Source organism: Podarcis raffonei, chromosome 18 (assembly GCF_027172205.1).
Source record: "Podarcis raffonei isolate rPodRaf1 chromosome 18, rPodRaf1.pri, whole genome shotgun sequence".
In the NCBI taxonomy this organism is placed as follows: domain Eukaryota; kingdom Metazoa; phylum Chordata; class Lepidosauria; order Squamata; family Lacertidae; genus Podarcis; species Podarcis raffonei.
Window position 1 is genome coordinate 7,414,456 of NC_070619.1, and position 133,003 is coordinate 7,547,458.

Here is a 133,003-nt window from a genome sequence, read left to right on the forward strand (position 1 = left end):
GTTCCATTTTTCCAACTGTATTAATTTTTTTCCAAGAAAAAAGCCTCTTTTCTAAGCTAGTTGATCTGTGGTCGTCGGCCCAACACTTTTTCTTTTTTGGGGGGGCTTTTTTCGGATGTGGTGTTTCCCTGTAAACCCCCCCCCCAACTGTTCTCCAATATTCTTTCCCTACTTGGGTTGACTTGAGTTACTTAAGACCTGCGGGGAGAATTCCTTATTATTTTCTCAGATTTCCAATTTAATTTGAGGGGGTTCCTGCTCCCCGATGGAGGGCTGCCGTATTATTTCAGAGCTCGCCTCCCCCCCCAACCCAGTGGGGGCTTGAATCCCAACCCCCGCTCCTTAACTTGCTTTATCCTTAAGAAGGCGAGTGCTTTAGAAGAAAAACAGAGTCGTCTTCTTCCCTACTCCTGTGTATTGTTTTGTTTTATTTTCTCCTTCCCTCCCCAGTTTTGGAAACTCCACCTCAGGCTTCTAACTTGTAAGGGCTGCTCAAAAACATGACAATAAGGGGAGGGAGAGGACAAGAATGAACGAAGAGCGAAGTGAAATTGTGCTGCGTTGTGTTTTGTTTGGGGGCAATGGAGTTGGTGCGTACACAAACGGAAAAGCCTTTCCTTACGTTCTGTGTCCGCAGATGGCAATACTTCATTGTCAAGCCCAGTTGCAGTCCAGGAACACTTTTTTTCTTTTATTTTTTTGTCTCTCTTCTTGGAGGGAATTGCAGCAGCATGCGACAAGTTGGGTGGGGGCCGGCCTTCAGGGTTGGGGAGACGATGACGGCTGCACATCTGGGCACGGCGCTGGGGCCTGGGAATGAGATTGGCGATAAAAATCCTACAAGATTTGGGGCTCCCCCCCTCAAACCACCACCACCACAAATAAATTAAGAGTTGTGTTTCCATCTTTCATGGGATAGCCTGCCTGCCCCCACTTCACAACAGAACATGGTTTTTCTGAGTTTTAAGATATTAGCCCTCGTTCCAAAGCAGGCCTTTCGATGTGGTCATAAGCTAAACCCAGAAATGAAGATTCCCTTCTCCTTTTTTTGTGCGTGCGGTTTTTTGTTCTTTCTGGGGTTTTCCGGTCCTTTTTTTATATATCTCCTTTTTGTTAAGAGAAATTTGAATAAGACTTTTAATAAAAGACTTCAGTTTTTAAAAACCAACCCTTGCAATGTTACGAGCTCTGCATCCGTTCTTTGGTGTATCGTGGGAAGAATTTTATTTCACAAAACAAAAATACTGCTTCCATTTGAAATGGAGGCTTGGCAGGCAGCCAGGCGGGTGAGAGTTCGAAAGGAATACAGTGGTTCTCAAACTTGAATCTGTCCTGAAGTCCGTTCCAAAACCAAAGCGTTCCAAAACCAAGGCGCGCTTTCCCATAGAAAGTAACGCAAAACGGATTAATCCGTTCCAGACTTTTAAAAACAACCTCTAAAACAGCGATTGAACATGAATTTTACTATCTGACGAGACCATTGATCCCTAAAATGAAAGCAATAAACTGCAGTCACGCAATCAATCAAATCAGTAGCTGAACTTGCTTCTACACAGTCCCGAAAACAAAACAAAAAGAGCCACAAAAACGCAAAATAAATGGCAAAACCAGACAGACCTCAGTGAAACAATCAAAACAGCAGTATAATACGCAAAATGGAGCACGTTCGGCTTCCGAAAAATGTTCGCAAACCGGAACACTAACTTCCAGGTTTGCAGTGTTTGGGTTCCAAGTTGTTTGAGTACCAAGGCGTTTGAGAACCAAGTTACCATTGCAGTAAAATTGACTTCTGGTCAGCTGGAAAAGAATCACTAACCCTTGGGACCGGGGTTTCGCCAACTTGAGTCTCTGTTTTTGGACTACAATTTCCATCATCCCTGACCACCGGTCATGCTAGCTAGGGATGATGGGGCCAGAGAATATTAAGAAGCAAAACAGCTAGTTAGCATGATCTTTATTAAACTGGTGCAACAGGGTGCTCAACCCCCAGGCAACAGGGAGGAGAGGAACCCAGAACATTGGTGCGCAAGCTCTTATATAGGCTTTTGAAATTGCCACCCTGTAGCGCAGGAACGCGGGTGGTGCTGTGGGTAAAAGCCTCAGCGCCTAGGGCTTGCCGATCGAAAGGTCGGCGGTTCGAATCCCCGCGGCGGGGTGCGCTCCCGCTGCTCGGTCCCAGCGCCTGCCAACCTAGCAGTTCAAAAGCACCTTCGAGTGCAAGTAGATAAATAGGGACCGCTTACTAGTGGGAAGGTAAACGGCGTTCCGTGTGCTGCGCTGGCTCACCAGATGCAGCTTTGTCACGCTGGCCACGCGACCCGGAAGTGTCTGTGGACAGCGCTGGCCCCCGGCCTCTTGAGTGAGATGGGCGCACAACCCCAGAGTCTGTCAAGACTGGCTCGTACGGGCAGGGGTACCTTTACCTTTAGCTCAAGACCATCCCCCGATACAGCATACGTGCATCACAGAAGGGGCGGTCTGCGGCAGAATCCTGTCTGGCAGGAAACCTGTTAATGGGTTTACCTGGACAGCCTGGCCATTCTTTGGTGATGATAGTTACAGGTAGGTAGCCGTGTTGGTCTGCCATAGTAGAAACAAAATTTTAAAAAATTCCTTCCAGTAGCACGTTGTTGTTGTTTAGTTGTTTAGTCGTGTCCGACTCTTCGTGACCCCCTGGACCAGAGCACGCCAGGCCCTCCTGTCTTCCACTGCCTCCCGCAGTTTGGTCAAACTCATGCTGGTAGCTTCGAGAACACTGTCCAACCATCTCGTCCTCTGTCGTCCCCTTCTCCTTGTGCCCTCCATCTTTCCCAACATCAGGGTCTTTTCCAGGGAGTCTTCTCTTCTCATGAGGTAGCCAGTATTGGAGCCTCAGCTTCAGGATCTGTCCTTCCAGTGAGCACTCAGGGCTGATTTCCTGAAGAATGGACAGGTTTGATCTTGCGGTCCATGGGACTCTCAAGAGTCTCCTCCAGCACCAGAATTCAAAAAGTAGCACCTTACAGATCAGCTAAGTTTGTTATTGGTATGAGCTTTTGTGAAGTGTGCATGCACACGAAAGCTCATACCAATAACAAACTTAGTTGGTCTCTAATGTGCTACTAGAAGGAATTTTTTTTATTTTGCGTTGATAAATACTTAATTCCCTAGTCCAAGTCTCAGGCTCACCCTGTTCATACCCAAATGTGCCCTTAAGGCAGGGTTTGTGAGCACAGAGACAATGGGGAGGCTTTTCCCATTCCCATCCAAACTGCAGAGGAATATTTGAGGTCACTGAAAGAGTCAGAATGGCTTTAGGACTGTTTCCCTGTACTGTTTCAGACACGTGGTTTATATATTTATGTATGTGTTTGCCTGGTACATTTATGAACATTTATTTTATATCTTGGACCTTAAAATTCTCGTAACAAAGGGATTCTAAGAGTCATCTAGTCCAGCCCTCTGCACTGCAGCAATCTCAGCTAAAGCATCTTGCTTAGAAACCTCCAGCGGTGGGTGAAAATTAGACAATTGTTCTGTACATGATGCACTTTTTAAGTCAAGATTTTTAAACAATGTGGACTGATCCCAGGGAGGCCCTTGGAACTTGGGCTTCATGTATAGTTTCCTAGTAGATCTGCTCCTAGTTCTAACTATGGGTTTTGCGTAATGTGTGATCACACTGACCCCTTAGCCACACTTTGCATAACTTTCTTTTTTTAAAAATAAATGTTTATTGAGGTTTTACAAATCAAAAATTTCATCATTTCAGATAGAACATTACCATGAATAAAGCTCACATAAAGAACAGAAACACCAGAAAAACAAAAATATATAGCAAAAAAAGAAAAGAAAAACAGAAAAAAAGAAAAATCCACTTTCTTACATTTACAAAATTCCATACCCCTCTGTCTTGACCTCCTCACATCCCCCTTTTTTGTGTTCCTCTTTATTCCAATCAAATTCAGCAAATTCAAACCCTTATTTAAACCATATTTAAATTTATATTCTTCTAATTATTATGTCCCAATTTTTCATTGTTTTAGCCCAATCCCCATCTTATATACTGTGACATAATATTATTCTGTTCATAACCCCTTCTCCTTTTTAACATTCTTCTTTTCATTCACATTTAACCAGATCCCACAAACCCTGTTACCTTCACTTTCCACATCATATTAACACTCAAACATTTTGCAGTGTTTTTGTAAATAGTCCTTAAACTTTTTCCAGTCCTGTTCCATCAGTTCTTCTCCCTGGTCACGGATTCTGCCAGTCATTTCAGCCATCTCCATGTAGTCAATCACTTGCATCTGCCATTCCTCCACGGTGGGTAGATCTTGTGTCTTCCAATACTTGGCAAGGAGTATTCTTGCTGCTGTTGTTGCATACATAAAAAATGTTCTATCTTTCTTTGGCACCCCTTGGCCAACTATGCCCAAAAGGAAGGCCTCTGGTTTCTTAGGAAAGGTAAATTTAAATACCTTCTTCAGTTCATTATATATCGTTTCCCAGTAAGCCTTAACATTCTTTACATTTCCAGCACTTGTCAGGCAGGTGATAAATTTTTGCAAGCTTGACTGGGGTCATGTACCACCTGTACATCATTTTCATAATATTCTCCTTTAAGGCAGTGCATGCCGTAAACTTCATACCGGTGGTCCACAACTGCTCCCAGTCAGCAAACATAATGTTATGACCTATGTCCTGCGCCCATTTAATCATCGCTGATTTTACCGTTTCATCCTGTGTATTCCATTTTAACAGCAAGTTATACATCTTTGACAAAATCTTAGTTTTTGGTTCTAACAATTCTGTTTCCAATTTTGATTTCTCCACCTGGAAGCCAATTTTTTTGTCCAAATTGTAGGCCTCTCTTATTTGATAATAATGAAGCCAATCTCGCACTTTGTCTTTTAATTTCTCAAAACTCTGCAGTTTCAATCTGTCACCTTCTTGCTCCAAAATTTCCCAATATTTTGGCCATTTGGCCTCCATATTGAGCTTTTTCTGAGACTTAGCTTCCATAGGTGACAACCTCCTTGGGGTTTTACTTTCCAGCAAATCTTTATATCTTGTCCAGACATTAAACAGAGCTTTCCTGACAACACACTTTGCATAACTTTCACCCACCCCTGAGACGTTTTGCCGAGCCGCTGAGAGGCCTGAAGCAAGAACAGGAGGAAACCAAAACTCAAAAGTCGCAGGTTAGTGTTTTCGTTGCATTATTTCACTTTTAAGGTAAAGGTAAAGGGACCCCTGACCATTAGGTCTAGTTGTGGCCAACTCTGGGGTTGCGGCGCTCATCTCGCTTTACTGGCCGAGGGAGCCGGCGTACAGCTTCCGGGTCATGTGGCCAGCAGGACTAAGCCGCTTCTGGCAAACCAGAGCAGTGCACGGAAACGCCGTTTACCTTCCCGCCGGAGTGGTACCTATTTATCTACTTGCACTTTGAGGTGCTTTCGAACTGCTAGGTTGGCAGGAGCTGGGACCAAGCAACAGGAGCTCACCCCGTCATCGCGGGGATTCGAACCACCAACCTTCTGATCGGCAAGTCCTAGGCTCTGGTTCAACCCACAGCGCCACCCGCATCCCCTATTTCACTTTTAAGAGCTAGCAAAAGGATCAGGAAGGGCTGGGGCGGTTTCCCTGTTAGGAAACACTTTCCTGTTAGCACGGTTTGGTCTCCAGCAGTGTTTATAGACTACAATGCCCATCATCCCTGGCCACTGGTCCTGTGAGCTGGGGGTGATGGGAGTGGTAGTTCAGCTGGAGACCCAAATTTGGGAAACCCCAATTTAAGGAAAAGAGTAAGGGGGCACCATTGCCATTCTGAGAGGATGAGGGAGGTGTTCAAGGTGAGTTGATACAGGTGTCATAATTGCGTTACCGTTTTGGCCCGAATATAAGCCGTACCTTTAAACTTCATGGGGGGGGGGGAGAGAATAGCCATATATAAGCCACTCTTTTAAAATTCCACAGGGGCACACACCCCTTCCATTTTACCATATAGTGGACGCTCAGGTACTTCCGGGTTTCGGCACGTCCGTAACCCGAAAACGCGCAACCTGAAGTGTCTGTAACCCGAGGTACGACTGTATGTTTCAGCAGCGATATCGTAAAAGCCTGTTTTTGTAGGGTCGTGAATTTAAGCTTGGCGCTGTGGGTTAAACCACAGAGCCTAGGACTTGCCGATCAGAAGGTTGGTGGTTCGAATCCCCGCGACGGGGTGAGCTCCCGTTGCTCGGTCCCTGCTCCTGCCCACCTAGCAGTTTGAAAGCACGTCAAAGTGCACGTAGATAAATAGGTACCGCTCCGGCGGGAAGGTAAACGGCGTTTCCGTGCGCTGCTCTGGTTCGCCAGAAGCAGCTTAGTCATGCTGGCCACATGACCCGGAAGCTGTACGCCGGCTCCCTCGGCCAATAAAGCGAGATGAGCGCCGCAACCCTAGAGTCGGCCACGACTGGACCTAATGGTCAGGGGTCCCTTTACCTTTACTAACTTTCTCCTTTTGGGAAAAGAAAGTGTGGCTTATATTCAGGCCAATACGGTATGCTGTGGAGAAGTGAATGAAGCTTTTTATTTGAGGATGGGCTCTTTTAAAAGCCGGAGAGTTGCTCTCTTGCAAGACTCCTTTTTTGGCTGAGATGTAGGCACACCCTTGGTGCACAAGAGGGCACTGTTGAATTTTAAGAAACCTCTTTCACCGATTGCACTGAAGGGCTGCAGTTGGGGAGGGCAGAGTCTTTGCTTGGCTGTTGTCTGTTGAATCCCCTGTGTCTGCCGGGAAGGTCCCCTGCCTGAAACTGCAGAACTGCTGCCGGTCCGTGCAGGCATAGCTAAGCTAGGTGAGCAACGGTCTTTGCACGCAACACGTCGGGTTTTCTTTCTGCAAACTGCAATCTCCCTTAATCTCCAAGCCTCCTTTGCTGAACAGATGATGCCCTTCTCCGTATTTCAACAGCAGCACACACTGCTTACGAGGAAGAGGGAATTGAGATGAAGAATTGGTGCACGTCAAGTGCAAGTAGATCAATAGGTACCACTCCAGCTGGAAGGTAAAGGGCGTTTCCGTGCGCTGCTCTGGTTCGCCAGAAGCGGCTTAGTCCTGCTGGCCACATGACCCGGAAGCTGTACGCCGGCTCCCTCGGCCAGTAAAGCGAGATGAGCGCCGCAACCCCAGAGTCGGCCACGACTGGTCCTAATGGTCAGGGGTCCCTTTACCTTTATATATGTTGGAAGCTGCCCAGAGTGGCTGGGGCAACCTAGTCAGATGGATGGGGTATAAAGAGATGATGATGGTGATGGAGAAATATATCACATTTTAAAGGACATTTGCAGTGTATATGGAAGACATAACTGCCCTGCAAGGGGAATAAGCTGAAGAGCTAAAGCTGGACTTGATTTGGTTAGGCCAAATGATGCTGAATGTGTGTAGCAGACATGAAAACTTGCTCCCCAGAGTGAGTATAGTTTCTTTCTCTCTCTCTCTCTCTCTCTCTCTCTCTCTCTCTCTCTCTCTCTCACACACACACACACACACACACACACACACACACACAGCCTGCAGCCAAGGAGGCCAGCCCATCTATCATTTAGGGTGATTAATTTTTCATCTAGACGATGCCTTTTAAGTACCAAATTGCAGTATTTGCAAGAGTGCTGCTAATGATTAATTTAAACGGGGTTAGAATCGGTTTTTGTGGGCGAGGCCGGGGGTGGGAAAAGCTTTTATCAGCCCATGCGCAACATATATTGATGAGTGGCAGAGGCTCCGTGTTCAGATCAAAGAGCAAGCGTCTCAAATATAAACCATCGGTCTGGATTATTCTGAATCCTGGCACCCTCTGGTTGTGACCGCACTGCAACTCCCAGCTTGCCTTGGGCTTTTGGGAACTTGAGACCAAAAAAAAATGGGCTGATTCCTTGCCCTTTCTCTAGGTACACGCACATGCAAAACCCATAAAAATAAAATTTTTATTCCTTGCAACAGGATTTGGGGCAAAATTGATATCTATCGATGGTTTGTTTTCTGGGGCTGTTTTGCCTCTGGCAAGATGAAATAGACCAGTTTTTAAGACTACAATTCCCATCATCCCTGACCTGTTAGCTAGGGATGATGGGAGTTGTAGTCCCAAAAACATCTGAAAACAATGCCTGAAATAGACACTTGAGTAAAAATTCCTCCAAACAAAACTATTCATGGCTTTCGTTCATTAATCTACTGAATGCAGTGCTTGGAGCGGATGAGTTCGGTTTGGCCAAGTCCACTGAATTGGTTCAAAATCTGAACCATGGCTGAAAGTAGTTCTCAGAATTGCCAGGTTAACTGAATTTGAGTTAGGGTCAATTTCTAGTTGCTGATCAGGTTCATTCCGTTCCATGTGTTGTGTCTTTTTAAATTTATGGAATCTCCTGGCAAATAGAAGGAGAAGAAATGGAGGCAGTGAGAGATTTTACTTTCTTGGGCTCCATGATCACTGCAGATGGTGACGGCAGCCATGAAATTAAAAGACGCCTGCTTCTTGGGAGAAAAGCGATGACAAACCTGGACAGCATCTTAAAAAGCAGAGACATCACCTCGCCAACAAAGGTCCGTATAGTTCAAGCTATGGTTTTCCCAGTAGTGATGTATGGAAGTGAGAGCTGGATCATCAAGAAGGCCGATCGCCAAAGAATGGATGCTTTTGAATTCTGGTGCTGGAGGAGACTCTTGAGAGTCCCATGGACTGCAAGAAGATCAAACCTCTCCATTCGGAAGGAAATCAGCCCTGAGTGCTCACTGGAAGGACGGATCTTGAAGCTGAGGCTCCAAGACTTTGGCCACCTCAGGAGAAGAGAAGACTCCCTGGAAAAGACCCTGATGTTGGGAAAGATGGAGGGCGCAAGGAGAAGGGGACGACAGAGGAGGAGATGGTGGGACAGTGTTCTCGAAGCTACCAGCATGAGTTTGACCAAACTGTGGGAGGCAGTGGAAGACAGGAGGGCCTGGCGTGCTCTGGTCCAGGGGGTCACGAAGAGGCAGACACCACTAAACGACTAAACAACAACAACAGAATTGGAAGGGACCTCAGCGGTCATCTAGTCCAGCCCCCTGCAATGCAGGAATCTCAGCTAGAGCATCCATGACAGATGGCTATCTAATCTCTGCTTAAAAACCTCCGAGGAAGGAGACTCCATCACTTTCTGAGGGAGTCTGTTCCACTGTCAAACAGCTCTTACCATCATAAAGTTCTTCCTGATCTTTAGCTGGAATCGCCCTTCTTGTAATTTATTTGGTTTTCAGAACATTCAGTTGTACCTTGGTTTCCGAACAGCTTAGTTCTCAAACGTTTTGGCTCCCGATCGCCGCAAACCCGGAAGTGACTGTTCCAGTTTGCGAACTATTTTTGGAAGCTGAACGTCCGACGCGGCTTCCGCAGCTTCCGATTGGGTGCAGGAGCTTTCTGCAGCCAATCAGAAGCTGTGTTTTGGTTTCCGAACGTTTTGGAAGTCGAACGGACTTCTGGAACGGATTCCGTTCGACTTCCAAGGTATGACTGTAATCTTAGGGGGAAACACACTATTTCCATTCCACTCTCTCTGTGTGTGTTTTGATGTTTTGCGCCAGCTTGGAATATTTGGAAAGCTATGTCTTCGTTCGTTCTCCCTCCCTCCCTCCCTCTCTCTCTCTCTCTCTCTCTCTCTCTCTCTCTCTGAGGGCCATTTGGGTGAACTTGAACCCGGACTGGTTCTGTTATGTACTGAAGTTCTCACCCTGGGCCAGCAGGGGATATTGTAGATAGTTATGCAAATGAAGGATCGAAAGTGACGTTCAGTGATTGGATAGTTTTAGAAAATGGCAACAGTTACATTGTTCTGGAGCTCTATATAAGCAGGCTGGCTGAGCTCCTCAGTTCAGTTCTGTTCCAGCTTAGCTGCTTTGGAAGAATCGCTGTGTCGTCTGATATGTTCGCCTACAACTTAACAGGTTCCTTTTAAAATCAACTTAAAACCCTTGCAGTTATCTCCAAGGAACAAGGAAATAAAAAAGCAGAAATTTCCTACGTGTCTATTCAGAAATAGGCGCCATGGACTCCAGCGGGAGTTTTCCCCTGAAAGATTCTATTGCAGCGCAACTTTTGGCTTGAAACTGAGGCCTGCAACAAATAGCGTCCAAGGAGCAAAATGGTAAATAATTCAGGGCCTGGGAAAGGCAGGACGAGATGGGATCCGGTCCGCCAATTCGAGGCTCCCCGGGAGGCAGAGCGAGAGATAAAAGGCACAGCCGCCCCTGCAATATTCATAACCCCCGGAGAGCAAAAGCTGCTTCTCGCTGCTGATGCGCGGATGGTTTTGCTCGTGGCTGCGGCTGACATGCAATGGCCATCGATCCTGAGGCAGCTCAGGATTGTCAGGGAGGGATTGGAGGCGGAGGGGAATAGTTTGTGATTTGGGGAGGGCAGCCTCCGCGCTGCACAAAAATGAGTTGCGCAGTGAGTAGCTGGGAATGGCCACCGCTTGGTGGGTTTGAACAGCTCGGGTTCGGATCCGAGAACCGGGCCCAAGCTAGCAAAATGAATTTCGATAGGGGCCAATCTCAGGTTCTGCACTCACGTTAAATAAGTTGGAGTTCTTGTTATTAAATATACAGTGGTACCTCAGGTTACATACGCTTCAGGTTGCAAACTCTGCTAACCCAGAAATAGTGCTTCAGGTTAAGAACTTTGCTTCAGGATGTGGACAGAAATCATGCTCCAGCGGCGTGGCAGCAGCAGGAGGCCCCATTAGCTAAAGTGGTACCTCAGGTTGGGAACAGTTTGAGGTTAAGTACGGACCTCCAGAACGAATTAAGTAGTTAACCCGAGGTACCACTGTACCAAGAAAAAAGCACACTGAGAACTCAGGCCAATGTAAGTTTCAGTAATGGGATTGGTAAAGGTAAAGAGACCCCTGACCATTAGGTCCAGTCCTGGCCGACTCTGGGGTTGCGGCGCTCATCTCACTTTATTGGCCGAGGGAGCTGGTGTACAGCTTCTGGGTCATGTGGCCAGCAGGACTAAGCCGCTTCTGGCGAAGCAGCGCAGCGCATGGAAACGCCGTCTACCTTCCCGCCGGAGCAGTACCTATTTATTTGCACTTTGACGTGCTTTTGAACTGCTAGGTTGGCAGGAGCTGGGACCGAGCAACGGGAGCTCACCCCGTCACGGGGATTCGAACCGCCGACGTTCTGATCGGCAAGTCCTAGGCTCTGTGGTTTAACCCAAAGTGCCACCCGCGTCCCAAATACAGGTGGTAAAGGTAAAGGCACCCCTGATCATTAGGTCCAGTCATGGACAACTCTGGCGTTGCGGTGCTCATCTCTCATTACTGGCCGAGGCAGCCGGCATTTGTCTGCAGATAGCTTCTGGGTCATTTGGCCAGAATGACTAAGCCACTTCTGGCAAACCAGAGCAGCGCACGGAAACGTCGTTTACCTTCCCACTGGAGTGGTACCTATTTATCTACTTGCACTTTGACGTGCTTTCGAACTGCTAGGTTGGCAGGAGCAGGGACCGAGCAACGGGAGCTCACCCCATCACGGGGATTCGAACCGCCGACCTTCTGATCAGCAAGTCCTAGGCTCTGTGGTTTAACCCACAGCGCCACCCGCGTCCCATTGGGATTGGTCCCTACTTGCAAATCAATCGTCAATTGTAACAAAAACTAATCCATTCAAAAGTATGTATTCTGACAAGGATTACAAACTCAGAGATTACAAACTCTATCAGAGAATACAAACCCAAACTCATAAGAATATGTATAACACAATAATTCGTTCCAGAATTAGAAATAAGAGTTTATGAGTAGAGATGAGATCATGTTAGTCCATAGTCAAATTTAACGTGAAGGTCTTAGTTTTAATCATTGAGCAAAAGTCATTTATGGGCCCTGTTTCGATGTATTCACCTTCATCAGCTGGAAGCATCAAATATATGAAAATACATTTAAATTCTACATTATCATAAATTATAAGACAGTCATAAATTATAAAACAGTGTTATATAACATTTGGTTCCTTACCTAATTTTTTAAGGGTCATGTAAGTTTTTGGATAAATATATCCTGTTATTTTCTATGTTTCTCAGAGATAACTGAAAATAATCAGTATTAGTAATAATTACATGTGTTGAATCAAATTAAAAACTCTAAGGCAGCCTATAATCATGATTCCTCACCTACGTGAGGTTCTGCACTTAAGCAGGAAGAACTAGATGCACAAATATAGGATGTGGGAAACTTGGTTTACTAGCAGTACATGCGAAAAGGATCTAGGGGTCTTAGTGGACCACAAGCTGAACGTGAGACCAAAGTGTGGTGCAGCAGCAAAAAAGGCTAATGCTATTCTAGGCTGCATCAACGGAAGTCTTATCGTCCAGATCAAAGGAAGTAATAGTGACACACCTGGAATGTTATGTCCCCTTCTGGGCACCACAATTTAGGGAGGATGTTGACAAGCTGGAAGGTGGGCAGAGGAGGGCGGCTGAGATGATCAAGGGTCTGGAAACCAGACCATATGAGGAACGGTTGAAGGAGCTGGGAATGTTTAGCCTGGGAAAGAGGAGACTGAGAGGAGATATGAGAACCGCCTCAAGGGCATCCTGATCAAATTTGCAGATGACACCAAACTGGGAGGGGTGGCTAACACCCCAGAGGACAGGATCACACTTCAAAACGACCTTGACAGATTAGAGTGCTGGGCCAAAACAAACAAGATGAATTTTAACAGGGAGAAATGTAAAGTATTGCACTTGGGCAAAAAAAATGAGAGGCACAAATACAAGATGGGTGACACCTGGCTTGAGAGCACTACATGTGAAAAGGATCTAGGAGTCTTGGTTGACCACAAACTTGACATGAGCCAACAGTGTGACGCGGCAGCTAAAAAAGCCAATGCAATTCTGGGCTGCATCAATAGGAGTATAGCATCTAGATCAAGGGAAGTAATAGTGCCACTGTATTCTGCTCTGGTTAGACCTCACCTGGAGTACTGTGTCCAGTTCTGGGCACCACAGTTCAAGAAGGACACTGACAAACTGGAACGTGTCCAGAGGAGGGCAACCAAAATGGTCAAAGGCCTGGAAACGATGCCTTATGAGGAACGGCTAAGGGAGCTGGGCATGTTTAGCCTGGAGAAGAGGAGGTTAAGGGGTGATATGATAGCCATGTTCAAATATATAAAAGGATGTCACATAGAGGAGGGAGAAAGGTTGTTTTCTGCTGCTCCAGAGAAGCGGACACGGAGCAATGGAACCAAACTACAAGAAAGAAGATTCCACCTAAACATTCGGAAGAACTTCCTGACCGTAAGAGCTGTTCGACAGTGGAATTTGCTGCCAAGGAGTGTGGTGGAGTCTCCTGCTTTGGAGGTCTTTAAGCAGAGGCTTGACAACCATATGTCAGGAGTGCTCTGATGGTGTTTCCTGCTTGGCAGGGGGTTGGACTCGATGGCCCTTGTCGTCTCTTCCAACTCTAGGATTCTATGATTCTATGAAATATCTTGAGGGCTGTCACATGGAAGATGGAGCAAGCTTGTTTCCTCCTGCTCCAGATGGTAGGACTCGAACCCATGGCTTCAAGTTACAAGAAAGGAGATTCCGACTGAACTTTCTGACAGTGAGAGCCGTTGGGAAGTGGTCTCCCTCAGTTTGCTGCGGACTCCCCTTCCTTGGAGGTTTGTAAGCGAAGCTTGGATGGCCAGCTGTCGTGGATGCTTTAGGTGAGATTCCTACATTGCCGGGGGTTGGTCTAGATGACCACTGGGGTCCCTTCCAACTCTACAATTCTATGATTCAATCCCCAGTATCTCCAGGGCTGGCAGGAAAAGACTTCCTGCCTCAAATCCCAGTCATATTGGGCAGTTCTGAGCTACGTACTGTTTTGCGCTGTTCCGGTTTCCACCAAGCTTTCATCCGCAGCAATGAGGACCAGGATCTTCCTTTCTCTTTTGGGGAAGAACCACAACTTTGTATGTGGGTCGCAGGCACCTTGGGGTAGAGCTGTGTGAAGGCCGTGCCTGAAACTCTGGAGAGCAGCTGCCATCAGTGCTTTATTATTATTATTATTATTATTATTATTATTATTATTATTATTTATTCTTTATACCCCGCCCATTTGGCTGAGTTTCCCCAGCCACTGTGGGCGGCTCCCAATCAAGTGTTAAAAACAGTACAGCGTTAAATATTAAAAACTTCCCTGAACAGGGCTGCCTTCAGATGTCTTCTGAATGTCAGATAGTTGTTTATCTCTTTGACATCTGGTGGGAGGGCGTTCCACAGGGCGGGCGCCACCACCGAAAAGGCCCTCTGCCTGGTTCCCTGTAACCTCACTTCTCGCAATGAGGGAACCGCCAGAAGGCCCTCGGAGCTGGACCTCAGTGTCTGGGCTGAACGATGGGGGTGGAGACGCTCCTTCAGGTATACAGGACCGTGGCCATTTAGGGCTTAAAAGGTCAGCACCAACACTTTGAATTGTGCTCGGAAACGTACTGGGAGCCAATGTAGGTCTTTCAAGACCGGTGTTATATGCTCTTGGTGGCCACTCCCAGTCACCAGTCTAGCTGCCGCATTCTGGATTAGTTGCAGTTTCCGGGTCACCTTCAAATGTAGCCCCACATAGAGCGCATTGCAGTAGTCCAAGCGGGAGATAACCAGAGCATGCACTACTCTGGCGAGACAGTCCGTGGACAGGGAGGGTCTTAGCCTGCGTACCAGATGGAGCTGGTAGACAGCTGCCCTGGACACGTGTTATCACACAGTGTCCTATGTCAGTTTTATGAGACAGGAGGAGAAGCCATTTGGAAGGCCTATAGGCCTGGGGCAGGAATATGGTTGTTCTTACAAAGAGAATTGTACAGTTGGAAGGGACCCCATAGGTCATGGGTAGGCAAACTGAGACCTGGGGGTCAGATCCAGCCCAATCGCCTTCTAAATCTGGCCCACAGATGGTCCGGGAATCAGTGAGTAGAATGTGTCCTTTTATTTAAAATGCATCTCTGGGTTATTTGTGTGGCATAGGAATTCGTTCATTATTTCCCCCCAAAAAAATATAGTCTGGCCCCCCACAAGGTCTGAGGGACAGTGGACTGGCCCCCTGCTGAAAAGGTTTGCTGACTTCTGCCGTAGGTTATGTCTGAATGTTTATACAGTGGTGCCTTGGTTCTCAAAACGCCTTGGTACTCAAACAGCTTGGAACCCAAACACTGCAAACCCGGAAGTAAGTGTTCTGGTTTGCGAACTATTTTCGGAAGCCGAACGTGCTCCATTTTGAGTGCCACGCTTCCGATTTGAGTGTTACTCTGAGGTCTGTCTGTTTTTGCTATTTATTTTGCATTTTTGTTTTTCAGCTCTTTTTGTTTTGTTTTCGGGACTGTGTGGAACCCAGTTCAGCTATTGATTGATTGATGATTGTGTGACTGCAGTACAGTGGTACCTCTGGTTAAGAACTTAATTCGTTCTGGAGGTCCATTCTTAACCTGAAACTGTTCTTAACCGGAAGCACCACTTTAGCTAATGGGGCCTCCCGCTGCCACCGTCATGCAATTTCTGTTCTCATCCTGAAGCAAAGTTCTTAACCCGAGGTACTATTTCTGGGTTAGCGGAGTCTGTAACCTGAAGCGTCTGTAACCCGAGGTACCACTGTACATTGTTTATTACTTTCATTTTATGGATCAATGGTCTCGTTCATGTTAAATTGCTGTTTTAGGGGTTGTTTTTAAAAGTCTGGAACGGATTAATCCATTTTGCATGACTTTCTATGGAAAGTGCGCCTTGGTTTTGGAATCAGACTTCCGGAACGAATCAAGTTTGAGAACCAAGGTACAGGCTTTCCAGATAGCCTCAGGCAGCACCTCTAGCTATACAGTGGTACCTCAGGTTAAGTACTTAATTCGCTCCAGAGGTCCGTTCTTAACCTGAAACTGTTCTTAACCTGAAGCACCGCTTTAGCTAATGGGGCCTCCTGCTGCTGCTGCACCGCTGGAGCACGATTTCTGTTCTCATCCTGAAGCAAAGTTCTTAACCTGAAGCACTATTTCTGGGTTAGCAGAGTCTGTAACCTGAAGCGTCTGTAACCTGAGGTACCACTGTATATTAGAGTCAGATCTGGGAAGACCTGGGGGTGGGGGGGACATTGCCGTTATCTTTCAGAGAGGAAGTTTTCCGCGAAAACTGTCTGCGTGTCAGAGCAGGAGCTCTGAAGCATCGGGGTGAAAGTTCCATCTTTCCATCTTTCTCAGGACGGCAGTAAACATTCATGAGGCGTAAACAAGGCGTTTTATCAGCGCCTGGGGCCTTGGGAGCGGCTATATTTAAGCACCAAAACACTCTTGTTTTCCAGATAAATGAGGAGGCGTGAACAGTGGGGCAAAAGATGGCAAGCCTGCACAGAGGGAGCAGGGATAAATTTGGGTACCGGGAAGCAACACAGCATCATTCCTGGCCTGGGAGACTGGCACAAAGGGCAGCTGGAGTGATGGCAGGAGGTTAACTTTTTCATATCTGGCTTTTCCTGACAAATATGAAGCATCATATAGAATTGTAGGGTTGGAAGGGGGCCCTCCAGAGGTCCTCTAGCCCAACCCCCTGCTGTGATAAGAATTTTAAAGTCTTAGATATATAATAAATGTTCATAAATGTACCAACCAAGCAGGTACATAGATCAGCACAGGAAGACCAACCCGGAACCGTTTTTTGATTCCCAAGCTGACCAAATGTTTTCTCTGCAAGGTCAAAGGAAAATGGAAAAGCCTCCCTATTGTCCTTTCCTTCACTAATCCTGTCTTAAGGGTATGTCTGTCTGTGTTTGAATAGGGCGAGCCTGTGACCTGGCTCAGGAACTAAGTGTTTATCATTACAAAAGACTGGCCAGGCTCCCCAGGGCATCCAATCAAGTGAGCATTAACAGGTAACCTGTCAGACGAGATAAACAACGCACTCGGATTTCTGTTGTAGACTGCCTTCTGTGTGATGTAGGTATGATGTATGGAGGGGTGGTCTGGAGCTCCAGGGCAGGGAATTTAAAATGTCTATATAAGGGCAGGCGCACCTGGGTTCCTCCTCCTTTCCTGCGTGTGAGGGGAGCACCCCGTTGCAACAGATCAGGCTTACTAGCGGCTTTGCTTCTCAATATTCTCTGGCTGGCCTCTGTTATTTTCTCCGACCGATGTAGAACCTGCAAAGGACTCTATATGGGCTCTTGAATACCCCATAAGGGGAAAAGGGCAGATTTTTGTTTGCAACACTGCAATGCAGGAATCTCAGCTGAAGCATGCAGGACAGATGGCCATCCAATCTCCAAGGAAATTCATATAACAGTTCCATATCATGATCCTTAAGCAAATTCAAGGAAGACAAAGGAGCTTGTGGTGGACTTCAGGGGACAGAAGAGCAATATCCAGCCACTTTTGATTGATGGGGTCTGTGTGGAGAGGGTAACAACGTTCAGATTTTTGGGCATTGAATTACAAGAGGATCTGTCCTGGAGTGTCAACACAAGGGGGCTTGTGAAGAAGGCGCAGCACAGACTGTACTTTTTGAGAATTCTATATTTTTTTTTAAAGAAATATTTATTAAATTTTCCAATTTTTTAAACAAACAAACAAACAAAACAAACAGAAACATTAAACACAGGCATAAAATTCATAAACCATACTTTTAAATAACAAATTTCTCAGACCTCCTCATACTTCTCCTTCTTGTATCCCAATTAAGATGATTTGTTCAGCAAATCCTTCATTTAAAGCATTACAGCTTATAACATTACCTTATTTTTCAAACCCTTTCTTTTCCCCATCTATGTTCTTATATATTATTGCAGCTAGAAACCTCTCAATTTCAATCCAACACCATCTAACTTTCTTAAATTTTACAATGTTTCTGTAAATAGTCCTTAAATTTTTTCCAATCTTCTTCTGCCGACTCTTCTCCCTGGTCACGGATTCTGCTCGTCATCTCTGCCAGTCCCATACAGTCAATCAGTTTCATCTGCCATTCTTCCAGAGTGGGTAGATCTTGCGTCTTCCAATACTTTGCGATGAGTATCCTTGCTGCTGTTGTAGCATACATAAAAAAAGTTCTGTCCTTCTTTGGCACCACTTGGCCGACCATGCCCAAGAGAAAGGCCTCTGGTTTCTTACTTTTTGAGAATTCTAAGGAAAAACCATCTTCCGCAGAAACTGCTGCTTGCCTTCTATCACTGTGCCATTGAGAGCGTGCTCACTTATGGCTTATGTGTGTGGTACGGAAGCTGTACTACCCAGGACAGGATGGGGTTGTGCAGAGTTGTTAAGGCAGCAGAGAGCATTGTTGGCTGCCCACTCTCCACCTTAGAGCAGATTTATGCCACAAGGTGCCATAGGAAGGCACTGGACATAGTAAAAGATCCATCGCATCCTGGTCACTGTCTCTTCGAGCTCCTGCCTTCGGGACGGAGATACGGGACGATGAAGACAAGAACGAGCCGTCTTAAGAACAGCTTCTCGGCCCTGAATGGGAAGCCTGGACTTTGAAAGTCATCTAATCTTCCTTGCTGTACTATACTGTATTGTTTTAATTAGTGTTTTTATGGAGCAGTCAAGTAATTTCGTTGTCCCTGAGAGGGGGCAATGACAATAAAGGTATTATTATTATTATTATTATTATTATTATTATTATTATTATTAATAAAATCCATTGGAAACTATTTAAAAAATAATAATGCAATTGTATAATCACAAACGGAAGCCTGTTAGTCAATGAATTCTCCCCGCGCACGGAAGGGTTTCTGCAGGTGAAATGAAAAGTCCCCATTGCTCCTCCCGCCGCTGCCCTGGCTGCCACGTTGCCCTCCGAAAATCTGCTCTGGAGGGTGGGGGGAAAACCCCCCACCAGATTTAGAGGGTGGGGAGGGGAGGGGAGAAGGAAGCGAAGTTCTATTGGGCAGCCAGTAGTCTTTGCCCTTTGTGGAACGACTTTGACTGGCTCCAACCCAAACTGAGCATTCTTCAAAACAGCAAAAAGAGGCAGAGTCCAGGAGAAACTGGTGCAAACGTGTACATTTTAAAGAGGCGTTTAAAGGTCATTCTAGCCTCCGCTTCACAAGTTAATCTGATCCCGGGCATTTGGGGGGAAGGGGTTGCCATCTCGGGGAAAGGCCTGCTTCTAGGTTGTTGCCAACCCACGAGCAGGGTCTCCGCAGAAGCAGACCCTCTGACTGTCCCAATTTTCTAGTCCCAGATTTACAGAAGCCGTCCCGGTTTCTGATTTTACCTTGGAACATAGCTGTCAAGCGTCCCTTATTTGGCAGGACAGTCCCTTATCCCAGCGCCGTGTCCCGCTGCTGTCCCTTATTGATGATGTCCCTTAAATTTCCCGGGTTTCAAAGGAAGCAGCTCCTCTCCCTCCCTCCCTTCCGGCCAGGGAGGAGGGAGGCTCCAACCGTGTTGCTTGGCTGCGTTGCTCACCCAATAAGGAGTCTAAGAACGACTGGGGGGTGGAGCTTGCAAGCCTTGTGCCAATCAAATCGGCCGCGTTGCCTGGGGACTCGCCTTTGCTCAGCGCTTCCCAGCGGAGAGGTGACGGTGGTTTTCCTTGCTGCATCCCCTTTGCTGGGTTGCTGCGCTGTGGGAACCACCGCTTGCGGCTTCGTTTGGCTGCTGGCTGGGCTTTCTGCCTTTGGCTCGGAGGGGCTCAGAAGTCGAACATACCTGTGCTGGGAAAATCCCTTATTTTGGCTGCTGATCCCTTATTTTCGAGGCTGCTGGTCCCTTATTTTCAAATCTGTAAGTTGACAGCTATGCCTTTGAATGTCCCGCTTTTCCTTAGGACGTCCCCTCGTCGAGCAAACTTTCCAGGGTCTCGGACTCAGGGGGTGCTACGTGGAGATGCTTTCTGGAACAAAAACACCGGCATGCAGAACAGGTCCCTTTCTTCTCGTGCTGGTCTTACCTGCCTCAGGTGTGCTCTTGAAAGCACAGGGATTGGTTTCTGTGTGGCCGCTGGCATGCGGCCACCAAAAACCTGCTCACAAGGAAAGATGGCCCCTAAGCTATACAGTGGTACCTCAGGTTACATACGCTTCAGGTTACAGATTCCGCTAACCCAGAAATATTACCTCGGGTTAAGAACTTTGCTTCAGGATGAGAACAGAAATTGTGCTCTGGTGGCGCAGCGGGAGGCCCCATTAGCTAAAGTGGTGCTTCAGGTTAAGAACAGTTCCAGGTTAAGTACGGACCTCTGGAACGAATTAAGTACCTAACCTGTAAATTGGTCCCCACCCCTGCTGTTAGCCCCCAACCCCAGAACCTGCCTGGATGTAAGAATATTTTCCATGGAAGGTGATGATAACTGTGATGATGATCAATGATAATAGTTTTTTATACCCTGCCCATCTGGCCGGGTTTCCCCAGCCTCTCCCAACAGAATGTTAAAAACACACACACAAAATCAAACATTAATAAACTTCCCCAAACAGGGCTGCCTTCAGATATCTCCTCAAAGTCAAACAGTTGTTTATTTCCTGATGGGAGGGCGTTCCTTACTTCTCGCAGTGAGGGAACCGCCAGAAGACCCTTGGACCTTGACCTCAGTGTCCGGACATTCTACAGGGCTGCCTTCAGATGTCTTCTAAAGGTTGTATAGTTACTCATCTCCTGGATGGGAGGGTGTTCCACAGGGCGGGTGCCACTACCAAGAAGGCCCTCTGCCTGGTTCCCTGTAACCTAACTTCTCACAGAGAGGGAACCACCAGAAGGCTATCGCAGCTGGATCTCAGTGTCCAGGCAGAACGATGGGGGTGGAGACGCTCCTTCAGGTATGCTGGACCAAGGCCATTTAAGGTTTTAAAGGTCAGCACCAACACTTTGAATTGTGCTCAGAAATGTACTGGGAGCAATGTAGGTCTTTCAAGACCGGTGTTATATGGTCTCGGTGGTGGCTCCCAGTCCCCAGTCTAGCTGCCACATTCTGGATTAGTTGTAGTTCCTGGGTCACCTTCAAAGGCAGCCCCACATAGAGTGCATTGCAGTAGTCCAAGCGGGAGATAACCAGAGCATACACCACTCTGGAAAGACAGTCTGTGGGCAGGGAGGGTCTCATCCTGCGTACCAGATGGAGCTGGTAGATAGCTGCCCTGGACACAGAACTGACCTGCGCCTCCATGGACAGCTGTGTGTCCAAAATGACTCCCAGGCTGCACACCTGGCCCTTCAGGGGCACAGTTACCCCATTATCGCCCACTTTTTCAATAGGGGGTTTGCAAGCAGTGTGCTGTCCTTTGTGTATGTCTGTTTCTGCTTTTGCCTTCCTTAGCTATCCCACACCAGAACCCCCAATGACTTTGGGCTGCTTGTGGGTTCCACCCCAGTCACCGCCCAGCACCCTCTGCGCATAGCTGTCAACTTACAGATTTGAAAATAAGGGATCAGTAGCCACAATAAGGGATCAACAATTACTTTGATAAAATACATATTTTGTTGAATGCAAATGGTTTTGGATACCTATTAGGTCCATAAATTACCCTATAGCATATATTCAACACAAAAAACAGCAACAATTTGTTGTTGACAAAGGACAGCTGGACATAGAAAGGGCCCCATTACCTTCAGTAGCTTATTTAAGGGACATCATCAATAAGGGACAGCAGCGGGACATGGCGCTGGAATAAGGGACTGTCCCGCCAAAGAAGGGACGCTTGACAGCTATGCCTCTGCAAAACCTCAACTGATCTGAGAAAGATCTCAAGGAGGGACCCAAAAACTAAGGACCCACAGCTCCGAGGAGTTGGGGGGACGGACGGCTTTTTAGCAGGGGAGCAGGTGAAGGCTTTCGGCAGACCTCAGCCTGGACAGCTTTGTCTTGTCAGCTGTCGCTGGAGATCAAGGGGGTGGTCTTCAGGCCTGCTCTCATTCTGCTATTTTAATTAATCAGAAAGTTAAAAGTCATTTGGGCTGACGTTGTCTTACCCGGCTGGCAGAAAACGACAGCTCCAATGATCGTTAGCACAAATTTAAGGCGTTGATTAAGGGGCTGAATGAGGCCCTGCAGACACCTGCTCTTCATAACTGCCTCCTGCATGTGTCAAAAACTTAAGACAAACCATAGCTAAGCCCAAGTCTGTGTAGGCACTCCCAGTTGAAAAAAGCATGTCTTCTGCATTTCCCTGCAGACCCACTGTCCCCACTGTGGAAGGACGTGTGGGTCCACAATTGGCCTCCGCAGTCACTTAAGGACTCATTGTTAAAACTGTGTTTATGGAAGACAATCTTACTCGGCTACGAGGGATCGCCAAAGAAGAAGAAAAAGAAGTTGACATGCAACTTGGAGGTGAGAAATGGTTTGGCTTTGGGTTCTATCCCCCAGACAAACCATGAGCAGGAAGAAGGAGAAGGAGGAGGAAGAGGAAGAGGAGGAGGAAGAAGAGGAGGAGGAAGAAGATGAAGAAGAGGAAGAGGAGGAGGAGGGAAAGGAGGAGGAGGAGGAGGAACAAGAGGAGGAAGAAGAAGAGGAGGGGGAGGAGGAAGAGGAGGAGGAGGAGGAAGAAGAGGAGGAGGAGGAGGAAGAAGAGGAAGAAGAAGAGGAGGAGGAAGAAGAGGAAGAAGAAGAGGAGGAGGAGGAAGAAGAGGAAGAAGAAGAGGAGGAGGAGGAGGAGGAAGAGGAAGAAGAGGAGGAGGAGGAGGAGGAAGAAGAGGAAGAAGAAGAGGAGGAGGAAGAAGAGGAAGAAGAGGAGGAGGAGGAGGAGGAAGAGGAGGAGGAGGAGGAAGAAGAGGAGGAGGAGGAAGAAGAGGAAGAGGAGAAGGAAGAGGAGGAGGAGGAAGAAGAAGAGGAGGAGGAGGAAGAGGAGGAGGAATTTGGACTTGATATCCCGCCTTTCACTCCCCTTAAGGAGTCTCAAAGCGGCTAACAACCTCCTTTCAGCGGCTAACAATTCTAAGGTCTCAGATATAGAATAAATGTTCATAAATGCGCAAGGCAAAGACATATGTAAGTATATAAACCACGTGCCTGAAATAGTACAGGAGAGCATTCCTGAAGCCATTTTGACTCTCCCAAATTGACCCCAAATTTCTCTGCAAGGTGGAAGGAAATGGGAAAAGCTTTTTGCAGTTGTCTTTTGACTGGGGCTTACAGCTCCCTTTGCAAATACAGTGGTACCTCAGGTTAAGAACTTAATTCGTTCCGGAGGTCCGTTCTTAACCTGAAACTGTTCTTAACCTGAGACAGCACTTGAGCTAATGGGGCCTCCCACTGCCACCATCGTGCGATTTCTCTTCTCATCCTGAAGCAAAGTTCTTAACCCGAGGTACTATTTCTGGGTTAGCGGAGTCTGTAACCTGAAGCGTCTGTAACCTGAAGCGTCTGTAACCCGAGGTACCACTGTACACCCTGGCAAGTATCTGTTAAGCTGAGCACACTATCAATATGCATAAGAGATTCCGGAATTAAGTAGTTACCCAGTGCTTTTTTCAAGGGGGGGCACAAGGGAACGCATACCCCCTAAACATTTTGTGAATCTTTGTACTTTTGTCCATTTACTGTATTTATTTTTCCTGATTTGAACCCTGTCATGGGACCGATTATGTAGGGTGGGGTTTACCTGCCCCCCCCATATTTTGTTCAAGTCGGCACCCCTGGTATATAGCCTAAGCTGCAGTTCCCACTTGGCGTTTTCTGAATGTGAATTTTAACAACTTAGAAGTCAAGTTTAGAATCATAGAATCATAGAGTTGGAAGAGACCACAAGGGCCATCGAGTCCAACCCCCTGCCAAGCAGGAAACACCATCAGAGCACTCCTGACATATGGTTGTCAAGCCTCTGCTTAAAGACCTCCAAAGAAGGAGACTCCACCACACTCCTTGGCAGCAAATTCCACTGTCGAACAGCTCTTACTGTCAGGAAGTTCTTCCTAATGTTTAGGTGGAATCTTCTTTCCTGCAGTTTGGATCCATTGCTCCGTGTCCGCTTCTCTGGAGCAGCAGAAAACAACCTTTCTCCCTCCTCTATGTGACATCCTTTTATATATTTGAACATGGCTATCATATCACCCCTTGACCTCCTCTTCTCCAGGCTAAACATGCCCAGCTCCCTTAGCCGTTCCTCATAAGGCATCGTTTCCAGGCCTTTGACCATTTTGGTTGCCCTCCTCTGGACACGTTCCAGTTTCTCAGTGTCCTTCTTGAACTGTGGCGCCCAGAACTGGACACAGTACTCCAGGTGAGGTCTGACCAGAGCAGAATACAGTGGCACTATTACTTCCCTTGATCTAGATGCTATACTCCTATTGATGCAGCCCAGAATTGCATTGGCTTGCAGTTTGCAGACCTGGAAATGATTAACCCTACAAGTTTATTCAATTTCTATCCCATCTTCCCCCCAGAAGAAAGCAGGCATAGAACTTGTCTCTCTCCCTCCTAAACATACACTTAATCTCCTCAACAACCCTGTAAGGTAGGCCCGACTGAAACATGGCGACTGGCCAGAATCTCGCCCAGTCATAGCTGTCAACTTACAGATATGAAAATAAGGGACCAGCGGCCAAAATAAGGGACATGCAGCCTCACCTCTTCCAGGCACTCCAGTCTTCCTGTCGTCCTGCAGTCTGGTCAAACTCATGCTGGGTAGCTTCAAGAACACTGTCCAACCAACTTTGTAACCAGAGGTTCAACTGACTAGAATCTGAATCACATGCACCACAAGGCCTATGCAGCCTCAACTTAAGATGGCTCCCCGGCCTGACTTTGCACTGCAAAGTTTGCAGCAGCACGTGCAACAAAATGGCGTCCAGCATTCAAAAAACCCCTCAGCTTGCATTAACTAGCCACACACAAGGCATGCAAGCTCCACCCCCCCAGTCGTTCTTAGACTCCTTATTGGGTGAGCAACACAGCCAAGCAACACAGTTGGAGCCTCCCTCCTCCCTGGCCGGCAGGGAGGGAGGGAGAGGAGCTGCTTCCTTTGAAATTTAAGGGACATCATTTAAGGGACATCCATCAATAAGGGACAGCGGTGGGACATTGCGCTGGAATAAGGGACTGTCCCTTCAAATAAGGGACACTTGACAGCTATGCACCCAGTGAACCTGGGTCTCTGCAGTCTTAGTCCAACACTCTGCCTGCTGCAATACAGTAGCTTTCCTTGTGACATTGCTTTCTGTGGGATGTGAAACACAAGAGCAGTCAAGTACAACATTCCTAGAGTGAACATGTTTAGACATGGGGAGGGACGTCTGTCCAGCCAGCAGGTAAACTTCCTATTTCCTTCTGTGCTGGGACAGACTTCCTCCGCATGGGACTAGAGGTACCTGTGCAGGTAATGATAAAAGCAAAGAGCAGGGCAGCCATCTCTCTCTTTCATCTCTCTCCCTTCTCTCTTTCACCACATGCATCTAAGAAGCAACATCTACTGAGTGAAAGATGCACTCTTCCAGCCAAGAGAGGACAAAGGGACTGTCTTCTTATAAGATAGATTCCAAATGTATATTACTTCATTAAGCCTAAGTCTGCCTTCTGGGATCTGATTGTGAACAGAATGTGAGTAAACTCTTTTTATACTTTTGTAAAAGACTGTGTCGTCTCCTCTATTTTATGAGGGAATAAGGGAAAATTACCAGAATAGTTATTATAGAGGTTTTAGCGAACCTGAGCAAACGCTGCCGTTGCAAACTTAAAATAAAGGGGAATGTTTTACTCTGCTGATATTGGGAACTTGTTAACACAAGTTGGATAAGGATATAATCAGACAATATATCCCCTCCTGCATCCCTGAACATTCCCACACTTTCCACGGGGTTTGCAGCTCGATGGCTACTTTAGAATGTGTGTGTTTTGCTCGCGCGGCGATCCCACCAGTTCATCAAGAGCGAATTTCATTTGACAGATGAATGCCCAGTGACCTACTTTCAGTCCATCTTGCGAGTAACTCTTTGCAGCCCACGGCAGATGTTGTTTAGTTTCATTCACCCTGGGTTAGCTGTCGATGCTTTAAAACAGGCATGTCCAACAGGTAGATCGCGATCTACTGGTAGATCGCAGGATGTTCCAGGTAGATCTCCTTCCCCCCAGAATAAAAAAGTAAAAATTAAAAAAGCTCAGCAACTACTGCTTCCTGTTATGTTCTGTGTATATCGCGAGGCTCATTCAGTTTCACTCATTCATATCTTCTCTTCCATTCATTCATATCTTCCTTCCTTTCTTTCATTTGATTCCTTAGAAAAAGCTCAGCAACGTTGGCTTCCGGGGAAAAGCTGGACAACTCTTTGCCTTTCCAAAAAATGCTCAGCAACTTTTGGCTCCTAGCCAAAAAGCGGACCATCAGATTAAGGGGTGAGCTCCCGTTGCTCGGTCCCTGCTCCTGCCAACCTAGCAGTTCGAAAGCATGTCAAAGTGCAAGTAGATAAATAGGTACCACTCTGGCGGGAAGGTAAACAGCGTTTCCGTGTGCTGCTCTGGTTTGCCAGAAGCGGCTTAGTCCTGCTGGCCACATGACCCGGAAGCTGTACGCCGGCTCCCTCGGCCAGTAAAGCGAGATGAGCGCCGCAACCCCAGAGTCGGTCACGACTGAACCTAATGGTCAGGGGTCCCTTTACCTTTATTGGACTGGGGATTCAGGACCCTCAACTGTGTACAGTCATACCTCGGGTTGAATGCGCTTCGGGCGTGTTACTTCCGGGTTTCGCCGCATGCTCGTGCGCAGACGCTCAAAATGACATCACGCGCATGCTCAGAAGCGGCGAAAAGCGACGTGTGCGTGCGCAGACGTGCGGTCGCTAGTTATGTTTGCTTCTAGATGCGAACGGGGTTCCGGAACGGATCCCGTTCGTATCCAGAGGTACCACTGCATTATATATAATTGACTTTTGATTGTGTTCTGTGCATATTGCAATGCTCATTCAGTTCCATTCCTTCATCTTGAAAGATAAGATGGAGGAAGTGGTAGCAGCCGGTTCCCCGGACCGGATGGGTGGGAGCTGGCCTGCTCTGAATGGGGTTACACTTCCTCTGAAGGAGCAGGTTTGTAGCTTGGCGGTCCTCCTTAATCCTTTGCCGTTGCTCGAGGCTCAGGTGGCCTCGGTGGCCCAGAGTGCCTTCCATCGGCTTCGGCTGGTGGCCCAGCTACGCCCCTATCTGGACAGGGATAGCCTAACTGGGGGCATGCAAAGGGTTCCACGGCCAGCTGGAAAGCCCCAGCTGGGTCATTTCCTTTCAGCCGTCCTGCTGCGAAGACCCATCGGCCTCTGCTCCGACGTAAATCAGCGACCTGGGCATCAAAGCCAGGGCACACTATATCAGCAGATAGAAACTGCGCACACAGAATAGGCGTGAGGCTTGTGAAAGCATACTACAGCTACGGATTTATTAATCATAAATCAGGACAAAGAAACATGTCGTCTCTCTGTCTTCTCAGAAAGACAGGGAAAAACAACAACTATACACAAAATGGAAGTTCCCAGCAAGCTGTGCTGGAAAGTAAACAGACATGTGACACGCAATAGTTCCACATGTCTCAACACTAACTACTGTTGTCTATGCTCTGGTAACCTCAAGGTTAGATTACTGCAATGCGTTGTATGTAGGGCTGCCTCTGGAGATGGTTCGAAAACTTCAGCCAGTGCAGAATTTGGCAGTCAGGTTGCTCACCAGAGCATGTCAGTTCTTCTGGCCCAGAGATGGAAAGAAGATAAAAGTCCTGACCAGAGACGAATGGCTGATGAAGATGATGGACTATGCCGAAATGGCGAAAATGACCGGGAAAATCAGAAACCAGGAAGATAAGAAGGAATGGGGAGAAATTCACAATGTCCTTAAGAGAACACTGTAAACAACTAAGAACTTTGGCAGGAACGCTTGAAATGTACTAAAAACTAAGGTAAAAAAAGACTATTTAAAGAAAAATAGAGAAATGTGATAGAGCAGGAAAAGTTTGATAATGGAAACCATGGAGGGGTAAGTCTAAGGATTCAAGGAATCCTAAATGTTGATATTTATGATCAGGGCCGGATTTAGGTTTAATGAGGGGCACTTTGTATGTCCAGCTGTCCTTTGTCAACAACAAAGTGTTGCTGTTTTGTTGTGTTGAATATACGCTATAATGGCTTCTGTTTTGCTCTGGTATTCCTGGCTGGTGTCTTTGTCTTTTTGTCCAAGGGAGACCTCATATTTCTCCGTTAACACCATGAAAAAACCACATGAAGGTTTCTTACACAAAATATGCAGGGGCAGATTATGGTAATAAAAGGTAAAGGTAAAGGTACCCCTGCCCGTACGGGCCAGTCTTGACAGACTCTGGGGTTGTGCGCCCTTCTCACTTTAAGAGGCCAGGGGCCAGCGCTGTCCGGAGACACTTCCGGGTCACGTGGCCAGTGTGACGAAGCTGCATCTGGCAAGCCAGCGCAGCACACGAAACGCCGTTTACCTTCCCGCCAGTAAGCGGTCCCTATTTATCTACTTGCACCCGGGGGTGCTTTCGAACTGCTAGGTTGGCAGGCGCTGGGACCGAGCAACGGGAGCGCACCCCGCCGCGGGGATTCGAACCGCCGACCTTTCGATCGGCAAGCCCTAGGCGCTGAGGCTTTTACCCACAGCGCCACCCGCGTCCCTTACTATGGTAATAAGGCACCCCAAACGAGGACAAAATTTGGTGGGCCTCCCCACCCCCATATTTTCACAATAATTCCTTTTGGTACAGTTGCTTTTGCATGAATCTTCTCAGTAAGGACCCATATAAATATAGGTTGTTGTCGTTTTGTACCCCTTCGGCTCAAGGGGGACGGGGACCACCTGCCCCACCCTGAAATCCAGCGCTGATATATGTGACAAGTCTGTGCAGATTCCAAGACAATGCAGCCCTATATAGGGAAGCTTTTTAAGGTGTAATGTTTTGTTATGTTTTTATATATGCTGGAAGCGTTGCTGGGGAAACCCAGTTGGATGAGCGGCGTATAAATAATAAATTGTTGTTGCTGTTTGTTGCTGTATGTAGTTGGGAACTTTGTTCTTTCATTGCTATTTATAGAAAATAAATAAAGATAGATAGTTAGATAGATAGATAGATAGATAGATAGATGATAGATAGATTAGATAGATAGATAGATAGATAGATGATATAGAGTGTTTTTTTCTGGGGGTACACAGGGGTACACATACCCCTAAACATCTTGTGAATCTTTGTACTTTTGTCCATTTACTGTATTTAATTCCCCTGATTTGAACTATAAAATGGTGATGTTCTTGAGTCAAAATGAGAGTACCCCTAAACTTTTTTTAAGGAAAAAAAGCACTGGATAGAGATGATAGACAGACAGACAGACAGACAGACAGACAGACAGACAGGCAGACAGACAGACAGACAGACAGATACAGCCAGGGGGACAGCTTCCCTCAAATAAAGTGAATAAATAAAAATACGTAACTTAAAAGTAGAAATTGTGGAGAGATTTTGACTTTTCTGCGCACTTAAGGTCAAAAGAGAGTAATTTTTTTTAAAAAAACTGTTGGCACATTTCATACCAAATCTGCTAGACAGTGCATGGTGACAGGTGGGGGTTCTGGCCCCCCACCCAAACCTTAATCCTGGTTACACCCATGAAGAGAGAGAGAGAGAGAGAGAGAGAGAGAGAGAGAGAGAGAGAGATCTGGACAGTGTTGCAAGGGGTTAAGCTTCTTTTTCCAAGTGGGAAATTCCTCCCTGCCATGTCGGCTTAGTCAGCAGTGCCGGGTTTGGAACACAAGCCTAGATAAACAGCGTTGCCCTTGGCTTGCCTTTTCCGAGGGCCACGGTGACCCAGATCGCTGGTCCCCCAAGGGACCCAAAGCCGAGCTCTTCTCCGGAAAAAGGAGTTGGCTGCTCAGATTCCCTGGCCGATTGTCGGAGGACAGAGGAGGATTTTGGCCGAACGGAAGAAGAGGAGCAGAGGGGAAGGACACGTTGCAAGTGTTGTAAACAAAAATTGCCCTTTTCCCTTATGGGGTATCCAAGAGCCCATATAGAGTCCTTACATAGGTTCCCTATTGGTAGGAGAAAATAACAGAGGCCAACCAGAGAATATTGAGAAGCAAAGCAGCTAGTAAGCTTGATCTTTATTCATCTGTTGCAACAGGGTACTCCCCTCACCCGCAGGAGAGAGGAGGGACCCAGAAAAATGGCAAGCAAGGCCTTATAAAGACTTTTGAAATTGCCACCCTGTAGATCAAGACCACCCCCAGAAACATCATGCATACATCACAGAAGGGGTGTAACCTAAGACCACCCCTCAGATACATCACACCTACGTCACAGAAAAGGCGGTCTAAAACAGAAATTTGAATGTTGTTTTTCTCCTGTTGTTGTTTATCTCCTGTCTGGCAGGTTACTTGATTGGATTGCCTGGGTAGCCTGGCCAGTCTTTTGTAGTGATAAATACTTCGTTCCTGGGCCAGGTCACAGGCTCACACCCTATTCATATCTTAAACGTTTCCTTGAGACAGGATTTGTGAGGAAAGAGACAATGGGGAGGTTTCCCATCTTGACCTTGTAGAGAAAACATTTGCTCAGTTTAGGAGTCAAAATGGTTCCAGGTCGGTCTTCCTGTGCTGATCTATGTACGTGTGGTTATGAACATTACCATATATCTAAGACCTCAAAATTCCTATCACACAAGCAGGCCAGAGGGCTCCAGGCAAGCCCACGTGCAATGGAGGCCAGGAGGGCACGGGGCCCTGGAATCTTTCGTTGGCTCAGGACAACCCATGGCACTCTGCTCCATACAGGTACCACCTGTACTCTGGTGGAAGCATAGGTGCCAACTCCCTGGGGCTCTGGGTGCCCGAGCACCCACAAAATTCCCCATAAAGGGGCAAGGCACCCAGGGCCGCCCTCACTGCAGGGCACTCATGGCCCTGGGCACCTGTGGTTGCAGTGCCAAGCTGGCACTCCTGGGTGGCAGCATTTGGTGGTGGCATTTGAGTGGCATTAGCAAATTGACTGATTGATTTTTAAAGAAAAATTTTTTTTCCTTCCAGTAGCACCTTAAAGACCAACTAAGTTAGTTCTTGGTATGGGCTTTCGTGTGCATGCACACTTCTTCAGATACACTGAAACAGAAGTTGCCAGATCCTTCTATATAGTGAGAAGGTGGGGAGGGGTATTACTCAGAAGGGTGGTGGGAATGGGTGATTGGCAGATAGCTGTGATGAGCCTGTTGACGACTCTTAACGACTGCAATGGTCTTACAGGAAAAAGCAAGGGGTGAGAAGGTGAAAAATGGCTTTGTCATGTATAATGAGATAAGAATCCAATGTCTTTGTTCAGACCAGGTCTCTCCATGGTTTTAAGTTTGGTAATGAGTTGCAATTCAGCAGCTTCTCTTTCCAGTCTATTTCTGAAATTCCTTTGTAGTAAAACATTTTTAAAGATGTTTATATATATTTTTATTAATCATTTCCCACATTCATATAACATCACTTCTTATCTTATACAATATTTTTGACTTCCGCCAACACCTCTGATGATTTTCCGTTCTTTATCACTTATTCTGCATTTCTTAATTTCTCTATTACTCTTAAAAGGGACACGGGTGGCGCTGCGGTCTAAACCACAGAGCCTAGTACTTGCCGATCAGAAGGTTGGCGTTTTGAATCCCCACAACGGGGTGAGCTCCCGTTGCTCGGTCCCTGCTCCTGCCAACCTAGCAGTTTGAAAGCACGTCAAAGTGCAAGTAGAAGAAGAAGAAGAAGAGTTTGGATTTGATATCCCGCCTTTCACTCCCTTTAAGGAGTCTCAAAGCGGCTAACATTCTCCTTTCCCTTCCTCCCCCACAACAAACACTCTGTGAGGTGAGTGGGGCTGAGAGACTTCAGAGAAGTGTGACTGGCCCAAGGTCACCCAGCAGCTGCATGTGGAGGAGCGGAGACATGAACCCGGTTCCCCAGATTATGAGACTACCGCTCTTAACCACTACACCACGTAGATAAATAGGTACAGCTCCGGCGGGAAGGTAAACGGCATTTCCGTGTGCTGCTCTGGTTCCCCAGAAGCGGCTTAGTCATGCTGGCCACATGACCCGGAAACTGTATGCCGGCTCCCTTGGCCAATAAAGCGAGATGAGCGCCACAATCCCAAAGTTGGTCATGACTGGACCCAGTGGCGTAACGTGGGTTGTCAGCACCCGGGGCAAGGCAAGTAATTTGCGCCCCCTAACCCGTGGATTTTAGCACTCGAGTCTCTTCCACTAGATTAGTTAAAGAAACCCTTACCCCCTAAGCACATGTATTGTTTGTTATGAAAATACTGATGTAATTAAAGTAAAATGCATCTAAATACAAGTTTATTTTCAAACACTTTATTGAGTGCAAACATGCATTATACATTCTCCACATTTTCAGCAGGTCTATGAATACAAATCTACAACCTAGCATGGGCCATGCTATTATATGTTGTCTCACAACCACCGTAAACGACAAAAAATATCAAGAACAAAAACTAAACATCAAAATGGAACCATACCCTGGAGATGATCCAAGACTGGGCTAGATGGAGCCCACTTCCTCAATCCTGTAATAATAATAATAATAATAAATTTTATTTATATCCCGCCCGCCCCAGCCGAAGCCGGGCTCAGGGCGGCTAACAGCAATAAAACAATACAAAAGTACAGCACAAACAACACTCTAAAATCATTCATTATAAAATTAATTAAATTCAAGCCACTGGCCACCATTGGGCCAGAGCTCTGCGAAGATTGCCGAAGGAGGGAGTCAGGCTGTGCCCTGGCCAAAGGCCTGGCGGAACAGCTCTGTCTTGCAGGCCCTGCGGAAAGATGTCAAGTTCCGCAGGGCCCTAGTCTCTTGTGACAGAGTGTTCCACCTCTAATTGTACCTCTAATTGTAATTCTTTAATAGAAGTGCAAGATATCAATCTGTATATACAGATTAATTTAAATTCGCCTGCTTTTAATTAGCGCAAATTGAAATCTACATTAAAGTCTCTCTTAATGGACAGTATTGCTAGATTACTCAGTCTTTCTTGGCTCATTGTAGATCTCTAATATGTTTTAATTAGTTTAAGTTTTGAGAAACTTCTTTCACAACTTGCTGCAGAAACATATCAGTGGGCTGGTCTGGTGTGGTTCTCTCCGGCGCTCAGTGCTGCGCTGGGCAGCCGCTGCACTGTCCCTCCCCCAGATAGTCCCTCGCTCTCTCTCCGCACCGCACTGCACGCCTGGAACCCCCCCTCCACAGTGGGCAGCGACCCGGCGGCTCGGATCAGATTCGCACAGCCAGCACTGCAGTGAGAGAGAGAGAGTGAGCCAGGTAGGGGCAGAGAGCTGTGAGTGTAAGCGCCCCCCCCCGATGTTGCGCCCGGTGCGGCCGGCCCCCCTGCACCCCCACGCTATACCACTGACTGGACCTAATAGTCAGGGGTCCCTTTACCTTTACCTATTACTCTTAACTAATAATTCTCCTCATAGTCTTACTTGTAATACAGTGGTGCCTCGCAAGACGAAATTAATTCGTTCCGCAAGTTTTTTCTTCTTGCGAGTTTTTCGTCTTGCGAAGCACGGTTTCCCATAGGAATGCATTGAAAATCAATCAATGCGTTCCTATGGAAACCGCCTTCAGACCAGGTCCAGGGACAGTCTGTCCCCCGACCTCTTCTGAAGGCTGGGGGGGGGGGCAAGGGCTTTTCTTCCCACCGCCAGCCTTCAGAAGGCTGTTCTGAAGGCTGGCGGTGGGAAGAAAAGCCCTTCTCCCCACCTCCCACCCCGCAAACTCCGGGGACAGGAGGGCTTTCCTCCCGACTGCCAGCATTTTAAAAGCCCCCAGGACAGCGGAGACTTCTCCGCTGTCCCGGGGCGATCTGAAAATGCTGGCGGGCGGCAGCGAAGGCTTCGCTGCCGCCCGCCAGCATTTTCAGATCGCCCTGGGACAGCGGAGAAGTCTCCGCTGTCCCGGGGGCTTTTAAAATGCTGGCGGGCGGCAGCGAAGCGTTCGCTGCCGCCCGCCAGCATTTTCAGATCGCCCCGGGACAGCAGAGAAGTCTCCGCTGTCCCGGGGGCTTTTAAAATGCTGGCGGGTGGCAGCGAAGCGTTCGCTGCCGCCCGCCAGCATTTTCAGATCGCAGCCATCCGAAGGCTGCCGGTGGGGCGGAGAGACCTCCTCCCGCCGCCAGCCTTCGGAGCAGCCTTCCGAAGCCTGGCGGCGGGAGGAGGTCTCTCTGCCCCGCCGCCAGCCTTCGGAGGAGGTCCGGGGACAGTGGGGAAGACGCGCTGCCCTTCCCCGCTGTCCCGGAGATTTCCCTATGGGCTTTCGTCTTGCGAAGGAAGCCCATAGGGAAATTCGTTTTGCGAAGCGCCTCCAAAACGGAAAACCCTTTCGTCTAGCGGGTTTTTCGTCTTGCGAGGCATTCGTCTTGCGGGGCACCACTGTATTTCAAATAGTCCTCTTCACAAAACTTCTTGCAATCCTACTAGCGTAATCTGTTCATTACTATTCCTTTTCAAGTAGTTCATATATTTACTCCAGTCTTCTAAGAATCTCTGGTCCCGCCAGTTTCGAATCCTTCCTGTTAATTTATCTAATTCTGCATAGTCCATCAATTTCGTCCTCCATTCTTCTTTCAGCGGTAGTTCTTCTTGCTTCCATTTTTGTGCCAATAATATTCTTGCTGCCATCATTGCATATAAAAAAAAAATACAATCCTGTCTATTAATATCATCTCCTACAATGCCAAGTAAAAATGCTTCTGGTTTCTTAATAAATGTACATTTCAACATCTTTTTCATCTCTTTATAAATCATTTCCCAGAAGTTTTTCACTTTTTTACATTCCCATGTTTAAAAGGAGTACATCAAAAAAGCCCAAAGCGTTATAGCAGGCTTCCTCAACCTCAGCCCTCCAGATGTTTTGAGACTACAAATCCAAATTTTCTCACATCATGGGGCTTCCCCCGCACCTCACCAATTAATTTCTATCCCCTTCCATTTTTACAAAACGAAGTAACATCAAATCAATTCACATCGAATACAAATTTAAAAGTCAACTTCCTGCCCCGCTGCCTTGATGTACGATATTGTTGTTGTTGTTTAGTCGTGTCCGCCTCTTCGTGACCCCCTGGACCAGAGCACGCCAGGCACTCCTGTCTTCCACTGCCTCCCGCAGTTTGGTCAAACTCATGTTGGCCTCTTCGAGAACACTGTCCCACCATCTCGTCCTCTGCCGTCCCCTTCTCCTTGTGCCCTCCATCTTTCCCAACATCAGGGTCTTTTCCAGGGAGTCTTCTCTTCTCATGGCCAAAGTCTTGGAGCCTCAGCTTCAAGATCCGTCCTTCCCATGAGCACTCAGGGCTGATTTCCCTCCGAATGGAGAGGTTTGATCTTCTTGCAGTCCATGGGACTCTCAAGAGTCTCCTCCAGCACCAGAATTCAAAAGCATCCATTCTTCGGCGATCAGCCTTCTTTATGGTCTTTATGATATACGATATATGATATCTTTATGGTCTTTATGATATCTTTATGGTCTTTATGATATACAATATATGATATCTTTATTGTCATTGTCCCATGCAGAACAATGAAACTGAAAAACTACATAAAACTACTACAAAACTACCCTAACCACCCGTATTATTTGCTGCTCAAAATTACATCCATTTCCAAATTATATTTCAAAAAACTTAACACCTTTTATGCATTTCATCCTTATTATTTTCTTTTCTCCCCCCCCCCTTCTTAAAGTCAAGTTTTCTTTTGTCCCTATAGCAGGGTTCTCCAGCTGTTTTCCAGACTACAGTTCCCATGATCCCTGACCGCTGGTCCTGCTAGCTAGGGTTCATGGGAGTTGTAGGCCAAAAACATCTGGAGGGTCGAGGTTGAGGAAGCCAGTGTTATGTCTTATAGGGACAGAACCCCTCCCCCAAAAATGTTAAAGTTGTTTATGTATGTAATAACAGCGGCTAGGATTCTATATGCACAGCAATGGAAGCAAGAAATTGTTCCCACCGAAGAATGGATTTGTAAGATAATGGCCTATGCAGAACTGGGAAAATTAACAGCAAAATTGAGAGCGTGTATCATGGGAGAAAGGGACGTGAGTGGCGCTGTGGGTTAAACCACAGAGCCTAGGGCTTGCCGATCAGAAGGTCGACAGTTCGAATCCCCGCGACGGGGTGAGCTCCCGTTGCTTGGTCCCTGCTCCTCCCAACCTAGCAGTTCGAAAGCACATCAAAGTGCAAGTAGATAAATAGGTACCGCTCCGGTGGGAAGGTAAACGGTGTTTCCGTGCACTGCTCTGGATCGCCAGAAGCGGCTTAGTCATGCTGGCCACATGACCTGAAAGCTGTACGCCAGCTCCCTCGGCCAACAAAGCGAGATGAGCGCCGCAACCCCAGAGTCGGTCACGACTGGACCTAATGGTCAGGGGTCCTTTTACCTTTACCTATCACGGGAGAATGGATGCCTTTTTCTGACTATCTGAATAAATATTATATTTAAATAATAAATATTATATAAATAAATATTATAGCTCGTAAAAGGTAAAGGTAAAGGACCCCTGGACGCTTAAGTCCAGTCAAATGGGGTTGCAGCGCTCATCTCGCTTTCAGGCCAAGGGAGCCGGCGTTTGTCCGCAGACAGCTTTCCGGGTCATGTGGCCAGCAGGACTCAACCGCTTCTGGCACAGTGGGACACCGTGATGGAAACCAGAGCATACGGAAACGCTGTTTACCTCCCCGTCGGAGAGGTACCTATTTATCTACTTGTGCTGGTGTGCTTTCGAACTGCTAGGTGGGCAGTAGCTGGGTCAGAGCAACGGGAGCTCACCCCATCGCAGGGATTCGAACCGCCGACCTTCCGATCGGCAAGCCCTAGGCTCTGTGGTTTAGACCACAGCACCACCTTTACCTTTTGTCTTCGTATACAGAACCTTAAAGCAAAACAGCACATAAATAAAATCCCTACAAATCCAAGACAGATTCCAACTGGGACAAAATGTGCAGAAGTCTTGCTGAAAGTTTTCCCCCAATACCAGTCCTTGCAGTTGTTCGTTGACCTGATATACATCACAAAAAGAAGTTTATTTCTAGATGTATTTTGGTTACTGCGGATGCCTGGCTCAGCTTTCCTGCACAGAGAAACCAAACCACCCACGTACCCAGCTAAGCTTCATTACCCAGGAGGACAATTAAAACATGCTGAGGCTCGTGGCTGTGAGCAGTTGCTATTAATTTGTTTTGCAGGGAGCCTGGAAGAGAGAGTTTTGTCCCAGGAGAAAGGCCTTGGTTACGCTGAAGGCTCAGGTCAGATGATCAATTCGTGCGCAATGTGGGGAGGTTGCTTTTCTTGACCCTCCCTGACGCAACTGTGCATCCTATACTAAGATATTTCCTCCTTTCACAGATAAAAATTAAGGTTTCCTGATCCTAAAAACGGTAACAGCGTTTGGCTTTCCGGTAGCTCCAGATTTCCTGGAGCTAAATCACAACTGAGCATAGTCTTCAGCCACACCTGGCAGTAAAAGGGCCCATATACAGTGGTACCTCGGGTTAAGTACTTAATTCATTCCGGAGGTCCGTTCTTAACCTGAAGCACCACTTTAGCTAATGGGGCTTCCTGCTGCTGCCGCACCGCCGGAGCACGATTCCTGTTCTCATCCTGAAGCAAAGTTCTTAACCTGAAGCACTATTTCTGAGTTAGCGGAGTCTGTAACCTGAAGCGTATGTAACCTGAAGCGTATGTAACCCAAGGTACCACTGTAAAGGAAATCCATATGTGTTATCATTTCAGTGATGAAAATAGGGTTGTCCTATTCCATGGGTAGCGGATGCAGGTGGCGCTGTGGGTTAAACCACAGAGCCTAGGACTTGCCGATCAGAAGGTCGGCGGTTCGAATCCCGCGACGGGGTGAGCTCCCATTGCTCAGTCCCAGCTCCTGCCAACCTAGCAGTTCAAAAGCACGTAAAAGTGCAAGTAGATAAATAGGTACTGCTCTGGCGGGAAGGTAAACGGCATTTCTGTGCGCTGCTCTGGTTCGCCAGAAGCGGCTTAGTCCTGCTGGCCACATGACCTGGAAACTGTACGCCGGCTCCCTCGGCCAGTAAAGCGAGATGAGTGCCGCAACCCCAGAGTCAGCCACGACTGGACCTAATGGTCAGGGGTCCCTTTACCTTTTACCTTTATTCCACGGGTAGGCAAACTAACGCCTGGGGGCCAGATCCGGCCCGATCACCTTCTAAATCCGGCCCCACAGACGGTCCAGGAATCAGCGTGTTTTCACATGAGTAGAATGTGTTCTTTTATTTAAAATGCATCTCTGGGTTATTTGTGGGGCATAGGAATTTATTCACCCCCCCCCAAAAAAAATATAGTCCGGCCCCCCACAAGGTCTGAAGGACAGTGTACCGGCCCCATGCTGAAAAAGTTTACTAACCCCTGTATATTCCATAGTAGTAGTAGTAATAATAATAATAATAATAATATAATAAATTGAAAAAGATGTTTAAAATAACGTTCATAAAAAAAGAAACCCAGAAGCTTTTCTTTTGGGAATTACAGGGACAGAACTACCGAAACTGTATAGGAAACTTACCGTATTTTTTGCTCTATAAGACGCACCAGACCACAAGACGCACCTAATTTTTGGAGGAGGAAAATAAGAAAAAAAATATTCTGAATCTCAGAAGCCAGAACAGCAAGAGGGATCGCTGCGCAGTGAAAGTAGCAATCCCTCTTGCTGTTCTGGCTTCTGGGATAGCTGCGCAGCCAGCATTTGCTCCATAAGACGCACACACATTTCCCCTTACTTTTTAGGAGGGAAAAAGTGAGTCTTATAGAGCAAAAAATACGGTACTTGTTTCTGCGACCACAGCGGCAATAACGTTACTTGCCCAAAAATGGAAAAGAGGCAGAAATCCCAGGAAAGGAAGAATGGATAGCGAAACTTACTGGAAGAATAAGAAATACAGTGGTACCTTGGGTTAAGTACTTAATTCATTCCGGAGGTCTGTTCTTAACCTGAAGCACCACTTTAGCTAATGGGGCCTCCTGCTGCCGCCGGAGCACAATTTCTGTTCTCATCCTGAAGCAAAGTTCTTAACCTGAAGCACTATTTCTGGGTTAGTGGAGTCTGTAACCTGAAGTGTATGTAACCTGAAGTGTATGTAACCCGAGGTACCACTGTAGAGATAACAAACTTTTTTAAATCAAAGAATGGAAACGGTTTATTGAATTTTTTACAGATAGATTGTAAACAGATAAAATGTTGGCAGGATTATTGTAACAACCTGCAGTTTGATAAGAGTATATATTTAAAGTAGATGAAAAATGAGCAAATTAGGTTCATTTGGATATGCAGAAGATATTAAAAATAAATGTAAGGAACCGCAGAAAGAGAGGGAGGTCAAGTTTTGAAATGTTAAAGTGATTGTAAAATTAGTGAAATGTAGAAACCTGAAAAGCATAAATAAAATTAACAACAACAACAATTTTACTATTTATACCCCGCCCATCTGACTGGGCCATCCCAGTCACTCTGAGCGGCTTCCAACATATATGAAAACATCATGTTGTTGTTGTTGTTTAGTCGTTTAGTCATGTCCGCCTCTTGGTGACCCCATGGACCAGAGCACGCCAGGCACCTCTGTCCTCCACTACCTCCTGCAGTTTGGTCAAACTCATGCTGGTAACCTCGAAAACACTGTCCAACCATCTCGTCCTCTGTCGCCCCCTTCTCCTTGTGCCCTCCATCTTTCCCAGCATCAGTGTCTTCTCCAGGGAGTCTTCTCTTCTCATGAGGTGGCCAAAGTACTGGAGCCTCAGCTTCAGGATCTGTCCTTCCAGTGAGCACTCAGGGCTGATTTCCTTCAGAATGGAAGCGTTTGATCTTCTTGCAGTCCATGGGACTCTCAAGAGTCTTCTCCAGCACCATAATTCAAAAGCATCAATTCTTCAACGGGATCCGTTCCGGAGCCCTGTTTGCATCCAGAAGCAAGCGCAACCCACGTGCGCGGGTTGGGATCCGCTGCTTCTGCACATTCGTGTGTTGTCATTTTGACCGTCTGCGCCTGCGCGAGCGGCGAAACCTGGAAGTCACGTGCTCCATTACTTCTGGGTTTCTGCAGCGCGCAACCCAAAAATACTTATCGCGAAGCTACTTCAACCTGAGGTATGACTGTATAGGGTTGCCTTCAGGTGTCTTCTTAAACAGTGTTCCCCAACCTTGGGCCTCCAGCTGTTTTTGGACTACAACTCCCATCATCCCAATAGTCTGGTGAGAACTGTAGCCCCAAACAGTTGGAGAACCAAGGTGGCAGCCTCTCCTCTCCTCTACCTTGCCTGTTCTCCAGCAGTTCTAACTGTAGCTTCTTGTCCCACATAGAGATTTATCAGGAGACAGATGAGGTGATCAGGCACTCCCATTTCTTTAAGAACTTGCCATAGTTTGCTGTGGTCGACACAGTCAAAGGCTTTTGCATAGTCAATGAAGCAGAAGTAGATATCTTTCTGGAACTCTCTAGCTTTCTCCATAATCCAGCGCATGTTTGCAATTTGGTCTCTGGTTCCTCTGCCTCTTCTAAATCCAGCTTGCACTTCTGGGAGTTCTCGGTCCACATACTGCTTGAGCCTTCCTTGTAGAATTTTAAGCATAACCTTGCTAGCGTGTGAAATGAGTGCAATTGTGCGGTAGTTGGAGCACTCTTTGGCACTGCCCTTCTTTGGGATTGGGATGTAGACTGATCTTCTCCAATCTTCTGGCCACTGCTGAGTTTTCCAAATTTGCTGGCATATTGAGTGTAGCACCTTAACAGCATCATCTTTTAAAATTTTAAATAGTTCAGCTGGAATACCATCACTTCCACTGGCCTTGTTATTTGCAGTGCTTTCTAAGGCCCATTTGAAAATAAGGCCCGATGAAATAAATGAAAATAAGGCCCGATGAAAATAGGGATGTGTTAAGGAAAAGCAGGACATTCCGGGATCCATTGGGAAACCAGAATGGCTTTGGGGGATCCGGGACTGTCCCTGGAAAAGAGGAACACCTGGAGAGTCTGCTCCCTGTGGCTTTTCCTATCTCGCAGGGTGGTTGTGAGGGTCAAAGGGGGCAAGGAAGGGTAACTGTGCTTGCTGCCTGGTTCCCAGGTGAATGAGCACGGCAGGAGGAGAACCGGGAAGGAAGCGAGGCCTTGTTTCGCTCCCTGAACGGCTCTCCCTTTGTTCTTGGCACTGCCTGGACGCCTTTGATGCAATCGGGGCTTTCGCACATCCTTTATTCCTCCCACACTCCCTCCTTCCTTCGGAGGTTACTGTGCGAAAGGTCGCCGGCAGCCACAAGCAAAGGAAATCTGAGGTCTCGCCGGCAGGCGCTGGGAGTCGGGGGGTCTCCGAATAAGAGCCCTCTCTTTCGGAGAGAGAGAAAGCAAGCCTACGCTTGCAATTAGAACCACATGGGCCCTCCGGCCGCTGCAAAGAACCGCAGCTCCCCGCCTGCGCCGTGAGAGACGGCGCAGTTAGGAACGCGGGGATCTGAATTGCACGGAGGGCACTGGAACGCTTGCCCATTGGGCTGAGTATCACCTGCACGGACTGGCAGCCGCTCGCCAGGGCTTCAGGGAGGGGTGTCTTGCCCCCGTGCCTGGAGACACAAGCAAACGGCTCAGAACCGTTCTTTGTGTGCCTCCTCCTGGAGTGTGGCAACACAAGAACAGGGCCTTCTCTGCAGTGGCTCCCCATTTGCGGGACGCTCTCCCCAAAAGAGGCTCACTTGGCGCCTTCATTGCATAGACACCAGGGGAAGCCAGTCCTCGTTCCCCGAGCCTTTGGCTAATTCAACAGTCTCTGGCTTTTTAGACTGTGTCAGACGCTCCAAGTTTCCCTGTTTTCCAGGGATAGTCCCAGATTTACAGAGGTTGCTTAGAAACAACAACAAACCACTTCTTTTTTTTTTTTAAAGCAGACTTATAGGCAGTGGAGCTGTTGCAGCAAGCGAGTCATATGGTCCCAGGGGTCAGCAAACTTTTTCAGCAGGGGGCAGGTCCACTGTCCCTCAGACCTTGTGGGGGGCCGGACTATATTTTGAAGGAAAAAGATATGGACGAATTCCTATGCCCCACAAATAACCCAGAGATGCATTTTAAATAAAAGGACACATTCTACTCATGTAAAAACACACAGATTCCCGGACTGTCCATGGGCCGGATTTAGAAGGTGATTGGGCCAGATCTGGCCCCCGGGCCTTAGTTTGCCTACACATGGACTACTCTGTCAGATTTGGTTTCTCTAAGTCAGTGGTCGGAAAGGTTTTACCTGACCGGACCGGTCAAGTCCTGCAGAGATCTCTCCATGCGCTGGATTGCACGAATGTGTGATTGTGCGTGTGTGATTAGCGGCATCTGGGCATGCGCAGAGTGATTTTTGGCATCTGGGCATGTGCAGATGCGATGTTCAGCATCTGGGCACACGCAAACGCGATTTTCATCACCTGGGCATGCGCAGACGTGATTTTTGGTGTCTGCGTGCACAGACGCGATTCCCACCACCGCACTGCACCGGTTTAGCACAGTGCACGGGGACTCACCAAGCGATTCGGGGGCGGCTCGTAGGCTGGTTAAACTGCCCCCGTGGGCTGCAGGTTGCGGACCCCTGCTCTAAGTTTTTAAGAGCTTAAGAACCAGGTCAAAGGGGGTCCCATCCTTTCCTGTGGCTTCCAGCAACTGGCAATCTCACTCCGCCCATCTTAAATTCAGTTCTTCAAATCTCCACAAGAGTTTGTCAGCATAACCACAGACACGAGGACCCAGTGTTGCTAAGATGAAGGAAGCAGGGGAAAACTCAAGATGACAAAGCAGTCTTGAGGGCTGCTTTAACTGGAAAGGTTGTCCAGCAAGGTTTCTGGTGAGAAACTTCCCCTGGGTACGGGGAAAAGAAGGGATTTGCTCACAGAATGTTTCCTGGCTTGCTTTTGCTTCAGACAAGTTGCAGCAGAAAAGAAACCAGATGCAAATTTGTTCTTGTTGTTCAGTCGTTTAGTCGTGTCTGCCTCTTTGTGACCCCATGGACCAGAGCACGCCAGGCCCTCCTGTCTTCCACTGCCTCCCGCAGTTTGGTCAAACTCATGTTTGCAGCTTTGAGAACACTGTCCCACCATCTCGTCCTCTGTCATCCCCTTCTCCTTGTGCCCTCCATCTTTCCCAACATCAGGGTCTTTCCCAGGGAGTCTTCTCTTCTCATGAGGTGGCCAAAGTCTTGGAGGCTCAGCTTCAGGATCTGTCCTTCCGGTGAGCACTCGGGGCTGATTTCCTTCCGAATGGAGAGGTTTGATCTTCTTGCAGTCCATGGGACTCTCAAGAGTCTCCTCCAGCACCAGAATTCAAAAGCATCCATTCTTTGGCGATCAGCCTTCTTTATGGTCCAGCTCTCACTTCCATACACCACTACTGGGAAAACCATAGCTTTAACTAGTGGAATGTATAAATTTGAAAATACAAATAAAAAACTAGATGGGCCAAGGGTCTTATCCAGCGGGCTCTTTTTATTCCTAGCTCCAAAGGATGTCCGCTCTTAAGTTTTACAGGGAATGAATCAGATGCTTTCACCTGTGGCATCGCACTGAGGGCATTGTGGGTAACGAAAATGGCAGCTGCCTTCTGTAGCTAATGGGGGGTGACTGGAAACACACACCCCTTCCTGGAAAACCATTTCGGCCTTTCTGCTCCTTATGCAGGCCAAGCCGGACGAAACCTCACAAACCCACAACATTGTTCTCTTCCTTGATGACGTGAACCGCTCCCCCCACTCCAACCCACCTCATCTGGTCACCGCAATCCATTCAAGTTTGTTCTGTCCTGAACTTTTACACACTGACTCCCTCTTCCCTTTGAAGGTCAAGTGTGGGAAGTGGAAGAGAACAGGACAGAACGAGGGAATCAAATTCTACCAGCAGATTGCACCAGATGTTGTTGTTTAGTCATTTAGTCGTGTCTACCTCTTCCTGACCCCCTGGACCAGAGCACGCCAGGCACTCCTGTCTTCCACCACCTCCCGCAGTTGGGTCAAACTCATGCTGGTAGCTTCCAGAACACTGTCCCACTATCTCATCCTCTGTTGTCCCCTTCTCCTTGCTCCCTCCATCTTTCCCAACATCAGGGTCTTTTCCAGGGAGTCTTCTCTTCTCATGAGGTAGCCAGTATTGGAGCCTCAGCTTCAGGATCTGTCCTTCCAGTGAGCACTCAGGGCTGATTTCCTTCAGAATGGAGAGGTTTGATCTTCTTGCAGTCCATGGGACTCTCAAGAGTCTCCTCCAGCAGCATAATTCAAAAGCATCAATTCTTCAGCGATCAGCCTTCTTTCTGGTCCAGCTCTCACTTCCATACATCCCTACTGGGAAAACCATAGCTTTTACTATACGGACCTTTGTTGGCAAGGTTATGTCTCTGTTTTTTAAGATGCTGTCTAGGTTTGTCATTGCTTTTCTCCCAAGAAGCAGGCGTCTTTTAATTTCGTGACTGCTGTCACCATCTGCACTGATCATGGAGCCCAAGAAAGTAAAATCTCTCACTGCCTCCATTTCTTCCCCTTCTATTTGCCAGGTGATTGCACCGGATAACCTGTCTCTAAAATCAGAACAGCCGTGTGCCACACTGCAAACTGCATCCAGGAGAGGCTGGGAAGTGCGGCTGTGGGATTGCTTTCATGGCTGGGGGATGCTTGCTAAGGACTGGCTGAGTTCAGAGGGGGAGGTCTAGGTTCCTGGAGGTTTCTTTCCCCTCTTCCTCCAGGTGAGTTAGTATCAGTGTTAGAAACCCAGACATAAACAGTGGTACCTCTGTTCTCGAATGCATTCTGTTCCAGAAGACCGTTCGGCTTCCAAAACGTTTGGAAACCGAGGTGCAAAGGGCAAACGTAATTGGGACAATTGAAAAACATGTAGCGGAAGCCACGGAACCATTTATTTCCGGGTTTTTGGCGTTCGGGTTCTGAAACGTTTGACAACGGAGATGTTCGAGAACCGAGGTACCACTGTATAAGATAATCGCCAAATGGGTTACGGTCACCACAATGGAATGTACAGGCGCCCTTTTTTTCAACGGAAGGAAAAACCTCAAAGCGGTTTTAGGACACATCAAAACATCAAATAAAACCATCCAATTGGGGCACTCGCAGGCCAGTGTTTCCCAATTGTAGGTGTTTATACTACATTTTTATGGGACGTGGGTGGCGCTGTGGGTTAAACCACAGAGCCTAGGACTTGCCGATCAGAAGGTCGGCGGTTCGAATCCCCGCGACGGGGTGAGCTCCCGTTGCTCGGTCCCTGCTCCTGCCCACCTAGCAGTTCGAAAGCCCATCAAAGTGCAAGTAGATAAATAGGTACCTCTCCAGCGGGAAGGTAAACGGCATTTCCATGCGCTGCTCTGGTTCGCCAGAAGCGGCTTCGTCCTGCTGGCCACATGACCCGGAAGCTGTACACCGGCTCCCTCAGCCAGTAAAGCGAGATGAGCATCGCAACCCCAGAGTCGGTCATGACTGGACCTAATGGTCAGGGGTCCCTTTACCTTTTCCTTTATACTACATTTTTAAAGATTTGCCTTGAGAGAGTCTTTGAACCTCTTTTGTTGACCACCAGCATTACGCTTTCCATTTTTAAGTTCGGAATAGAGTACAGTCGTAACATTGGATCACGAACGTCTTGGTACTCAAGACGTTTTGGCTCCCGAGTGCCACAAACCCAGAAGTGAGTGTTCCGGTTTGTGAACGTTCTTTGGAACCTGAATGTCTGGCAGGGCTTCCGATTGGCTGCAGGAGGTTCCTGCAGCCAATCAGAAGCCACGCCTTGGTTTCTGAATGTTTTGGAAGTCAAACGGACTTCTGGAACGGATTCCGTTCAACTTCCGAGGTACCACTGTAGTTACTTGGGCAGACTATTGTTAGGCATCCAAGCAACATGACCAGTCCAGTGATGTTGATGTTGAAGAATAATTGCTTCAAGGCTAAGTAACTCAGCGGCAGAGCAAATACTTTGTGTAGAAAAGACAGGGTCTGCCCAAGACATTATTCCACTTGAGGCAAAATGGAAGGTGGTACCGTAACATGGGAGCCAACTTAAATCACGGAATCGTAAGAGCTGAAAGGGGTCTTGAGGGTCATCTAGACCAACCCCCTGCAATGCAGCTGCCCCATAGGGGGATCGAACCTGCAACCTTGGTGTTATCAGCCTCAGGCTCTAACCAGATGATGTAAGAGGCCAAGGTCCCTTCACCCTCCCCCCAATAAAATATTTGAGGGGCTGCCTCCCCAAAATTGATAGACATTGCCATTCAAATGGTGTTTGTGTGTGTCTTGTCATCCATTTTGCGGGGTGCAGCTTACATACCCCCCATATTTTATTCAAGTTGGCACCCTTGGTTCTAGAATGCCTTGGCGTCAGTGCCGGATTAAACCCTGTGGAGGCCCCTAGGCAGTCGAAATCTTAGCGGCCCTACTTGCAATTTATCTCCCAATACGTTTTGGATTTTGCCAACCCACAATTTATCAATATTAGGTTGATACGTTGTCTCCGGGCCCTTCAAAGCAGCCCTCTCTGCCTGTTTGGTAACCCGGCACTGCTGCGCGTGGGTCGCGGCGACCGAAAGAAACACAAAATCCTCTCCGCCACGCGGAAAGATAGTTCTGTCCGTTCCTCGGAAAAACAAACTTGCCCAACGTGACAAGTTAGCAGCCATGCGATAACAACGGCTCTGAAAATCTGCCAGCGCTTCCGGGCCCCACCCTGCGCTCCCGTCTCCCAGGATCCGTCTTTCTGCGAAAGAAAGGAGGAGCGCCGGGACTGGAGGGCGGAGGGGGGGCGCGCAAGGCGAAGCTGCCGAGGCCATGTGCGCGCGGGCGGCGGGGCGGCGTCTATAAAAGGGGGCGCGTCCGGCGCGGCCTCTCCAAACCGTGCGCTCTTGGCGAGGTGGCGACTGTTGCGCGCTGCGCTCTGACCAAGTTCATTGTCTGCTGGGGCGATGCGTTCGTGGGCGCTGCTGGTGCTGAGCGCGGCGGGGCTGGCAGCCGTCGCCGCCGCTCCTCCTCCTCCTCCTCCTGCCGGTTCTTCCAGCAAGGAGCGCGCCTTCAAGGCAGCCTCCTGGGACGAGGTGAACGTCTTGGCGCACGGGCTCCTGCAGCTGGGCCACGGCTTGCGGGAGCACGTCGAGCGCACCCGCGGGCAGCTGCGCGAGATGGGCGGCCGCCTGAGCGCGCACAACGCCTCGCTCGGCAGCCTCGAGCGCTCCGCCGACGAGCAGCGCCAGCAGTTGGGGCGAGCGCAGCGCCTCCTCGACGGGCGCCTGGACGACCTCTCCAGCCGGCTCGGCGCGCTGGCCGGCGACCTGGCGGCGCACGAGGAGGCGGTGCGGGAGCGCCTGGGGCGCCTCGACGGGCAGCTGCTGCGCCAGGTGGGCGCCGAGAACGCCAGCGGCAGCCCCCGAGGGAGCGGACAAGCGGCGGAGCTGGGCGCCCTGCAGGTGAGTCCCGGGGTGCTTCCCCGGAGGGAAAGGGAGCGTAGAGAAGAGGCATTCTGAAGCCGAAAGGGGCTGGAGCAAAAGCACTCTGCACACGCTCAGAAGTGCCCTTTACCTGGGAGCTGTAGAGATAAAAAGCCCTTACCTGTTCACAGTGCTTTTCTTCTGGAAAAGAAGGTGCTGGAACTCATCTATGAAGTTCTTGCAGTAACCGCCACACTTTTAACCATTTTCTTATAAATTAAAAGATTCCTTTGAGTACCCCCAGTGAAAAAACACTGTTCAAAAAGTTACCTGGGGTCGCCTCCCTGGAGGTAGCTGCCCTCTAGGAAATAGAGTTTAAGTGGGGAGGAGAGGTAAACCCGGCTTTTGGTCTTGGCTTTCAAATTTTATGAGCTTTATCTAGCCTCAAATGCTTCCTTGCTACCTTTCGGGTACCATACGGATCTTTCGATTGTTGAGACTTTTTCTAAGCGGTGCGAAGGGCTGTGAAATGTAAACCGTTTGATTAATAAAATGAATGGGTCATGCAGAGAGAGAAGTGGGGTGCCCCATATATTGGCATAAGTGCCTCTTTGCAGAAGAGCTGTGTGGGCACCAGATGCAATAGCCAGGTTATCAAAGGTTGAGATCGGACAGCATTTCCTTAGGGCAGAGGTTTTCAACCTTTCTGGGTCCATGGCTCCCTTGGCCAACTGCTTTCTTTCTGTGGCAACCCTGTGGGGCTCAGGAGCCCAGTTATGTGCCCCCCTTGCCTGCAGAGCTGGCAGCTTCTCACCCTTTTCCGAACACCCTCCTAAGTTGTGGAGTGTTCCTCCAGGCTCCTCTCCTCTCCCTTCTCCTTGGGAGTCCTCTGGTCAGCCGCTGCTGCTACCTCCCCGGTCTCTGAGCTGCCCCCACTGCCCCAAAGAGAGTGCCTCCTCACACTGCCCCACAGGGGCCTGGGAAGCACCCCCTGGCCTGCCCCGGAGGCACAATTCGCCTGCGGAGCTTGTAGCCAGGGCTGCTGCAACAAACAGCTGTGCAAGCCTTGGGGAGGCAAAGACCTGAGAGGGCACCAGAGGAAGGAAAGAGGGACAGAGGCCAGTGTAGCCCATGGCACCCTAGACCATCATTTAAGGCACCCCAGGGTGCTATGACACGCTGGCTGAAAACTATTGCTTTAAGGAACTGGCAAGAGGCTGGAGGGCTGAGAGTCTGTTGCGAAAGGAGGGTGCTATGTATCCTCTGGGTTTTCTCTCCCTTCAGCAAGTTTCCCGTTCATAATGATTTTTGCCTATGCTGGGTTTTCTCTGTTAGCATCATTTGGATTAGTATTGCTTATTAATTAATCAGTGCGTCTAACGCTTTAGTGAGTGCACAATAGGTCTCCCAACAGCATGCAATATAAAGCTTGAGAACAAAAACTTGACAGAGGGAGACAGAGAAAAGTATATGCAATCGTCAGAGAGACCCGGGAACCTTAAGATCTTAATATGTGGCTAAGGGGAGACAAAGGGACGCGGGTGGCATTGTGGGTTAAACCACTGAGCCTAGGACTTGCCGATCAGAAGGTCGGCGGTTCGAATCCCTGCGACGGGGTGAGCTCCTGTTGCTCGGTCCCTGCTCCTGCCCACCTAGCAGTTCGAAAGCACGTCAAAGGTGCAAGTAGATCAATAGGTACCGCTCCAGCGGGAAGGTAAACGGAATTTCCGCGCGCTGCTCTGGTTCGCCAGAAGCGGCTTAGTTATTTTGGCCACATGACCCGGAAGCCACTTAAGCGAGATGAGCGCTGCAACCCCAGAGTCGGTCACAACTGGACCTAATGGTCAGGGGTCCCTTTACCTTTAAGGGGAGACAATGGAGAAAGAGGAGGGAAACTGAGGTACGGGTAAGCCTGGGAGGAATATGCCGTTGTTGCAATCACACATCCTTAGGCTCCACTCCACTAATTTATAAAACATGTAGTAATTTACTTGTTATCCAAGGAATATGAGTCTACATCCGTTGTCAAGTTGCAGCGTTTGAAATTGCAACAAAGAAAATCCGAGTGTGGCTCGCGAGCCAAACGCTGACTGTTTGCAAAGGTGGTTTATTAAATTGAGCAAGTCGGGAGGTTCCAAGGTTTATTTCAATGCTGGTTGCCTTTTTAAACAGAGCGTGCATCTGCCCATGCTTTTGTTCACAATGCCCTATTGATACGAGAGCACTAAATATTGATTGGCCTTGAGAGTGATGGGCTTCTCCTGCCTTTACAAGAATTCCCAGAGAAACCGGGTGCTCCCCGTTGTTCTGCAAACAAAGCCAAAAGTGACATTTCAAGTGTCATTTTAATTTGCTAGGGGGGGAGGGAGGCTTCAGAGCTTTCATTGGTTCCAAGCACTTCTGCGAGACAAGCTCTCCGCCAGCGATTGCGAGTGACCCGCTTTGCAAGGTTGTTGTGAAGCAAAGCAGCTGCCGATTTCGAAACTGCAGTGTGTGTCAAACGCAGAGGTGTGGGACATTCCTGGGCTTCCACTGTCATCCTTGACCGTTGGCCATGTTGACTGAGGCTGATACGAGTTGGATAACTTCTGCAGGGCGCTGCTAGAAGCTCTCATGTGTATATATCTAGATATATCTATCTTAAACCTGGGTTGGGGTCCCCACAACCGTATGTCTAGGCGCCATTCTCCCCCCCCCATAGAGTTTAATACAGTGGTACCTCTGTTTACGTACTTAATTCATTCCGAAGGTCTGTTCTTAACCTGAAACTGTTCTCAACCTGAAGCACCACTTTAGCTAATGGGTTTCTTTACCTTTGCCTAAACCACTTTGAGGGTTTTTTCTTTAAAATATAAAAGTATAGAAATGAAATTAACAACAGCAACAACAACAACAATACAGTGGTACCTCGGGTTACATACGCTTCAGGTTACAGACTCCGCTAACCCAGAAATAGTACCTCGGGTTAAGAACTTTGCTTCAGGATGAGAACAGAAATCGTGCTCTGGCGGCGCGGCGGCAGCGGGAGGCCCCATTAGCTAAAGTGGTGCTTCAGGTTAAGAACAGTTCCAGGTTAAAAACGGACCTCCGGAACGAATTAAGTTCTTAACCCGAGGTACCACTGTACTGTATTTATCTACCTGCTTAATTTACAGAGCTGCCCCATAGATGAAGGACTCTGCCCCTCCCGATCCAGCTCATTTAAAGCCATGAACGGGCAGGGAGGGTGTCATTCTTAACGCTAGATTGTTCATTTTCCTATTCCCTTCTTGGCCTCTGAATGGACAGCGCCTGACGGCCAGGGCAAATCTGCTGAATGTGTACCTTTGTTTCCAAATTTCAGAATCTGATGAGTCGTCAGAACCTGAAGATTGAGGAGCTGTTTCATAAGATTAAGCAACAGCAGTACAGAATGGACAAACAGAACCTGCAGATCAAAAGTCTCCAGAGCAAGGTATGGCCTACAGTTTGAAATTCTGGTTCTTAGACGCACTTTGCACATGCCTAAAAGCACTTTCCTGCAGACTGAATTCATTTTTTGGGAGGGGGAGGGCGGAGAAATTTAAACCGCTCTTTATCTCCACAGATAATTCTGCTGGATCCCACAGCAGAATGTATGTACCGTATTTTTTGCTCTATAAGACTCACTTTTTCCCTCCTAAAAAGTAAGGGGAAATGTGTGTGCGTCTTATGGAGCGAATGCGGGCTGTGCAGCTATCCCAGAAGCCAGAACAGCAAGAGGGATTGCTGCTTTCACTGCGCAGCGATCCCTCTTGCTGTTCTGGCTTCTGAGATTCAGAATATCTTTTTTCTTGTTTTCCTCCTCCCAAAACTAGGTGCGTCTTGTGGTCTGGTGCGTCTTATAGAGCGGAAAATACGGTATATTTTTAAATGAACATTATAACATAAGGCATGATAAATTTAAGAGGAATAAAGTAACGCAACCAGCTAAAAAACATGTTGCAATCTAAAATATCTGGGCAAATAAACAAAAGCTTTTAACCTGGCAGTACAAAAAAATACATTGTCAGGCATACCTGAGAGAGGCACTTTTTTATACTTAAAAGCACTCTTTGCACATTTAAGTGCTGTGATAATGGCAGTATCAAATACAGTGGTACCTCGGGTTAAGTACTTAATTCGTTCCGGAGGTCCGTTCTTAACCTGAAACTGTTTTTAACCTGAAGCACCACTTTAGCTAATGGGGCCTCCTGCTGCCGCCGCACCGCCGGAGCACAATTTCTGGGTTAGCGGAGTCTGTAACCTGAAGCGTATGTAACCTGAAGCATTTGTAACCTGAGGTACCACTGTATGGGAAAGGTTTAGGATAAAAGGATGGTTCTTGATACCAACATAATTCAGACTAATCTGCTAAACTGCTTCTTCCCAGTTAGTCTAGGATAATGCATGTAGTGATTATAGATACTACTACTAATAATTTTATTATTTGTGCCCCAGTCACTCTGGGCGGCTTCCAACAAACAAAAAAGCACAATAAAGCATGAAGCATTAAAAACGTTCCTATACAGGGTTGGCTTCAGATGTCCTCTAAAGGTTGTGTAGTTCCTTATCTCCTTGACATCTGATGGAAGGGTGTTCCACAGGGCAGGGGCCACTACTGAGAAGGCCCTCTGCCTGGTTCCTGCTTCTTGCAGTGAGGGAACTGCCAGAAGGCCCTCGGAGCTGGACCCCGATGCAGGTTATTACATTAATCCTGCTTATGTTCTTATCTGTTTACAATTGATCTGTAAATATTCAATGAACCCATTTCCATTCTTTTATAAAAAGTTTGTTATCTTGAGTTCTTATACTTCTGTTAAGTTTTGCCGTTTCTCTATATTTCATAAGTTTTTGTATCCATTCTTCCTTTGCTGGGACTTCTTTCCACTTTTGGGGCAAGTAACATTCTTGCCACTGTAGTAGCAAACATGAATAAATTTGTACGCAATTTAGGTAGTTCTGTCCCCATAATTTCCCAAAGAAAAGGCTTCTTCACTTTCCGCTTGTGCTCTGGAAGGTAAATTATATTTCCCTCTCATTCTCTCTCCCTTCCGCCCTCTCCCAACCCACAGGTCAACATGCTGATTCCTTTGCACGTCCGAGAGAACGAAACGCAGGGTCCGAAATGGAAGGCGAGCGTTCAGCGAAGTGTGGACCGGTCCGGCAACCACAGCCAGAGTCCCCGGCCAAAGTCCCCGGCGATGACGAGTGAGTCCCACATCTTGCCCCACACATAGCTGATGGCAGGGGGACAGAATCCCTTTACTTAAATATTTCCTTTGCTTAGAAACGGAATCTTTTGGAGACAGCGGGGGCTGCTGCTACCGCAGCTCAGTTCTGCTGCTCCCGAGTAGACCCATTGAAAATGATTGAACGTGGGAAACTGCCTCATGCTGAGTCTCTCTAGCTCAGCGTTGTCTAAACCAGTGTTTCTCAAACTTGGGTCTCCAGCTGTTTTCTGGGACTACAACTCCCATCATCCCTGGCTCACAGGACCAGTGGTCAGGGATGATGGGAAATGTAGTCCGAAAACAGGTGGAGACCTGGGTTTGGGAAACACTGGACGCTGATCAAGGTTTAAAACTGGGGTCTTTCCAAGTCCTATTTTCTCGTCCGGCTAGTAAGGTAAAGGTAAAGGGACCCCTGACCATTAGGCCCAGTTGTGGCCGACTCTGGGGTTGCAGCGCTCATCTCGCTTTATTGGCCGAGGGAGCTGGTGTACAGCTTCCGGGTCATGTGGCCAGCAGGACTAAGCCGCTTCTGGCAAACCAGAGCAGCGCACGGAAACGCCGTTTCCCTTCCTGCCAGAGCGGTACCTATATATCTACTTGCGCTGGTGTGCTTTCGAACTGCTAGGTTGGCAGGAGCAGGGACTGAGCAACGGGAGCTCACCCCGTCGTGGGGATTCGAACCGCCAACCTCTGATCGGCAAGTCCTAGGCCCACAGCGCCACCTGCGTCCCTTCTCGTCTGGCTAGCCAGAGCTAATTCCCCAGTGCTGAGCTGAGGGCTGGGGCCGGGTTCCTAGAGGTGAAATAATCTGCCTTCAAATCCAGCCATGCCAGCAAGATTGAGCTTCCATATCTGGAGGCAGTCTACCTTGGAAATACCAGCTACCACGTGGCGTGGAAACTTTGGGAAGCAGGGCTCTGGGCTAGACCCCAGCAAGGGGCAGTTTTGTTCGTTTTTAAGATGCAAACAGAAATTGGGGCTTGTTGTCGACAGAGGGGTGGGGGTGGGGGGGAGCCAGGGGCAAGTTGGGCCTGGTTGTGATTAGCCCCTAGTTCAAGATGTGCCATAGCCCTGTTGTTGTTGTTTAGTCGTTTAGTCGTGTCCGCCTCTTCGTGACCCCCTGGACCAGAGCACACCAGGCCCTCCTGTCTTCCACTGCCTCCCGCAGTTTGGTCAAACTCATGCTGGTAGCTTCCAGAACACTGTCCAACCATCTCGTCTTCTGTTGTCCCCTTCTCCTTGTGCCCTCCATCTTTCCCAACATCAGGGTCTTTTCCAGGGAGTCTTCTCTTCTCAGGAGGTGGCCAAAGTCTAGGAGCCTCAGCTTCACAATCTGTCCTTCCAGTGAGCATTCAGGGCTGATTTCCTTCCGAATGGAGAGGTTTGATCTTCTTGCAGTCCATGGGACTCTCAAGAGTCTCCTCCAGCACCAGAATTCAAAAGCATCCATTCTTCGGCGATCAGCCTTCTTTATGGTCCAGCTCTCACTTCCATACATCACTACTGGGAAAACCATAGCTTTAAGTATACAGACCTTTGTTGGCAAGGTGATGTCTCTGCTTTTGAAGATGCTGTCTAGGTTTGTCATTGCTTTTCTCCCAAGAAGCAGGCGTCTTACCCCCCTTTAAAGCCATATCAACGAAAGGAAAGAACTCACTCTGAAACTCACCTACAGGTGGTACATAACACCAAGAAAACTAGCGCTAATACACCCAGGAACCTCACCAAAATGCTGGAGAGGGTGCACCTCCACAGGCACATACCTCCACATGTGGTGGGAGTGCCCCCAAATCCAACTATTCTGGACAACAGCCACACGAGAAATATGTAAAATAACTAGCCAAGACATCACCCCAGAATTGGCCCTACTAAACATCTTCCAAGACAACGATGCCCATTTACACCACAAAGAACTCATAACCCACCTACTTTCAGCAGCCAGAAACACCGTAACCAGACACTGGAGAGACCTGTCAGGAGTAAGCATGGACCAATGGTACCAAATAGTATGGGAAACAGCCCTACTAGAAAAATTAACCAATAAACTGAAACTGACACGGGGACCAACAGAAGAAGAGGCCTTTACCCCAGTATGGCTCCCCTTTATCACATACACAGTCCAACAAGACAAGGTCAATAATCCACCAACAGCATACAAATCAATATGGCTAACCTGATCCAAAACACCCACCCCACTCACACACGAAAACAAAGACCACCACAGCCAACCACAAGTGAACAGCCACACCCTAGGCCAACCCCAACCTCTCTCACCACCAAAGAAACACAAATGAACAGCACAAGCAAAAGATGTTCCATAGCCCTGAACCAGACTGTAGCCCATTGTCTTGTCTCAGCAGCTGAGGAATGCAGCCATCTGGAGACACGAATGTGTGGTGTCTTGCAAGTTAAAACGTGGCCCTGCGGATCTGGAGGCAAAGCTCTTTAAAGATCCCAGATCAGGCGCTTTTTTCCAACCAAGACATAGAAAACTGCCTTATACCAAGTCCGAATATTGGTACTAAGCACAAGCAAGAGTGCTTTCATCCCCCGTGGCTGTGTGTGGGCAATTACAGTAGTGCTTTCCCAAGTGGAACAAATCTCTGCAGCGTCTCTTTGCAAATACCGCATTTTTACGTGTATAAGACTAGGTTTCCCCCACTAAAAAATAATGTCAAAAATTAGCAGGCGTCTTATACACGGATACATCTTCCCCCCCATTTTCTTAAATCTGAGTCCTCCAAAATAGGGGGCGTCTTGTACATGGGGGCGTCTTATCGATGGGAAAATGCGGTACATCTTGAGCAGCAATTCTGGTGGCTTTTAGGTTCTGTGGAAATTGGATAACTGTAGCTTAATTAATGCCAGCCTTGTCAAAACGTTGTGCTATACACATTATAGAAACTTGCTCCAAGCCATCTCGGGGTGGTCACGATGTAAAATCACAAGATAAAACCACAAAACGCATAATCCAAATAAAAACAAGAGTAACCCGATATCCTCCCATCCTCATACAGATTTTAAAAGGGCGTTGGGTTTCAATCAGCCTAGTTATAGAGGAACCTTTTTGAATGGTGCCTAATGGTGTACAGTGGTGCCTCGCAAGACGAACGCCTCGCAAAACGAAAAACTCGCAAGACGAAAGAGTTTTCCGTTTTTGAGTCGTTCCGCAAGACGAATTTCCCTATGGGCTTGCTTCGCAAGAAGAAAGCCCATAGGGAAATCTCCGCCGGCCTTCAGAAGAGGTCCTGGACCTCTTCTGAAGGCCAGTGGGGGGCAAAAGTCTTTGCTCCCCCCCCCCACCTGCCTTCCCGGGACAGCGGAGACTTCTCCGCTGTCCCGGGCGATCTGAAAATCTGAAAACAGACTGTCCCCGGACCTGGTCTGAAGGCGGTTTCCATAGGAACGCATTGATTGATTTTCAATGCATTCCTATGGGAAACCGTGCTTCGCAAGACGAAAAGCTCGCAAGAAGAAAAAACTTGCGGAACGAATTAATTTCGTCTTGCGAGGCACCACTGTATAATGAAAGCACCAGGCAGACTTCCCTGAGGAGAGCTTTCCACAAACTGGGAGCCACTGCAGAGAAGGCCCTGTTCTTGTGTTGCCTCCCTCTGGACCTCTCACAGAGGAGGCACACGAAGGAGGGCTTCAGATGATGAACGCAGAGTCTGGGTAGGTTCATTTACCGTTGATGCAACATCTGTACGGATACAGACCTTTTCCATCCCCCCTTTTAAGCAGAGGTTGGATGGTCATGTGTCCTGGATGGTTCAAGCCCCCCCAGGGATAGCTATAGCCAGGATTCCTGGAAGAGATACAGTGGTGCCTCGCAAGACGAAATTAATTCGTTCCGCAAGTTTTTTCTTCTTGCGAGTTTTTCGTCTTGCGAAGCACGGTTTCCCATAGGAATGCATTGAAAATCAATCAATGCGTTCCTATGGAAACCGCCTTCAGACCAGGTCCGGGGACAGTCTGTCCCCCGACCTCTTCTGAAGGCTGGGGGGGGGACAAGGGCTTTTCTTCCCACCGCCAGCCTTCAGAAGGCTGTTCTGAAGGCTGGTGGTGGGAAGAAAATCCCTTCTCCCCACCTCCCACCCCGCAAGCTCCGGGGACAGGAGGGCTTTCCTCCCGACTGCCAGCATTTTAAAAGCCCCCAGGACAGCGGAGACTTCTCCGCTGTCCCGGGGCGATCTGAAAATGCTGGCGGGCGGCAGCTGTCCTGGGAAGGCAGGCGGGGGGAGCAAAGACTTTTGCCCCCCGCCGGTCTTCAGAAGAGGTCCAGGACCTCTTCTGAAGGGCGCCGGAGATTTCCCTATGGGCTTTCTTCTTGCAAAGCAAGCCCATAGGGAAATTCGTTTTGCGAAGCACCTCCAAAACGGAAAACTCTTTCGTCTTGCGAGTTTTTCGTTTTGCGAGGCGTTCGTCTTGCGAGGCACCACTGTAGATAATGTATTACTTATAAAACACACTTGGGGGTACAGTCCCAGAATGAAAACAAACAATTAAAACAACGCACAACAATAAATTAAAAATTTATAAATGCGATGAGCGTGTAGACACTTAAAACTTTAAGATAACTACCGCAGGGAGCTGACCGAGGAACCAAGTTTAGGGATTTTCTTAACGAACTAGTTTGAGTCAGGAGATGGTCTGCGCCTGCAGATCTGTACACAGAATCTGGCGACCATCCGGGTCGTCTTCTGTTCTTTGCCGAACAGGAAAAGGTCGAATTTTTGCTTTTCCGGGAGGTCAGTGAGCCTCACCTCAATGGTCTCACTCCGTGCCTCTTCCTAAAAGGGACATCTAAAGAACAAGTGCTCTGGGCTTCCTATCTCCCCCAATGAAGAGGCGCAAAGTCTCTGAGCATATGGGACTTTCTTAAAGGCTCCTTCCAAAACCGGCGAGGGCAGAGCCGAGCTTCTGGCGAGTGTAAAGGCCCTTCTTGCATTTTTAGATACGGGAAAGAAGAGATATGCTGCCGGTGCGACTATATCTCTCTCGATTTCTCCAATTTTATAGTTGGGGGTTGGAATGGATGACCATCAGGGCCCCTTTCAGCGCTACAATTCTATGATTCCATCCCTGATCTAAGAAGAGGCAGCTCCCCTGCTCTGAAGAAGGAATGCCTCTTAATAGAACTGCCCCACTGTCTCTCGCATGCAGTGGGGAAAACAGAGATGGCACTGAGATATTACTGGGCTCCCAGTTTCCATCGGCCCCAAGCCGTTGGAGTCCCAGCCTTTCTCGACCTGTGGGTCCCCAGATGTTGTTGGACTACAACTCCCATCACCGCTAGCTAGCAAGGCCAGAGCTCAGGGATGATGGGAGTTGTAGTCCAACGCCATCTGGGCACCCACAGGTTGAGAACCACTGCATGGTTGGACAATGGTACTTTTGTAGCCCCGGACATTGGAGGTGCCAGCGGTTCCCTGTTCCGACGTGCCTCTCTCTGCTTCGACACGGCACTCTACGTGGGTCGCGGCCGTGTTGGAGCATTTGCGACACCCGCTATGGGGAATTCGAGCTGGGAGATTCGAGCTGGCCTTGTTCAGCTCCCAACCAGGCCTGTCTCTCTCTCTCGCTCGTTCGCTCGCTATGGCTCTCGGCCAAGTGTGCGAGAGGTGAAATCTTCGCAAGGCATTCCCAGGAGCGACGAGGTTAATTGAGGAAGAAAAGAGAGACGGGGAGAGAGAGAGTCTGGGGCAGGAAGTGGGGGGGGGAGAGAGAATACCGTGGCGCACACTTGGGCTGGCATGCCTCCAAGTAGGGGAAAGGCAACGCTCCCCCTGCGGTGCTGGGATTCCAAAATAATTTGGCTGCACCAGGGCGGTGGAAACCTCAGTGGCTGAGCAAGGCTGGGCTTGCCTCTTTGCTGCTGGAGCAGTTCTGCAGGGAGTTGCCTCCAAGAGTCCAGGGGGCTGTTCTGCCACAGTCCAGTGCCCCCAGAATTTCTGTATTTTTTGCTCTATAAGACTCACCTTTTCCCTCCTAAAAAGTAAGGGGAAATGTGTGTGCGTCTTATGGAGCGAATGCAGGCTGCGCAGCTATCCCAGAAGCCAGAACAGCAAGAGGGATTGCTGCTTTCGCTGTGCAGCGATCCCTCTTGCTGTTCTGGCTTCTGGGATTCAGAATATTTTTTCCCTTGTTTTCCTCCTCCCAAAACTAGGTGCGTCTTGTAGTCTGGTGCGTCTTATAGAGAGAAAAATACGGTGATCTTTCATTTCCATCTTCTTCTGCTAGGAACAGAGGAAGCGGCCTTAGCCAGGGTCTGAGCACTGGTCCATCCAGCGCAGAGGATCAGCCCCATAGTCAATTGTTACCAGAAACGTTAAGGGGTGCCCATTCCACAGAAAGCAAGTCCTTCACCCCTTCAAAATTAAGAAGCATTCCCTGAGAAAAACAGAGGACGCAGAACAATCCCCAGGCCACCTTGGCGCTCCCGAAAGACTCTAAATCCGGGGTCAGCAAACTTTTTCAGCAGGGGGCCGGTCCACCGTCCCTCAGACCTTGTGGGGGGCAGGACTATATTTTGAAGAAGAAAATCAACAGATTACTATGCCCCACAAATAACCCAGAGATGCATTTTAAATGAAAGGACACATTCTACTCACGTAAAAACACGCTGATTCCCGGACCGTCCGTGGGCCGGATTTAGAAGGCGATTTGGCCGGATCCGGCCCCCGGGACTTAGTTTGCCTACCCATGCTCTAAATATTTCCTCTAAAAGGGAATATCGTGGGGGTGGGGACACCTTTCCCAATAGTTCTTTTTACTTACAAATCCAGCGAAATGAGCATCTCTTGCCTATGAATAGGGGAGGTCTGGGACAATGGTTTTGGGAACTAGGTATTTGCAATTTCTAAAGAAAGGCCCAGTCTGCCCAAGGTGGGGCGATTAGCAAACATTATCGGGTATCTTGACAGACAAGCCACAATCTCAAATGTCTTCTAAATGTCAGATAGCTGTTTATTTCCGGATGGGAAGGTGTTTGTTCCATAGGATGGACACCACCACCGAGAAGGCCCTCTGCCTGGTTCCCTGTAACTTCACTTCTTGCAACGAGGGAACCGCCAGAAGGCCCTCGGAGCTGGACCTCAGTGTCCGGGCAGAATGATGGAGATGGAGACTCTCCTTCAGGTCTACTGGGCCATTTAGGGCTTTCAAGGTCGGCACCAACACTTTGAATTGTGCTCGGTAACGTACTGGGAGCCAATGTAGGTCTTTCAAGACCGGTGTTATATGGTCTCGGCAGCCGCTCCCAGTCACCTGTCTAGCTGCCACATTCTGGATTAGTTGTAGTTTCCGGGTCACCTTCGAAGGGAGCCCCACGGAGAGCGCATTGCAGTAGTCCAAGCGGGAGATAACCAGGGCATGCACCACTCTGGCGAGACAGTCCATACTAATAAAAACTAATACTAATAAAAACTCTGTCACTGAGCTACAAGGGCTTCAGCAGAGGGCATATGCCCCAGAGGGGGTCTCTCCACATCCTGGCATGTCTTGCCGGGTGTCTTCCGTCTCAAAGAGGCACTTGTTGAATTTCCCTCCGTGCTCCAGGGCGATTCTCCTTGGGGAGCACAGGAGAAAGGCTGCGATGGCAGCTGTTATACTGTCTGTTGGGGGCATTTGCAAGGAGCGGAAAGACCAGCTTATTACGGCCATGTGTGATGTTGTGTCCTGAGCTGGGGTGGAGGGAGGTGGGGGGAAATGGGTGAAAGTTGAAAGCCTTTCCTTGAGGGCTGCAGTCTTTTTCCGGCAGTTCCCAGGCTGAGATGCCCTTTCCCCTACTTAGCTCTCGCTCCCGCACCCCCTCTGCACATGCTGATCTAATATCTGCGGCTGCGAGAGAGATGGCTTTGTGTCAGAGGCTTTTTCCTGGAATGTGCTGTGGTCAGCCTGCAAAAAAAACCACGCCTGCCCGCTACCCGGAGAGCCTGTGACTCAACGCTAGCCGTGACTCACGGGAATGTGGTGGGGCGCTCGGGAAATTGCTCCTTCGCATCTCGCCTCCGCTGGAAACGTGCAGCATCGCACGAGGCTTAGCCGTGCCGTCACCTTTCCACGCTTGGACTACTGCAGTGCGCTCTACGTGGGGCTCCCTTTGAGGGTGACCCAGAAACTACAATTAATCCAGAATGCGGCAGCTAGACTGGGGACTGGGAGCGGCCGCCGAGACCACATAACACCGGGCCTGAAAGACCCACATTGGCTCCCAGGATGTTTCCGAGCACAATTCAAAGTGTCGGTGCTGAACTTTAAAGCCCTAAACCAGGCACCCCCAAGCTGCGGCCCTCCAGATATTTTGGCCTACAACTCCCATGATCCCTAGCTAACAGGACCAGTGGTCAGGGATGATGGGAATTGTAGTCGAAAACATCTGGAGGACCAAATGTTGGGGATGCTTGCCCTAAACCAAGGCCTGGGGGCCGGATCCGGCCCAATCGCCTTCTAAATCCAGCCCGTGGACGGTCTGGGAATCAGCGTGTTTTTATATGAGTAGAATGTGTGCTTTTATTTTAAATGCATCTCTGGGTTATTTGTGCGGCATAGGAATTCTTTCATTTCCCCCCCACCCAAATATAGTCCGGCCCCCACAAGATCTGAGGGACAGTGGACCGGCCCCCTGCTGAAAACGTTTGCTGACCCCTGACCTAACTCATGTCCGCAAGTTTGCACGAAGGAGACAAAGTGGAAATACACTGTTCTATGGGGTGGGAGGGAAAAGTGGGTGTTCTGCAGCTTTCTGGACGTGCTTTTGCCATTATCTGTTCCTCTGCATTCCCCCCCCCCCCCTTTCATATAAAAAACAACAACTGTAAAAGCCAGATGGCAAAGCTGCGGGCGTCTGGTTCGTTTCTTGAGAACTAGCGACGTGATTTTGTTCAGGGTGGGCTCTGCAAAGGCTCTGCGGCTGAACGGGGAGTCTTTTTCAAAGGCTTGTCCCTTCTCTCCTTCCTGCACCCCGTGATTCTACCCCACGGCCATTCTCTGCAGGACAGAGAAGCCGTTTCCAATATCCTACGTGGTATGGCTAGCGTCTACGCCTGGCTGCCTGATGCAAGCATCTTTCCGGGCTGTGCATTAATGTGCGCCTCCCTCCCCCCTGAGAAACTGGGGGAAAGTTCATGTTTACTCGCAGAACTCCCTCTCTCCTGATTTCCAACCTGGGATTCCGCCCTCTTCCTGATCTCCTGCTGCTGGCAGCTGTTTTGAGAATCCCAGCTAAATTTATCCAAGGCAGGAGAGGGTCCCGGGGGGCCCTGCTGAGCCCAGAAGATGCAGCGGCTTTTGCTGGGACAGAGGCTTCCTTTGTCTTTGGGAGAGTGGGGAGGGACGTCCTCCCCCCCTACAGCTGTTTTTAGCCAGAGCAAAGTCCCCTCTCGCCCTGCCACATCTCTGCCCTTCGCCTCCTCGCGTGCCGGGTGCCTCTCCCAACTGGACTTTTGACACGGGGCTGTCGAAACCCTGACTCGCTGGCAGATGGTACCCATTCCTGGGCAGAGTCCAGCCACCTGCCAGGGGCTCAGCGCTTGGCGCAGCTCAGGGGTGGTGCAGAAAGAAGGAACCTTAGAATTCTAGAGTTGGAAGGGACCCCGAAGAATGGACTTGACGGGGACATGGGTGGCGCTGTGGGTTAAACCACAGAGCCTAGGACTTGCCAATTGGAAGGTCGGCGGTTCGAATCCCTGCGACAGGGTGAGCTCCCGTTGCTCGGTCCCTGCTCTTGCCAACCTAGCAGTTCGAAAGCACGTCAAAGTGCAAGTAGATAAATAGGTACCGCTCCGGCGGGAAGGTAAACGGCATTTCCGTGTGCTGCTCTGGTTTGCCAGAAGCGGCTTAGTCCTGCTGGCCACATGACCCGGAAGCTGTATGCCGGCTCCCTCGGCCAGTAAAGCGAGATGAGCGCCGCAACCCCAGAGTCGGTCACGACTGGAACTAATGGTCAGGGCTCCTTTTAAATAATCACGGCAGTAAGACCCGAGCCTTGTGACATGACATTGTGGCCGCCCCTGACCATGTGCAGAGTGTTTCTCTCCCCTTTTGCGCAGCACTTCTGGGATCAGGATTAACAGAATTCCAAGCTGCATGGGGAGTAGTTTCCGGCAGGCTTCAGCCGTGGCTTCTCTTAGGAGGGATAAGCTTTGGCAACACAGTTCCCCCTCCACGCTTTTGCTGCCTGCCAGCTGCTGTCTGCAACTTCGGCTCTGCAGTTGTTAATGTCAGGCTGACATTTGGCCGAGGGTGGCTTGGGCAAAGTCCGAGTGGCGTTCCGTGTTCACGTGGTGGTGGCCGCATCCCGCAGGGTCCTGTTGTGGTTGCTGCCTGCTCTCGATTCTTCTTTCCTCCCCCTTTTTAAACATTGGATTTATCTGCAAGTTAATAGTCTACCAGTGGAAGTTTTTGCCTGCAGGCATGGCGAACATCTGTGACCCTCAACATGGCCAGCGGTTAGGGCTTTATTTACTGAGGAGCGCTTCTAAACCGCTTCGCATTTTGCAATCTATAAAACACAGTAACACAGGAATGCAAGAGACGGCAAAACCACATTATTGTTGTTGTTTAGTCGTTTAGTCGTGTCCGACTCTTCGTGACCCCCTGGACCAGAGCACGCCAGGCCCTCCTGTCTTCCACTGCCTCCCGCAGTTTGGTCAAACTCATGCTGGTAGCTTTGAGAACACTGTCCCACCATCTTGTTCTCTGTCGTCCCCTTCTCCTTGTGCCCTCCATCTTCCCCAACATCAGGGTCTTTTCCAGGGAGTCTTCTCTTCTCATGAGGTGGCCAAAGTACTGGAGCCTCAGCTTCAGGATCTGTCCTTTCAGTGAGCACTCAGGGCTGATTTCCTTCCGAATGGAGAGGTTTGATCTTCTTGCAGTCCATGGGACTCTCAAGAGTCTCCTCCAGCACCAGAATTCAAAAGCATCCATTCTCTGGCAATCAGCCTTCTTTATGGTCCAGCTCTCACTTCCATACATCACTACTGGGGAAACCATAGCTTTTACTATACAGACCTTTGTCGGCAAGGTGACGTCTCTGCTTTTTAAGATGCTGTCTAGGTTTGCCATCGCCTTTCTCCCAAGAAGCAGGCGTCTTTTAATTTCGTGGCTTCTCTCACCATCTGCAGTGATCATGGAGCCCAAGAAAGTAAAATCTCTCACTGCCTCCATTTCTTCCCCTTCTGTTTGCCAGGAGGTGATGGGACCAGTGGCCATGATCTTCGGGGGTTTTCCGAAAACCACATTATAGTTTTAAAACAGAAATTTGGAAGAAGAAAAAAGAGGGTGCTGTTGGGTTCAATAGGGCTTACTTCTGAGTAGGAGTCCACTGTAAAAATGTTGTGCAAGCTAATGATCTTAAATCATTTTTTTCAGTCCTGTCGTTTGTTGTTGGCTTGTTGTTTTGTTGGCTTTTAAGTCTGTATTTAGTTAACAGAAGCTGCAAGACCACCAAGTAGTGTCTTGTGCAATGTTCCATAAATAAGGTAAAAGGTAAAGGTAAAGGTACCCCTGCCCGTACAGGCCAGTCTTGCCAGACTCTAGGGTTGTGCGCCCATCTCACTCAAGAGGCCGGGAGCCAGCGCTGTTCGCAGACACTTCCGGGTCACGTGGCCAGCGTGACAAAGCTGCATCTGGCGAGCCAGTGCAGCACACGGAAACGCCGTTTACCTTCCCGCTAGTAAGCGGTCCCTATTTATCTACTTGCACCCGGGGGTGTTTTCGAACTGCTAGGTTGGCAGGCGCTGGGACCGAGCAGCGGGAGTGCACCCCGCCACGGGGATTCGAACCGCCGACCTGATGATCGGCAAGTCCTAGGCGCTGAGGTTTTACCCACAGCGCCACCCGCGTCCCGTTCCATAAATACATCTGTGCAAATCATCCTGAAAATTATGATTGACTTTAATTAAATAAAAGTATTGCGCATGGTGGGCTGTCTGCAGCTACGTCAACTGCGGAGCAGAGCCACTGAAGTTGCTGGGAGTAGTAATTAATTAATTCAATTGTAAAACACACACACACACATCTGACTCTGGGCAACCCAAGCGAGTCGTGCCTGTTAATTTCAGCGTTGACTAATATTGGATAAACCCCGTAGATTATTTTCAGTAAACACACGAATTTCCTTAAAATAACATGGTCAAAGCAGGAGGAAGAAAATAGCTGTGCAGTTAATTAATTAATTAATTAAATAATAATAATAATATTTTATTATTTATACCTCGCCTATCTGGCTGGGTTTCCCCAGCCGCTCTGGGCGGCTTCCAGCAAAATATTAAAATACTATAATTCATCAAATAGGAAAAAGCTTCCCTAAACAGGGCTGCCTTCAGATGTCATCTAAAAGTCACCTAGGTGTTTATTTCCTTGACATCTGATGGGAGGGCGTTCCACAGGACAGGCGCCACCACTGAGAAGGCCCTCTGCCTGGTTCCCTGTAACCTCACTTCTCGCAGGGAGGGAACTGCCAGAAGGCCCTCAGTGCTGGACCTCAGTGTCCGGGCTGGACGATGGGGGTGGAGACGCTCCTTCAAGTATATTGGGTAAAGGCCGTTTAGGGCTTTAAAGGTCAACACCAACACTTTGAATTGTGCTCGGAAACGTACTGGGAGCCAGTGTAGGTCTTTCAGGACCGGTGTTATGTGGTCTCGGCGTTAATAATCATTATTCATGGCAAATCTTTAATAAGGCCGATCAAATCAATGCTTGTTCTAGGATGCTAAAGTGGCTTTTGCTTCTTCGTTTTGCAGAATTCCCAGCAAGCTGTCACCAGCTGTTTCTGGAAGGGGAACAAACCAGTGGTGTTTTCCAGATCCAGCCCTCTGGCTCCCAGGTCTTTGAAGTCTTCTGTGACATGACTCCAGGTAAATATGCGAGGTTTATAGAAGCGGGAGAAAATTTTGATACAGTTTGCATTTAAGGTTTTCTTAACCTGGTTCTGGGACGCGGGGGGCGCTGTGGGTTAAACCACAGAGACTAGGACTTGCCGATCAGAAGGTTGGTGGTTCGAATCCCCGCAACGGGGTGAGCTCCCGTTGCTCGGTCCCTGCTCCTGCCCACCTAGCAGTTCGAAAGCACGACAAAGTGCAAGTAGATAAATAGGTACCGCTCCGGCGGGAAGGTAAACGACGTTTCTGTGCGCTGCTCTGGTTCGCCAGAAGCGGCTTAGTCATGCTGGCCACATGACCCAGAAGCTGTACGCCGGCTCCCTCGGCCAATAAAGCGGGATGAGCAGGGACCCCTTTACCTTTTTAACCTGGTTCTCACTTGACAAAACAGCCTGCGAACCGTAACACAGCCCTCTGAAAACCTGCCCTGTTCTGAGTTTTCTAATGCAATTCTCCAGCCAAGTATTGTGTCCAAAAAGTTAACGTGCTTCAGTAGACGTGTGCATGGGAATGCATACGTGACTGAAAATAACATGCGCGCGCGCGCACGCACACACGCACACACACTGTGTTGCGTTAGGAAAATTGCCCTGCAAAAAAATATGCATTTATCAGGCAAAGTTGCATACATGGGTGGGCAAACTAAGGCCTTCTCAATCCAGCCCGCGGACGGTCCAGAAATCAGCATGTTTTTACATGAGTAGAATGTGTCCTTTGATTTGAAATGCATCTCTGGGTTATTTGTGGGGCATAGGAATTCATTCATCCCCCCCAAGAAAAGAATATAGTCCGGCCCCTCACAGGAGGTCTTTCAAGACCGGTGTTATGTGGTCTCAGCGGCCAGTCCCAGTCACCAGTCTAGCTGCCGCATTCTGGATTAGTTGTAGTTTCTGGGTCACCTTCAAAGGTAGCCTCACGTAGAGCGTGTTGCAGTAGTCCAAGCGGGAGATAACTAGAGCTTGCACCACTCTGGCGAGACAGATTTCAGACTGGGAAAATGAGAAACTGAAGTTGACAAATCGAAATCCTGGGCTAAGTCATTTGGTGGAATGTGAGACTCTTCATCTCATGGTTGTGGGTTCGAGTCCACGTTGGACAAAAGATTCCTGCATTGCAGAGAGTTCGACTTCCAACTCTATAATTTTATGATTCTGTGGCCCATTCCTGCCGGTTTGCTGGTTGGATGTCTTTGGGTTCAGGTATCACCTGATAATGGAGATCATGGATTGATCTGGAAGGCTAAGGGTAGAGGTTTGGTTGGGTTGCGAGGGCCGTGACTCAGAGAGCCAGTGTGGTGTAGTGGTTAAGAGCAGTGGACTCGTAATCTGGAGAACCGGGTTCGCTTCCCCGCTCCTCCACCTGCAGCTGCTGGGTGACCTTGGGCCAGTCACACTTCTCTGAAGTCTCTCAGCCCCACTCACCTCACAGAGTGTTTGTTGTGGGGGAGGAAGGGAAAGGAGAATGTTAGCCGCTTTGAGACTCCTTCGGGTAGTAATAAAGCGGGATATCAAATCCAAACTCTTCTTCTTCCCTGCGTTTCTCAAACTGGGAGTTGAAATGTTTTTGCAGCTACAGGGCCTGTCTTTTCCCCCAGTCCTAGTTCACTCTGTGTGTGTGTGTGTTCAAGGTACTAAAACATGTTGCACACAAAAATCATATGGAAAACATTACAGATCAAAGCAACACACCGGTGGGTGTGTTTTGGTGGGGTGAGGGTGGCAGGGGGCACAAGCCAGATGTCTGCAGGCTGATTGAAATTTACCCTCCTTTGTATTTTGCAGATGGTGGAGGCTGGACGGTGATTCAGAGGCGACTGGATGGTTCTGTTGATTTTGACCAGCTGTGGGAACCCTATAGAAATGGATTTGGGAATATGAGCGGTAGGTTTCTGCTGCTTGCTCCCCCCCCCCTTTATTATTTTTTAATTTTTAAAAATTGCTACCTGCTCATGCATAGGATATAGGGACACGGGTGGCGCTGTGGGTTAAACCACAGAGCCTAGGACTTGCTGATCAGAAGGTCGGCGGTTTGAATCCCCGCGACGGGGTGAGCTCCCGTTGCTCGGTCCCTGCTCCTGCCAACCTAGCAGTTCTAAAGCACGTCAAAGTGCAAGTAGATAAATAGGTACCACTCCGGCGGGAAGGTAAACGGCGTTTCCGTGCGCTGACCTGGTTCGCCAGAAGCGGCTTAGTCCTGCTAGCCACATGACCCGGAAGCCGTACGCCGGCTCCCTCGGCCAGTAAAGCGAGATGAGCGCCGCATCCCCAGAGTCGGTCACGACTGGACCTAATGGTCTGGGGTCCCTTTACCTTTTACATGCGTAGGATCAGGGCTCTGAAAAAAACACTTGCACTGCAGAGCACCGCAAAAGGAAAGATTTAGTTTTTTAATGCATTTCTGTTTCTCAAATGTAATTATAAGTTTCGCGGTGAAGGCCAACTGATCAGTTAGAATCAGTGGTTTGCAACCGCTGTGCCGTGGCACCCTGGGGTGCCTTGAAGGATGGTCAGGGTGCCACGGGCAACACTTTTGGTTTCTATTTTCAAATCGTAGAGCCTTTCGTACATGTCAGTCACAGTCAACCCAGCCAGATGCGTTAGGGTATAAATAATAAAATTATTATTATTATTATTATTAATATTATTATTATTATTATTATTAATTATTATTTATTAGTGTGAGACATGTTCCTCATGAGGAGGAAAGAAAATAGAGACGGAGAAGGGGTGGGTGAGAGAAACAGTAAAACTTTCATTCTTTACAGAGTATATGAGCGATGCCTTTTTGTCAGCTTTGAGGGGATAGGTCTCTCGTTAACTTTGACAACTGTGATCGCTTTTACACGTTATCACTGAGCGCCATAAGTGTCACGCAACAGCCCTGTGAGGTAGGCTAGGCTGAAAAATTGGGGCCAGGGAGTCTCATCCCTCAGTGGCACTGGGTCGCCCTTGTCTCAGATCCCGCCCTCTAATGGCTAATTTGCTTTTCTCCGAACCCATAATCTGAAGTGACATTGTAAGCTCCTAGAGGTTGAGACCTGTCTCCTGTCTAGAGTCGCACCTTGGATCCCAAACACCCCGAAACTTGGACGTTTTGGCTCCCAAATGCTGCAAACCTGGAAGTGATTGTTCCGGTTTGCGAACGTTCTTTGGAACCCGAACATCTGGCGCGGCTTCCGATTGGCTGCAGGAGCTTCCTGCAGCCAATTGGAATCCATGCCTTGGTTTCCAAATGTTTTGGAAGTCGGACGGACTTCCGGAATGGATTCCGTTTGACTTTCGAGGTACGGCTGTATATCTTCTGCACATCAGGATTTCAGTGTTTGATTTAGGGAAGGGTTTGTACCAACCTGACCAATGAGGAATTTGTCAGCAAATGGCAGAAAACCATGGCTAAAAAAGCCATCTCTATTGGTCTGTCACCCCCCCCCCAACTTTATTACCTGGGTTATGAAGGCGCCCTAAAGACGTTAAAGCAAAGATTATGGGGTAATACACACAGTGACTTGCGATCTTGATCAGCAGTCTGTAGTCCACTGGCAGTAGGAGTACAATATGGGCATGTCTTTAAGTTAACACCTTACATTAAAAACCTGACAGTACCAAATTATCGAAGGTTATTCACCAAAGCCAGACGAAACGTCTTTCCTTCTGCAGTGTTGAGAGGAGTCCCCTACCAGGACAGACTTTGCTCGTGTGCTCAAGACAGCGATTCTATAAAACATATTTTGCTGCACTGTGCGAAATATGAGCAAGCCAGGGCTGAACTGATACTACCCTTGCTGGTACCTTTCCCGGGAAAATCAGAGGCTCGCTATGTCAGGTTCCTGTTGGAAGACCAGACAAACGCTAGAACATTAGCAGTGGCGAAGTTTTTATTGGTGGTTGCAAGAACCAATGGTCCCTATATTCTGAACAAAATGCTTGTTTAACCGGGAGGTAGGCTGTCTGAATTGTGCATTGCTTTGTAACAATTTGTTGGGTCTCTGGACCGGAATAAAGATTGATTGATTGATTGATTGATATCTTCTGCTTGTGGGCCCTGACAGATCTTTTTTCTTTTCTTTTCGTTTGTTTGTTTCTTTGGCCGTTCTCTTTCAGGCGACTTTTGGCTGGGCTTGGAAAAGGTCCACCAGATCACGAAGGACGGGCGGTTCCACCTCTCGATCGAACTTCAGGACTGGGAGGGCAGCTCGGAGAGGATCCAGTTCCTTTTCAGCCTGGGGGGAGAGGACACTGCTTACACACTCAGTCTCCTGGGCCCTATTCTGGGGCAGCTGGAGAACGCCATGGGCGACTTCCCACAGCTGCCCTTTTCCACGCGGGATCGGGACCATGACCTCAAGGGGGATGCCAACTGCGCCAAACACCTCTCAGGTCAGTCCTGATTTTTATTTTTTCCTTTTCTATAATTTTTATTCAATCTTCTGTTTAGCATTTTAAAATATCCATTTAAACCACCTTCAAACAGGCATAGGCAAACTCGGCCCTCCAGATGTTTTGGGACTACAACTCCCATTATCCTTTGCTAACAGGACCAGTGGTCAGGGATGATGGGAGTTGTAGTCCCAAAACATCTGGAGGGCCGAGTTTGCCTATGCCTGCCTTAAAATATCAATGACTTTCCAATATCTTTCCATAACCCTTTTTGACACCTGGGATTTTCCGTCTGCACTATCCCCAACTAAAGGGACTCTTGATTGTATCCTTTATTTTATTTAAAGGTTTTATCTGTCTGTGGTCCATTTTGCATACCATACATCCCTGCATATTTAAAATGAACTAAACCATTCAGTTTGAATCCCCGCGATGGGGTGAGCTCCCGTTGCTTGGTCCCTGCTCCTGCCAACCTAGCAGTTCGAAAGCACGCCAAAGTGCAAGTAGATAAACAGGTACCGCTCCGGCGGGAAGGTAAACGGCGTTTCCACGCGCTGCTCTGGTACACCAGAAGCGGCTTAGTCCTGCTGGCCACATGACCCGGAAGCTGTACGCCGGCTCCCTCGGCCAATAAAGCGAGATGAGCGCTGCAACCCCAGAGTCGCCCGCGACTGGACCTAATTCGAATTGCCGACCTTGTGATTGGCAAGTCCTAGGCTCTGTGGTTTAACCCACAGCGCCACCCGCGTTCCTTGCAGCATACATAAATAGTCCTTTTTGACACCAGGGAATTTCCCTCTTGAATTGTCCCCAACAAAAAGGACTCTTGATTGCTTCATTTATGTTATTTAATTTAAATGTTTTCCAAAAAAATGTATAGATACAGATTTAAATATACATGCAAATTTTGATTACCGTCATTCTATGCTTCTAATCAGATTCATGCCATCGCACTCCGAACACCAAATCCTTTTAGCCGCACAAACCTAAGCATAGTCGAAACAAAATAAAAAAAATCCTTCCAGTTGCACCTTAGAGACCAACTAAGTTTGTTATCGGTATGAGCTTTTGTGTGCATGCACACTTCTTCAGATATACCTAAGCATGTTTGCCATGGAAGCAAGCAAACTCCGCTGTGTTCATTGGGACGTACTCCCTTGCCGCAGTGCTGCTCAGGTTTGGAGCTCAAGAACTGCCATTTTTGAAGCATTTTCCAAGTAATGAAGTCCATTGTTCTGTGGAAAGGCCCTTGGCTGATGTTTGCCCTTGCTGTTTCTTTTTCCTCCAAAGGAGGCTGGTGGTTCAGCAGTTGTGGCCACGTGAACCTGAACGGAAAATACTTCCGCTCCATCCCACGACAGAGGCACGAGAGGAAGCAAGGCATCTTTTGGAAGACCTGGAGAGGGCGCTATTACCCTCTGAAGTCCACCACTATGAAGATCCGGCCTGCGGAGATGGGCCTGGCATCCTAAATGCCCAGGAGGTCGCAGGAGAGAGTCTGGGTGGCGCCGAGATAACAGCTGCAGCCCGTTGCTCCTGTCCGGGACGATTTGTGGGGTGTCTCTATCAGCTTCCAGTTGAAAGCCTTCCTTTTGCAAGACTTAGTGTTGGGGTGGGAGGGGGGGCAAAGCAACGACTGTCGTCTTCGCGTTGGGAAGAGCGGCACAGGGGACCGCTTGGGTGGGTGGGAAAGGAAGGGGCATCAGGGTTCATTTCACGGGCAAGTTGGGCGTTGGCAAGAAAGGGCAGCTCGGCATCTTTGGGGCCAGCTGAGATGACATCTTGGGTATCTAGTCTTCTTGAGTGCCATCGTGTGATAAAATTAGGGTTCTTGCTAGCTCCGGCAGAAATTTGTGCTGTCGTCCACGTGTCTTTATACCCACTTCCTTACGCCTCAAGATGAGGAAGGCCTTCGTCTCCCGTGGAATGTCCCAAACAGAAGGAGGGGCTTCTCCCGCTCCATGGCAGTAGCCAGCAGGACTCTCTGCTGCTGAGAATTTCCCACAATGCCCCCTGCGGTAGCATCTCTCTGGGGCATTCTGGGAAATTTAAACGGTTACCAGGCCTGGCGCTGCTCAGAGCGACAGGCTGGGTATTTTATTTTGGGGGGGGGGGGACAAAGCAAGGATAGGCTCGCCGGTGATTGTCCAGATTGTGCGTACAAACAGCATATCCTTGGCTGATTAAATATGTAGTCGCGATTGAGCCTTGGGGCGCCCGAAAATCGGACCGCCCTCCGCAGGCGTCCCGCGTGGCAGCTTGTGGTTTGGTGTGTCCTTCACTGCTTGGAACAGGGTTCAGAAGGATGGAGCCACTGCGAAGGGCATTGGGGGGGACACTGGTTGGGGGAGATAGTCGGGCAGGGCAGCACCTCCTCTCTCTCTCCCAAGGAGGAAGCGTTGCTCCTGTTGCAAAATCCGGTCCTCCCTTAAAGAGGGCACGTGTTGCAGTGAGACCTGGCAACCAAACCCTGTGTTGTGGGTGGGTTTGATTGGACAGCCACAACACCCAATCGGTAGGTCCCTTGGTGCAGGGTTTAATCAGGCCAACGGGACGCAGGCTAAACGGATCAAGGGACCTATTTATGCCCAGGCACGTGACCCAGAGCTTCCTCTTTTGGTGCGTGCATTCGGAACACCCGCCCACCTCTCCCTACTTTTAGGGCTTTGCGCTTGACTTTGCTATGCCATCGTGTGTCGTCTGTCGTTGGGACAGGCGCACGGCAGGAATTTTCCCCACTTGGCTGATTGGCTGGTGCCATTTGGGTTTCCCCTGCCGCGTAGCAGATCGTCACAACTTGTAAGGTTGCGGATAGGCTCTGGTTCAGGTGATAGGGATGGGAGAACGCTCTCGCCATCCCTACGTGAAACGTATTCCGTTAAAGGACACCAGGGACTCGATGGTTTGGTCAACCCCTGAGAGGGGGTTGTGCCCGTGCCTGAGTCCAGGGGGACATTTGGGTGGCGGAGTTAGCCTGTTCCCGGCTTTTCACTTATCCAGGTGTTCACCCTTGGCTGACCTATGATAGAGCTCTGGGTCAGCGCATGGGAGGGAGCTAGTCGAACCAGAGCCTATGCAACCACTCACTTACTGTAATCAATAAAGTTGTGGCCGAAATTCTACCAAAAACCAAACCAAAATTTGAGTCTTGTCTGAATTTATTTAAGGGGGAGGTTTAAAGGTCTGAACACACAACTGGACAAACCTCTGCCCAGCCAGCCTCCCCAGTTGCTGTCGTGTCCAACCGCCCCTTCCCCATCCGTTTTTTTTAAGTCATATTGACTCAAGTTTGCTCCAGTGTTTAGCTGCTTGTTCTTGTACATAATAGCAGTTGTGCTAGTCGGTGTGTTGGTTTTAAGAGTGCTTTTATCCTGGTCTCTCTTTTTTTATTATTGTGGTTTTAAAACGAAGCGTCGGTGAGTGATGTGGTTATAACTTATAAGCGTTGCCTTGGAAGAGGCACCAGTAAGACGTTGGAGGGCGGGGGAGAGTTGATTTCTGCTCTTCATTTCTCTCTGTTTTTATACTTTAAATGTGTGACTCTTTGGTCAGTGAAGTGTCTTTTTAATAAAACCTGTGAACCGGTCGTGTTGCGATTCCTTGCTGCGCAAGGCTGTGGGTTTGCCCTGTGGAGGGGGGTGGAAGGACTCTCCTTCCTTGGAGGTTTTGCCCGATTCTGGCTGCAACTGTGCCGCGACCAAATGTGGCGTTGATCCCAAGTTCCCTGGCTCCGCTGCTGTCGAAGGAACCGCCGCGAGTGGACTCAGCGGATGGTCAGGCAAGGCGCTGCCTGGACTGCTAGTGGCGCAACAAAAACTCGGGCCATCTCAAAGACCTCTGGCCCGCAGAGGCTGAGGAATAAGCCCCGCTTATGCTCCTCGGGATGCGGGTGGCGCTGTGGGTTAAAGCCTCAGCGCCTAGGACTTGCCGATCGAAAGGTCGGCGGTTCGAATCCCCGCGGCGGGGTGCGCTCCCGTCGCTCGGTCCCAGCGCCTGCCAACCTAGCAGTTCGAAAGCACCCCCGGGTGCAAGTAGATAAATAGGGACCGCTTACTAGCGGGAAGGTAAACGGCGTTCCATGTGCTGTGCTGGCTCGCCAGATGCAGCTTGTCACGCTGGCCACGTGACCCGGAAGTGTCTGCGGACAGCGCTGGCCCCCGGCCTCTTGAGATGGGCGCACAACCCCAGAGTCTGGCAAGACTGGCCCGTACGGGCAGGGGTACCTTTACCTTTTTATGCTCCTGTGACCCTTCCGTCAGCTCGTTTGCTTGGAGGAAGCAGGTGAACCGAGCGAGGGATGAGTCCCATGATTCAGAGGCTGGGGCGAATGGCAATAGAGTCACGAGTGAAGCCATGGTTCCAGTGCCGACATGGTGGGCGATTGATGGAACACAGTGCTCTAGCCAGTGTTAACGGGAAAATCCAAGGGCTCCCTTGGACAAAAACAAAGACACCAACCAGGATTACTTGGAGCAAAACAGCAGCCTATAGGTTTGGCCTTTATTGATCTGTTGCAACAGGGTGCTCCCCTCATCCGCTGGAGAGGAGGAACCCAGAACAATGGCGCGCAAGGCCTTATAAAGACTTTTGAAATTGCCACCCTGTAGATCAAGACCACCCCCAGAAACATCATACATACATCACAGAAGGGGTGTAACCTAAGACCACCCGTCAGATACATCACACCTACATCACAGAAAAGGCGGTCTAAAACAGAAATTTGAATATTGTTTTCTCCTGTTGTTGTTTATCTCCTGTCTGGGAGGTTACTTGACTGAGGAGCCTGGCCATTCTTTTGTAGTGATAAATACTTAGTTCCTGGGCCAGGTCACAGGCTCACACCCTATTCAAACACAGACATACCCTTAAGACAGGATTTGTGAAGGAAAAGACAGTGGGGAGGCTTTTCCAGTTTGACCTTGCAGAGAAAACATTTGCTCAGTTTAGGAATCAAAATGGCTTCAGGTTGGTCTTCCAGTACTGATCTACGTACGTGCAGTTATGAACATTACCATATATCTAAGACCTCAAAATTCCTATCACACCAGAATGGTCAGCTCTGAATTGGGCTCTGTTCAGTGATTTCGCTCAGTGTTTCAGCTCAGTGAGTGTCCGAATCTGGCTGTGCTCTGATGTCCATCCGATCCCATCCTTGTCGCCAGTATTAAGTAGTGGGTTGACAAAGCAGACGACACAGAGATTTCTCCAAGTGGTTCTTCATAGTACAGTGGTGCCCCGCAAGACGAATGCCTCGAAAGACGAAAAACTCGCTAGACGAAAGGGTTTGCCGGTTTTTTGAGTCGTTCCGCAAGACGAATTTCCCTATGGGCTTGCTTCGCAAGAAGTTTGTTTCCTTTTCCTTAAAGCCGCTAAGCCGTTAATAGCTGCCAAGCCATTAATAGCCGCTAAGCCACTAATAGCCGCTAAGCCGCTAATAGCCGTGCTTCGCAAGACGAAAAAACCGCAAGACGAAGAGACTCGCGGAACGGATTAATTTCGTCTTGCGAGGCACCACTGTAAGCTGGAACTGAACTGAACTGAAAGCTCAGCCGGCCTTTAGTTACAATTCCACTAAAAAACTCTTTACTTTAGCTCGGATCTGTAGAATCAGTTAAAGTGACACACACACACACACACACCAAAATTCCTTTAAGTTGGGGGTGGGACTGGGAGTCCAGAAACAGTTTGTTTTAAAAACAACAGCTAAAAACGGCACGTCTAGAAGATATTTTTGGATTCAAGGCAGCGGTGGGAAAACTCCCCCGGTTGCACTTTTAACCGAGTTTGTTTGCTAGAGAAGAATACAAAACACGAAGCTGATAAAAAGCAGATAAAGACCCTTTTGAGTTGCTGGGAAATGTCACCCTGGCCTTCTCTCATCTCTCAAAGTCTGCATTGGAATCTCCTCAAAGGAGATTGGGTTTTATGTCTTAGGAGGAAATCACTAGACTTTTCCACGATTGGGGCTGCGGGCTGCGAAGCCAACCACTGTTGGCCACTGGCCTACGGAGGTAATTTATAGAGTCCTTAAGTGGGTTCCCTGTCAGTAGGAGAAAATAACAGAGGCCAACCAGAGAATATTGAGAAGCAAAGTGGCTAGTAAGCCTGATCTTTATTCAAGGAACTGTTGCAACAGGGTCCCCACTCCCCACACGCAGGAGGAACTCAGAACAATGGTGCGCAAGCCCTTATAATACAGTGGTACCTCGGGTTACATCTGCTTCAGGTTACAGACTCCGCTAACCCAGAAATAGTACCTCAGTTAAGAACTTTGCTTCAGGATGAGAACAGAAATCATGCGGCGGCAGCGGGAGGCCCCATTAGCTAAAGTGGTGCTTCAGGTTAAGAACAGTTTCAGGTTAAGAACGGACCTCTGGAACGAAATAAGTACTTAACCCGAGGTAAAGGTAAAGGGAACCCTGACCATTAGGTCCAGTCGTGGCCGACTCTGGGGTTGCGGCGCTCATCTTGCTTTATTGGCCGTGGGAGCCGGCGTACAGCTTCCAGGTCATGTGGCCAGCAGGACTAAGCTGCTTCTGGCGAACCAGAGCAGCGCACGGAAACGCTGTTTACCTTCCCGTCGGAACGGTACCTATTTATCTACTTGCAATTTGACGTGCTTTTGAACTGCTAGGTTGGCAGGAGCAGGGACCGAGCAATGGGAGCTCACCCCGTCGCCGGGATTCGAACCGCCAACCTTCTGATCGGCAAGCCCTAGGCTCTGTGGTTTAACCCACAGCGCTATCCACGTTCCCCAAGCCCTTATAATAGACACTTGAAATTGCCCACCTTGTAGCCCAAGACCACCACCCCAAAGCATCATACATACATCACATAAGGAGGCAGTCTACAGCACAAATCCTACCTGCCAGGATGCCTGATAATGGTCACTTGGCAGCCTGGCCATTCTTTTGTGATGGCTAATACTTTATTTCCTGAATCCAGGTCATAGGCTCACCCTGTCCATCCACAAATATGCCCTTAAGACAGGATTTGCAAGCGAAAAGACAATGGGGAGGCTTTTCCCCTTTGCCTCCCTGACTGCAGAGGGATATCTGAGGTCGTTAGGAGAGAGAAACCGCCTTCTTGATCCATTCTTGGTCTCGTCCACTCCATCTACCAGAGCCTGTCTCCGCATACAGGAGAAGCCCCTAACTCATGGAGGGTTTGAGACCCATCAGCTCCCCTCATCTAGTTTAGCCAGCCAGGTGAAGCCATTTCCTGGGTGTTTTGCCCCTGTCACACGCTAGCAGCTTCTAGGAGCCGCAGGTGAGAGCTGGGTGCAGGGTGGGGGACGAAAGGAAGGCAAACTACCCCGGAAAGAGAACGTGTCCCCCTCCCTTAACAAATAATGAATAAATAAGTCTACTGCCCTTGAATTGGACACTCTTATGGTCATGGAAGAAGCCCACAACCCCTGCTTATGGCACAACACAGTTAACTCCTTAGAACAGGGGTCAGCAACCTTTTTCAGCCGTGGGCCAGTCCACCGTCCCTCAAACCATGTGCTAAAGGGGCCCCTGATCATTAGGTCCAGTCGTGACCAACTCTGGGGTTGCGGCGCTCATCTCGCTTTATTGGCTGAGGGAGCCGGCGTACAGCTTCCGGGTCACGTGGCCAGCAGGACTAAGCCGCTTCTGGCGAACCAGAGCAGCGCACAAAAATGCCATTTACCTTCCCGCCAGAACGGTACCTATTTATCTACTTGCACTTGACGTGCTTTCGAACTAGGTGGGTAGGAGCAGGGACCGAGCAGCGGGAGCTCACCCCGTCGCGGGGATTCGAACCGCCGACCTTCTGATCGGCAAGTCCTAGGCTCTGTGGTTTAACCCACAGCACCACCTGCGTCCCTCAGACCATGTGGTAGTCCGGACTATATTTTGAAAAAAGAAGAAAAACAAATTGTTGGGTTTTTTTTAAAGAATTGCTAAAGGAACTCTGCTATACAGTATCTGGAAACTGTCAATTAAAAGATGTTAGAGCTCCTCCTGGTGGCATTGAGAAAGGACATCTCTGTTGAGGGTATCCATTTTGCAAAATACTGTTGATGTTCAGCTTTAAGCCCAGAGGGACCGCAGCCATATACAGTTATGGTAAAATCTGGGTGCGAGGCTGCTCTGCCACCCAGCTCGTCGGACTAAGTAAGTCCGCGGGTCCCTGCGGAAGAAAATGAGCTCAGCCGGACAGGAGCAAACTGCAGAAGATCCAAGTTTATTGCGCAACAGGTTCAAGGCAAGATTGAACAGCCAGAAAGGGGTGACATAAACTTTTGAAACTTCCCTCCATGCCCCAGAATACAGTGCAGAACACATCCCAGTTACATCATGAATACATTAAGAAGAGGTTGGGTTACACAGGATTAACATATGGAGGAGGGAGGGGGGAATATGCAGAGCTGGAGATATGCGCAGATAAGCACATCCTGATGAGAAGACAGTGGTCCATGTACTGGCATTTCCTGGAGGAAAGGCTTGGCAGAGTGATTTGACAGGATTAGGGTCTTGACACCTTGCTTGAGGGATTATGGAGGACAGGGGAGGTGTGATGGAGTCCTAGAGAAATTGAGCAAATTGGCACGTTGATTTTCTATGAATTTTATAGATTTTAGTCCCTTTTGACATTGACAATTGGAAATAAATTGATATATTGTAGCGAAGAAGAAGGTGAAGAAGACATGCCCCCCCTTCCGTATCACAGTGATACCTTGGTTCTCAGACTTAATCCATTCTGGCGGTCCACTCCAAAACCAAAGTGTTCCAAAACCGAGGCGTGCTTTCCCGTAGAAAGTAATGTAAAATGGATTAATCCGTACCCGACTTTGAAAAACAACCCCTAAAAGATCAATTGAACATCAATTCTACTAACGAGACCATTAATCCATAAAATGAAAGCAATAAACAATGTACTGCAGTCACACAATCAATCAATCATTAGTTGGACTGATTTCCGCGCAGTCACAAAAACAAAAGCCGCAAAAACGAAAACGCAAAATAAATAGCAAAAACAGACAGACCTCAGTCAAACGGAAGCGTGGCTCTCAAATCGGAAGCGTAACACTCAAAACAGAAGAGTAACACTCAAAACGGAGCATGTCCGACTTCCGAAAAATGTTCGCAAACCGGAACACTTAATTCCAGGTTTGCAGTGTTTGGGTTCCAAGTTGTTTGAACACCAAGGCGTTTGAGAACCAAGGTGCTACTGTATACCATGTATCTTTGCTGTCCTCTTGCAAAATGGTCAGGGCCATATATAAGCATTGCCAGCTACGTTGGCCGTGTGCCCCTTTCTGCTTAGACAGCTGCCTGGCAGTGCACCAATCCGTAGGTTTGTGACGCGGCAGCTAAAAAAGCCAATGCAATTCTGGGCTGCATCAATAGGAGTATAGCATCTAGATCAAGGGAAGTAATAGTGCCACTGTATTCTGCTCTGGTCAGACCTCACCTGGAGTACTGTGTCCAGTTCTGGGCACCACAGTTCAAGAAGGACACTGACAAACTGGAACGTGTCCAGAGGAGGGCAACCAAAATGGTCAAAGGCCTGGAAACGATGCCTTATGAGGAACGGCTAAGGGAGCTGGGCATGTTTAGCCTGGAGAAGAGGAGGTTAAGGGGTGATATGATAGCCATGTTCAAATATATAAAAGGATGTCACATAGAGGAGGGAGAAAGGTTGTTTTCTGCTGCTCCAGAGAAGCGGACACGGAGCAATGGATCCAAACTACAAGAAAGAAGGTTCCACCTAAACATTAGGAAGAACTTCCTGACAGTAAGAGCTGTTCGACAGTGGAATTTGCTGCGAAGGAGTGTGGTGGAGTCTCCTGCTTTGGAGGTCTTTAAGCAGAGGCTTCACAACCATATGTCAGGAGTGCTCTGATGGTGTTTCCTGCTTGGCAGGGGGTTGGACTCGATGGCCCTTGTGGTCTCTTCCAACTCTATGATTCTATGATTCTAGGTTGCAAAGTCCAAAGCTCCAAAGTGCTTTTAAGTGGTGTGTGTGAATTAGCACCACCACTTATTATCGTAACTGCTTGCTTCTTATTCCTGGCTTGCAGGCTGTGCTAGTGATTAATCATGCTGTTATAAGAAAAACTGCTCCCTTTCCCTTATGGGGTATTCCGGAGCCTGTAGTGTACAGTGGTACCTCTGGTTACGTACTTAATTCGTTCCAGAGGTCTGTTCTTAACCTGAAACCGTTCTTAACCTGAAGGACCACTTTAGCTAATGGGGCCTCCTGCTACTGCCGCGCCACCGCGCCTCAATTTCTTTTCTCACCCCGAAGCAAAGTTCTTAACCCGAGGTACTATTTCTGGGTTAGCGGAGTCTGTAACCCGAAGCGTCTGTAACCCGAGGTACCACTCTAAAGTGGTACCTTGGAATAAGTACAATTCTGTTATGCTAGAACTTTGAATAAGCAATTGTTAGAAGTGGGGAAAAGGACATTCGAAATGTTTCAGTTTGAAACCGTACTGGACTCTGTTGAAGCTTTTGCAAATGTGCTAGCAGTTTTATTGCTGCACCGCTGGCAATAGAAATGAACGAAAGCTTCTAACCCTCATTGTTTTCTGGGGACATATGATGCTCTGGACAGCATGCAGTTCGATTCTGGATTTCTGACAGTTTAATGTCAGTTTTAATGTCATTTCTTATGTTTCTAGGCCACTTTTCACTTGCGTGAGTCGCAGAGCAGCTCACATACAACAAATGCCAATAATGTCATTTGTTGTTGTTGTTGAGTCGTTTAGTCGTGTCCGACTCTTGGTGACCCCCTGGACCAGAGCACGCCAGGCACTCCTGTCTTCCACTGCCTCCCACAGTTTGGTCAAACTCATGCTGGTCGCTTCGAGAACACTGTCCCACCATCTCGTCCTCTGTCGTCCCCTTCTCCTTGTGCCCTCCATCTTTCCCCACATCTGGGTCTTTTCCAGGGAGTCTTCTCTTCGCATGAGGTGGTCAAAGTCTTGGAGCCTCAGCTTCAGGATTTGTCCTTCCAGTGAGCACTCAGGGCTGAATTCCTTCAGAATGGAGAGGTTTGATCTTCTTGCAGTCCATGGGACTCTCAAGAGTCTCCTCCAGCACCAGAATTCAAAAGCATCCATTCTTTGGTGATCAGCCTTCTTTATGGTCCAGCTCTCACTTCCATACATTACTACTGGGAAAACCATAGCTTTAACTATGGGGTAGAAAAAAACTATGTAATAAACAAACAAACTGGACCATAAAGAAGGCTGATGGCTCCAAGACTTTGGCTACCTCATGAGAAGGGAAGACTCCCTGGAAAAGACCCTGATGTTGGGAAAGATGGAGGGCGCAAGGAGAAGGGGACGACAGAGGATGAGATGGTTGGACAGTGTTCTCGAAGCTACCAGCATGAGTTTGACCAAACTGCGGGAGGCAGTGGAAGACAGGAGTGCCTGGCGTGCTCTGGTCCAGGGGGTCACGAAGAGTCGGACACGACTAAACGACTAAACAACAACAAACAAACAACACGCAGTTACATTTCAGTGACTGGTTATGACTTTTTAATTCCTCACGAAACATATGATCCACCCCCGGAGTGTTTTAGGTTGTGATTAAATACCCTTGGTATGGTTTTCGTTTTCTGTTTAGCGTCAACCGTTTCTAAGGCTACACTTTCCTAAATGTCATTTCATGGGTATCTTCGTTTTTTAAGTGTTTTTGATTATATGCTGTGCACCACCCATATATAGATAGATAAATATATATTTTTTAATGATTCAAGTATCATAAAGCATTCTTTTAATGGTTTATTTACTTAAGTGTTTCAAAGTATGCTTTAATCTGCTTTGTTTAGCCAGAAAAGCTGGCAGGAAAAGCTTTCACTGGGTGGTGCATGTGGATGGGAACACAAGGCGTTCTCAGGAAATCGTTTGCTAGGCGAGAGCTTGCATAACGAGTCAATGACTGCCATTGATTCCTATGGAGAAAGTTCTAATGTGTTCCTGACCACGGAATTTTGACCCCAATATGACAAAAAACACACACACTACAACCACCCCAGGAAAAACCATCTGAAACCTTGCAAAAGGCAGACAAAGAATTGGGGTGGGGGGAGTAAGGCTTGTTTAAGGCGGTTCATTTGTTTGCAGCACTAAATGCAGGTCCAGATGTTTGGATATCTGAATCTGCAGGGTGTATAAGCGAGGTTTGGGTACGGATTCCTCGTGTTTGGATAAGTGATAATTTTCTCCAAATGAGCGTTTGGATGGCAGAACCTGCCTGTGTATCTGTGTGTGTGTGTTTATATATATATATATATATATATATATATATATCTCTCAAAGGATCGTAGAGCTGGAAAAATTTTGCATATAATATTCAGTTAGAATCCTGGGAAAGGTTGTGGAAGGAAGGTATCAGTTTTACTGCATACAGTGCACTTGAAGAAAATGTTATGAAAATGATGTACAGATGGTACTTAAAGGTAAAGGGACCCCTATATATATATATATCCATATATATTATATATATATATATACCCATATATACATATATATACACACACACACACACACACTCATACACAGTGCTTCCCCCCTCTTAAAAAATGCTTAGGAGTAATCTCATTTTCCTAATCATATTGAAATACTGCCCCTCAGTGATGCCAAACTTAAAAAATTTGTGTGCGCGTGTGTATATATATATATATATATGTTTCTGTGTGTGTATACACACACACATATATATATAAAGATATATATAGATATGTATATGTATATATGTGTGTGTGTGTGTTATACAGTATATGTGTATATGTGTGTGTGTGTATATATATATATATATATATATATATATATATATATATACACACACACACACACACACACACACACACACAAATATATACATAATATCAAAATATTTTATATATACACACACACATCCCCAAAAAGGCAGCAGCTGTGAGGAAAAACTGGAGGCGCCATTTCCCCTCAGGGGCCAGCAAAGCCCCTCCCCCCCTCCAGGCCATTTCTGTTTTTTTGAACCCTCATCCCTCAAGCCCCGCCAAAAAAACCACCACCCCAGAGCCAAAGCCCAACCGCCAACCATGACATCCCGCCTCCCTCCCTCTCTCACTGGCCCGCGCTCTTCCTTCCCCCGGCTTTCATTGGCTGCGCCGGTGCGCGAGGGCCGCCGCTGAGGCCCGCCTCCGGAGGCGGGCTGGCTCTCCTGGCTCTTGATAAGCGCAGACGGCTGCCTGTCTAACTCGCTCTCGCTTTTTTGTTTAGGCTCCTCCCTTTCCCCGCCCGCCCCTCTCAGAGCGGGCCCCGCCCTCCGCCTGCCTCGGTGCCTGTCAGGGGAGAGGGAGTCGGCCCGGCTTTGGCCTGGCCTAGTCCGGCCTCTTCCTCCTCCTCCTCCTCCTCCGCCCGCCTTCCGCGAGCGGGACGGAAACCGGGGAGGGACCCGCCGAGGGCGCGAGGGAGAAGAAGGAGAAGGAGAAGAAGCAGCAGCGAGCGGGAGCGGCGTCGCCATGGGAACCCGCGACGACGAGTACGACTATCTATTCAAAGGTGAGAGGAGCGGGGGAAGGAGCGGATGACGATGGTGCGGAGGGGGGGGCGCCTGGCTGGGAGGGGGGCGGCGAAGCCCCGCCCCTACCCGGAGGAGGAGGGGCTTGCCCCCGCGTTCGAAGAGGAAGGAGCTTGCCCGGTTTCGAAAGGGGAGGGGCTTGCCTCTGGTTGCAAAGGGGAGGGGTTAGCCCAGGGTTCCAAAGGGGAGGGGCTTGCCCCGGGTTCCAAAGGGGAGGGGTTAACCCGGGGTTCCAAAGGGGAGGAGCTTGGCCCAGGTTCCAAAGGGGAGGGGTTAGCCCAGGATTCCAAAGGGGAGGAGCTTGCCCCAGGTTCCAAAGAGGAGGGGTTAGCCCAGGGTTGCAAAGGGGAGGAGCTTGGCCAGGGTTCCGAAGGGGAGGGGTTAGCCCAGGGTTGCAAAAGGGAGGGGTTAGCCCAGGGTTCCAAAGGGGAGGAGCTTGGCCCGGGTTCCAAAGGGGAGGGGTTAGCCCAGGATTCCAAAGGGGAGGAGCTTGCCCAGGGTTCCGAAGGTGAGGGGTTAACCCGGGGTTCCAAAGGGGAGGAGCTTGGCCCGGGTTCTGAAGGGGAGGGGTTAACCCGGGGTTCCAAAGGGGAGGAGCTTGGCCCGGGTTCTGAAGGGGAGGGGTTAGCCCGGGATTCCAAAGGGAAGGAGCTTGCCCCAGGTTCCAAAGAGGAGGGGTTAGCCCAGGGTTCCAAAGGGGAGGGGCTTGCCCCAGGTTCCAAAGGGGAGGGGTTAGCCCAGGGTTCCAAAGGGGAGGGGCTTGCCCAGGGTTCCGAAGGGGAGGGGTTAACCCGGGGTTCCAAAGGGGAGGGGCTTTCCCCGGGTTCCGAAGGGGAGGGATTAACCCGGGGTTCCAAAGGGGAGGAGCTTGCCCCGGGTTCCAAAGGGGAGGGGCTTGCCCCAGGTTCCAAAGGGGAGGGGTTAGCCCAGGGTTCCAAAGGGGAGGGGCTTGCCCCGGGTTCCAAAGGGGAGGGGTTAGCCCAGGATTCCAAAGGGGAGGAGCTTGCTCCAAGTTCCAAAGAGGAGGGGTTAGCCCAGGGTTGCAAAGGGGAGGAGCTTGCCCAGGGTTCCGAAGGGGAGGGGCTTGCCCCGGGTTCCAAAGGGGAGGGATTAGTCCAGGGTTCCAAAGGGGAGGAGCTTGCCTCCTCGAAGCAGGGGGAGGGGCTTGGGGGGCTCCGAGGTGTGTTGTGTTTTTTTCCAAGGAGGGAGGGGGCACTTGCCGAAGGAAATTGCTTGGTTGATTGATTGGTTTAGCTTATTTATATGACGCCTTGCCGCAGTTAGCTGTGCCCAAAGCGGATTACACCAAGCATCTGCTTATCAAAATGCAGAACAGGCGTGGGGGAGGGGCTGTTTACAAGACCTCCCAAAGGGGGCAGAAATCAACAACTCAGTAAACGCGGAACAAATTCGCCACATCGCCACCAAAACAACAACTGTGCCTAGACCAGTGTTTCCCAAACTTGGGTCTTCTGTTTTTTTGGACTACAACTCCCATCATCCCTAGCTAGAAAGACCAGTGGTGATGTATGATGGGATTTGTAGGCTGAAAAAAACAGCAGGAGACCCAAGTTTGGGAAACACCGGTCTAGACTCAAGTGCATAGTACATAGCAGGGAAAAGTTGTTGGACTCCCAACTCCCAGCAGCTCCCGGGCCCATGCAACCGCCCAGTGGTGATGGGAGTTGTTTTGTTGTTGTTGTTTAGTCGTTTAGTCGTGTCCGACTCTTTGTGACCCCCTGGACCAGAGCACGCCAGGCACTCCTGTCTTCCACTGTCTCCCGCACTTTGGTCAAACTCATGCTGGTAGCTTCGAGAACACTATCCAACCATCTCGTCCTCTGTCGTCCCCTTCTCCTTGTGCCCTCCATCTTTCCCAACATCAGGGTCTTTGCCAGGGAGTCTTCTCATGAAATGGCAAAAGTCTTGGAGCCTCAGCTTCAGGATCTGTCCTTCCAGTGAGCACTCAGGGCTGATTTCCTTCAGAATGGAGAGGTTTGATCTTCTTGCAGTCCATGGGACTCCCAAGAGTCTCCTCCAGCACCAGAATTCAAAAGCATCAATTCTTTGGCGATCAGCCTTCTTTATGGTCCAGCTCTCACTTCCATACATCACTACTGGGAAAACCATAGCTTTTACTATACGGACCTTTGTTGTCAAGGTGACGTCTCTACTTCTCAAGATGCTATCTAGGGATGGGAGTTGTAGTTTATCCCAAATCTGGAGGGCTGGACGACTTCCCACCACCACAGAGAGTGGAGTGGGGAACAACCCCAACAGTTGCATCTACTGCTCCTGTCCCCAAGACAGATTGCAACCATGGCCTGGTTCCCATTGGGTGGCGTTCAAATTAGAAGTTTTTAATCTTTTTTAGGGTTGGTCAGTGGAGACTGGTGGGCCTAACATGGTGTATTTTCATTGATTGAAATGATCTGCTCGAGTTTTTTTTAAAAAAAATAGTTTAGTGACACCTTAGGAGGCTGTTTAGTAAGAAAAGTTGTGGGAGGAGGGCTGGTCTAGTGTGTGAAAGGGCTATTGCCGAGAGAAGGGACTTGTTTCTCCCCCTTACTTTGAAGAGGAGGGGCACATGTTTGGAGTGGTGGTGGAAATCCAGCAGCGCTGGGGCAGGGGGGTTTGGGGGCGTAGAGGAAGAGGTACGGAGGGGGCTGGAGGCTGAAGAAAGGCAAGGGAGAGGCCTGGGCAGAGAATATGAGGAGCAGGAGTTGGAACTTGAGAAAGAAATGGGAAGCAAGGGGCTTGGAAGATGGGACTTGGCAGGGACTGTGTAGGGGGGTTTCCCCAGTAGTGATGTATGGAAGTGAGAGCTGGACCATAAAGAAGGCTGATTGCCAGAGAATGGATGCTTTTGAATTGTGGTGCTGGAGGAGACTCTTGAGAGTCCCGTGGACTGCAAGAAGATCAAACCTCTCTATTCTGAAGGAAATAAGCCCTGAGTGCTCACTGGAAGGACAGATCGTGAAGCTGAGGCTCCAAGACTTTGGCCACCACATGAGAAGAGAAAACTCCCTGGAAAAGACCCTGATGTTGGGAAAGATGGAGGGCGCAAGGAGAAGGGGACGACGGAGGACGAGATGGTGGGACAGTGTTCTTGAAGCTACCAGCATGAGTTTGACCCAACTGCGGGAGGCAGTGGAAGACAGGAGGGCCTGGTGAGCTCTGGTCCAGGGGGTCACGAAGAGTCGGACACGACTAAACAACAACAACAACAATGTAGGAGTGGGATGGGGAGATGGAAATATGAAAAGGAATAGGGAAGAGAGGGCTTGGGATGGTGGCTTTTGAGAAGGGAATAGGGAGAGAGGTACGGACACTTCAGGTGGGCTGCGGTCACCTGCTTGCTATAGAAAAATGTGGGGTTGGCTTCTACAGCCCAATTCCCCATCAGGTGTCTTGGTGTTCCTTAAGTCCGTGATTGGTCAGAGAAGAATGGATAGAGGCAGGATCCAGTGAACGCAAGCCAGGTCTTTATTTTTCTGTTGCAACAGAGGCCCCCCCAGCCCCACCCTCCATGGAGGTGAGAACCCAGAGCAAAGGTGTGCAAGAACCTTTAAAGACCTTTGAAATTGCCCAACCCGCTTCACCAAAGACCACTCAAAAAGCACCATTCATATGCCACAGAAAGAGGTGGTCCACAACAGAAATTTGAGTACAGTATGTAACCTTGGGTTACATACGCTTCAGGTTACAGACTCCGCTAATCCAGAAATAGTACCTCGGATTAAGAACTTTGCTTCAGGATGAGAACAGAAATCATGCTGCAGTGGCGCAGCGGCAGCGGGAGGCCCTATTAGCTAAAGTGGTGCTTCAGGTTAAGAACAGACCTCCAGAACGAATTAAGTACCGTATTCTTTTGCTCTAGAAGACTCACTTTTTCCGTCCTAAAAAGTAAGGGGAAATGTGTGTGCGTCTTATGGAGCGAATGCACGCTGCACAGCTATCCCAGAAGCCAGAACAGCAAGAGGGATTGCTGCTTTCACTGCGCAGCGATCCCTCTTGCTGTTCTGGCTTCTGGGATTCAGAATACTTTTTTCTTGTTTTCCTCCTCCAAAAACTATGTGCGTCTTATGGTCTGGTGCGTCTTATAGAGCGAAAAATATGGTGATTAACCCGAGGCTTGTCTCCTGTCTGTCAAGATAATGCCTGCTTACTGAATTACCTGGCCAGCCTGGCCATTCCTTTTGAGGTGGTAGATCCCTTAGTTCTCGAATCGAGGTCACAGGCCTACCTTATTCATGCAGAAAATATGCCCTTAAGATAGCACATGTGGCTGCGATTTCCGGCATCTGCATCTGCACAGATGCGATTTCCGGCGTCTGGGCATGTGCAGACGCAATTTCTGGCACCACGGAAGCGAGTCCCTGCACTGCACCGCTCCAGTTTAACGCAGCACACAGGGACTCACCAAGCGGGCAGCTCAGTTTGGGGGCAGCTCGTGGGCAGGTTAAACAACCCCCGTGAGCCGCTTGTGGCCCATGGGCCTAAGGTTGCCGACCCCTGATTTACAGTCATTAGGAGAGCCAAGATGGCTTTGGGGATTGTTCTGTGTGCTAAAATAAAGTGCAATTTTCTCAGGGAATATTTCCTAAATTCTGACCGGTTTTCTGTGGAGTGTGTGTGTCCGCTGTGTGTGTGCGCACCATACAATTTTGTAACACCCTCATAGCATCCTGGAGGATCTGTAAAGCCATAGGAGGGGATTTTTTTGGTCTTGGACAGTGGAAGGAAGGCTTGGAAATTGGGGACTGTAAACTGAAGGAGGGGGCTGGAAGGACCATTGAAACTGCACATGTGTGTTGAAATGGGTAGGGTTTTGATGTGGGTTTCGCTGTTGTTTTCCGCCTTTCTGTTGTGCGGGACCCCAAGGTAGCTTCCAGCAATAAGTGTTGTGGTTGGAGACGCTTATCCACACCTTTCTAGGGAGCATGTGAGTCTGGGGGGGCGGGCGACTGAAAGCAAGAAGGCCTGAGGGGATGCGTTAGCAACTGGCAGGGTGGCTGGCAACTGGGGGGGGGGCTGGGTCTTACGGAGAAGAAAAATGGGTGGGAGTGAGGAGCAGGTGGTCGTTGGTGGGCTGGATTTGCAGTGCAGCTTTAAGGCTTATGGACAGTCGAAACAAGAAGAGAAGGGGCTTAGAGATGTTGTGGTATTTAGAGCTAAAGGGCGCACCAGGGTGTGTTCAGGGCTGGGGGTGCTCTGGTGGAAGATGCAGGTGCCCGAACAAACACATTTAGGCCTTGAGACAGTGTAGGGTGGTATTGTCAGATGGATGTGCTGGGACGCATTGGTTCACTGAGAGGGAAAGAATCGGCATAAACATGATAGAGAGTGTTTAGGGACTGGTTTGTGTGGTGCACTGGGTGGCTTTAAATGGATGATGGACTCAAGGGCATCCTGATCAAATTTGCAGATGACACCAAACTGGGAGGGGTGGCTAACACCCCAGAGGACAGGATCACACTTCAAAACGACCTTGACAGATTGGAGAACTGGGCCAAAACAAACAAGATGAATTTTAACAGGGAGAAATGTAAAGTATTGCACTTGGGCAAAAAAAATGAGAGGCACAAATACAAGATGGGTGACACCTGGCTTGAGAGCACTACATGTGAAAAGGATCTAGGAGTCTTGGTTGACCACAAACTTGACATGAGCCAACAGTGTGACGCGGCAGCTAAAAAAACCAATGCAATTCTGGGCTGCATCAATAGGAGTATAGCATCTAGATCAAGGGAAGTAATAGTGCCACTGTATTCTGCTCTGGTCAGACCTCACCTGGAGTACTGTGTCCAGTTCTGGGCACCACAGTTCAAGAAGGACACTGACAAACTGGAACGTGTCCAGAGGAGGGCAACCAAAATGGTCAAAGGCCTGGAAACGATGCCTTATGAGGAACGGCTAAGGGAGCTGGGCATGTTTAGCCTGGAGAAGAGGAGGTTAAGGGGTGATATGACAGCCATGTTCAAATATATAAAAGGATGTCACATAGAGGAGGGAGAAAGGTTGTTTTCTGCTGCTCCAGAGAAGTGGACACGGAGCAATGGATCCAAACTACAAGAAAGAAGATTCCACCTAAACATTAGGAAGAACTTCCTGACAGTAAGAGCTGTTTGACAGTGGAATTTGCTGCCAAGGAGTGTGGTGGAGTCTCCTTCTTTGGAGGTCTTTAAGCAGAGGCTTGACAACCATATGTCAGGAGTGCTCTGATGGTGTTTCCTGCTTGGCAGGGGGTTGGACTCGATGGCCCTTGTGGTCTCTTCCAACTCTATGATTCTATGATTTTCACTTTATCCTAAGGGCTCAGGGGAGGTTATAACACTGAACAACACGGAGAGTTTCCAGTCCTGCAGGTCTAAATTCAGTCTAGATCAGTCACCAACTCTCTTAGTTCAACCAAAGAGACTCCGTCTTCTGTAATTATTCATATTTTCCCTAGTCCTCTCTATTGCAGTGCACGCACACCCACCTTGGGTGCAGTTGTTGCATATAGACATTTTTGTTTTGCTCCGGGTGTCTCCTTTGGTCCCTGTCTGGATCAATATCCAGCAACTTGCGTTGGAATTGCAAAAGCAACACTGTCATGTGCTATTTACAGTAGTGTTTAGCTGTGCATCAGATGCCTCTGTTTTTTGGTTCAGCCTTCCTAAAAAATAATAATGATCTGGCAGTAGAGAACTGGGGTCAGTGAATGGGTGATTGGGAGGGAAGAGAAAGAGCAGCTAAAGGACAAAGCTGTTATTTGAAATGACACCGTTTTGGGGTTTGCAGGATCCAGGGCTGGCAATTCTGGGCAGCAGAGATTGTCCAATCAGCAGTTGAGCAGTAATTGGTGTCATTAGCCTGCGAGCAACTGTGACCTAAGAATCAATCAGCTTTGAGATGTTTGGTGGTTCCCGTGAAAGTGGTACATAAGCTGCGGAAAGGTTATGGAGCAGTGATGCAGTCCCGTCCCAGCAATGCCATGTTTGTTGCTTTGCTCCTTGGAATTTTGGTGTACTTTTAAAAAAGCTGAAGAGTCACTGCAAGAAGCAGTTACTTCTTTGGGGAGGAAAAAAATCTCTGTGATGCAGTTCCTGCAGTTAGCATTAGACCTAGGTTTCTAACCCCTATCAAACATGTTTGCCAAGTCATTCTTGCCTGTAAAACGGGTGTAATGGTGGCCAATAGCAAAGTAAAAAAAAGGTAAAGCAGTTCTTAGAGTAAGTGATGTACCTGTATATAATTAGGTTGCTGACATAAAGTTACACGCACCTGTGCTTCTTGGAAGTAAACAAACCTTCCACAGGTAAGAATTGCTGGGCTGAGACTAGAAGGCAATGTTCTAGTCTGATTTCCTTAGCCGAAGGCAGGGTCTTTCAAATAATGCCTTATGGATTAACCCCTCCACATACAGTGTCTCTGTGCATATTTCTGTGGACCAAGGTGTGTGTACAAGGTAGATCAAGGTGTAATAGATCAAAGGGTAAGGTGAGAACAAAGTCTGGGGCCTTCGTAAACCGATTAAGGTACAGTTATACTACTTGCAAGGGACGCGGGTGGCGCTGTGGGTTAAACCACATAGCATAGGACTTGCCGATCAAAAGGTCGGCGGTTCGAATCCCTGCGACGGGGTGAGCTCCCGTTGCTCAGTCCCTGCTCCTGCCCACCTAGCAGTTCAAAAGCACGTCAAAGTGCAAGTAGATAAATAGGTACCGCTCCAGCGGGAAGGTAAACGGTGTTTCTGTGCGCTGCTCTGGTTCGCCAGAAGCGGCTTAGTCATGCTGGCCACACGACCCGGAAGCTGTACACCGGCTCCCTCGGCCAATAAAGCGAGATGAGCGTCACAACCCCAGAGTCGGCCACGACTGGACCTAATGGTCAGGGGTCCCTTTACCTTTTACCCTTTACCTTTACTACTTGCCAGCCCTGCTGGAAAATTCCCCAATCCAAATATTATATCAGAGTTTCCTTTGTTTTCCTTGCCCACACACTAGTTTCTGGTGGCGGTGGGAGGGGCAAACTTTTGATATGAGGGGCTATTTTAGACGAGCAGCTCACTGCATGAAAAAGAGGTGTAATGAAGGAACAACGGCTTATTATGTTGCATCTCAAGCCCTTTATAGCACAATCTCCCCATTCTATTACCATCCCTCCATATCGCTATCTAGCCAGAGCCAATTTGAATGTAAAGGCCTTGCTTGCTTCCGAAAGGCCCCTTGTCCTACTTTGTCAGATCAAAGGTCCATCTAGTTCAGCAGTTCTCTTCTCGCAGTTGTGGGGAAGCCCACAAACAGGGCATGAGGGCAATCGCCTTCTCCTGCTATTGTTCCCAAGTGCTGAAATTCAGAGGCATGCCACTTTTGATCCTGGAGGGGATCATGCAGCCATCTGGACAAGCATAGAGTCCCACCCCCCACCCCCCAGATTTGTTTGATCCACTTGTGGAAGCCAGTTCAGAGTTTAACCATGTGCTTGTGTGAATCTCTTCTTTATTCGGTTGGGTTGTTTTTACGAGAGGGAGACAAACTTCTGCCTATCCCAGGGGTCGGCAAGGTTTACCTTGCCTGGGCCAGTTCACTCCAGCGGAGATCCCTCCTGGATTGTGCACACGCACCCGTGATTTTCGGCGTCTGGCAGACGCGATTTCTGGCACTGCAGAAGCGAGGCCCTGCGCCGCACTGCGCCGGTTTAGCGCAGCGCGCGGGGGCTCGCCGAGCGAGTGGCTCAGTTCGGGTGCGAACTGAGGGGCCGGTTAAACGACCCGCGTGGGCCACTTGTGGACCATGGGCCTTAGGTTGTTGACCCCTGACCTATCCACTTTCTCCCCACACACTGCACACTGTATTTTTCGCTCTACAGGATGCACCGGACCATAGGACGCACCTGACCGTAGGAGGGGGAGAACAGGAAAAAAAATTCTCCCCCTCTCTGCTCAGCGCCCCTTCAGCGAAGCGGCAAGAAAAACAGAGACGCTTCCATTTCTCCTCCCGCTTCGCTGAAGGGGCGCTGCGCAGAGAGGGAAAACTGTGCGGCACCTCTCCAGCGAAGCTAAGCATGGAGAGCAAGCGTGATCGGTGTGCACCAACCCCTCTCGCTCTCCAGGCTTCAGACGGCTATCTGGGGCTTCAGGCAGCTATCCGAAAGCCTTCGGAGCGCAGCGGGAACTCCCGGAGGTTCAGGCTGCAGGCTGCTATCCTCAAGCCTTCAGAGCGCGGCGGGAACTCCCGCTGCGCTCTGAAGGCTTGCGGATAGCTGCCTGAAGCCCCGGGAACGCAGCAGGAGTTGGCGCTGCGCTCCGGGGACTTCAGGCTGAGGGCTGCTATCTGCAAGCCTAAGGCTTTGGGAAGGAGGCGCTAATAATAATATATTTATACCCCGCCCATCTGGCTGGGTTTCCCCAGCCACTCAGGGCAGCTTCCAACAAAATATTAAAATACAGTAATGCATCAAACATTAAAAGCTTCCCTAAACAGGTCTGCAAGAGAACATTTAGGGAACTTTGTTAGTCCCCCTAGTTCACTGACTACACACCACTGGTTTTGCAGCATTTTTTGGGGGGGGGGTTACTCAAGGGTACGCAGTAGCAGCACCTTTCTCCCCCCCAAAAAATGTTATAACTGTGGCACTTGCTGTAACAACTTCGTGGTGAGGGGGGAGCGCTGGCTGTTTGCTGTGGGGAGAGAGCACCATTCTCTGCAATACTTTGCCTTTACCATCACTTTGCCGTGTGTTTGTAAATCCCAGCCTGACAAATGAATGCTGACAGCGCTGTATTGTCTTTTCTCTTTCTACCCTCCCCAGTTGTGCTGATTGGAGACTCCGGGGTGGGGAAGAGTAATCTCCTGTCCCGCTTCACACGCAATGAATTCAACCTGGAGAGCAAAAGCACTATCGGTGTGGAGTTTGCCACCAGAAGTATCCAGGTGGATGGGAAGACGATAAAGGCACAGATCTGGGACACGGCTGGCCAGGAGCGATATCGTGCTATCACCTCTGCGTAAGCCTCAAAAGCTGCTCTGATTCATGGATTGATTATTTAATTTGATATATTAAAAAAATACAGTGGTACCTTGGCTCTCAAACGCCTTGGTACTCAGACAACTTGGAACCCGAACATTGCAAACCCGGAAGTAAGTGTTCCGGTTTACGAACCTTTTTCGGAAGCCGAACGTGCTCTGTTTTGAGTGTTGTGCTTCCGATTGGAGTGCCACACTTCTGCTTTGAGTTTTATGCTGGCAATTTGAGTGTTACGCTTCCGATTTGAGTGCCACACTTCCATTTTGAGTGTTACACTGAGGTCCGTCTGTTTTTGCTATTTATTTTGCGTTTTTGCGGCTTTTTTGTTTTGTTTTTGTGACTGTGTGGAACCCAGTTCACCTACTGATTGCGTGACTGCAGTACATTGTTTATTGCTTTCGTTTTATGGATCAATGGTCTCGTTAGATAGTAAAATTCATGTTCAATTGCTGTCTTCGGAGTTCTTTTTAACAGACTGGAACGGATTAATCCATTTCGCATTACTTTCTATGAGAAAGTGCGCCTTGGTTTTGGAACGCTTTAGTTTTGGAACGAACTTCTGGAGCGGATTAAGTTTGAGAACCAAGGTACCACTGTATCTCTAAGTGGTGTACAAAAAACTGAATCAGCAACAGACAACTTAAACAAAACATTACAAAAAAACCTCACAGTTACATGTAAAAATGTTACATTAATGTAAAGTTACTAATATCTATAAATCATATCAGTCCATTTTCCTCCTGACACACACTCCCTCTCAGCCTCCGTGTTCTCGCCCGGAGTCCAAGCAAACTCTCTGCTCTCCCACAAAAGATTCGCAACAAAAAGAGTTGCCAGAAAGAGCGAACATCACCTTAGCCTTCTCTTTAAACTTGCTTTTTATGGACAGGCCCAAGGTAGATGACACTTCCTCAGTCTGCCTGCAGCTGTATCCGATTTAGCTGCCCCCTCCACACCCAGTACAGCAGGTTTGTTGAGTTTCCCAGGGGGTCCTAAGGATGGGACGAGGGGCCCTTTCCACGCACAGCGATTGATTTCTGGAGGGTTGTCAAATGTCTTCTGAGACAGTTGCAAAGCGTGCTGGACTCCGTAGACCTCTGTCTTATTCAGCCTACGAGGCATTGCTTATGCAAGAGCACACACTTGGGATCACTGAATGCAGATTAGCCAACTCTCACATCCTGGCTATGCAATCTTCTTCTGAAATTTGATTTCTTAAAAGTGCCTTGCTGACACTCTGGGTTTGTGTGTGTATGTGTGTTGAGGGGGCAAACAGCAAATCGGCTCATTCCAGGATAAAGGAATTCAGGCTGAGGTGGCGGAAGATTGCGAATCGTGTCAGAAGCCTGAATTGAATCAGTGCTCAGATAGGCTTCTCTGTGTGCTTCTGATTCAGCTTGCCTGACCTAATATTCAGGATCAGGTTTAAGGTGCTGGTTTTAACCTTTAAAGCCCTATACGGCCTAGGACCCTTGTACCTATGGGACCGCCTCTCCTGGTATGTCCCACAGAGGAACCTACGATCTTCAAACAAAAACATCTTGGAGGTCCCAGGCCACAGAGAGGTTAGGCTGGCCTCAACCAGAGCCAGGGCTTTTTCGGCTGTGGCTCCGATCTGGTGGAACGCTCTGCCACAAGAGACTGGGGCCCTGCAGGACTTGACATCTTTCCGCAGGGCCTGCAAGACAGAGCTGTTCCACCAAGCCTTTGGCCAGGGCACAGCCTGACTCCCCACTTTGGCAATCTTCACAGAACTCTAGCCCAGTGGTTGCCATCAATTTGATTTGAATTAATTTTATAATTAAATGATTTTAGAATGTTGTATTATTTTATTGTTGTTAGCCGCCCTGAGCCCGGCTTCGGCTGGGGAGGGCGGGATAGAAATAAAATTTTTTATTATTATTATTATTATTATTATTATTATTATTATTATTATTATTATTCCCCCTATCCTTTGTTTACTTGAAAGGGAGAGAAACCTAAACCTGCCCTCCCAGACCGCTCATGAATTTCCCAGAGAAGCCAATGTTTGTTTGAACATCCCGTGACACGGGAAGCTGCTATATACAGAGCCTGACCATTGGTCCATTGAGATCAATATTGTATACACTGATTGGCAGTTGTTCTGTTCAGGGTTTTAGAGAGGCAAACTCGGTGCTCCAGATCTACCCGGACACTGAGGTCCAGCGCCGAGGGCCTTCTGGCGGTTCCCTCGCTGCGAGAAGCCAAGTTACGGGGAACCAGGCAGAGGGCCTTCTCGGTAGTGGCACCCGCCCTGTGGAACGCCCTCCCACCAGATGTCAAAGAGAAAAATAACCACCAAACTTTTAGAAGACATCTGAAGGCAGCCCTGTTTAGGGAAGCTTTTAATGTTTAATAGGTTATTGTATTTTAGTGTCTTATTGGAAGCTACCCAGCCAGATGGGCGAGGTATAAATAATAAATTATTATTATTATTATTGTTGTTGTTGTTGTTGTTGTTGTTGTTGTTGTTGTTGTTGTTGTTGGGACTACAACTCCCATCATCCCTGAGCACTGGTCCTGTTAGCTAGGGATGATGGGAATTGTAGTCCCAAAACATCTGGAGGGCCGAGTTTGCCTATGCCTGGAGAAGGCTTTCACAGCCCTCCTCAGAGATACCCCTGGGGAATTGAACCGGAGATTCAATGAAGCCCTTGCCTGGTAACTCTTGGCAACAAATAATTGCATGCAGGAAAGTAAGTGAGCCAGCAGAGGGGAAGTGCCGGTCTCTCCTGTCCCTAGCACTGACATGAAATGGGGTACGGGGGAGAAGCCCCTTTAGCTGCACCCAGCATAGAAATGCGGGGGGGGGGGATCTCCATCCCCTCCTTCCCTCCTTCTCCACCCCAACAGGCTCCTAGGAATTTTTACAGGCTAAAAGCTTTTATGTGCCCTCCCATAGCTTGAGTAGCAGCTGAGATTATTATGCAGACATAGGTGGCATAGATAGGGTTGCTGCGCAGAGCTCCTGGAAAGAGCACTGTCTTTAATAGCCTTTCACTTCAACCCTAAATGCATGATCTTGGAGGTAATTAATAATAATAATAATAATAATTTTTATTTATATCCCGCCCTCCCCAGCCGAAGCCGGGCTCAGGGCGGCTAACAACAATAAAACAGTACAAAAGTACAACACAAACAACACTCTAAAATCATTCATTATAAAATTAATTAAATTCAAGCCACTGGCCACCATTGGGCCAGAGCTCCGCGAAGATTGCCGAGGGAGGGAGTCAGGCTGTGCTCTGGCCAAAGGCCTGGCGGAACAGCCCTGTCTTGCAGGCCCTGCGGAAAGATGTCAAGTCCCGCAGGGCCCTAGTCTCTTGTGACAGAGTGTTCCACCAGGTCGGAGCCACAGCCGAAAAAGCCCTGGCTCTAGTTGAGGCCAGCCTAACCTCTCTGTGGCCTGGGACCTTCAAGATGTTTTTATTTGAAGACCGTAAGTTTCTCTGTGGGGCATACCAGGAGAGGTGGTCCCGTAGGTACCAGTAGGTAATTGTGGAAGGGGGTGCTTTTGTGAAGCTTGTGTGTGCAAGATGTAGTAGTAGTAGTAATAATAATAAAAATTCTGGGCGGCTTCCTACAAAATATTAAAATACAGTAGTCCATTAGACATTAAACGCTTCCCTAAACAGGGCTGCCTTCAGATGTCTTCTAAAAGTCTGGTAGTTGTTCTCTTTGACATCTTGTGGGAGGGCGTTCCACAGGGCGGGTGCCACTACCGAGAAGGCCCTCTGCCTGGTTCCCTGTAACTTGGCTTCTCACAGCGAGGGAACTGCCAGAAGGCCCTCAGCACTGGACCTCAGTGTCCGGGCTGAACGATGGGGGTGGAGATGCTCCTTCAGGTATACTGGGCCGAGGCCATTTAGGGCTTTTAAGATCAGCACCAACACTTTGAATTGTGCTCAGAAACGTACTGGGAGCCAATGTAGGTGTTATGTGGTCTCAGCAGCCGCTCCCAGTCACCAGTCTAGCTGCCGCTAGAATGTAGGGTGTTTTTTAAAAAAAGAAAAGCGAGTTGCGCAAGTAAACAACTGCTCAAGTGCTGCTTTAAAAATTCCATTAAGCAGTTGAATAAACATGAAGTATCGTAATAAATTTGCTTAATTTAATACCTGGTGTTAGTTTCTTTTAAAAGCAAAAACTGTTTGCTTACTTGCGTGAGTTGTTGTTCTGGTGCCCTTACCCCTCCTCACAGGGGTCCATCAGCAAAGTGTTAATTATTCTGGACTTTACACTGTCCTTTGCACACAGGATGGGAGATAAGCCTGGCTTATACTTGCAGAATTTTGGCAGTCTGTAACTTAACGGGCTGAGTTCTGCAAACATTTGTGTGCCTGGTACAAATCCTGAAAATCTTGGCATTCATTTTTGTTTGTGCAGGCAGCTTGTGTCCAGTTAGCCTCTAGACTGGTGGAACTCTGCCTGATCCGTCTTCTATGTGACTGCCCTTCAGATAAGACCACTATCGTGCCCCTGTCTTCTCTTTTCCCATATAAACATAATCCGCTTTTCCGTCCAGTTTGTCAGTGTCCTTCAGCAACCTCTGTTTTCAGAGACCCTTCCACAGGCTGAGTAACACCTGTCTAAATAACTCTTTCAGCTATTACCGTGGTGCCGTTGGAGCACTCCTGGTTTACGACATTGCAAAACACTTGACATACGAGAACGTGGAGCGTTGGCTGAAGGAGCTCCGGGATCATGCAGATAACAACATCGTCATCATGCTGGTGGGGAACAAGAGCGATCTGCGTCACCTGAGGGCTGTGCCTACAGACGAGGCCCGCGCTTTTGCAGGTTGGGTTGTTGATGCTCTTTAGCTGCCTGGCTCTCATGGAAGCATTGGCCATGCTCCCTTTTAAGTGCCGAGGGAGTTTGCAAATTGGCCACCTGGAAGAGGTGGTATAAAGCTTCTGAGAGGTTGTGATTTTTACGAAGCACCAGTGGTGTGCTTAGTGCAGTGAAGTCAGGTCCTTGGCTGAAAGAGGCCCCCAATGTGGTGGACAACAGAGAATCTCCAGTTAAGAGCTTTTGAAAAGGCTTAGGTAGAGGCAGTGTGGTGATCATCACTAAAATATTTAATATAAATATAGTTCTTTTTTAAAGAAATTGCTCACAAGTACATACATTACTTTGGTTACTCTTGTAAGAGCCTGTGGGACTCACGGGTTGTAGTGTTGGACTTGGATCAAGGAGGCCTGGGCTTTAATGTCTGATCAGCTGTAAAATTTAAATGTGTAATTGGAGTGAGAATAAACTGACTCACTCTCAATTTACCTCCTAAGTTTGATGCGGGGATAAAATTGTATGTGTCTGAGTACAGGGTGGGGAATACACAAGGGCACACCAAACTCTGAGGAAGGATAACTTAAAACTAGGGATTTTATTTAATAATAAGGGTAAGCCAGTATTCAGCCCCATTTTACAAATTTGGGGGTGCAGACAACTGACGGTGAGAAACGAGGTTGCTGCAGGTTTCAAATTAGATCGTGACTGGTACTTCTGATTCATAACTTGTGACACTAAAATATTATGATAGTTTGCAAATCTGAATTGGTTTCACTATGCACAGCCAAGATTGGCTACTGGGTGCATTATTGAACTGTGGTTAATCTAAAACAAAAGTGGAAGCTTCTGAACTTTTTGCTGTTCTGGAATAGGAGATTGGGACCTGGGTAACTTTTCATAGAATTGTAGGATGAGAAGGGACCCCTCTGCAATGCAGGAATCATAGCCTCATAATGTGATTAGGCATGCTAACTTCGCCAACATTTCTCCTAGTCTTCAGAATTCAGTTATCTAATCTGCTTTTGAATTCTTTAAGGGGTGGGAAGAAAACGATCTTTCTTCCTACTGCTTGACTTTGAGGAGAGTGCTATCTGTACATGAAAATAACTGCAGTGATTTCCTCCCCTGCCCTTGCAGAAAAAAACAACCTGTCATTCATTGAAACTTCAGCACTCGACTCAACAAATGTAGAAGAAGCCTTCAAGAACATCCTTACTGGTAAGGATTTCTGTTTAGGTTATCGTTCCTGATGTGTAAAGGGCATGTGGGGCAACACACGCCTGGATTTGATCTGTGGTCACTACACAGGTGCCAACTCCCTGTGGCCCTGGGTGCCCGAGCACCCACAAAATTCCCAGTGAAGGCACCAGGCACCCACTACTTTCAGTGCCAGGGCCATGCACGCTGCATGGCATCCACAGCCCCAGGCACCCACAGTTGTGTGGCCAAGTTGGAACTCCTTGGCCACCATCAGTGTGTGTGGTCGGCGTCCCTTAACAGCTCTTTGAGCCTTGAAATGTTTACCGTCAGCCTTGCACATTTGCATTTAGGGTGGTTTGTTAACATGCATGTAACTCGCTCCCAGATTGCTGGAGATAATGGATTGCTCCAATGCTTTTGTTTATCACTTCTGCGTGACTGCCTTGCCTGGATAGGGGAAGAAGGCAGGTCTGTGTGTGTATCTCTCTCTGTGTGTACAGGAAGGCTTTACAGTGGACCCTGTAGTTACGTACTGCTCTAGATACGTACCCTTCGGGTTATGAACGCGGCAAACCCGGAAGTGTATACTTCTGGGTTTCGTCATGCGCGCATTTACAGAAGCGCTCTGTGCACTTTGTGCATGCGCAGAAGCGCTCAATCGTGCTGTGCCCGTGCGCAGAAGTGCTCAATTGCGCTGTGTGCATGCACAGAAGCAGTGCCTCTGCCTGCAGACTTTTCGGGTTGTGGACGGACCCCCAGAACGAATTTAATTTGTATCCAGAGGGTCCACTGTACTTCAAGCATTCTTGGCAAGCTAAATGCCAAGAGCCATTGCTGATGAAGGGCTCCTTTCCACCAACAGTAACTGAACCTACCCAGACCCTAAGATCATCGTCTGAAGGCCATGTGCCTCCTCCATGTTAGGTCTGGAGGCTGGCAACACGAGAACGGGGCCTTTTCTGCAGTGGCTCCCCGCTTGTGGAATGCTCTCCCCAGGGAGGCCTGCTTGGCACCTTCAGTATACACTTTTAGGTGCCTGGTGAAAACTGTCGGTTTCAAGCCAAAAGTCAGAGGAATTGGCCACCCTCCAGGTGCCCGGCTTGAATCCTTGTTGACCTCCCTGTCTGCGACTCCCGGCAAGATCAGGCGAGGTCTCAATCGGCTATCCTTCTCAACGTGAGAAGAACACACCTCCCCTCTCATCCCCAGGGAGGGGAAAGAGACAGACAGAATTGTATTTACATGCCTTTATTTCTGTCCTTCCAGCAGTACAGAGAAATCGTGTCTGTACTCTCTCATCACCAACAGCAGAGAGAAAAAAACTCCTCCCATGTACTTCCAGTACAGATCATGTGACACTCTGAGCTAACATCCGGTGCTCAGTACACTGAATAGACTGTCCTTTGTTCCCACGGTACAGTCCCAAAACATCAACATCCTGTTTGGCTTTCCAGCCATCTGGAGCACTCAGCTGCATTGCTCCTTTTTCGTAACAAAAACAATCCCCTTTCACCAGGTCTTTGATTGACATCCCATGCCCCTTAAAAAATTGTTGTGGAAGGGAGGGGGTTATTGGGTTGTTCTTGTTTTTATTTTGAACATGTATTTGGTGTTTTTTATATTGCGATTTTATGGTGTGAAGCGCCCTGAGACCTGCGGGTAGAGGGCAAGTATACAAATTGAATAACGATGATGGTCATGATAATACCACCAGTCTTGCTACTGCAAGTGGAGCAGGGCTGGGGTACCTGTGCCCCCCCCCAGGTGCATATACTTGGGGCATTCCCTGTAACGTGTGAGAATTGCAAAGGTAAGTGGGACTGGATCTGGTCCCTGACTGCTTAAAACCCCACATGTATGCCACCTGGGGTTCCATGATGGGAGAAAGGTCGACTACAGATATAACAAAATGCACCACGTGTGTCCTGTGTTATATGTGGTGGCTTCCTTGGCGCGGGTCCAGAGTCAAGAACAAGGGAGGAAAGTGGCTTCCGCTCTGCAAGGGCACACAGTATACAGACTGAATGCCTTTGGCTCCAATCATTTCCTCAGGCTGCTCAGTGCAGAGGGCTGTAGGCAAGATGTGCCAGTGTGGTGTAGTGGTTAAGAGCGGTAGTCTCGTAATCTGGGGAACCAGGTTCGCGTCTCCGCTCCTCCACCTGCAGCTGCTGGGTGACCTTGGGCCAGTCCCACTTCTCTGAAGTCTCTCAGCCCCACTCACCCCACAGAGTGTTTGTTGTGGGGGAGGAAGGGAAAGGAGAATGTGAGCCGCTTTGAGGCTCCTTAAAGGGAGTAAAAGATGGGATATCAAATCCAAACTCTTCTTCTTCTATGGACTAACCCATAGAAAGTTTTCAAGGTGTGTTCTGCGGAATTCTCTTGCTCCTTAGTAATGGCAAGGAAGCTTTGACAGGACCGCGGCCCTGCAATGCGCAGCAGCTGGGAATGGCAGTGCGTTGGCAGGGCAAAAGTCCAGGTCGCTGAGCTGAGGTTTCGTGTGTTGGGTGACCGGTATGCCGGACCCAAACAGCTCTCTTCTTTGGCCTCTTTGCTGTGGGGAGTGGCTTCTTTCCCCCCGGAGAAAACGTGTGCTTGTATCTGAGCCCCGTCTCTGGTCTCCTTTTTGCAGAGATCTACCGCATTGTGTCGCAGAAGCAGATTGCGGACCGGTCTGCCCACGACGAGTCTCCCGGCAACAACGTGGTGGACATCAGTGTGCCCCCCACCACCGACGGACAGAAATCGAACAAACTCCAGTGTTGCCAGAACCTGTGACCTCCCTGGGGCTGCCACCTGCCCCTCCCTTGGCCTGTGCTTCAGAGGGAAAACTCGTGTGCACCTTCTCCTCACAGCAACTCCATTCAGTGACTCTCTCTCTCTTTCTCTCTCTCTCTCTGCCCTGCCCCTTCCACCTTAGAGGATTCCTCTTAGGGCTTACATTCCCTTTCCTCCAAATCCTTTCGAATGTGATTTATCCTGGGGGGGTTTTAAATAGAAGCATTTAGCAGACAGGTGGGTTTGTGTGTGAGAAAGAGAGACAGAACACCTACCGGAGGTCCGTTGCTCCGAGACACTTGTTAAACTTCTCTTTGTTTGGTTATTGTGTGCATGTGCGAGAGCGGGAAGGATGCAGAGGTTGTTGTTGTTGTTCTAATAGAAGAAATAGCAGCACTTGGGGAGCACAGGAGGAGTGTTACTCTTTGTTTCCTCTCAGGCCATTCTCCAGGCACAAGAGAAATTCTAAACTAAGAAAACACTCACTTTGGGCTTGTCGGAAATGGTGGCGGTGGTCTTGTGCGTGCACACGCTGTAAGTCCGTGGAAGATAACCTTTCCCCTGTTGCTTGTTCTTTGTCCTTCCCCTTCCCGTCTTAATGCTGAGTTGGCCTGGCTGTGTAGTTTTCACTGCTTTCTGCCCTGGGAAGTCTTTTCTTCTCAATGCATATATATATATATTTTCCAATTCAGTTTGGGAACAATGAAGTATGTCTGTGCGCTGCATTCCTCTCCCCCCCGCCCCCAGCTGCCAGCACGGCTGTGTGCAGGCTATATGAAGTGGCTTCTAATAGTGATTTATTTCTGGCTTTCTGTTAATCAGTCTAATGTACAATGAAGTGCCAGCCTAATGGCTTTATTAGAGCCTTTTTTGTGATCTGTAGAAATCACACATCTTCACTCGTACCTGGAATCCTTCTTTCTCAACTGTATCCGAGATTCTATCTCTGCATGTTGCACTCTTTCTCTCTCTCTCTCTCCCAATCCCCACCCGACCTTTCTCTTCTCCTGATCCCCTGCTCCTTCCGCTCCATGCACAAAAAAACACACCCTGGTGTGAGTGTGAAGCAATATTTTTCATGCTATGTACATAACTCGCACTGTTAAGGTTATTTGAATGGTTAGTTGTAGGCAACCAGATACTTGATAACTCCTCCTTTTTGTAATACTTGAGCATAACCATAGCATCTTGGGGCTTTTTTTCTTATCTCTCGGTGGTTCACTTGCTTTCAGTTCTGACCTCCTTGCACTGCAGCCCTCCACCCCGCCCCAAATGCTGCCGCCGCCTCCCTTCTCTCGTCCTGCTCCCTTGAGGTTTGAAGGTTTCTGTTTTTGTCAACGACTGCACTCCACTGGCAGGGCTAAACACCACCCAAACTTAGCTGGAAAAGCGTTTGTCTCCTTGAAACCACCCTGTGCTAGCTTGAGAAGGTCTCATTGGCTGTTGCTTTCCTCACCTTCCGACTGTTCTTGTGCTGTTGGGGTTTCTGGGGTTTCTGAAGCAAGGGCGAATGTTGCATTGAAGGGTGGGGCCGCCAGATAGCTTCGGCAGGCGGAAGAGAGATTGTGCTTATTGGCCGTCTTGCAGCAACCGTGCAGTGATTGTGAAATATCCTGGATCCTGCCCGGTCCGATAGGTGTTGCCTGCCATTGCTGAGACTTTCCCAATCAGGTTAAAAATGCTTTAGCAGCCAATCTCTAACCCCTTGCATAGATTCTCATACGGAGCAAGGCTTTTCAGTTGGTTGACCAAGTTAAAGACAACAGCTTTGTCTAGCGGGGAGCTTTTAAACCTTTCATCCACTTTAGAGCACCCCTTGGCACCCGTGTGAGGGGGAACGAAACTGATGGCTTGCTGATGACCGAGCTCAGACAAAGACGCGGTCTCTCCCTGGGATTTGTGGCCAGTTCTTGAGGATGTAACTGCTGAGTCGCAATGTACGAGAGAAACGAAGAGGGCATTCTTGGAGGGGACCTGAATGCTTCTGTCTATTTTCTGTGGGTGTAGAATCTTAAAATGATCAAGAGTTGATTCTGGAAGGAGGCCAGGTGGTTCACTGCTGGATCCAGCCTGTTGGCTATATGATTTTCCACCCCAGGTGTCAATAATACTAATGCTGATTAAAGGGCTGGGGATTGTGTGGCCCGTTGCTTTTGATAAAACTAGTGTGGATCTGAGTTGCTCTGGCCTTTGCGGTCATCTCTTTGGAGATGTCTCCTGGGGCAGGCCTCCCCTGTTGCATGAGATGCGTCCAGCTTGCAAAAAAAAGGGCCCTTGCTATTGTCTCAGCACTTTCTTCCTATGTTTCCACCATGAGGTGAGGGATTTGCCCTCGGTGCAAACACAGGCGATATTGTGCAGCTTAGGAAGCTACACTGTCACAGATGAGGGAAATTGGCGTTTCTGGTTAGCTGTACAATAACCTCAAGTCCACCCACGCCTTAAGAGAACAGGCATCCGCAATGGCTTTTGAGAGGACTTCCCAGGTTAAAAATCAGAGTTAACAGTTTAGCCTCTACCAGGCTACAAAACGTGGGTCTGATTTCTTGAGAGTTCCTGTTGAAGGAAGAGAGAGGCATTCTCTGTGGGATTAAAGTGTTCGCGTTTATTAGGCACTGAGCTCCAGTTCAAACCGAATTTTGAGCCAGCTTTGGGTTTTGCCTGGATGGCTTCTTTCCGTAGTGGGGAAAAGATCACAACTGACCCACATACGTCATTTGACGGCTGGGCTTTCGGAGAGCACCACACTGTTGAGGAACGAATCCAGGATGCTCTGAAGCTAACTGCTTGACCTCCACTTGTTGCTGAACTGCGACTCCTTGTCAGCCCTGACAAGCATGGCTTGTCGTACGAGTTGCAGCTCAGCAACATCTGCATGGCCAAAGCCTTCCCACAGCTGCTGTAATAGAAGCTACGGGCACCCCTTCGTTTTTTAGGGATCTAGAATTGCACTACGTAGTGTTGGGAGAAAAGGGAAGAGGGTGGAAGGAGAACAAGCCGGGCTGCTTGCCAGCGCTGCGTTCTGAATTATTTTAAAAAATGGCAGTTCGATTGCAGCGTGTCCCACTTCCATGATCAGCAGAAGGCTTTGAGGCCCTCCACTTCTCAGTGGACCTCTCTGTCTTCACTTGGGGCGCTCCCTGCCCCGGACACTTTCTTGAGAGACACCTGCCAACTCTCTGCAGCCTACTGCACTGTCGCTATCCTTGGTGGTGGAGCCTCTGGACCTAGGGAAATGAAAGCTGATTCAGCGGCCTTCTCCCTCCGCACATAGAGGTTAGAGGCTATAGTCAAACAGTTAAGCAGCCAAGCTGTGCGGAAGAATCACCTCCCTATTGTGCTTCTTTCAAAGCTCGCTTGAGGTGGAGAAAGGTCTCTCTACACCCTCCTTTTTCTCTTGTGCAGAGCAATCCTTTCCACTCCAGCATGTCATGGTTTCTCTGAGGGACTAGGGCCAATTGAAGTATTAGTGGTGATTGGCAGCAGGGAATCAACCCCCTTTGAGATACATGCCAGGGCTCATAGGGTGGTAAGCAAGACCTCTCTGGCAATACTCTTTGGGGTGGGGTGGGGGGCACCGTAAAGAGGCCAGTGCTAGTGTCCTTTGCTTAGGGAATACAACAAGGGGCACCACCAAAAGTCTTGGAATAGGTGGCAGGATACTGGCAAGAATTCTAGAAAGGTTTCTGAAACTTGCTCTCACAAGTCAACCCTTTAGATGGCTTTGGGCTATACTCTTGGCTTGGGAGGGAGGAAACAGGCGAGGTTCCTTTCATTTGCTTCCTGATGACTCTTCTGTTTAAAAAGTGCAATTCCCTTTGTAAATACTCATTTGAATTTTTTTTTGTGCATGGTTATTATGTATTGTGGATATATAAAGATTGCCAAACCAAATGATGCATTTGTTTTGTTTGTTTTTAACACTGAATCGGAGCCGGGCGCAGAGTTAAAAGGAACAGAATTCGGCTTCCTGGAAATCTTGCCTTGCTTGCTTTTCTTTTTTTGGGGGAAAGCAAGATTCTAGACCTCATGGCAAGGTCTACTTTTGAAAGTATGTGCATACAGTCTGGTGAGAAGCCATAGCGGCAGCTGGATAAGTCTTGCTGCATGGAATTCTGGTAATCTACCAGTTACCAAACAAGTTGTGAAACGTAAGTGTGTCTTGGACTGTACTCATAGATTGAACTCCCAGGAACAGGAAAGGCAAGAGCGAAAATGCTGTGTCATTTGACAGCATTGTTCCCACCTTGGCTGGAAAGTAAGCTAGAGATCTGCACAAATTTTCTAAAACCTGGCGCTTGTGGAATAACATTACCTTTCCCCTCTGTCCCCCGCCCCTGCCACAATGCTGTGTTTATGATTCTCAACTGCACAACAGTCCTTTTTTTTGCATACCCATTCTCTTGCTGTGAACATAGCCTTGATTTTCTGGCTTTTGATACGTCTCTCTGAGCTTTCTGAGCTCTGTTGACAGACTCTCTTAGAGTTACCGGTTAAAAGTCTCTGGCGAAAGAATTCTGCGTTTACAACAGGACTTTTAGTGCGTGGTGCAATGCGACCTCTCTGCCGCTGTGCTGCAAAATTAGAGAGAGCCCTTTACCAAGTACCTATGCTCATCGTTACTAAAATTAGTCTGTTTTCCCAAGCAATCTTTGCAAAGCATCATCACATTAAAAACCCCCCACGAAAGCCTGAACCTGGCATCAGCTGTTCTGCTATGTTTGAAAGTCTCCTAATTTGGATATTTCCCAGGATCTAGGAAAGGCTGCAACACCATGTATATGTACCTAGGATCTTTTAAGCCCCATTGAACACAGTGGAATGTAGTGTGATCCTATATGTTTATCTGGAAGCATGATTACGGAGGGGGCAATAAAGAAATAACAAAGAAATTGAATGAGTGGGCACCTTATTATTTCAGTCATTTTTTTACTTGTCCCATAAAGGGAATCATACAGATGGCTAAAAGGGATTGGGGGCTAAACAACCAAATATTGTAGAACTTTCTGTAAATCTGCCGTCACACGCTGAACCGAATGAGTTACCGTGGGATGTCGTAAACATCAATAGTATACAGGTAACTCGTGACTTAAGCGTGTTCAATGTGTGCATTTATCTTTACACATTTGGCAAAATACCAGACCACAAGACGCACCTAGTTTTTGGAGGAGGAAAACAAGAAAAAAAATATTCTGAATCTCAGAAGCCAGAACAGCAAGAAGGATTGCTGCGCAGTGAAAGCAGCGATCCCTCTTGCTGTTCTGGCTTCTGGGATAGCTGCGCAGCCTGCATTCGCTCCATAAGACACACACACATTTCCCCTTACTTTTTAGGAGGGGAAAAGTGAGTCTTATAGAGCAAAAAATACGGTAAATGAATAAATAGATGGGGTGGAAAGGGGCTGGGCATCCAGGAAAAAACCAAAAACTTCGGCAATCCCACCCATCACATTCCACGGCCACAGCCCCCTTAATCATGAGGGCAAACTGGCTCACTTGGCCCCACCACCGACTGCAGCCAGAGACTCTGCCTACGTATAACCTGCCGCTCCTGCTCCTCTCACTTCAGTCCTCTCCTGGTCCTGGGAGACAGTGGGGCAGGAGGAGGAGATGTGGAAGCCCTTTGCTCTCCGCCAGCCTGAACTATCTATGCCTCCTCCTTCACCTGTTCCTCACTCTCCAGTCCTGCAGTTTCTCCTGCCTCTGACTATCCCCTCCCAGCTGTTACAGGCTCCCCCAGATCCCTTCTTCCAAGTCAGCCTCCAATAACAACAACAACAACAACAACAACAACAACAACAACAACAACTTATTATTTATACCCCGCCCATCTGGCTGGGCTTCCCCAGCCACTCTGGGTGGCTTCCAAAAAATATTAAAATACTGTGATACATCAAACATTAAAAGCTTCCCTAAACAGGGCTGCCTTCAGATGTCTTCTAAAAGTCTGGTAGTTGTTGTTCTCTTTGACATCTGGTGGGAGGGCGCCACCACCGAGAAGGCCCTCTGCCTGGTTCCCTGTAACTTGGCTTCTCGCAATGAGGGAACCGCCAGAAGGCCCTCGGTGCTGGACCCCAGTGTCCGGGTAGAACGATGGGGGTGGAGACGCTCCTTCAGATATACTGGACCGAGGCCGTTTAGGGCTTTCAAGGTCAGCGGCAACACTTTGAATTGTGCTCGGAAACGTACTGGGAGCCAATGTAGGTCTTTCAAGACCGGTGTTATATGGTCTCGGCGGCCACTCCCAGTCACCATTCTGGCTGCCGCGTTCTGGTTTAGTTGTAATTTCCAGGTCACCTTCCAAGGTAGCCCCATGTAGAGCGCATTGCAGTAGTCCAAGCGGGAGATAACCAGAGCATGCACCACTCTGGTGAGACAGTCCGCAGGCAGGGAGGGTCTCATCCTGCGTACCAGATGGAGCTGGTAAACTGCTGCCCTGGACACAGATTTGACCTGTGCCTCCATGGACAGCTGTGAGTCCAAAATGACTCCCAGGCTGTGCACCTGGTCCTTCAGGGGCACAGTTACCCCATTCAGGACCAGGGAATCCTCCACACCTGCCCGCCTCCTGTCTCCCCAAAATAGTACTTCTGTCTTGTCAGGATTCAATCTCAATCTGTTAGCCGCCATCCATCCAACCCTGTTTCTGTCCACTCAGTGTCCAGCCAGCCTCCGATAGGAAATGGGACCGCAGACCTCCCTCTCTCTATTGGCACATCCATGTTGCACTGACCATGGATCGCCACCTCCATGGTTTGGGCCAGCTCTCTCCCCCCTCAAAACCTGACATTCTGGTTACACGTTTATTAGGCATATTTAAAAACCCCATCAATTAAAAAACAGCACATAATTTGTTCTGTGGAGTGGAATGGTTGGAAGGGAATGTGGCAATCGGCTGACTTATGCTGGAAGCAGAAGACTTGCTTATCTGGTATTTATTCAGAGCAGTGTTCCCCAAACGTGGGTCTCCAGCTGTTTTTGGACTACAACTCCCATCATCCTTAGCTTGCAGGACCAGTGGTCAGAGATGATGGGAACTGTAGTCCAAAAACAGCTGGAGACCCAAGTTTGGGGAACTCTGATTTTGAGCATTTGTACCCTGCTTGTTTAGGGGACACGGGTGGCGCTGTGGTCTAAACCACTGAGCCCCTTGGGCTTCCCGATCAGAAGGTCGGCGGTTCGAATCCCTGCAACGGGGTGAGCTCCCATTGCTCAGTCCCTGCTCCTGCCAACCTAGCAGTTCGAAAACACACCAAAAAGTGCAAGTATTTACATAGGTACCGCTCTGGTGGGAAGGTAAACAGTGTTTCTGCTCTGGTTTCGGTGTTCCATTGCGCCAGAAGCTGGCCACATGACCCGGAAAAACTCTGCGGACAAACACCGGTTCCCTCAGCCTGTAAAGCGAGATGAGCGCCACCACCCCATAGTCGTCTGCGACTGGACTTAACTGTCAGGGGTCCTTTACCTTTTTACCCTGCTTGTTAGCCAAAAAGGCTCCCAGAGTGGCTTACAAACAAAGAAATTAAAACGAGACAGTCCCTAACTGCAGGATTACAGTCAAAAGCAAACATGCTACAGGGATGGAAGAGGAAATTCAAAACACCCAATTTCTAAATGGCTGTTCCTATGCTGCCCAGCTGGCACAGTTCAGGGGCAGGAGGTGTCTGGCAGAGCAAAGCTGGTGAAATGAGCCTTACTGCTCCCCATCTCTCCCACTGGGCCAGCTGATGGAGTGGCTGCCTGCAATGGCAGTCGAGGGGAGAGGAGGCTTGGTGGGGCTGGCCTGTCACCTCTGAGCCCATGCAGCGACCTTCCCCACAGCTGAAACGTGCAATCGCATCTCTGTCCATCACTAGTTTTCTTCCCGGGATCCCTGCGTGCAAGATACCCAAAGGGGTGGGTGACGTGTTTCCTCCTCCAGATTTTGAAGGACTCCAGGTCCCATTAGCCAGATCAGTACGTATTATGGAAACTGTAGTAGACCAGCAGCCTGGGGTTTTGGGGGGGGGGGAGAGAGCAGGGGTTGGCCACCCTCCCCTCCAAAGTGCCAATACAGTCCGTTCCTACAGATGCAGCAGGAGCTATCAGTTTATTTTTTTAAAGATCGGTATGTCCTTTTTTTATCAGGATGCTGGTGGCGCTGTGGGTTAAACCACAGAGCCCAGGGCTTGCTCTGAAGGTTGGCGGTTCAAATCCCTGCAATGACGGGGTGAGCTCCCGTTGCTCGGTCCCTGCTCCTGCCCACCTAGCAGTTCGAAAGCACCTCAAAGTGCAAGTAGATAAATAGGTACCACTCCAGCGGGAAGGTAAATGGCGTTTCCGTGCGCTGCTCTGGTTCGCCAGAAGCGGCTTAGTCATGCTGGCCACATGACCCGGAAGCTATACGCCGGCTCCCTCAGCCAATAAAGCGAGATGAGCGCCGCAACCCCAGAGTCGGTCACAACTGGACCTAATGGTCAGGGGTCCCTTTACCTTTATGTCCTTTTTGCATTATTATTATTATTATTATTTAAATGCCCACTAAGGTGGGTAGGCTCAGTTTCACTTAATGTTTCCTTTTGGAGTTGCTGTTTTTATTTTTTTTAAGTGCCATTTAAAGGAACTTTATTCATCATTAAAATCCAGACAGAGGGCCTTCTCGGTAGTGGCGCCCGCCCTGTGGAACGCCCTCCCTTCAGATGTGAAGGAAATAAGCAGCTATCTTCTTTTTAAAAGACATCTGAAGGCAGCCCTGATTAGGGAAGTTTTTAATATTTAATGCTGTACTGTTTTTAACACTTGATTGGAAGCCGCCCAGAGTGGCTGGGGAAACTCAGCCGGATGGGCAGGGTATAAATAATATATTATCATCATCATCATCATCATCATCATCATCATCATCATCATCATCATCATCATCTGGAAAGAAAGAAAATAACTAATCAATTTTGATGGTATTTTTCACCCTCTGTATTTGTTCACCTAAAGAGGGAACCGCATCCTTCTTCGAATGGGAACCTGAAATCAACATCTGCCAATCTCTCGCCTTTCCCCTTTGGTTTGGCGCAGATCCAACCAGGAGGCGTGGCTGGGCGTCGTGAGAGGCCCCGCCCCTTCTCTCCCTCTTCTTCCCCCGCCCAACCCCGGACAGCAGCAGCGAATTGATTGGCCGCCTGGGCCGTGACCGTTACGCCCCGCGCTGCGCCGCCCGACTGCGCGTGCGCCAGCGGCCCCTCGCAGGGGGCGGGCTCCGCTTGGCTCGCGGCCGCGCCATTGGCTGCTTCCCGAAGCCGTCCCCGCTGATTGGCTGAGCGGAGGGGGGCAGTGGGCGTGCCGGTCGCTTCCAGTCAGGTGCGGACGCCGCTGACAGAGGCAGGCGGAGGCGGCCGCCTCCTCCTCCTCCTCCTCCCGCGCTGCTTCTTCCCCAGCACCCGCCAGCCTGGGGAGATGGGGCGGCCGGAGCCTCGGCCCTGAGGGGAAGGCGCCAAGGAACGGGCCGGCGGAAGGGCGGGGCTCTGGCGGAAGGGGCGGGGCGCAGGTAAGGAGGGGGCGGGGCTTGGCGTTGAGTGACAGGCGCTCCAGGAAGGGGGCAGGAGGGGGGTCTCTGGAGGGGCTTTGCCTTGCTGGGTCGCCTCCCCGCTCCCCGCCTCAGAACAGGCCGGCCTAACCCAGAACCCTGCTCCCAAATCCCCACCCCAGGGGGAAGGCTGCAGGTACACTGCCTCTGGGTATGGAGGCTCCATGGGCAGGGACCCCAGGGGTCATCTAGTCCAACCCCACCTGCCATGAAGGAATCGCAGCTAAAAGCATCCCTGATAGGCATTTCCTCTGCTGGGAAAAGGAGGGAGAGGCCACCACCGGGGAGACCCTCCCACTGTTGAAAGGATCTTACCAACCGGAAGGAGGTCCCTGCATCTTCAAAAAAGGGGGGAGGGGAAGACCAGCCAGTGAACTCGTCACCCATAACAGGAAAGGTCCAGGCAATTCAACAGTTGGTGTGTGAGCACTGGTAAAGGTAAAGGGACCCCTGACCGTTAGGTCCAGTCGTGACCGACTCTGGGGTTGCGGCGCTCATCTCGCTTTATTGGCCGAGGGAGCCGGCGTACAGCTTCCGGGTCATGTGGCCAGCAGGACTAAGCCGCTTCTGGCGAACCAGAGCAGCTCACGGAAATGCCGTTTACCTTCCCGCTGGAGTGGTACCTATTTATCTACTTGCACTTTGACGTTCTTTTGAACTGCTAGGTTGGCAGGAGTTGGGACCAAGCAACGGGAGCTCACCCCGTCATTGCGGGGATTCAAACCGCCAACCTTTTGATCAGCAGGTCCTAGACTCTGTGGTTTAACCCACAGCGCCACCCGTGTCCCTACTGAAGGTAAAGGTAAAGGGACCTCTGACCATTAGGTCCAGTCGTGGCCGACTCTGGGGTTGCGGCGCTCATCTCGCTTTACTGGCCAAGGGAGCCGGCGTACAGCTTCCAGGTCATGCGGCCAGCAGGACTAAGCCACTTCTGGAGAACCAGAGCAGCGCACGGAAACACCGTTTACCTTCCCCCCGGAGCAGTACCTATTTATCTACTTGCACTTTGACGTGCTTTTGAACTGCTAGGTGGGCAGGAGCAGGAACCAAGCAACGGGAGCTCACCCCGTCGCGGGGATTCGAACCGCCGACCTTCTGATCGGCAAGTCCTAGGCTCTGTAGTTTAACCCACAGCGCCACCCGCGTCCCACTGGACTGCCCCGTAATTCAAAGGAAAATTCTATGTCCTGTACCTCCAGATGTTGGTGAACGGCATCTCCCATCAGCCCTGGTAAGCATAGCCAATGGCCAAGGTTGGTGGGTGTGATGGCAGCTGCAGTTCAGCAACACCTCGAAGACCAAAGGCCCCTGTACCTCTTGTGGCAGTGAATGCTCTGCATTACTTTAACATTATGTGAAGTAGAAGTGGGGGCGAGGGGGGTGCTTTAGCCAAGGAAGAAGATGGCTGGGAGTCCTGAGCTGTGTTAGAAACTCAGGTGTATAAGCTAGGTGCCAAATGGCTTCTTAAACCAAGGTTACAGTTGCCAAAACAGAATATATACTTGTCATTTTTTTGACAAGACAGCTCTTAGGTCTTTTTCAAATTATGGACTGACTGTGACTGAATATCAGTTAAACATCTGGCTAGTTCAGATGACAACCTTCAGCTAGGTATAGAAGAAAAGTCACTTGATCCAGGGACAGTCCACATACCGTATTTTTTGCTCTATAAGACGCACCAGACCACAAGACGCACCTAGTTTTTGGAGGAGGAAAACAAGAAAAAAATATTCTGAATCTCAGAAGCCAGAACAGCAAGAGGGATCGCTGCACAGTGAAAGCATCAATCCCTCTTGCTGTTCTGGCTTCTGGGATAGCTGCGCAGCCTGCATTCGCTCCATAAGACGCACACACATTTCCCCTTACTTTTTAGGAGGGAAAAAGTGAGTCTTACAGAGCAAAAAATACGGTATATATTGGCCTATCTTGACCTCTTTTTCTTAAATAGTAGGGACATGAACCATTCATAACTTAAGAATAACTTAAGAAACTGTGAGCAGGGCAGTAGGATGGGGTAAGTGAAGACAGGCGACAACAGTTAGCTATGACGTTGTTCACTGGTCCTGCTCAGGCTGCTAAGAAAAAGCGTTTTGGTTCCTGAAATTCATTCTGATTGTGCAGGTAAGATAGAACGGATAGAATTCTCCAGGATGTGGCATGAGTGTGTGGAAACAGTCCAGATCCAAGGATCCCCAGGCATGCGCCTTCAGATGGTGTCAGGCTCCATCCTGGTGCCCAGGCATCTTCACTTGGTTGCAAGTAGCTGACAGTTGGGTGCAAAATTGCGCCTGGCGCCTGGCTAATTTCAAACACTGCTGCAGCCTCACTGATCTTCATCTTGGTCTCAGCCAGTGGAACCAGAAACCACCTTGGACTCCTTTGGGAGGAATGGCAGGATATAGAGTAAATAGATACAAGACTGCCCTTGTGCCTTTGGGGCTGTTTTTAGGGTGGGAATGACCCCCAAACTTTGTGTGCACTGCGTAGGAACACTGGAAACTGCCTTAGAGTGAGTTAGGCTATTGGTCCATCTTTGGTAACCATCTGGGAGCCCAGAGATTGTTTGTGGTTGTGGGCCAAATGACAAGTGTTGACGTTGACGTTATATACACACACACACACACACACACAGTTGTACCTCGGATTACATACGCTTCAGGTTACAGACTCCGCTAACCCAGAAATAGTGCTTCAGGTTAAGAACTTTGCTTCAGGATGAGAACAGAAATTGTGCTCCGGCAGCGTGGTGGCAGCAGGAGGCCCCATTAGCTAAAGTGGTGCTTCAGGTTAAGAACAGTTTCAGGTTAAGTATGGACCTCTGGAACGAATTAAGTACTTAACCCGAGGTACCACTGTATATATGTATATATAGTTGTGGAGGGTACTGAATTGTGGATACTGAATCCAGCAGAGGGAAGCTTGTGTCGAACGTTCTATTGCACTGGTTTTGCTCTTTTTTCTAAAACCCGATTTAGGATATTTAAAGTGCAAACTGCCTTTCTAACATGATATACTTATCCGTGTGCATTCATACAGAGTATTAGGATGGCTTACGTCTTTGTGTGTGTGGCTTTATTGTTATTTTATTTAAACATTTATTCAAAAGCTCCAGTACATTTACGGTACGATACATTTTCAATCAATATATATCTGGAGGGCTTCTTGAATACTCGTCTGTATCATAGAAGGAGCGTCCCATTTCTTTTCTTGTAAAAGGGATTGCTGGAAAACTTAAGAATTTTGTTATTCATTTAATAACTTGCAAGTCTTGTGAAGTAAGAGCACTGCTCAGGCTTGTTAAGTCTGCACAGAAGTTCTGTTTGGTCGGTTGCTCTGATCCTGATTTTGCACATGCATTGAGTTGGTTAGAGCCTGGTGCTGACAACATCCGGGTCATGGGTCTGATCCCCTTAGGGGTGCATATTCCTGCATTGGAGGGGGTGGAACTAGATGACCCATGGGGTCTCTTCCAACTCTCTCATCTATGAACTCTCCCAATGGCTGTGAGAAAATTGTGCAGTACCGGTGTGGTGTACTAGTTAGTGCCCTAGTCTAGATTGAGCTTGGGAGACCTCAGTCTAGTTCAAATTCTCAGTTAGTTCACTGGTTGACTTTGGAGCAGTTGCTTTCTCTCAGACCTGCCTCCCAGGGTTGGGGAAGAACCATGGGCGACACTGTCAGTTCCCTAGAGGAAGTGCTAAAGGTAAAGGGACCCCTGACCATTAGGTCCAGTCGTGACCGACTCTGGGGTTGCGGCGCTCATCTCGCTTTATTGGCCGAGGGAGCCGGCGTACAGCTTCCGGGTCATATGGCCAGCAGGACTAAGCCGCTTCTGGCGAACCAGAGCAGCGCACGGAAACGCCGTTTACCTTCCCGCCGGAGTGGTACCTATGATGGGAATTGTAGTCTCAAAACATCTGGAGGGCTGAGTTTGCCTATCCCTGGTCAAGAGACTATATGGCATCAATGCTCCTTTTAAGAGTTCCTGGCTCAGATGGGTCTTGATTGACAGGTAACATGGTCCATCTAATCACAATGCAGTCAGGTCAGTGGGAGGACGCCTGGGGGCCAGAGGCTGAGACGCTCTCTGGATGGGTCATCCAGGAGACAAAAAGGAGACTTTCTTCAGCTTCCGTGTCTCATTCAAGGCAAAATGGAGAAAAAGAGACACTGGCAATCTTAAAATGACAAATGACCATAAGTGAGGCCTGTAAGGTAAAGGTAAAGGGACCCCTGACCGTTAGGTCCAGTCGTGGCCGACTCTGGGGTTGTGGCGCTCATCTCGCTTTATTGGCCAAGCGAGCCGGCATACAGCTTCCAGGTCATGTGGCCAGCAGGACTAAGCCGCTTCTGGCAAACCAGAGCAGCGCACGGAAACGCCGTTTACCTTCCCGCTGGAGCTGTACCTATTTATCTACTTGCACTTTGACGTGCTTTCGAACTGCTAAGTTGGCAGGAACAGGGACCGAGCAACGGGAGTTCACCCTGTCGCGGGGATTCGAACTGCCGACCTTCTGATCGGCAAGCCCTAGGCTCTGTGGTTTAACTCACAGCACCACCCGTGGAAGTGCTAGGATAGCACTTTTAACAGCCGTGGACAGAACCCCGGGAACTGTAGTTTGTTAAGGATGCTGCCCATATCCTCTCACAGAGCTACAATTTCTAGATTGGTTTACCAGTCCCTCTTCCCAGGAACTTTGGGGGTTGTAATTACAGTTCTCAGAATTATTCGGGAGAAACTATAACCGTGCTTTAGATGTGTGCTGTGGCCGAACTGTAAGGAGGATATGACTGTAATTTAGGGTTGCCATATTTTAGGAGGTGAAAATCCGGACACAAAAGTTGTTGAGCTTTTTCCCCCGCAGACAGAATAAATACATTTTCAGCAAACAGAATAAATACTTCCGATAAGGAAGTACGGCAGCCCTATTTGTGCAATGAAAAGATCTTTCCCTCGCTGTTCCTCAACAGCTTTTTATGAACAAGATGTCCCTAAGACGTTAATTCTGCTATCGGTTAGTTTTTATCCATGGCAGTGTGAACTGGAGTTCTCTAAATACTGCAAGGGGACGCGGGTGGCGCTGTGGGTTAAACCACAGAGCCTAGGACTTGCCGATCAGAAGGTTGGCGGTTCAAATCCCCGTGATGGGGTGAGCTCCCATTGCTCGGTCCCTGCTCCTGCCAACCTAGCAGTTCAAAAGCACGTCAAAGTGCAAGTAGATCAATAGGTACCGCTCCGGCGGGAAGGTAAACGGCGTTTCTGTGCGCTGCTCTGGTTTGCCAGAAGCGGCTTAGTCCTGCTGGCCACGTGACCCAGAAGCTGTACGCTGGCTCCCTCGGCCAATAAAGCAAGATGAGCGCCGCAACCCCAGGGTCGGCCACGACTGGACCTAATGGTTAGGGATCCCTTTACCTTTAAATACTGCAAGAGCCAGCCCCTGCTCGCCTGAGAGTTGGGTTTGCTTTGTGCATGGGCTCTTGCAGGCATTTGAAACAGTCCAGTTAACCACCTCCTCATTGCTGCGGGCGACTTTACCAGGCCGCGACAACAGATCTGCATTCGGGGACCTTTGCCCCATGCCATTTTTGTGTGCTGGCGAGGGAGTGGCCTGAGAGAGAGAGGCAGGAGAAGCGTTCTGAATTTTCCATGTTTAAAACGATGAGGTGGAAAACGTTTTGGAACCAGTAGGCACTCCCTGCCTTTGCCTTGGTTCAAGGAGTAGCCAGGAACCTGGGATTTCCCCAGCGCGGGCTGAGAAGCAAAGACCTGAGGGAAGGTAGAAAGGTGGATTGTGGATGTCCGGGTGACTTGAAGATGGCAGAAGCATTAGGAACTCAGATGTATAAGCTAATCGCCGAACGGCACCTTAAACCTACAGTTGCCACAATTAGGGGCCATTTCCCCCAAAATGGGGTGTGTTGTGGCGGTTATTATTATTAATTTCTAGTCTATACCACGTGGGGCACGGGGATATCTCAAAGCTGTTTACAGCCCATTAGCGCATCAAATAAAACAACCCAGAATGAAATGAATCCAAGCTTCCGGGAAAATATTTCAGATTCTTCTCTAAGTGACATTTCGCTTTCCCCATTATTATTTTTTACCTATTGCTTAATTTATAGAGCTTGTCCCATAGCGGAAGGACTCTAAAGGCCAGTGTGGCGTAATGGTTAGAGTGACGGGCGAGGGCCTGGGAGATAGGGGTTCGAATCTCCACTCCCGTTATGAAGCTCAATGGAATTTGTGGGAAAGCTTAATTAATGTTTACAGACCCAAGTAGTCTTAAAATGTATGTTGTTTTTTTTAAAAAAAATATGAATAGGACCCAATGGAAAGCGGGTGCTGATAACTGGATTGGAGCAGGCAGAAGTGTAGGGTGGGAGTTAACCCTTTATTCCCTTTCTGTGCAACCAGCTCCTTTGAAGCTGCTATTTGCATTGGAAGGATATGCTACACAATTCACAGTTCCAGCCCCCCCCCCCATACCTGCTACTTTAGGATAACCCTTGCTGAAGTCGCCTGCGGTCTACAGAAGTCCATGGCACAATAAACTGGTAAAAGTCTTTAAGGTGCCACAATATTCTTTGTTGCTTTTCCCTTGGGGCTGTGCAACACACATCTTAAGAGGAAAAGAAGATTTTGAGGTGTGCGTTTTGAGAATGCATAGGCAAAGTTATTCTCCCTCACTCCTGAGAAGAGTTTGCGCTCAGCTGGTTGTGGGACCAGTTTCACGCTGGCTAATTTTTAAGGGATGTTGCCTTCCTTGGGTCGGGTGCTTAGAAATCGACCAAATGAAAAGGGAGGAGCTGTTCCCTATTTTATTATCCAAGCGACTGCTTTTCAGAATGATGAAGACCACAAAGGCAGCTCATATTTCCAGGAACAGTCCTTCCTTCCTGGACATTTGCTGACCGATGCAGGACACACGCATTTCTTGAACAATGGGGATCCTCTTGGGAGACGTTCCCCCGCCTTTTTGTTCTGTAATTAACTAAGACATAAATACAAAGTCCGCTGAGTATGTTTCCGTCTCCTCCCCTGCGCCACACACACATTGCATTCCTTCACCTTCTTCGCAACCGTGTTGTTGCTAATACGTCATGTTTGTGAGAATCTAGGGCCAGCACAAATGCAGAACAGGATGTGTGTGATTTTCCTAGACATGCTTGCATAGCTCAGTTGTTTAGACGTTAGAGCATGATGTTTTGAGACTACAATTCCCATCATCCCTGACCAATGGGCCTGTTAGCTAGGGATGATGGGAGTTGTAGTCCCAAAACATCTGGAGGGCCGAGTTTGCCTATGCCTGCTCTTGACCTTTAATGCTGTGATTTTACACTCACTTGTAAGTAATCGCAGCAGGGATGATTCACAGATGGTATTTAACTCTGAGTAGGCTTGCTGAGGTGTATAAGACTGAATCAGATTAGTGCTGGAGATGCAAAGAGGTTGAGGGAATGTTCTTTCATATGCGGCGGACCTGTAAAAGGGTAAAATGATCCATAATGAATTGAGAAAAAATGTTTAAAAGTACCGTATTTTTTGCTCTATAAGACTCACTTTCCCCCTCCTAAAAAGTAAGGGGGAATGTGTGTGCGTCTTATCGAGCGAATGCAGGCTGCGCAGCTATCCCAGGAGCCAGAACAGCAAGAGGGATCGCTGCTTTTGCTGTGCAGCAATCCTTCTTGCTGTTCTGGCTTCTGAGATTCAGAATATTTTTTTTCTTGTTTTCCTCCTCCAAAAACTAGGTGCGTCTTATGGTCTGGTGTGTCTTATAGAGCGAAAAATATGGTACTCCCCCCCCCAAACCAGTCTTTTCTGTTGGGCATAATTCAGACTGAAATTCCCAGGGGCAAAAAATGTATGCTACTACTGTGGCCCATGTTTCGTTAGCCCAAAAATGGAAAATGAGTGAGGTCCCAATCAAAGAAGAATGGCAACTTAAGTTGACAGAATATGTTCAGCTTGCAGATTTAACATACAGAATAAGAGAACAAGAAGAACATACATTTAGAGAAGACTGGGAAATGTTTATTGAATATATGGGAAATATATATATATACAGCTGAAAATGCTGGCAGCATTCAGATAAATTCAACAGTGTAAATAAGCTTTGATGGATGTAATAATTGAATACTGAACGGTTTAGTTTTTGTAAAATATGCAGGGATTTATGATATGTATAATGAACCATGGAAAGAGAAGAAGGGAAGTCATTGATATCTTAAGGATGTAGAATTGGGTACTTTTGATTGTAAAACAGAAAATTGCCAACTGAGCAGCAAAGCGACAAGCCGCGAGTTTGTATCGGGCCCGACTTTGACCAGCGCTTTCTGTCTCTTCCTCAGGCCTACCATGATTCTGCTCTCCGGCTGCTGATGCCAGCGCATCCTCGGTTGCCATGACAACGGGCGACTGCTGCCACCTCCCGGGCTCGCTGTGTGACTGTCCGGGCAGCGCCGCGTTGTCCAAGTCGGTGGAAGATTCCGACTTTGGGCGTCCTCAGTACGTCACCCAAGTCACGGCCAAGGACGGACGGCTGCTCTCGACAGTCATCAAAGCCCTGGGGACGCAGAGGTGAGGCCGAGGCGCCCCGGGCTTGCGATGGATTGGTCCGGGGGTGTGAGCCTGGTTAGCTGGCAAGAGGAGCGTCCTTTGAATCTGAAGGGCCGAGTTCAGTTTAGAGTCAAAGAAGCAGAAAGCCTTTTGGTAATGGCTGGGGGATAGGGAGGGTCAGAGTTGCAAGGACATCTGCAAAAACATAATGATACGCAAGTCTGTGCCTCCTCCTGTTACCCACTTAAAACAGCCTTTTATTCAGAGGACTGGAATCCTACGTAGTTTGAGCAGTGTTAGAAACTCAGATATATTAGCTAACCGCCAAATGGCACCTTAAACCTAGGTTGCGGTTGCCACAGCTGGTTTTCTAGGCACTTCTTTTTGGCACCATAAACCTAGGTGGAGGTTGCCACAATGGAATGTCTAGGTACCATTTCCCCCCCAGTGAAGAAGAAGAAGAATTAATTTCATTTCTGTACCGCTTTGTAAGGGACGCGGGTGGCACTGTGGGTTAAACCACAGAGCTTAGAGCTTGCCGATCAGAAGGTCGGTGGTTCGAATCCCCACGACGGGGTGAGCTCCCGTTGCTTGGTCCCTGCTCCTGCCAACCTAGCAGTTCAAAAGCACGAAGTGCAAGTAGATAAATAGGTACCGCTCCGGCGGGAAGGTAAACGGCATTTCCGTGCGATGTTCTGGTTCGCCAGAAGTGGCTTAGTCATGCTGGCAACATGATCTGGAAGCTGTACACCAGCTCCCTCGGCCAATAAAGCGAGATGAGCACCGCAACCCCAGAGTCGTCTGCGACTGGACCCAATGGTCAGGGATCCCTTTACCCTTTACCGATACTGCTTTGTATTTTAAAGAAACAGCCTCAAAGCAGTTTAAAATATCAAGTAAAACAATGCAGAATAAAACAAAATCAAGCTTTAAGGGAAATGTTTCAGATCGTTCTCTAAGGGACATTTTGCTCCCCCCCCCCATACCTATTTACCTACTCAGTCTAAAGACCTGCACCATAGCCGAAGTGCTGTAGTAAACAAACCCTTCTGCTGACCTGCTTAAGTAAGATGGAGGGGCCAGCCAGATGGAGATGTCAGCCGCCAGCCTGGCACTCAGAGATCTCCGCTTGGTCGCTATTGGACCAGCGCCAGGGGCAGAACATGCCTGGCAAGTGGGGAATTTCTAGCACTGGGGGTTGAGAAAGAAAGGATGCAACTCGGACGTTGTGTTCAGAAGCACTTGGGTTGAGTTCCCAGCGTCTCCACGTACGGTTGGGAGAATCTCCCTGTCTATAATAATAATAATAATAATTTATTTATTTTATATCCCGCCCTCCGAAGCCGAAGCCGAGTTCAGGGCGGCTAACAACAATAAAACAGTACAACAGTACAACACAACACAACACTCTAAAACCATTCATTATAAAATTAATTCAAATCAAACCAATGGCAACCATTGGGCCAGAGCTCCGCGAAGATTGCCGAAGGAGGGAGTCAGGCTGTGCCCTGGCCAAAGGCCTGGTGGAACAGCTCTGTCTTGCAGGCCCTGCGGAAAGATGTCAAGTCCCACAGGGCCCTGGTCTCTTGTGGCAGAGCGTTCCACCAGATTGGAGCCACAGCCGAAAAAGCCCTGGCTCTAGTTGAGGCCAACCTAACCTCTCTGTGGCCTGGGACCTTCAAGATGTTTTTTATTTGAAGACCGTAAGTTTCTCTGTGGGGCATACCAGGAGAGGCGGTCCCGTAGGTACGAGGGTCCTAGGCCGTATAGGGCTTTAAAGGTTAAAACCAGCACCTTAAACCTGATCCTGTACTCCATTGGGAGCCAGTGCAGCTGGTATAGCACCGGGTGAATGTGATCTTGCAGCGAGGACCCCGTAAGGAGTCTCGCCGCAGCATTCTGCACCCGCTGGAGTTTCTGGGTCAGTCTCAAGGGCAGCCCCACGTAGAGCGAGTTACAACAATCCAGTGTGGAGGTGACCGTCGTGTGGATCGCAGTGGCGAGGTCAGGGCGAGAGAGAGGTCCTAGGCCGTATAGGGCTTTAAAGGACCCCAGGGAGCCACTGCCAGACAGTGGTCTGACTCTGCATAAGGCAACTTCCTGTGTTTCTTCCTCTGTTGGAGCAGCTTATCTATGGTCCTTTCCTGTTAGTCCGACTCACTCGCCCCCTGCACACAATCTCTCCAGACGCCCTTTGTGATGCTTCGGCTGCTGCCTGCTGGAATTTATCTCACATTCTCAGGTAGAACACACGAAGTGGAATGCATTTGTTTTCACAGGATGGAAAGATGCAGGCAGACACAGTTGTCCTTCCCACCTGCTCCTGTTCATGCCCTCGGTCTTCGCACGAGGGCTGAGAAAAAGCAAGCCTGTTCAAGGCTGTCAATCAGGGAAGGGGGGGTGTTTTTGGCCTGGCGGGCCAGATCTTTATCTCCCTGCCCCTGCAGGCCAATTTTAACTGGTGGACAGGGGGCACCCATCTGCCAATCGTCTGATGTCACAAGGATTTCTGGTGATTGATTGGTGAGCAGGACTGCCCATCTGTCCAAGTTGACCGGGGGGCGCTCCCTACATACAGTGGTACCTCAGGTTACATTCGCTTCAGGTTACATATGCTTCAGGTTAAAGACTCCGCTAACCCAGAAATAGTGCTTCAGGTTAAGAACTTTGCTTCAGGATGAGAACAGAAATTGGGCTCCGGCGGTGCGGCAGCAGCGGGAGGCCCCATTAGCTAAAGTGGTGCTTCAGGTTAAGAACAGTTTCAGATTAAGAACGGACCTCCAGAATGAATTAAGTTCTTAACCCAAGGTACCACTGCACTGCTAAAGCCCAGATGCCTCACATCCCACCTCCAAGCTTCACAGAACTGGGCTATGCTTGATTATCATCTCCCAAAGCAACTTGTTGCTGTTGTTTAGTCGTTTAGTCGTGTCCGACTCTTCGTGACCCCCTGGACCAGAGCACGCCAGGCCCTCCTGTCTTCCACTGCCTCCCGCAGTTTGGTCAAACTCATGCTGGTAGCTTCGAGAACACTGTCCCACCATCTCGTCCTCTGTCGTCCCCTTCTCCTTGCGCCCTCCATCTTTCCCAACATCAGGGTCTTTTCCAGGGAGTCTTCTCTTCTCATGAGGTGGCCAAAGTCTTGGAGCCTCAGCTTCAGGATCTGTCCTTCCAGTGAGCACTCAGGGCTGATTTCCTTCAGAATGGAGAGGTTTGATCTTCTTGCAGTCCATGGTACCTCAGGTTACATTCGCTTCAGGTTACGTACGCTTCAGGTTAAATACTCTGCTAACCCAGAAATAGTGCTTCAGGTTAAGAACTTTGCTTCAGGATGAGAACAGAAATCGGACTCCGGCGGCGGGGCGGCAGCAGGAGCCCCATTAGCTAAAGTGGTGCGTCAGGTTAAGAACAGTTTCAGGTTAAGTACGGACCTCTGGAACGAATTAAGCACTTAACCTGAGGTACCACTGTATTGCCAGAGCAGCACCCAGCAGGATTGAAATCTGTCATCAGCTGGTGGCAGGAGAGTTCAATCCTAAACTCTCTGGGGTCTGCTCACCAGCTGATCAGTAGGCGTTACCCTGCTGTTTCAGCTGTGTGCCAGGTCTCTGTGGGGAACTGGGGGTCGCAGCCAACATAGATTTGAGCCCCACCACCTGTCCATCATCATCCAATGTCGTCACACGGCGACTTGAGTTGATGGACAGGTGGGTGTGGTTTTGGAGAAATGGCCAAATTAACCCCTTGGCCGGAAGAAGAGTTTGGATTTGATATCCCGCTTTATCACTACCCGAAGGAGTCTCAAAGCGGCTCACATTCTCCTTTCCCTTCCTCCCCCACAACAAACACTCTGTGAGGTGAGTGGGGCTGAGAGACTTCAGAGAAGTGTGACTGGCTCAGGGTCACCCAGCAGCTGCATGTGGAGGAGCGGGGAAGCGAACCCGGTTCTCCAGATTACGAGTCCACTGCTCTTAACCACTACACCATACTGGCTCTCAGTATGATGATGGCTCTTCATGATGGAAATTCTCCATCATGTACAAGTTCAGAATCTTTTTTGGTTAGCAGATACAACGGTCCTAGAAACCCGAAAGGCAGCAGAGGTGTTTTCGGGTCGCAGCCTAAGACATCAGGCCTTTGTCTTGCCAAATGCAAGGTGGTTCTTTCAAAATGAGATTCAGAAGTAATACAAAACGCCAGTGGGCGAGAAGATGAAAGGCTTTATTCTAAACAGCAAGCAATATATACATACCAAGCAAGCACTTTAATCTGCCACTTGGAAACCCTCAAGAAACAGCGAAGTGAGTCGCCCAGGCAGCCTCAGTTTGCACGGCCCCGCAGCAGATCAGTCTGTGCATGAGCTTCTTAAAAACTCTGCCCACAACCATCCGATTTATAGTTAGTAGGCTGTTTGGCTTGTCTGATTGGCTATGTGCAGATCATTCATTGGCTACCCGTTCCCAATGCCTCACTTTTTCAAAACAGCGTCCTAACATCAAGAAGGTACCCAGCACTATCACTTCCTCCCAGCTGATTAGGACAATAAAGGCTGTTCTTCATGCCATCAAAGAACTTAACAAGAGACAAGGGGAGGCGGAAGAAACTGTTAGGATTCTTGCTCCGTGTTTGCAGTCATGGGATTGTTGTCTATCACATGGCAGTGTCTGTTTTCATTCCACAGTGTTCGAAGTGACGGAGACAGGATGTTTTGGTATTACAGTGGTACCTCAGGTTACATACGCTTGAGGTTACATACGTTTCAGGTTGCAGACTCCGCTAACCCAGAAATAGTGCTTCAGGTTAAGAACTTTGCTTCAGGATGAGAACAGAAATTGTGCTCCAGCGGTGCAGCAGCAGGAGGAGGCCCCATTAGCTAAAGTGGTGCTTCAGGTTAAGAACAGTTTCAGGTTAAGAACGGACCTCCGGAACGAATTAAGTACTTAACCCGAGGTACCACTGTACTGTGTTGTGTGAAGTGGGACTATCGTCCTTTATTCCTTTTCTCTTTGCTGTCTGATGAGAAAGAGGAAGGAGCTAAGTCAGAATGCTCTGAGTGTATTATATGTAAATAAAAGTAGATTAGCCAAAATGCTGTGCTACTGAGTTCTGTTACGCAAACCGCCAATACTCTGCAGGATCGTAAGTGTTCTGATGTCTCTTGGTATCAGTCGCTGTGATGTTTGGGCTGAAGAAAGCTTTTGAAGCTCCTGAACGATCGACCAGGAGGGAGAGAACATGCCAGTCGGGCATGTGTCTCTGCCAGAGTCCTACACACGAGTAGAACAAGCCTAACCGGAACAGAGGCAGGAAGGATAACCATGTTAGATCACTAACTCCTTGAAATACAGTTTTTCTTCCGGATAGCTTGCCCATACACACTTTCCCCACCCCGGTCTTCTGAAAGTGGCTGAAGCCCCCTTCTCTTTTGCCTTCCCCTCGCAGCGATGGCCCGATCTGTCGAATCTGCCACGAAGGCGGAAGCGGAGAAGGCCTGCTCTCGCCCTGCGATTGCACGGGCACCTTGGGGACCATCCACAAGAGCTGCCTGGAGAAGTGGCTTTCCTCCTCCAACACGAGCTACTGCGAACTGTGCCACACCGAGTTTGTCGTGGAGCGGCGGCCCAGGCCCCTGATCGAGGTGGGTTGCGCCTCCCTCGCTCGCCGCAGGGCGCGATCTCCGGGCTAGAGGTTTTGAGTGGGAAAGAGAACGACAGATCTGTTTCTTTGGAACACTTGCATTCTCCTTTGTCCCGGGCCGGTGCCTCGCAAAAGATTCTCAAAATGAAACACTGCTTGGGTGTTATAAAAGGAGCAGATACGGCATGATCTCCCCATGGAACCGGACTAGATCAGGCAGTGCTCCCTGCCCTCTGCACATCAGAGGTTCTCTCTAAGGTCCTCTGAGGCAAGGGAGTGGGGCTGGGCGGCTGGAGTTATCTCAGTCCATGGTGGGAGCGGTCTTCCCTTTCTGGTAGTTGATGAGAAACACCAGTAGGATAGGCAGATACACATACTTGGAAGCTCACAAATGGCAGCTGTCAAATAAATTTGTGACCAACTCCTTCATAGCCTGCGAACCTTCCACCCCATCGTAAATGGATAATAATGCTACAGTGGTGCCTCGCAAGACGAAATTAATTCGTTCCGCAAGATTTTTTTTCTTCTTGCGAGTTTTTCGTCTTGCGAAGCACCGTTTCCCATAGGAATGCATTGAAAATCAATTAATGCGTTCCTATGGTCAAAAAAAGTCCAAACAAAGCCAAATTGGGTACAAAAAGAGTTTATTAAGTGCCCTTTAAAGTCGCACATACTTTAAGTTTCTAAACATGACAGAAAAGCATTTAAAAATCACCAAAGTGTACATACTGTACTGCAAAGAAATCCAAGAAAACACACCAAACGGCTTTTAGCGGCTTAGCGGCTATTACTGTAACGGCTATTAGCGGCTTTAAGAAAAAGGAAACAAACTCGCAAGAACTCGCAAGACGAAAACGTCTTGCGAAGCAAGCCCATAGGGAAATTTGTCTTGCGAAGCAACTCAAAAAACGGAAAACCCTTTCGTCTTGCGAGTTTTCTGTCTTGCGAGGCATTCGTCTTGTGGGGCACCACTGTACCTCTGGACTGTCGGTCAGTGATTTCTGTTACCTCCTTAAGCACCCTTTGCCCCCCCTCCAAATGTACATATTTACACCCCCACCACATGTGAACATAATTCCCCGCTTCCCGGCATCCCCTCCAACATAACGCCGAATATTCCTTGTTTATTTGATTTCAAAATCATTTCCAGCGTGTTGCTGGACAGCAAGAACGCAGGCAGTTGCTTGCTCTCTATTTAGGCTCAGGCACCCTCTTTACTCCCGGGAGATAAAACTTGTTTGGGACTAACAAGGTGGCTCTGAGAGTTCTCAAACAACAGACAGAGCTTTCAGCTCCATCAGCGTTCTTGTTTTTATTTAATCTGACTGGCGTTAAATACCATCTCCAAATTAATTTACAATAATTTTCTTTTATTCTCATAGACAGCATTTTCAGCGTGCGATTCTTTCCCCTTCATTCTGACAAATTAATCCCCCTCTTTCGCTTCCTTCCTTCTCTCCAGTGGCTGAAGGACCCCGGCCCACGCAACGAGAAACGGACGCTGTTCTGCGACATGGTGTGTTTCTTTTTCATCACCCCACTGGCTGCCATCTCTGGCTGGCTTTGCCTCCGCGGTGCCCAAGACCACCTGCAGTTCAATAGCCGCCTGGAGGCCATCGGCCTGATTGCCCTGACCATAGCACTTTTTACCATCTATGTCCTTTGGACACTGGTGAGTGGTCACGCCCGCTTTCCTTCTCGGGGTTCTTCTTACACTAAATTTGTCTACTCCTCCTCCTTACTATTATTGGGGGCAGGTTATGGGTCAGTGATAGGGATGCGGGTGGCGCTGGGGGTTAAACCACAGAGCCTAGGACTTGCCGATCAGAAGGTCGGCGGTTCGAATCCCCACGACGGGGTGAGCTCCCATTGCTCGGTCCCAGCTCCTGCCAACCTAGCAGTTTGAAAGCACATCAAAGTGCAAGTAGATAAATAGGTACCGCTCCGGTGGGAAGGTAAACAGCATTTCTGTGTGCTGCTCAGGTTTGCCAGAAGCGGCTTAGTCATGCTGGCCACATGACCCGGAAGCTCCCTCGGCCAATAAAGCGAGATGAGTGCTGCAACCCCAGAGTCGGCCACGACTGGACCTAATGGGCAGGGGTCCCTTTACCTTTACCTTGGGCACTTCCAAACCTAACCCTGATTATTCTTGCTCTCCTTCCCCACCCCGCTTGTGACCCCCCCTCCCACCCCGCCGGCCAGGTTTCATTCCGCTACCATTGCCAGCTGTACTCCGAGTGGCGAAGGACCAATCAGAAAGTCCGCCTGATGATCCCGGACTCGAGGAACCCGCGCCCTGTCTCGCACTCGCTGCTCTCCACCAAGCTCCTGAAGAAGAAGGCCGACGAGACGACCGTATGAGCCAGGAGCGGCCCTCCGTAGGCGAGGGGGGCCCTTCCCTCGCACGGGGCGGGGGGCGGGGAGGAGGGAGAGAGAGAGGGGAGAGCGGGATAGCACTTTCTCCCGCCCACAGCGGCAAAAGACTCGCCTAAACAATCAGCCTGACCAAAGGGGGAATCTTGCCACTTGCCCCGTTCCGCTGCGGCGAGAACACAGATCGACAACCGAGCCCCCAGGGGTGTGTGCAATGAGCCTGGCTGGCGGTGGGCCCTGAGCGCCCGCCGGCCAGACTCCGTCTTCGAGACGAAACCTAGCAGAGGAGAAAGAGAGTCTCTCCCTATATCCATATATCTATATTATATTACCATAATTATTGTTGTTATTATTATAATTTTGTCACTCTTCTTAATTTCCACGCCTGGTGTTGTCGCTGTTGCTGCTGTTGCTGTTTGTGTCCAGGCCCCTTTTTTTATGTCGTCCTGACAAACGTCCCCGCGAGAGAGGCGGAGAGGCGACCTGCCCGTTGCTGCTGCTTCGACGCCCCCCCCCCCCGCTCACCTCAAGGCCCTTGCGCTTTGTCGGTTTCGCTCGGTGGAGCATTTGCTGCGGAAGTTTCTCGCTGCCGCCCGACTTCTCCTATGCGGCAACCGCTGCGGCTGTCGCATTTCGGGGAAGGCTCGAGAATCGATGAGTCCTTAACCCCCAGCGGTTTAATATCTGCTGTCCCTGTGGGTAGCAGCTGGGAAATGTCTGAGGAAGCCGAGGGCACCTCTGCAATAAATATCCACCCCGCAAAACACACCGGGCGTATTTTCAAGAACTTGCAATGACTTTCTAAGCGGGGGGAAAAGCAATGTGCAGATCTGCTTGTCATCTGATTGAATTTGGGAATGAATTGGTGCTCTTCCGAAGAACCGGAGGGTGGGAGGGAAGTTTCTTCTCCTTTTGCGCCCTTCTTTCCTCGGGGTCTCTCCAAGCCCCCTTTCCTGTTTTTGCACTACATAGATTTTTGGGGTGGGGGAGCCCCGAGCCCCCTCCCTCGTCCCCCCCTCCCTCTTGTTTCTTTGTCAGTGATGTTTCTCTCCCCGGCCAGAGGATTCTGTGCGTTTGAGAATGGATTTGAAGTATATTAATAATAATCCCAGGAGGAGTAAAAAAAGAAAAAAAATTGAACCAATGTTGGGACTGGAGAAGTTTTTATTTTTTTAAAAAAAGAAGGTTGCGACTGACTGAGTGGTAGTTTTTGAGAAATCTTGGCAGCTCGTTGCTGTAATAATCTGTGCGACACTCTCCGGCGTGGAAGGAAAGGTCTGTCCATGCTGGGGAAAGGGCTGAAAGTTTCTGAGCACTTGATCTGTGAAGAGCATACGGAAAGTTCATTTTAAAGAGGAATTGCTTCACGTTCACCCACCCCGAAAAGGGAACCAATTCGGTCCCTGTTCAATGCACAGTTCAATTCACAATTCATCCACGTGGTTGGTCCTCGGTCTCCGCTGCCCTGCTTATCTTCGGAATTTTACAATCAGCTCTGCTGAAGTATAAAAGACACTTTGGAAATTGAAAAGAAAAGAAAAAAAACATCAAAACACACACCGTGTACAGTAATATGAACAGTTGATTTATTTACTGCAATTATGGTCTTTAAGCTTAAACAGCAATATTTACTTCCCCCCAGTCTTTAAGCTTAAACAGCAAAGTCACTTTTCTGAGAGTTAAAAATGGTAAATGTAGTGACTGCAATCAAACACAAGAGTTGAGTGCGGTGAAACCCATTAACCCCAGCCTTACAACCTTAAAAAAACCCACACGACACATAGCTCCCTCTCTTGACACATCTCTGTTGCACAGAGCCCAGGACGGATTGCTGCCTCCATAGTCTGGGTCCCCTCTCTTCTTTCCTGACTGCACATATTTTTTCTGCATCTTGAAAAATCCCATCAATTAAAAAAACGGCACACAGAAGAGTGTCTTCAGTGGGGTGGATGTAAAGGCACTTTTGCAGTTCGGCTGACCGTTGTGGCAGTCGGCAGAGTTCCGCTGGGAAAAGGGCAGTTCTACTGAAGCAGGTCTCCAGTGTTCAGAACTAGGGCCATGTTTGGGGTTTATGGGAGACTTGGAAGTCAAGGAGCTTTGCAGACTTAAAAGACTGGCTCACATCTTAAACAGGCCAGTCCTGATCCCGTATGCACCCTGCCTCGTACTTTGTAGTGAAGTTTGAGGCAACTTTTGCCGTGTTTTTTAAGAAATTGTGCTTACTTGTATATTATCATTGTTATAAAAACATGAATCACTTGCAGGGGTCAGCAAACTTTTTCAGCAGGGGGCTGGTCCACTGTCTCTCAGACCCTGTGGGGGGGCCAGACTATATTTTGGGGAAAAAAATATGAACGAATTCCTATGCCCCACAAATAACCCAGAGATGCATTTTAAATAAAAGAACACATTCTACTCATATAAAAACATGCTGATTCCCGGACCATCCACGGGCCAGATTGAGAAGGCGATTGGGTCGGATCCGGCCCCCGGGCCTTAGTTTGCCTATCCATGACCTATTATGGCATCTTTTTATAAAGGGTTATAGTGACACGTGTCCTAAAACATGGGCTGTATCCGTAGGGTTTAGTCCAAAAGCAGGGTTTAGTCCAAAAGCAGACACGTGTAAATGAATGAACATGCCTAACTTAAGTTTCATTAATAGTGGTGAGTCTACATAAGCTAATTCATTTTAAAAAAAAACCAGAGCAGTTTACAGCAACTGGTGCATACCATAAAAACCCTGTTTAAAATGTTAAAAGCAGAAATCAGGTTAACCGTGTAGGAATTTTAGTGTGCAGTTTTTTGTGGAACTATATTTAGGGTGCACCTGACAAATATATATACAGTGGTACCTCGGGTTACAGACCCTTCAGGTTACATACACTTCAGGTTACAGACTCCGCTAACCCAGAAATAGTACCTTGGGTTAAGAACTTTGCTTCAGGATGAGAACAGAAATCGTGCTCCGGCGGCGTGGTGGCGGCAGGAGGCCCCATTAGCTAAAGTGGTGCTTCAGGTTAAGAACAGTTTCAGGTTAAGAACGGACCTCCGGAACGAATTAAGTTCTTAACCCGAGGTACCACTGTATATTTTAAAAGTCATAAAAAATTTCACTTCTCAAGGTCTGTTTTCCAGGTGGGAAATACCAGAATAAAAGGACATAGACCATTTCAGACAAAAATCCCTTGAGGAATAGAGAAGGGCAGCTTAATATTGCTGCAGCAGGGCCAATCTTACAGAAGAGAAAAGGTAGCATGGTTTTATACTTTTTCTGCTACTGGGGAGGTTCTTTGGCTTTAATAACCTGTTAATGTCTAAAACCATCAACTACTGCTACTTTGATTTGGATTTGATTTCTTATCTTTCCATGCTGCTTTTCATTCAAATGAACCCCAAACCAGCTTACAAACAGTAAATAAGAATAACATGTTAGAGAACATAATAAAGGCAAAGGTAAAGGGACCCCTGACCGTTAGGTCCAGTCGTGGCCGAGTCTGGGGTTGCGGCGCTCATCTCGCTTTACTGGCCGAGGGAGTACAGCTTCCGGGTCATGTGGCCAGCATGACTAAGCCGCTTCTGGCGAACCAGAGCAGCGCACGGAAACGCCGTTTACCTTCCCGCCAGAGCGGTACCTATTTATCTACTTGCACTTTGATGTGCTTTCAAACTGCTAGGTGGGCAGGAGCAGGGACCGAGCAACGGGAGCTCACCCCGTTGTGGGGATTCAAACTGCCGACCTTCTGATAAGCAAGCTCAAGAGGCTCAGTGGTTTAGACCACAGCGCCACCCGCGTCCCTTAGAGAACATAATAGGATGTCACAAATACAGCATAAGTCATACAGAGTGATTAACAAATCACCAGGAAAACAAATCAAATTGATTAACAAATATAAATTATTGTCCTATTGACTTATGATGTTTCGCTCTTACTTGCAAAGAGATGCACCTAAGAACATTTCTGGGATTAATTCAGAAAACACGCCTGATCATCCGGTTCAGAAAAGACGCTATTTAGAAACCATTTCATTCACAAAAGGGATGTGTGGCCAAGCACTTGAATTTCTAAAGGCGAGGAAATATGGAGGCTGAGTAGCTTTCCAGAGGATCGATTCAACCTCCTGTCAATTTCACATCGCCATTCCTACGTAATAATCCGTTTTGCTATTCCACATCATCCAGATGCGTTTGGGTTTCCTGGCACCCGAAAGGTAGGAGACACCGGTGTGATTTTCTGGCATATAATAATACAGAGCTGCTGTGGATTCCTGGAGTTTGAACCTACAAGGGATTTATACATACCCTGTGCTCTGATTTCCTTAGTATCCCGAGGTGAGATATGGCTAGTGTTGGACTACGCCCTGGGAGAGCTGGGTTCGAATCCCCACTCAGCCATCAAGCTCACTAGCTGACCTTGGAGTCAGTCGCCTAACCTCCCTCACAGGGAAGAGGAGAACCATGGACACCACCTCAAGATCCTTGGAATATAAAGGTGGTTTTTAAATGAAATAATAATAAATGAATGGACGGCCTGGCTGCATTATCTCCCGCCTTCCTTCTGCCAATTGAGGAGGCGCTTTTGCAAAGGGAAGCTTTCTCGATGCTAAAGAGAGAGAAAAGCCTTTTTGCATTAAGTTCATCCAGGTGCTTT

General features: G+C 48.7%; 3 protein-coding genes across 4 annotated transcripts; all 3 read left to right on the forward strand.

Moving 5' to 3' along the window:
* The first annotated feature begins 46,807 nt into the window (after positions 1-46,807).
* Positions 46,808-71,388, forward strand: ANGPTL4 (angiopoietin like 4). The gene is made up of 7 exons (XM_053372623.1): positions 46,808-47,433; positions 50,738-50,848; positions 52,467-52,602; positions 65,372-65,485; positions 67,291-67,389; positions 69,610-69,885; positions 71,176-71,388. The coding sequence occupies exons 1-7, from the start codon at positions 46,936-46,938 to the stop codon at positions 71,355-71,357; spliced, it is 1,416 nt and encodes a 471-aa protein (XP_053228598.1). The 5' UTR covers positions 46,808-46,935; the 3' UTR covers positions 71,358-71,388.
* Positions 71,389-83,149: 11,761 nt separating this feature from the next.
* On the forward strand, positions 83,150-103,022 carry RAB11B (RAB11B, member RAS oncogene family). Its single transcript, XM_053372629.1, has 5 exons — positions 83,150-83,413; positions 93,231-93,426; positions 98,071-98,264; positions 99,393-99,473; positions 102,085-103,022. The coding sequence occupies exons 1-5, from the start codon at positions 83,374-83,376 to the stop codon at positions 102,228-102,230; spliced, it is 657 nt and encodes a 218-aa protein (XP_053228604.1). The 5' UTR covers positions 83,150-83,373; the 3' UTR covers positions 102,231-103,022.
* An 8,504-nt stretch (positions 103,023-111,526) lies between these two features.
* On the forward strand, positions 111,527-128,728 carry MARCHF2 (membrane associated ring-CH-type finger 2). Of its 2 annotated transcripts, none has more exons than XM_053372627.1 (5): positions 111,527-111,746; positions 120,135-120,363; positions 125,785-125,980; positions 127,442-127,651; positions 128,182-128,728. In XM_053372627.1, exons 2-5 carry the CDS (start codon positions 120,188-120,190, stop codon positions 128,338-128,340), a joined length of 741 nt encoding a protein of 246 aa, XP_053228602.1. In that variant the 5' UTR covers positions 111,527-111,746; positions 120,135-120,187; the 3' UTR covers positions 128,341-128,728. The 2 variants fall into 2 exon arrangements, with proteins under 2 accessions (XP_053228602.1, XP_053228603.1); XM_053372628.1 differs by lacking the exon at positions 111,527-111,746 and adding an exon at positions 117,752-118,075.
* The last annotated feature ends 4,275 nt before the right edge of the window (positions 128,729-133,003 follow it).

Bases quoted from the DNA above. Each gene is read 5' to 3' on its own strand.
- MARCHF2 (XM_053372627.1), top strand. From the start codon at position 120,188: ATGACAACGGGCGACTGCTGCCACCTCCCGGGCTCGCTGTGTGACTGT. The intron at 120,364-125,784 runs GTGAGGCCGAGG...TTCCCCTCGCAG, and splicing joins AAAGCCCTGGGGACGCAGAG to CGATGGCCCGATCTGTCGAA. The intron at 125,981-127,441 runs GTGGGTTGCGCC...CCTTCTCTCCAG, and splicing joins GGCCCAGGCCCCTGATCGAG to TGGCTGAAGGACCCCGGCCC.
- RAB11B (XM_053372629.1), top strand. From the start codon at position 83,374: ATGGGAACCCGCGACGACGAGTACGACTATCTATTCAAAG. The intron at 83,414-93,230 runs GTGAGAGGAGCG...TACCCTCCCCAG, and splicing joins GTACGACTATCTATTCAAAG to TTGTGCTGATTGGAGACTCC. The intron at 98,265-99,392 runs GTTGGGTTGTTG...CTGCCCTTGCAG, and splicing joins CGAGGCCCGCGCTTTTGCAG to AAAAAAACAACCTGTCATTC.
- ANGPTL4 (XM_053372623.1), top strand. From the start codon at position 46,936: ATGCGTTCGTGGGCGCTGCTGGTGCTGAGCGCGGCGGGGCTGGCAGCC. The intron at 65,486-67,290 runs GTAAATATGCGA...TGTATTTTGCAG, and splicing joins CTTCTGTGACATGACTCCAG to ATGGTGGAGGCTGGACGGTG. The intron at 69,886-71,175 runs GTCAGTCCTGAT...TTTCCTCCAAAG, and splicing joins CTGCGCCAAACACCTCTCAG to GAGGCTGGTGGTTCAGCAGT.